Source organism: Carcharodon carcharias, chromosome 2 (assembly GCF_017639515.1).
Source record: "Carcharodon carcharias isolate sCarCar2 chromosome 2, sCarCar2.pri, whole genome shotgun sequence".
NCBI classification, from domain to species: Eukaryota; Metazoa; Chordata; class Chondrichthyes; order Lamniformes; family Lamnidae; genus Carcharodon; species Carcharodon carcharias.
Genome location: NC_054468.1, coordinates 87,910,787 through 88,054,965, shown reverse-complemented (window position 1 = coordinate 88,054,965; position 144,179 = coordinate 87,910,787). Strand labels below are relative to the sequence as shown.

At 44.3% G+C, this 144,179-nt stretch overlaps 1 protein-coding gene across 1 annotated transcript; it reads left to right on the top strand.

Annotated features, from left to right (window-relative positions):
- Positions 1–54,257: 54,257 nt before the first annotated feature.
- On the top strand, positions 54,258–134,234 carry LOC121272622 (alpha-1,4-N-acetylglucosaminyltransferase-like). Its single transcript, XM_041179304.1, has 3 exons — positions 54,258–54,400; positions 100,853–101,313; positions 131,772–134,234. Exons 2-3 carry the CDS (start codon positions 100,885–100,887, stop codon positions 132,384–132,386), a joined length of 1,044 nt encoding a protein of 347 aa, XP_041035238.1. The 5' UTR covers positions 54,258–54,400; positions 100,853–100,884; the 3' UTR covers positions 132,387–134,234.
- The last annotated feature ends 9,945 nt before the right edge of the window (positions 134,235–144,179 follow it).

Genomic DNA, 144,179 nt, shown 5'->3' with positions numbered 1-144,179 from the left:
AGGGTGTAGCATTCAGCAGGCTGTCTCCACCTCCTCTGTGGATGTCCAGGGAACACCGAGATGTAGCAGAAGGGTTAAAAAGGTTAGGAAGATGTAGTTGCACAGCCTGGGCATGGGTGTTAATCTTTTGTAAATAATTTTCACTATCATAAATAACCTTGTACATAATTTTCATGAATGCCCTCACAAATATGGTGTCTGCAATCTTATGGATGCATTTGTAGGTAGAGGATTGTGTTATCCCACAGAGGGCATCAGTGGAGCCCTGAAAAGAGCCTCTGGCGTAATAATTGAGCACTGCGGTCACTTTTACAGCTACTGGCAGTGGATGTCCTCCATGTCATCATGGCGCCAAATCCTGCAGCAGGTGGCAGGTATTACCACCCAGTTCACTAGACATGCACAGCCTTCAGCGACACTGGTTCTCGGTCATATGCAGGAATGAAAGGCAGCGTTTATAGACCCTAGGTCTAGCTAGGTGGCGACCATGGCTCACTGTCGCTCTTCGGCAGCGTGTGTGGGAGCCCCAGCTGCCTCTTCTTCCAGAGGGTGCTGTTCCTCCCTCTGCACAGCCAGGCGCCTCTGTCGCTCTCTTCTCCGTCATCTTTGCTCTCTGTACGCCACAAGGCATGCGGCTAGTTCACCAGGCTTCATGCTCCTGATGTACTCCTCCAGCAGGACGAAAGAGAGAGATGTGTGGGTTAGCTTGGGTATTCTAAGAACCACACTTGGTTAAGTCTGAGGCCCCTTAACGCACCCTGGAGAGTGCTGGCCACTGCTTGGATGGCCAGAGTTTAGTGTGCTGCATGGCTGCCCAAAACCTCACCTACCTCCGCCTCACTCCACCTGACCAATTGGTGGCAGCTTTGCCCACTGGGCTGCATGCTGTGCTCTCAGCTCAGGCACATTCTCCTAACCCGCACTGCAAGGCTGCACTGTTAGCTTGAACCATGAGGGAGACTGGTCCAAACTGGGATGATGACATTGCAAGGGGCTGTGAGCGCCTCCAGCAGTGACTGCTCCATGGCCAGCTTTAGCAAGGAGATTGCAGAGCAGTTGGACAACTGGGCACATTATACAGTCTACTAAAACACTCATTAGTTTGCAGTCTGTGCCTGAGGTGTGAAAAGCTCTGGAGCATTTGGTGGCATTCATGCATCTATGTTGCTTCAGTGGGTAGATAAGCTACTGACTCAACTCCATGAATGTCAATGTGGCTGTGTCTCAGCTACAGAGGGATGGTCACTTTATCCAGGGTTTCCCTCATGCATGGCCACTTCCCTCCCCACCATCTCGCACGTGCTTGTGCATTACTTTCAACTGCAAAGCGGCCCTTGCCCAGCCCCAACACGCCTCAACTACAGGGAAGCGCTTGTGCCCCCCCACCCCACCAAAGTTGCTTCATCCGGAAGGCATCCCTTGCGCATCCCCCTTGCCACAACCTGCACCCCCTGCACTGCACCCCACGTCGCCTCAGTCTCAGGGCAGCCCTTGCACCCCTCCCCAGAGTTGCCTCGACCTTGAAATCCAACAGGCGGTCCTCATGAGCACTGCGCAATGTTACTGTGCACTCACCTCCGTGTTGACCTCAACGTGCAGCCCACCAAGTGCATGCCTTATATATGCTGTTGTGAAACATGTCAGCGTGATGTGGGTGGATGATCCAACGGGGAGAGGCAGGGGTATGAGCCTGGTGGGCTGGCCTTACACTGATATGCTGATGTATTATAATGAGGTTCCTGGAAACGCAGCCCCCCCCATTGACGGGCTGAACAGACAATTGCAAGCTGCTTTCACAATGTCTTGAAATTGATTTTTGGCCTTCTCGCCATATTGTCTGCTCATGTTACCAAACACACCGACGTCAGCCAACACGGAAAATTCTGCCCAAGGTGTTACATCTGATTTCCATGAATACTGCTCATCATAACAAAGAGCCATACACAAGGAGACAGGATTGGGACAGTATTTACAATCATCAGCATTCTGTACAAGTGATTAACACCCCTGCCCATGCTGTGCAACTGCATCTCCTTAACCTTTCTTATGCTGCCACAATGATTTGGTGCTTCCCCAAAATCCACAGCGGAGGTGGAGGTGGCCTGCTGACTGCTACACCCTGTTATCAGTGATGATCTTGGTGGGCGTCCTCAGGAGGGCTAAGACCTGGAGAGCTCCATCTTACTTTTGGGGTCAGGAAATGTGGCAGTTGCACCCTTCTCAGCCTGAGAGCAGGAGCTGATGGGGTTGCAGAAAGAGGGGATTCATTTCGGCTAGTCACTACCGAAGTCACATGGGTGGATAGCCCTGTGATGTCAGGCTGCTGGCCCTCCTCCCTATGGGTGCCCAAGGACTCCTGGCTGATTCCTTGAGGAGAAAAAAGGCAGCTGGACTGAGACCAAGATGGCCCACCCCCCTCTCGTGTTGACACTGATGGGTGCCAGCAAGTGCCTCAGGGATGGGGTGTGTCATGATAATAACTGATTGTGGTTGTGGGCTCCAGTATTAGATACCATATGTTACTCTGGATGATATATGGGGTCACCTGACCTGGGAGTTGAAGGTCAGATAGCACATGCTGGAGCCTGTCTTGATAAAGTTCAGACACTGCAGATATGTGTTCACGTTAGGAAAATGTGTTTTCAATAAAGTACAATGTTGACAGCCTGTGGACATCATTAAAAAAAGAAACAAGAAGCAAGAAATGGCATCAGAAATAAACTTCACGCAACAATGGAGGTTCTGAAACCACCGACAGCTTAATTTGGAGGGCAATCTCACCGAAAACTGGAGGAGGTTCCGGCAGCAATTTGAGCTGTACACCCACAGCGATGGGCAGTGATAAAGAGACCCTCAGGTACTGTCTTCCATCTTTCTTCATGTAGAAAAAGACCTAGAAATCTATAACACATTCATGCTTGAAAGTGATGAGAAACAAAATGACTTGAAAGAAATAATGGAAAAATTCGAAGCCTGCTGCAGCCCTAAGAAGAACATCACGTATGAAAGATACCATTTTTTTACGGGCACGCAAGACAGTAACAACATTAGTCAGTACGTAACTGAGCTGAGAAAATGAGCTAAATTGTGTGAATTTGGAGAGCTTGAAGAATTACTCACCCGAGATAGAATAATTTGCTGGATCGTAAATGACTCTCTGAGAAAACGGCTTTTGAGAGAAGTTGATCTCAGGCTGGAGAAAACAATAAATATCTGCAGAGTGGCAGAAACAATGAAATGTCAAATTAAACAGATGACAAGCTGCACATGGTCAAGCAGTTAGATGCAGTTAAACAGAAACAGCCCCGGGAATAAACAAATAGACAGACTGAAGGTAAAAAGAAGAAAATTGCTAATAAAACATTTAAATGCAGCCAGTGTGGAACAGAGCATTTACCATGTAATTGTCCAGCCTACAGAAAGCAGTGCAAGAACTGTGATAAACCAAATCACCTCGCTAAGGTGTGTAAATCGAAGAAAGTGCACATGATTGCAGAGGCAGACACTGAAACTGAACTTTTCGTTGGTGCAGTAACAACAAATTCCAAAGAAGACGAATGGGAGGTTGATTTAAAAATTGTCAACATGATGGTTAGTTTCAAGCTTGACACAGGTACACAAGCAAATCTCATTCCAAAAGCCTGTATCGTAAGATAGGCAAAGAAAAACAGCTAACTAAAACAAAAATGAAGCTGTCTACTTATACAGGTGAAAGAATAGCTGTGGAAGGCAAATGCACACTTAAAGTGAACTAGAAAAAACAGCCTCAAGCATTTCCATTCAAAGTGGTGAAAACTGGTGCAAAACCCATTCTTGGAATCAAAACTTGTGAAAACCTAAAGCTAATCAAGAGGATAATGACTGTCATCGCTGTGACATCCTGAGTGAGCATAAAGATGCATTCCAGGGGATTGGTTGCCTTAAAGGAGTGCACACCATTTTTATGACCAATGCAGTTGGTACAGCGGGATTATTTCGCTCAACCCATAGATTTAACCAAAAGACCAGGCAAAGCATTTTCACCTTACAAATTCAAAATGAGGTTCTTTTCACTGTGGAGCCAGTTGGAGGCTTACAGCTGCCTTTTGATCTCACATTGCCTCTGCCCTGCACACCTGAAAACTACCAGCCCCATTGAATGCTAATTCTCATTGTATCAGCGTCCTCTTCGAACTTCACCTTTTAACAATGAAACCCTTTTACAATACCAATTTTATTAGTAATATAGGAACATGGCTTGATATTTGCTGGAAAGGCATCAAGTTTTCACCCCACTTCTTGAATGCTTTATTCAAAAAATGCAAATGAGCGCTACCTCTCTTCCATATCAAAACTGGTACATATCAAAGCACCCAGGCTAGCTGGTTTTAATCCAGTTAAGACATACCCACAGACCAAACCTCGGTTTTAAAAGAAAAAATATTTTCCAAAATATTATATACATTAATGATTTCATGACACCATCAAGATTGGCGAAACTGTGACACCCAAAATACACCCATCCAGGAAAATACCAGTAATGCTGAGAGATTAACTGAAAGCAGAGTTGGACAGAATGGAGAAACTTCACATCATCAAAAAAACTGAAGCAGCAAAGTGGGTTAATCCGATTGTAATTGTAGAAAAATCAGATGGAAATCTATGAGTCTGTCTGGATCCCAGAGACCTAAACCAGGCAGTACAAAGAGAACATTACTAGCTTCCTACAGTAGAGCAGATCACATGTAAGCTAGCTGATCCTAAACACTATTTAGTCTTGGATGTGAATTCAGGCTTCTGGCAGGTCAAACTGGATGAACTCAGCTCCTATCTCTGTACCTTCAACACACCACAAGGGTGATACAGGTTCTTATGCTTACCTTTTGGTATGAATTCATCTCCGGAGGTGTTCCACAGAACAGTGAAGCAGCAGTTTGAAGGGTTAGAGTGTATGGGTACCTATATCAATGATGTGCTGGTCTGGGAAGCCTCATGAGAAGAACATGACCACAGACTGAGGCAGGTGCTGGCTAGAGCTAGGGAAAAGAACCTCAAGTTGAAGAAGGAAAAGTGCAAAATAGGTCTTCATGAAATCAAGTACTTGGGACATGTGCTAACAAGTGAAGTAGTGAAGCCGGACCAGAGTAAAATCGAAGTAGTCATGAACATGCCACTCCCAGAATGTAAGAAAGACTTGGAGAGGTTTTTAGGAATGGTGACCTATCTTGGGAACTTCATTTTGAACAGGTCAAACCTGACAGCACCTCTCAGAGAACTTCTACAAAATGATGTGGAATGGCACAGGGCACAAAGTCACCAGGAAGCTTTGACCAGTCTGAAGAGAACACTGACCTAGGCACCAGTGTTAAAGTATTACAATGTCAGTCAGCCAGTCGAGGTCTCATTGGATACTTCAAAAACTGGTCTGGGAGTTGATCTCTTGCAAATGAGGCACCAGTGACATACGCTTCAAAGGCAATGACTGAAACAGAGCAGCAGTACGTCCAAATAGAGAAAGAAATGCTCACAATTATGTTTGGCCCAGAACACTTTCATCAGTCTCCCTATGGCAAAGACACAGAGGTAGAGTCTGATCATGAGCCTTTGGAAGCTATACTTAAAAAGACCTTGAACTGTGCACCTCCAAGAATCCAAAGATTACTAACGCGTCTGCAAAAGTACTAGGTCAGAGTTAAATACAAACCGGGCAAGGAAACACTCTGTCACATGCATATCTACCCATCATGGAGGTTGAGGATAAAGAAATGGAAGCACAGGTCCACATGCTGACAAAGAACTTACCTGTGGCTGTAACCAAACTGGATGAGATCAGGGAAGTGACCAAGAATGACACCACCCTGAGAAAACTGCAGCAGATTGTGCAAACTGTCTGGCCCACACACCGGAGCCGAGACCCTTCTGCTGTACAAGAGCACTAGAACTTCAGTGAGCAACTTCATGTAGCAGTAGGAATATATTTCAAGGGAGAAAAGATCATAATTCCTGCAACACTGAGGAAAGAAATGCTGCAGCGCATACATGAAAGTCACGTCGACATGGAACGATTGCTGGAGAAGACATCGGGATGTAATGTTTAGGCGTGGAATTGGAGCGCAAATCGGTGAAATGGTGAATGCGTGTGCAGTGTGCCAGAAGCACAGTGAATCACTGCAAAAAGAACCACTTCAACCACACAGGGTTCCAGAGAGGCCCTGGCAGAAAATTGGAGTGGACTTGTTCACATTTGACAACAGTGAGTACCTGCTCACAGTAGATTATTACTCAAGGTTTTTTGAATCTGTGCTGCTGAGAAATGTTGGTAAGACCATTACTATAATAAATTATTTAAAATCAATTTTTGCTCACCAAGGCATACCTAAAGTGCTCATCTCAGACAAAGGTCCACAATTCTGAGGCACTGAGTTTCGCAAATTTGCACAGGACTGAGAGTTTTGCAACAGCACATCAAGTCCCAAATACCCATAATCTAACGGAATGGTGGAACATACCGTGCAGCCCTTAAAACACCTGTTGAAAAGGGCAAAGGCGGATGGAAGAGACCCCTACTTGGCTCTGCTGGATTTCAGGAATACTCCATTGGAGAGCATAGGATTATCTCCAGCACAGCTCCTGATGGGGAGAAGACAAGACTAAGAACTAAGATTCAAACTGCGCTCCAACTGTTATTTCATCAGACAGTGAGCTACAGTGTGCAGGACCTGCTCAAATTGAGACAGCAGAGGCAGAAACAGTACTTTGATCAAGGCACCCAACCTCTGCCTGGCCTGGACATGGGAGAGACAGTGAGGATTCAGTATGAAGGGATCTGGAATTGTGCTGTTGTCACAGGGATCGTAGGAGAACCAAGGTCTTACATAGTACAGACTGCAGGCAGGCAGCAGTACAGGAGTAGCCAGAAATACTTATGGAAAACAAATGAAAAGCAACTCTGCTTTGAACCACAAAGTGTAGCTGGAGATCAAAAGCCACAATGCACCAGTGAAGCAACAGATAACCAGACAAAGCCTGAGAATCCTGAAAACTATCCAAAGGGTGATAATGACACAGTGCTGGAGAAGGCCTCTTGTCCTTCAAAATCACCTCAGTCACGATTCAGAACATCCAGTTTGTTGTAGGGTGACCGGGTTGTACCATTTGTAGTACAGTTGATCTGCAGACAACTTTCTAAGTGGAAACATTAAGTTTATTTACAATAAACAGCAGCAACTACACGTGTCCTTTCAACTCCAACTCTATCTCTATACTGACTAGAGGTAGCCCACATTACTCTACTATTGGTTACTGCAGATCATGTATCTTCCCTAACACGTATTATTCTTAAAGTTACATTACACACTAAATAAAACTATTATTACCACATTTCTCTCCATCAGCTTTATATATTATATTTGCAAGTACATATTTTTCAAGACAACATAATATTTACGCAGGGTAACGAATTTACAAGTTCAGTCTTTCAGGTGGTTTCCTGGTACATGTGGAACGTCGCAGCTCCACAACCTCCCACTCTCTGTCAGGGACCTCCTTTTCCGGAGTTGCCTGAACATCAGGTGCTTCAGTGGGCACTTGTAGTTCTGTATCTTAAATTCTTACAGGAATATCAGATATGTCAATCCTGGGTTGAGTATCCTCAATAGGAAACGGAGACCTGGTCATTGTCACTCGTGGAACCAAATCTTGGTGATTTGTCTTTTTGTCCCCTAAATGCTCCACATGTTTATGGATGATCTGGCCTTCCACCTCTACATGGTAATATAGAGGTCCAGTCACCACATTATTACACCCGATAACCAATTTGGTCCTTCCCTGAAGTTTTTTACACATACCGGCTCTCCCACAGTAAATTTCCTCTCATAACTATGCCAGCCATGTCTAGTTTTCTGGCTTCCCTGACTCCTTTCCACCTTCCCCTTTAAATTCAGCATTATTAAGCTCAATCTCATCCTGAGATGACATTTCAACAATAACTCCACAGGTGTGACACCTGTTGTTGTGTGAGGAGTAGTCCTGTAATGAAAAAGAAAACGAGCTGGCTTCATTGCCAACGAATCACCAGTTGGCTTTTTCATGCCAGCCTTGAATGTTTGAACTGCCCTTTCAGCCAGTCTGTTTGAGGAAGGGTGGTGTGGTGCAGCTTTCACATGACTGATGCCGTTGAGGCTGATTAACTGTTGAAACTCAGCACTCGTAAATACAGTGCTGTTATCGGAAATGACTACTTCTGGTAGTCCGTGAATGGCAAAACTCTGACATAGTTTCTCAATTGTCGATGTTGGTGACTTCACCTCATACATGCCCAACCATTTTGAATGGGCATCAACAATGAGCAGAATAATTGTTCCCAGGAAAGGTCCAATGTAACTGCACCCAGGGTCTACCTGGCCATGCCCATGGGTGTAACAGAGCTGTCACTGGCAAGGTTTGCAGTTGCTGACAGTGCACACAGTGCTTTACTAAACTCTCTATTTCGCCATCCATTCCTGGCCACCATAGACAGCTACATGCTATGGTCTTCATTCGGGTAATCCCTGAATTGGAGCTGTGTAGTTCAACTAAAAGAGGCTTCCTCCCCTTTGGAGGAACTATCACTCATGCTCCCCACATTAAGTTGCCATTCTGACTGGTTATTTCATGCCTTCTGTTGAAGTACAGTTTCATTTCAGCAGATATGGGCTCCTGTGACCAACCATGTAGCACTTCTTCTCCTACTTGAGACAGGACTGGGTCCTGACTTGTCCAGTCTCTGATCTATCGAGCACAGACTGGTGAGGGATCTAAGAAATTTAACAGCAAAACAAGTTCCTGTAGAACTAGGAGGTGCTCATCATTTTCTTGGAAAGGCAAATGACTAAGGGCATTGGCGCTTGCGATTGGATTGCCAGGCCTATGTACGAAAGTGTAAATTGTATGCTGCCAGAATAAGGCCCATCATTGTATTCTTACTGAGGCTATGAGTGGTATAGCCTTGTCTTCACTAAACAATCCTCACAATGGTTTGTGGTCTGAAACAATAGTAAAATGGCAGCCGTGTCCATACTGGTGACATTTCTTTACACCAGAGATGATGGACAGGCCTTCTTTTCCCATCTGTGAGTATCCCTTTTCCACTATGGTGAGCATCCTTAATGTGAACCTATAGGCCGTTCTGTGCCATTGTCAATCTGATGAGGGACCACTGCCCTCACTCCATAGGGAGATGCATCACATCTCAGCACCAATTCGTTTGTCTGGTCATAATGCACTAGTAGATTGGGCGAGTGCGACAATTGTATCACCTTCATGAGAGCTTTTTTCTGGGGCATCTCCCAAGACCAACATTGGTTCTTTTTGACTGGAGAATGCAGGGGGGATCAGCTCTGTAGACAAATTGGGTAAGAACTGCTCATAATGGTTGATCATCCCTCGGAATGGTTTGAGCTCTGAGGTGCTCTTTGGTGCAGGTGCCTCCCTTATGGATTTCACTTTCTCCTTAGCCGGGTGGAGGCCCTGTGAATCTATCCAGTGGCCCAAGTAGATTACCTCCCTCGCTTGGAACGTGCACTTTTCTTTTTTTCAACACTCTCCAGCTTGCAAGAAATGTTTTAAGACTTCTTCTAAGTTTGCCAAATGCTCTTTTTCAGTGAATCCTGTCACCAATACTTCATCAAAATGGATGTCAAAAACAGAAAATGCTGGAAAAGCTCAGCAGGTCTGACAGCATTTGTGGAGAGAGAAGCAGATTTGATGTTTCAACTCCGTAAGGCCCTTCTCATACGGACTCAATACATCAAATCTGTTTCTCTCTCCACAGATGCTGTCAGACCTGCTGAGTTTTTTTCCAGCATTTTCTGTTTTTGTTTCAGATTTCCAGCATCCACAGTATTTTGCTTTTAAATAGACTACAACCTGGAGCAGCCCCTGCTGAAAGCTTTGTATTATTCTCTGAAAAATGGCACAAGCTGAGGAGGCGCTGAAAAGCAATCAGGTATATTGGTACAATCCTTTGTGGGTATTAATTGTGACCAATTCCCAGAAGGCTTTATCCAATTCTAGTTATTGATAAACATGACCCATTGTCAAACTTTGTGTACATTGTTCTGATGAAGGGTAACATGGACTTGAAACGTCAACTGTATCCCTCTCCGCAGATGCTGTCAGACCTGCTGAGTTTTTCCAGGTACTTTTGTTTTTGTGTACATTGCCTCGCCTGTGAGCTTGGCGTAGAGGTCTTCGATTTTTGGACTGGGGTGCCTATCCAGCTTGGCTACTTTATTAACTGTCAGTTTGTATTCACACAAATTTGGACACTTTGGTTGGGTTTAAGGATGGGAATTATTGGTGCTGCCCATTCTGAGAACTGAACAGGTTGTATAATTCCCTGTTTCTCTAGTTTGTTTAGCACAGCGTCAACTTTCTCTCGAAGGGCATATAGCACTATTCTCGACTTCCAGATCCACATGAGTCTTGGCTTGCAGGCCCTGGATTTTCCCCAGTTCATCTTTGAAAACGGTGATGTACTTTCTAAGCAACTCTGGTAACCCACTTGCTCTCAATTGGAAAATTTCAGTCCATTCTAACTTAATATCCTTTAACCAATTTCACCCCAGGAGGTTTGGCCCTTCACCTGCTACCACCATCACGGGTAGCTTTGCCAATTGGCTTCCATAATGGACAGTTACTCTGCTTATGCCTTTTACTTGAATGTCTTCACCCGTTTATGTTTTTAGCTGGGCAGTTGTTTGTTCTAAACTTAAATGATGTTCACCATTATTCAAATACCTGAAGGCATGTTCCCCAATTACTGTAGCGGAAGCTCCCATGTCTTCGTCCATTTTAATAGGTTTGCCATTTACTCTCAGTGTAACAAATATTGGTTAGTTCTTTCCAGTTTTCAGATTAAACAATGAGTAAATGTTTGAATTTGTTGTTTCAGGGTCTTCGACATTGTAGATTTCATTGGGCTTCTATTTTGTTCACAAGTCTGCTTGAATCTTTCCTTGAACTGCCTCATGATATGTCAATTTCTGTGACAATAATAGCATTCGATTTTTTTAAACTGACAATCGCTAGAAGACTGACTGTTTACATCTCTGTTAAAATTATTCTTTGATTTTTCTGCTAAGTTATTTTTAATCCTTCGGCTGGCGGGGGCTGTTTCCTGCTTCTCAGCAGAGTCTTGCCTTTTCGCGCCACTTTTGCTTGAAGTTTCCTGCCTGATGTGGAGGACGGTGCCATTTTGCGACCTGTATTGCTTCTGAATTTCTGACTGTACTTTCCATGGCCAACGTTATCTCTGGCGCCTTCTTGAAATCCAGATTCATTCGGACAATACTCTTTTCTTAATAGAGTCTTCTTTCACACCACACACTGAACGATGTTTGAGCATGCCATTCAGAGTCGTACTGCACTCACAATGTTTCATTAGCTACTTCAAATTTGCCACCTAGCATGCAATTGTCTCATCCGGGGCTCTTTATCGCGAATTAAACCTGAACCTCTGCATCGTAACTGAGGGCTTGTGTTGAAAGTGACCCTTCATGAGGTTCACCAATTCATCAAAATTCTTCAAATATGAGGCACTGGATGCTGTCAAACGTCGAATCAAAACTTAGGTTTTGCTCCCCCAAGTATTCATGAGGATCACTAGCCTCTTCTCTTCCCTTGTAATCTCGTTCACTTGATAAAAGAACTTGAGGCACTCTATGTATTGAGACCAATCGTCTTTGGCTTGTTCAAAAGGATCAATTCTCCTAAATTGTGGCATTTTGTGAGAGGATAACTTCTTCAATACTAATGGAGCTTGCTCCTTACAATCACTGGACAAAGTACAGTTTAACTTGATTTCTTCTGTTCAATCGCATTTTATCCTCATTGTCAGTTTGTTGTAGTGTGGCCGAGTTGTACTATTTGTAGTAGAGTTGATCCACAGACAACGTTCTAAGGGGAAAACATTAAGTTTATTTACAATATACTCAGCAACAACTACATGTGTGCTTTCAACTCTAATTCTATCTTTATACTGACAAGAGGTAGCCCGCACTATTCTCCTATTGTTTATTACAGATCATGTGATCTTTCCTGACAAGTATTATTCTTAAAGGTACATTACACACTAAATAAAACCTTAATTACTACACAGTAGAAGAAATATGAAAAAACACGGAGATGAGTAAAAGACAAAAAAGGCTGAGCAAAACAGAATGTGAAAAAATAGATGAGACTTTGTGTACTTGACTTGTATAAAAGTTTTTTTTAAAGAAAGGAAATGTCATGATAATAGCTGATTATGGTTGTGGACTCCAGTATTAGATACAATGTGGTACTGTGTTTCATATATGGACTCACCTGACCTGGGGGTTGAAGGTCAGATAGCACATGCTGGAGCCTGTCTTGATAGAGTTCAGACACGGCAGATATGTGTTTATGTTAGGAAAATGTAAAGTTAGCTCAGCTACATTGTTGAAGGCCTATGCGCATTATTAAAAAAAGAAACAAGGCAGAGTGCAGCTCATGCAGCGCTGCAGGACTGATGTCCTGGACCAAGGTCTCTATGGTGGCCATCTTTGTACCAGTGTTGACTTCGATGCGATGACATGATGATGCTATCACCACAGACTGAAGGCGGATAGACTCCTCCCTCATGCCTTGTAACCTGAGGAGTGCAGCAGATATCCCTTGCCAATGTTCCTGAGCTTGTCTTTGCAGCTCCAGCAGCTGAGATGGGACCGAATCCAAAGGCTCATCATCTGACTTAGACTTAGCAGATTCCTGGCCTCCAGCTATCCTTGGAGCACCAGCAGCCTGGGATATCCTCCAAGTGCTGGCACCCTGGGGTGTCCGTGCCTTCACCTGTCGTGGATCAGACTGTGCTCACCAGATTGTGACCCTGAGGCTACTCTAGAACTAGGTCTCATAAAGGTGTGTGTCTCTGCGCTGGCAGAGGGCGTGAGTGAGCGCTGTGACAGGTCTTCAATGAGATTGTCATTAGGTTCCTCTTCCATGGTGTCTTTGGGTCTTGAGTCAATAGTTTGGCTCGTGGACACCCTGGGTTGCTCCCCAGATGTGCCTGTGAAAGAAAGGACAGATAATTAGTGCATGGCAGGGGACTGCAAAATAGGAGACATCACTTAAAGTATGATTGTCTGATGGATGTCACACTGCAGGGTCTTTATTTGGTTGAGCACTGCTGACCTCAGCTTCAGCACAGGAACGGTCCTCATTCTCGCTTGCCAGGTGTCTGGCTCTATTCTCAAAGTCGGTCAGGAACTCAGTTCGGCCATTCCACCCCCAGTCTGGGCCCTTTACCTTTTGTTATGATCCAACTTGTTCTGCATGAAGACAGATGGAGAGAGTGGAAGCAGGTGACTTGCAGGCCAAATGAGAAGGATGCCTGGGAAGTGTGGATGGTGAGTGGTGCCATTGGCAGGATGAGGCCATGATCTGCAAAGGAGATGAAGGTGTATGTGAGACAGTGAGTGGTAATGTCCCTTGAGCTGGCAGTGGGTGAGATCCTGTGGATGTATGATGGGTTTGTGAGTGTTTGAGTTGAGAGTGATGAGAAGGGTAACTTACACTGGCAGAACAGAAGAGATCATTTATCCTCTTCCTGTACTGGATGCCTGTCTTCTTTCATAGGGTGTTGGCACTGACCACCACTGCCACCAGCTCCCATGCTGGGTTTGTCACCTTGGATGAGGTTATTCTGCCAGAGCGGGGGTAGAGGAATCACGGCGGGTGTCATGAAGATATTAATGTACATAATATTATTGGAAATTATTTTAAATTGGACTTGTAGTAGGGTCTATGTCTGTGGGTGTGAGTGTGTGTGTCTTAATTGGATTAAAGCCAACTAGCCTGGGTGCTTTTACATACCGTAATTTTGCAATGTTAAACAGTAAGGTAGAGGATACATTTGCATTTTGTTGAATAAACCATGAAAGACTGGGGGTGAAATCTTGCACCTAGCTAGGAGGCACCAAGCAATGTGTTTTTTTTTACTAATATGTTGGTACTACTAAAGGGATTTTATTGTTAGAAGAGGTGGAATTCAAAGGGCCCGATGATACAATGAGAACTTACATTCAAAGGGAAGGCTAGGTATATACAGAAAAGAGTTGTGTGTGTGTTTAAATCAGAGGCATGTAAGATCTAAGCTGCCTGTAAGCCCTATAACAGTGCAAAGTTGCCAAATTGAAAGGAACCTCATCTTGAATTCGTAACATGAAATGTGCTTTGCCTGGTGTTTCTGCGTTATTGTTGCCTTGCGGAAGATTTACCTGGGGGTGATAACTTAGGGGCTTTGTTTAATAGTTATTATGGTAGTAATTTGTAGACACATGTATGTGTTTAATTTCTTGTTAAATTAATAAATGTTTGATTAATTTATATAAAAAAACCTTTTGAGGCTTAATGGTTTCATTTCTGCATTTAGAGCTGCATCTCAAACATACCAATTGAAAATATAGGTTATGACAATTGTTTAAAGTTTCCCTCTGGGGCTTTAAATAACTCAGCCTTTACCAACTGCTGTGTCAGAACAGTGGGTCTCCACTGCATCCAGTAGGCATTTGAGAGAGGTGTCACTGAATTTGGGGGCAGCATGTTTCTTCTCTTTGGAAGCCATGAATTTTTAACCAGATTTTGCTCCCTCGGAGCATACTAGCTCCGTACAGGGGCACGCTTTAATGATGGTGCCTGGATTACAGAAGGCTTGAGCTCATGTGGGGTGAGTGAATCAGAGGCTGCCCCGTCAACAATTTGAGGCGAAACCCTTGCCTCTCAATTTTTTGCACCAGGTTGCGCACGATATGGGGTGTTAAAGCTGCCATTGTTGTCAGCTGGTCAAACATTAATTTCCCCACCTGCTTTTGGAATTTGCTAATTTCAGGGAAAATCCTGGCCATTGATTTAAAGGAAGTAGTTGTGGAAATTGCAAATATGTTAGCCATCATCTTTCAAAGCTCTATCAAATCAGAAATTGTAATTTCAGGTTGGAAAATTGCAAATGTAAGTCTATGGCCAGAATTTTCCTGTCGGTGAGTTGGGGGTGGGGCCCGCTCGCCGATGCAAATGACGCAGGATGATGGAAGCACCGACGTCATCCCAGTCCATTAAATCTTTAAGAAGGAGAGCAAAATCAGCTGTCCGCCCACCAACTTGTCAATGGCCAATTGAGGCATTTGACAGGATAATTAAGATAATTAAAGACCCTGCCTGTCCAACCTTAAGGCTGGTGGGCAGGCCAGGAGCCCCAGCGGGCTTCTGAAAAAACATGAAACCTCATCCACCGGCAGGATGAGGTTTCATGTCCATTTTTAAAAACCTTAATGAAGGTTCTGTGCTTCTTATTAACATGTCCCATCTCGTGTGACGTTGTCACATGAAGGGGACATGTTAATAATTTTTAAATTTTTCTATTTTTAAAGCTTTTTAGACTGTCAGTTAGCTCCCTGAGGCAGCACTTCGTCTCAGGGAACAGTGCACTCTTTCGCACACATGCGTGAAAGAGCGCACTTTGACAGTTGGGCAATCCCTTCTACCCCCCCAACCCCCGCACAGGAAGCACATAGCGATTCCCATCGGGCAGCCCGCTGGGCGGGCCTTAATTGACCTGCCCACTCAAAATGGTGGCGGGCCCTGTTTTGGCGGCAGGGATTGGCTGCGCACCCACCGCTGAGCCTGTGGGGTCCGCCCGCTCATCAAGGGTAAAATTCTGCCCTATGACTTTAAAAAGTTTAGAGAGAGAAGCCAGGAAATTATAGACCTGTTTGTCTAACTAACGTGGCTTGTCATTGGAATCTATAACTAAGGAGAGAGCGAATGAGCTGTTTGAGAAATTTGAGCTGATTAGAGAGAAACAACATGAATTGGTAAAATGGGTAGATCGTGTGTAATGAATCAAATTGAATTTTTTGATGAAGCAGCTAAATAGTTGACAAGGGAATGTCGATGAACGCTACATTTACAACAATAACAACAAGTTATGTTAAAACAACTCTACTGAGATGAATAAAAAATAACATTTACATATGCTTCATAGACTATGAAAAAGCATTTGATCTTGTTTATCACCAAAAGTGAGTAGACATGTTGTTGAATTGTGACCTTGACAGTAAAGATGTGAGATTTTTCCAGAGCCTGTAGGATCAGGCTAGAAGATGGACAATCAGATATGTTTCAAGTGAAGAGAGGTGTATGATGAAGCTGTGCACTGCCACCAATATTATTTAATATGTACACACAACAAACATTTAGAGAATTAGATGTACTTCCAGGGGTAATAATTGAAAGGAAGAACATATCAAACTTGTGGTACGTTGAAGACACAGCACTGTTTATAGAATCAGATGATGCCCTACAAAATATCATAAATCAGGTAAAATTCAAAAGCAGAATATAGATTGATTATGAACACCAAAAAGCCAAAAACAATGATAAAAAGAATACATTAGAAAAAACTAAAGTAAAGATTGAAGTCGATGGTGTCACTCTGGAGCAAGTAGATAAGTTTGTCTATTTAGGACAAATGATAACAGAAGATGGTAGATGTGATATGTGATTTCCTAAGTTAGAAGATAGATGTAGTAATTGCGGCTTTAAGGAATGTAGTGACTGTAGCCTAAAGACTTATTGTGTTATATACTATGATGTGAAAGTGTGACTGAATCAGGTCTAAGTGCAGGGAACCTTAGAGTGGGAGTTATTCATCTAGTTGTGGAGCTTGATGGAAGCATGTAACTGCTGCGGCAGCCTAGAAATAAAGTTTGATGTTTCTAATGAGAAACCTGGCTGGAAAATCAAGTCCAAAAGAATAGAAATAGCCAGAGTAATTTTGTTTGGGTGAAGGATGTGTTGATAAAGAAAATGTAAGTTTGCAACAAGGACAAAAACTCATAAGATGCTACATTCTATCCAGCTTGCTGTATGTCTCATAAATCTGGACAATAAGTAAAGATCTGTGGAAGAAAATAGAGGGCTTTGAAATGTGGTGAGATGTATGTTAAAAATTCCATATACAGACAATAAGACCAATGAAGAGGTACTTGAAATTGTAAAGGTGAAAAGAACTCAAAAAGTGACATCCAGAAAAGAAAATGTCGATATTTTGACCATTTGATCAGAGCTGAAAAGCTACAGAGATCTCTTTGAGAGGGCAAAGTGGAGGGCAACAGAAAGAGATCTAGGTGTAGTTGGATGGCCTGTGTCACAGAGAGGTTGCAGGCGAGCTACAGTGGATGTGTGAGGATTGTACAAGACTAAGGACAGTGGCATATCATGATAGCAGAGCTCCTGGCAAGAATAGCTACAAGCAGCAGCAGTAATGTAGTGAAATGTCTCAAGGTGGTTCAGAGGAGAATTACAAAATATAGTATGACACTGAGCCATATAAGGAGATATAAGGTGAGATGACCAAAAGCTGGGTCAGAGAGGTAGGTTTTAAGGAGCGTCTGAAGGAGGAAAGTGAGGCAGAGGGACAAAGCAGAGTAGTAAGGTTATTCCCAGAGGTTGGGGCTGAGGAAACTGAAGGCATGTCCACCAATGGTGGAGCAATTAAAATTAGGCAGGTACAAAAGACCATAATTAGAGGAGAACAGACATCTCAAAGGGTTTTAGGGCTGAAGGACATCACAGATTAGGGGAGGGGTGGGGGTTTGAAAGCAGGTATGAGAATTTGAAAGTGAAAACATTGCTTGCCTTAGAGCCAACGTACATCAATGAACACAGAGATGGATCATGGAACGCGACTTGCTGTGAGGTAAGGCACGAGCAGATGTTTGGATGATCTCAAGTTTACAGAGGGTGGAATGTTGGAGAATATCGGGAGAGTGTTGGAAAAGTTGACCCCAGAGGAGATGAAGGCATAAATGCAGTTTCAGCAGCAGCAGATGAGCTGAGACAGGAGAGATGTTGAGCGATGTTACAGAGGTGGAAATAAGCAGCCTTAGTGATGGCATGAGTATGAGGTTGGAGATCTTCTTAGGGAGCTCTCTTCGGATCAATTGTGACACCAAGGTTATCAACAGACTGGTTTAATCTCACACTGTTGCCAGGGAGATGAATGGAATCAGTAGTTAGGAAATGGAGTTTGGAGTGAGAACTGAAAACAATGGCTACAGTTTTCCCTATGTTTAATTGGAGGAAATTTCTAGTCACCCAGTAAAGGATGTCGGATAAGCAGTCTGATAATTTAGCAACAATGGAGGAGTCAATAGAGGCCATGGTGAGATCGAGCAGAGTGTTGGCAGTGTACATGTGAACGTTGACTCTGTGCCATTGGGTGAGTTTGCCGAAGGACAGGATGTAGACTAGAAATAGGATAGGATCAAGGGTCGATCTTTGGAGGACACCAGAGGTAATGGTGCAGGAGCAGGAAGAGAATCTTAACTGTTTCAATAAGATCACCTCCCAATCTTCTGCAGATTTGTGAAGAACCGAGGGATTGTTTACCTTTTCCAGGGTCACGTAAGATGTCATTTGTGACTTTGCAAGTCATGTTTTGGTACAATGGCAAAGTCATAAACCTGATTGAAGGAATTCAAACATGGGGGAGAATTTTATACCTTGCAGGCGGGTGCACACCCAACCTGAATGGACATGAAAAAGCAGGAGATGATGTCATAGAATCACAGCATCAATCACGGAATCACACAGTGCAGAGGAGGCCCTTCGGCGCATTGAGTCTGCACTGACACGTGAGAAACACCTGACCTACCTACCTCATCCCATTTACCAGCACTTGGCCCATAGCCTTGAATGTTATGATGTGCCAAGTGCTCATCCAGGTAATTTTTAAAGGATGTGAGGCAACCTGCCTCCACCATCCTCCCAGGCAGTGCATTCCAGACCGTCACCACCCTCTGGGTAAAAAAGCTTTTCCTCACATCCACCCTAAACCTCCTGCCCCTCACCTTAAACTTAGGGCACCTTGTGACTGACCCTTCAATTAAGGGGAACAGCTTCTCCCTATCCATCTTGTCCATACCTCTCATAATCTTGTACACATCAATCAGGTCTCAGTCTTCTCTGCTCCAACGAAAACAACCCAAGTCTATCCAACCTCTTTTCATAATTTAAATGTTTCATTCCAGGCAACACCCTGGTGAATCTTTTCTGCACCCCTCCAGTGCAATTGCATCCTTCCTATAATTTGGCGATCAGAACTGCATACAGTACTCTAGCTGTGGCCTCACCAAGGTTCTGTACAACTCCAACATGACCTCCCTACTTTTGTAATCTATGCCTCGATTGATAAAGGCAAGTGTCCCATATGCCTTTTTCACCATCTCACTAACAAGCCCCTCTGCCTTCAGAGATCTATGGACACACATGCCAAGGTCCCTTTGTTCCTCAGAACTTCCTAGTGTCATGCCGTTCATTGAATATTTCCTTGTCAAATTACTCCTTCCAAAGTGCATCACCTCACACTTTTCAGGGATAAATTCCATCTGCCACTTATCTGCCCATTTGACCATCCCGTCTATATCTTCCTGTAGCCCAAGACACTCAACCTCACTGCTAACCACCTGGCCAATCTTTGTGTCATCCGCAAACTTACTAATCCTACCCCCCACATAGTTATCTATGTTGTTTATATAAATGACAAATAATAGGGAACCCAGCACAGATCCCTGTGGTACACCATTGGACACTGGCTTCCAGTCACTAAAGCATCCTTCTGTCATCACCCTCTGTCTCCTACAATTAAGCCAATTTTGAATCCACCATATCAAATTACCCTGTATCCCTTGTGCATTTGCCTTCTATATAAATCTCCCATTTGGGACCATGTCAAAGGCTTTGCTGAAATCCATATGAACTACATCAACTGCGCTACCCTCATCTACACACCTGGTCACCTCCTCAAAAAATTCAACCAACTTTGTTAGGCATGGCCTCCCTCTGACAAAGCCATGTTGACTATCCCTGATCAAACCTTGCCTCTCCAAGTGGAGATAGATTCTCTCCTTCAGAATCTTCTCCAATAGTTTCCCTACCACTGACATGAGACTCACTGGCCTGTAGTTCCCTGGCTTATCTCTACAACCTTTCTTAAATAGCAGAACCATATTAACTGTTCCCCAGTCCTCTGGCACCTTCCCCCTTGGCCAGAGAGGAATTAAAAATTTGGGTCACAGCCCCTGCGATCTCCTCCCTTGCCTCCCTCAGCAGTCTGGGATACAAATCATCTGGACCTGGAGATTTGTCCACTTTTAAGCCTGGAAACACCTCCAATACCTTGTCACTCCCTATATCAATTTGCTCAAGAACCTCGCAGTCTCTCTCCCCGAGTTCCATACCTTCTTCCTCATTCTCTTGAGTGAAGACGGATGTGAAGTATTTGTTCAACGCTTTACTGAAGTCCCCTGGCTCCACTCATAGATTGCCCCCTTTGTCCCTAATGGGCCCTACTCTTTCCCTGGTTATCCTCTTCCCGTTGATCTACTTGGGATTTTCCCTACTTTCAGGCGAGCATCCCGATGTCATCCCACACAACCTTCAGGTTGGCGGGAGCGCGCAGGTGTCAGAGCCGCGCCCACCAACAATTAAAAGGCTGTTTAAGGCCAGTTAAAAATGCAATTGTTCATGATTTTACATTGCCTGTGTGGTTTTGTGCTTATTGCACAGGCAAAACAAGCAAGTGGGCAATCCACTTTTAACAATGCCCCATCCAAGGGCAGCATATAAAGGGTTAGAGACATTGCCAATGTGAGTAGTGAGGAGTTTAGAAGATAGTTTGCTGCTGGTTGCTTAGTTGGACTTGACAGCTTCATCTCTGTTCTGAGCTTCAGTCTTAGCAGCTCCAGGCTTCATTTCAGGACTCATTGGTGTCTCCAACGCCCCTAGAGGATTTTGACCATGTGGGCCCTTCCAGGTAACAGACAGCCTTCTGTGACCCTGGTAATGTGGATTTGTGCTCACTGCTGGGGAGGAAGAGAGGGGCAGAAGAGAGATGAGGCCAGGTGTTCCTATGCAGCTCCCAAGGGAGGGACCTCTGGGAGGAGAGGCGCAGGCACAAGGAGTGCAGGGCTAACAGGTTGCCCAAGGCATATAGGTCCACAGAAGATGCCACTATTCTGCTGCCAGGGTTTACAGGCGGCGATGCAGCTACCTCAATATATCCGAGGTGCAATGTTGAAGGAGTCTCCGCCTCTCCAGAGAGACAGTGACCTCCATTTGTCAGAGGATTGGCCCTGAAATCAGCTCCCACTGTGTGGGTGGATACCCCATGCCAGTGGCTCTGAAAGTCATGGTGGCCCTCAACTTCAGTGCCTCCGGCTCTTTCCAAGGGTGTCCAGTGGGAGATCTTTGTGTAGTCTGTCATTCAGCTGTCCACAGTTGTGTCAAGCTGGTGACTGATGCTCTGTTCAGGCGGTAATGACATTTATTCATTTCTGAATGGATGAGGCCAGCCAGGCTGATCGAGCCAGAGGGTTTGCAGCGATTGCTGGGTTCCCCCCACATCCAGGGTGCCATCGGCTGCACACATGTGGGCATCAAGGTGCCAGCAGATCAGCTGGGTGCCTTTGTCAACAGGAAGGGCTTCCACTCCATGAACGTCCAGGCAGTTTATGACCACAAGATGCAGGTTCTGCAAGTCTTGCACGGTACCCTTGCAGCTCCCATGATGCTTACATCCTCAGATACTCACAAGTGCTAAGGCTGTTCACTGCACCAGCTCGACTGGATGGATGGCTGCTGGGTGATAAGGGCTGTCCGTTGACTAGTTAGCTTATGACGCCTCTCCGCCACACAAGGGTGATGGAGAGGACCATAGGTCTTCTGAAGATGCACTTCCGATGCTTGGACCATCCAGGGGGTGCCCCATACCCAGAGCTGGTGTCACTGATAGTGGTTTGCATGCTGCATTCTCCACGATCTGGCACTGGCAAGTGGGGACCCACAGGAGGAAAATGATCTTGAGGCAGCTTCACAGGCCACAGAGGATGAATCCAGTGGTGAGTCAGAAGAGGATCCCAGTGAGGAGAACGCTGAGGACGTGGAGGCAGACATCTGCATCCTTCAGGGAGCAGGGACACCAGGGGTGCCTTGATCCAGCGCTCCTTCAGCTCAGCTGCCAAAGATCTGCTTCCACCTCATGCCAGGGGTGCCGCCTCCATCCTGAATGTTTGAAATGACATTTCCATTGAACACAAAGCCAACTCAGTGACTGTGCAATGAAATTTAGAGCCACTCGCATCCAGCATCAGATATTGGCGTGCCCTGCTCCTAAAAAACCCAGTGAATCATAATCAAGCCAATAAGCCAAAAGCAAAATTTATATCACGTTGACACTCACATAACTGAACATAACCATATATGGTGTTAATGGTCACACCGATAAACATATTATCAAAACATGGCACAACAGAAGATCACCTGTGAACTGTCCCTCTTGTGCCTTTAACTTATGTTTGCAAGTGCTGTGTCTTGTTGCACCCCCACCACACCCACCACCCCTCTGCCCCGCACCCCCCTCCGCCCCACCCCCCCACCCCCAACCTCCCCTCGTCGCTGGCAGCAGCATTGGAGACAGCCCACTGCCTGTGCTGTCTTGTTGGCCTTAATGACCTTGCTGGTCGTCCTCTGGCCAGTGCTGGCCATGGCCGACATCTCCCCAGTCATCGCAGCCTCATCACATGCAACAGTCACTGGCAGAGGGGCAGAGGACCTGCTGCCGTCATCCAGAGTGCTCTGAGAGGAGCCCACAGACGACAGGCAGCTGCTGCACCAACATTAGGTCGCTCTGGATCTCCCTGCTCACCATTGATGGATGGGCACCTAGCTGGGATACTGGGTGCCTCATCCATCTCCCACACAGCCACTAGTCACCTGCATTCATTGCCTGTATGAGGGCTTGCAGGTCAAAGCGCAACTGCAGGAACCCCTGATTCTGTCCCTGAAATTGCCTCTCTATGAGAGTCACCACTTTCTCCATGGAGGAGGCAGTGCATTTGGTGATGAGTGTGATGCTTCGCATGTACTCTTCCACAACAGAGACCACGGCATGCAGACCCTCAGGGATCTCCGCCAGATTTTCCTGCACATCCTGCTGCACATTCAGCATCTTCTGACTAATGGACAACTCCAGAGGCTCATCATCTGCCTTCTGTTCAGCATGGTCCTGGTCTCCAGCAGTCCCTCTCTGCCAACACCCTGGGCACTCTCTGCCTCCGTCTGCCCCTGAAGTGAGTATGAAGTGCCCTCACCGCTGTGCACTGATGTTCTCACTGACGATCTAATGCCCACCGAGGTGCTGGTGTCTGCACTGGTGCCTGGTTCAGAGAGGGGGTGTGATGCAGGTGCATTTTAAGCCCCGTGGTCCTCTGGTGTCAAGGGTGGCTCTTCAGCATGCTGCACTCGAGTGTGTGCTGTCAAATCTAAGTGAGAATGACGACATGTCATTACTTTGAATCATCGCACTGTCACTGTGCATGCCAGGCACCCTGGTGAGACAATGGAGATCTGCATCATGGTGCCATCATCTTTCAATGATCAATGGGGACTCTGGGTTTGAGGCTCCCATCAATGAAGAAACTACACTAGAATCGTTGCACAATCCAAAACTCTCACCTCTGTGCACTGCACTCTTACCTTCACCAGAGACCCTGCCTCTCCATGGCTGGCTGACTGAGGTGGGTGGTGGCTCTCCAGCTACAAAGCATCTGTTTCAAACCTCGTCATGATTAGAAGGCTTGGGAGACCTCCGGCTTTCCTTGACCTCTCAATGTTGTTATGGCTCCTCTTTTCCTGAAAGGACAGAGGAGCTTTTACTAGTCCACTCTCTACCTGCAGCGCCATTGCAGCCTGGCCAACCCCAGCTGAGGGACACCTTGCAGGGCACATCCGAGTCGTGGCACTCGAGCCGCAGGCACTCAGTCAAGCGGCCAGGGCTCACCTCCTTGGCCAGCTCCGGTATCAGTGACAGTTGGCGCTCAGACTCCAACACCCTTGAGCTCCAGGGAGGGACAGCCAGATGTTAACACTTCTCCACACTGATCCATGACAACTCATTACTCATTCTTGCTGAGTGCAGCAGGTCGTTGAACCTTTTGCGGCACAGCACCCATGTGCTATGCACAACGGTGTCACTGCTGACCTGGGCTGCCACTTCCTTCCAGGCTTTTTTGGTCAGGTGAAGGGGGGCCTCCTCCTTAAATCCCTGGGTACGAGAGTGTCCCGCCTGACACCACTTGTCTGAGAAACGAGGTGCTTAGTGCCCACCGAACTTGCCCTCTTGCCAGATGTTTCCAGCCGCTGGTCTCCTGGACCGACTCCAAAGATTCTCCACTGGCAGCCTTCAGGGAGCTGCCTTCGCTGGTTTTATAGCACCCTCCGGGTCACCATTGGACCTGGCGCTCGACAGGCTCCTGCCCCTGCCCGGCCCTTCCCACACATTAAGAAGAGGCGTTTCACGCTGGGTGGGTGTTAATTGGCCATCCAGCAGGAAACCGTGTTTGCAAATCAACCGCGTCTGGGAGCGGATTCCACATCTGTTTCCTCTCCTGCCGACTTGGCTGACACGCCAAGCATGGAACTCAGGCTATGAAGTTCCAGGAAAGATGGGAACAGAGTTGGGAGATGGCGATAACATATCCAGGACTTTGGGGCTGAAAATGAAGTTGGAGATGGGAGGGCATGTTTCAAGGAAGGTGAGGTCAAGGGTTGTTTTCAGGACAGGGTGAAGACAGCAGGTTTTTAACAAAAGAATAAATTATTTATTAAATAAGAAAAGATGAACTATATGACAACACTCCTTGTACAATACTCACCCACAGCTACATCCTTATATATATATTTGTAAGGATAATACAAGTCACAAAAGCTAACATATACTCTGGTGTTCAAGTAAGTACAGTCCATGTACCAATTGGCATCCTGTGGTCAGACACACCACTCTCTGAAACCAAGTGACAGATGTCACCTCAAACATTTGCTACGGATCTCTCCTCACCTCCTCCCAGATGATTATCACACTCTGAGCCAACCAGTTTCACTGCTCTTTGTCTTTCCCACGGGGTTTCCAATATCCACTCTCCAAGACCTTGCCTTGGAATCTTCTCCTAAACTGATGCTATCTCTCAGATGGCTTCTGCAAGAGTTCACTTCCAGGGTTTCGAACTCTCCTTCCAATGTCCCTCTTCCCTGGGTCGCTACATGCATTAAAGCTGTCTTGCATGCACTCTGTCTCACCGACTCAGCTTTCAACAGTACCACTGCTTCACATGCCCCTAGCAAAAGGTTACAGGCCTTCAGTTGTCTCTTTGGACCTTCTTGCATCTGTCAAGCTGTTCTCGTTTCAAATCTGCTTTTTGCAGCTTTTGTCTCTTTAAATCTGAAGCTTGGAGCCTTTCTCTCTGCCTTTCATTCCTAACTTCACAGAACAGTACCTTTTCCAGGTTCCTGTCCTTCCTTTGGTCTAGAAGGTCTGCTTGGGACTTTCCCCTGTTTCCCTCTCACTTCTTTGGTCTTGGGACCTTTTTTTTTCTTTTGGGACATCTACAGCTCCCTCTCCTGGTGTCCCGTTTCTCTGGGGCTTTGACTTCAAGCTCATCTTAAAACTGTTGTTCCTTTAGTTTTTCCGTGTGTGTCTGTGGGAGGGACCTGCCTCCCTGGACCCATGTTGTTAGGCAACACCCAACTCTTCTACTCTTGTTTGTTTAACCTAGCTGCAACAGTCATAAAAAACCTCGTTAGAAATGCAGGCACCTTTTTTAAGTGAAACTAAAATCAATTTGATCTTTCTGAACAGACAGACACAGAAGTACAAATCAAGTTTAAACTTGAAAGCTAAAACTCATTCCGAATTCCTACAAATACAAATATAACATTCTTAAACTATCTCTATTTCCTAACACTCCTCAGCTGCTTGCCATGTAGCAGGTTATAAGAGATAAGCCCTCTTGGTGTTGACATGCAGCATACACAGACCATCATGACTTTTGACCATCTGCTCTGTTGAGTACACTATGGTTCTTCCAGAGTGGTCTAGGCAGTGGAAGCATTGTTCAATGTGCCAGTATTGTGCTCTGTCACATTTTGTGTGACAGTATGGTTTTCATATTATACATGCTGTACATGTGTGCATGGATTCCATATCAGAATCACCAACCATGCCATCAGTGGACAATCCTTGTTGCCCAGTAGTCATCCTTTGGTTTGCTCTGATGGCTGAAATGCAGCAGGCACAGCAGACTGCCACAGAATGAAGGCATCATGACTGCAGCCAGGATATTGGGCATTAACCTGCATAATTCAAAAACAACAGCAACAGCTCATATTTATACAGCAGACCTAATGGAATAAAACATCCAAAGGTGCTTCACAGAAGCACAGTGAGAGAGTATGTGACACTGAGCCACATAAGGAGATAATAGATCAGATGTCCCAAAGCCTGGTCAAAGAGGTAGGTTTAAAGGGGTATTTTAAAGGAGGAAAGTGAGGTAAAGAGGTAGAGGGATGTAGGGGGAGAATTCCAGAGCTTGGGGCCTAGGCCATTGTAGGCGTGACCTCCAGTGGTTAAAATTGAGGATTCACAAGAGGCCTGAATTAGAGGAGTGCAGATATCCTGGAGGTTTGTGGGGTTGGAGAAGATTATAGAGATAGGGAGGGGTGAAGACATGGAGGAATCTGAAAGCAAGGATAAGAATTTTAAAATCAAGATGTTGCTTGACCAGGAGCCAGTGTAGGTCAGCGAGCGTAGGGGTGAAAGGTGAATGGAACTTGGTGCGAGTTAAGGCACAGGCAGCAGAGTTTTGGATGACCTCATTTACAGAGGGTAGAATGTGGGTGACCAGCCAGGAGTGTGTTGGAGTAGACAAGTCTAAAGTTAACAAAGACATGAATGAGGGTTTCAGCAACAGATAAGCTGAGATAGGGACAAAGCCGACCAAGGTTATAATGGTGGAAATAGGCAATCTTAGTGATTGCACAGATGTGTGAGGCTCATCTCAGTGTTGAATGTGATACCAAGTTTGGGAACAGATTGGCTTAATCTCAGACTGTTGCCAGGGAAAGAAATGGAGTTAGTAGCTAGGAAATGAAGTTTGGAGTGGGGACTGAAACCAATGAACACAAAAACACAGTAATTCAGAGCAGGAGCAATTATTCGGCTGCTCGATCGTGCTCTGCCATTCAATTAGATCGTGGCAAATCTGACTGTGGCTGCCTTGCAGTTGTAATGATATAAATGCACCAATCAATCAAAAAGATTGAGTAGACGCATTGTGGTTTCATTTATTAAGACTTGGCACATGAGAGCAGACATACATGGATAGAAAGCTTGAAGGCATCAGAGCTGTGCTGTGTTCTGCTCACAATCAAAAGTTAAACTAAAAATGAATCACATGACACACTCCCATTTTAGTGATGTCATGCTATTTTCCCTTAACAATGGCCTCAACTCTACTTTCCTGTCTGCCCTCCCAAAACCCGTGACTGCCTCATTGATCAAAAATCAAAATCAGCCTTGAATATATTCAATGACCCAGCCCCCAGTGCTCTCTAGGGCAAGTTCTCGAGGCAAACCTGGGGATAAGGGTTACCCACTGAAAAGATGGCACATGAAACGCGTGCATCGTACTCAAAGTGCCTCAGAGGAAAGATATAATGTAGGGCACAGCTCAACAAGTTCAATCATAGAGCGGACCATTGGCATCCTAAAAATGTGCTTCCGATGCTTGTAATGCTCAGGGGGGGCTCTGCAGTACTCTCCAGAGAGGGTGTCTTGCATAATAGTGATGTGTTATGCCCTGCACAACCTGGCGCTTCAAAAGGGAGTTGACTAGCCTGAGGGACATGTAGAGGATGCTGAGCAATCTTAAGATGATGAAGACCTGGAAGGGCATAAAGCTGAGTAGGGAGATGATGGTGAGCTCCCACGAGAGGATGTCAATGAAGCAGCTCAATGTGGAAATGCCCATGAGACACTGATAGCCACATGGTTCCAGGGAGAGTAAGGTGTAGGCAAGGGGACCGGAAAGCATTTCTCTTGTACCTGAGTGGCATACCGGTGACCTGAAAGACCTTTACAACCACTCACATCGAGAGCAAGGTCAGCATTTGGCCTTGGGCCTCCAAACCTCAGGTTTCACAGGCCCGAATCTTTGGAGAGGTCAGCAGCCAAAGCTGCAGCTAGCCACTTTGGGTAGTGAATGGCAGCACACCAGCACAAACCCTGCATCAACTGGACTTGATACAATCGTGGCCTTCTGAATGAGACACTTAATATGGCCAGAGATGATCACATCTGCAGGAAGGGCTGCCATCTGCAGAAACTTGAGCTCCGGTTTTCGGCGGCTGGTTTCACTGTGGCTCATCCGTGAGGCTGAGAGCTATATGGATGGCATATTCAGAGAGGTGGTCGCAACACAGCTTAGGAGCCTGGAGGTAAAAAGATAATTGGTGACCTCCAGGGAGCCCAAGAGAACCACATAGGTAGCGCAGGAGACCCCTGGGGTCCTGCTCGCTAATCAGTTCTCAATTTTGGATACAGGTGAGCGAGGTGGTTGCTTAGAGGGGTGCAGTCAGAGTAAAGTTTGTGGCACCACAAGCAGTTCAGCTGCACAGGAGGGAGGGAGAAGAAAGGAAGAACAATAGTGATAGGGGATTTTTTGGTAAGGGGAGCACACAGGCCTTTCTGTGGCTGTAGATGTGACTTCTCTGGTGCCAGGGTCAAGGATGTCACCGAGCAGCTGCAGGACATTCTTTTGAGGGAGGGTGATCAGCCAGGGGTCATGGTCCACATTGATATCAATGACTTAGGTGGGAAGGGGGATGTGGCCCTACAGACAGAATTTAGGGAGCTAGGTAGAAAATTAGCAAGCTAGACCTCAAAAGTAGTAATCTCCAGAGTTCTCGCAGTACCACGTGCAAGTGAATACAGCAATAGGAGGATAAGGCAGATGAATGCGTGGCTGGAAAGCGCAGGAGGGAGGGCTTTAGATTCCTGGGACACTGGATTGGCTCTGGGAGAGATGGCACCTGTACAAGCTCAACCTGAACAGAGCTGGGACTGAGTCCCTTGTGGGGCATTTTGCTAGTGCTGTTGGGGGTCTTTAAGCTAACTCAGCAGGGGGTTGGCAACATGGAGAGAATATTAGAGAGGAATATCAGGATGCACATAATACTGGGAGAGGCAGACAGCACTAGAATAGAGAATAGTAAGTTAATAGGCAGAGTCAGAGTGAGGGAGAAATTCATCAAGTCTAAATCAGGGTGACTGTGCATGTGTGTGAAGGCATGGACCATAGTAAATAAGATTGGGGAGTTACAGGTGCAGATTGCCATGTGGAAATATAATGTGGAGATAACAGAGACCTGGCTCAAGGAAGGGCAGGACTGGGTGTTAAATATTCCTGGGTACAAGTTGTTCAGAAAAGATAGGAAAGGACGAAAAGGAGGGGTGGAGGTATTGGTTAAGGAGAGCATTGCCGTGCTGGAGAAAGAAGATACCCCAGAGGCTTTAAGGACAGAACAATTTGGCTAGAGCTAAGGGACAAAAAGGATGCAATTACATTGTTCGGTGTAGTCAATAGGCCCAAACTAGTGGGAAGGATGTAAAAGAAGAAACCTGCAGGGAAATTACAGAGATATGCAAACATTATAGATTAGTTATAATGGAGGACTTTAATTACCCGATTATAGACTGGGATAGTGATAGTGTAAAGGGCAGAGAGGGACAAGAGTTCCTGGAGTGTGTTCAGGAGAATTTTCTACAGCGGAATGTGTCCAGCCCAACAAGAGTGTAGGCACTGCTAGACCTGGTTCTTGTAAATGAGGTGGGCCAAGTAGATAAAGTGTCAGTGGGGGAACATTTAGGAGACGGTGATCATTGTGTCATAAAGCTTAAGATGATGGTAGAAAAGGACAATGTGCAATCGAGAGTAAGAATAATTAACTGGGAGAGAGACAATGTCAATGGGGCAAGAATGGAGTTGGGCAGGAAAGAATGAAACCAAAGGTTGGTGGGAAAAACTATAGCTAAGCAATGGGCTACCTTCAAAGAGAAATGGTTTGGGCACAGTCAATATATATTCCCTTAAAAGGGAAAGGTAGGGTAAACAAATCCAGAGCTCCCTCGGTGAAAAATGAGATTGAAATTAAGATAAAGCAGGAGTCAGGTAGAAAATACAACTGAGAACTAAGCTGAATACAGAAGAGTCAGAGAAAATATGAAGAAGCAAATAAGAGAAGCAAAGAGGGATTATGAGAAAAGACTGGCAGCAAGCACAAAGGGGAATCTCAAAGTCTTCTCTTGGCACATAAATAGTACAAGAATGGCAAAAGGAGGAGTAGGGCCGATTAGGGACAAAAAGGGGATTTACAAATGGTGACAGGGAACATGGCCTGAGACATTCTCTGTGCAACCAATTGGAATGTCTCCAATTGAGACATTCTCACTGCAACCAGCACCACCTCAACAGAATGTGAGATTATTGATGATTTGAGGGAATCTTAAATCTCTTTCTAAAAATGTAATATTGTAAAGATTTAACTGTAACTGCAAGTGCTGTTTAAATTCTAAGCCTCATCACAGGGCCTAAATGAGGGTAGTATAGTTGATGTAGTTTATATCGATTTCAGCAAAGCCTTTGACAAGGTCCCACATGGGAGGCTTATAAAGAAGGCAAATGCACATGGATACAGGGTAATTTGATAAGGTGGATTAAAAATTGGCTTAGTTGTAGGAGACAGAGGGTGATGACGGAAGGATGCTTTAGTGACTGGAAGCCAGTGGCCAGTGGCGTACCACAGGTATCTGTGCTGAGTCCCCTATTATTTGTCATTTTTATAGATGACATAGATGACTATGTGGAGGATAGCATCAGCAAGTTTGCGGATAACACAAAGATTGGTCAGGTGGTTGAGTGTCTTGGGCTACAGGAAGATATAAATGGGATGATCAAATGGGCAGATAAGTGACAGATGGAATTTAACCCTGAAAAGTGTGAAGTGATACACTTTGGAAGGAGTAATTTGACAAGGAAACATTCAAAAGAACGACATGACACTAGGAAGTTCTGAGGAACAAAGGGACCTTGGCATGTGTGTACATAGATCTCTGAAGCCAGAGGGGCATGTTAGTGGGGTGGTGAAAAAGGCATATGGGATACTTGCCTTTATTAATCGAGGCATAGATTACAAAAGTAGGGAGGACATGTTGGAGTGGTATAGAACCTTGGTGAGGCCACAGCTGGAGTATTGTGTGCAGTTCTGGTCGCCACATTATAGGAAGGATGTGATTGCACTAGAGTGGGTGCAGAGGAGATTCACCAGGATGTTGCCTGGGATGAAACATTTAAGTTATGAAGAGAGGTTGGATAGACTTGGGTTGTTTTCACTGGAGCAGAGAAGACTGAGGGGTGACCTGATCGAGGTGGACAGGGTGGATAGGGATCAGCTCTTCCCCTTAGTTGAAGGGTCAGTCACAAGGGGACATAAGTTCAAGGTGAGGGGCAGGAGGTTTAGGGGTGATGTGAGGAAAAACATTTTTACCCAGAGGGTGGTGACGGTCTGGAATGCACTGCCTGGGAGGGTGGTGGAGGCGGGGTTGCCTCACATCCTTTAAAAAGTACCTGGATGAGCACTTGACACATCATAATATTCAAGGCTATGGGTCAAGTGCTGGTAACTGGTATTAGATAGGTAGGTCAGGTTTTTCTCACGTGTTGGTGCAGACTCGATGGGCCATAGGGCCTCTTCTGCAGTGATGATTCTGTGATTCTTAGCAGGGAGATAGAAGCTATCCATTTGCAACAGCTGAAATAGTTAATTATGGGAACTAGCATGAACTGGTTTGTTCTGTCCCTGAGGTAAGTTCCTTTGTTTCAGAACATATAACTTCAGGCATTTGCAGATCAACCAGCGCTCAGTGTGACTTTAATGAGAGTTTGAGAGTTTGGTGAGCTGAGGATGTTCGGTGAGGAGGGGGAGGGAGGTATCATTTTGTTTTTTTCGAATTTTTTTCACTGTGCAGGAATTGATTCTTACTCTATTACATAGCATTCAAAAATAAGATGAACTGATATGCGCAAAGGTTTACTAGGCTAATACCAGAAATGGGTGGGTTGTCTTATGAGGAATGGTTGGACAGAATAGGCTTGTATCCACTGGAGTTTAGAAGTGTTGTGGTCACTTTGACAAAAGGACCACAGGAGTCTCGGGTACAGGTCACGATTGTTTATTCACGCAATTGCAAGGAGAACACCATCTCAATACAGCTTGAGACAGTACTCTGCTAAATTACAAGTGTTCAACATATTTATACATTATTCGTCACATACAAGAACAGTTTCCAGATTCTGATCTCGTCAACATAAAGGTTTACATTGAACAGACATCTCTGGTAACAGGTACATGCATCGTATGTCCCTATTTTTCACCCAGGCAGAGACCTTCCCTCCTAGGACCATCTGTTCTTCCCCTATCCATTGAAGAGCACACTTAATCTTAGTTATTATTGTCAATGCTCTGACTGTAGTCTGGCTCCCAAGGTCTTTCTGTTGTTTGCAGGCCCTAAGGCTGTACAAGGTTCACCTGGTAAACTTTAGCTTGGTAGCCCTGGTTGCCTGGAGATTTTAAGTAATTCATTCCTTTTCAATAAATTCTCCCTTACCATAAATTCTTATTTACTTTCTTCCCCCTAACAAGAAGGGTAAGATGTGAGTTGATTGATGCCTTTAAGATCCTGAGGCATTTTGACAGAGTGGAAGAATCTAGAACTAGGGGTCATGGTTTAAAAATAAGGGGATGCTGATTTAAGAAAGAGATGAGGAGAAATTATCTTTGGAACTCCTCCTTAAAAGGCAATGGTAGCAGTGCCTTTGAATGTTTTTAAGGCAAAGCAAGACAGATTCTTGATTAACAAGGGGGTGAAAGGTTATCTTAAGGGAAATTCATGCTTAACCAACTTGCTGGAGTTTTTTCAAGAGGTAACAGAGAGGGTTGATGAGAGCAATGCTGTTGATTTGGTGTACAGGGACTTTCAAAAGACATTTTTTACATAGTCAGATAACAGACTTGTGAATAAAGTTATAGCTTATGGGATAAAAGGGACAGTAGTAACATGGATATGAAATTGACTGAGTGACAGGAAACAGAATGTAATGGTTAATGAATGATTTTCAGGCTAGAGGAGAGTTTGCAGTGGGTTCCCCAGGGGTCAATTTTGGGATCCTTGCCTTTGCTGATATATATTAATGACAGGCCCTTGGTGTATAGGGCACAATTTCAAAATTTGCAGATGATACAAAGCTTGGAAGGATTGTAAACTGGGAGGAGGACAGTGTAGAACTTGAAAGGCACATTGACCAATTGGTGGAATGGTCAGACAGGTGGCAGATGAAGTTCAATGCGGAGATAGGTGAAGTGTTTCATTTTGGTAGAAGGGCCATGGGAAGGCAATATTAAACAAAGGGTACAACTCTAAAAGGGTGCAGGGGCAGAGGGATCTGGGTAGGTATGTGCATAAGGCATTAGAGGTGGCAGGATATGTTGGAAGGGAAGTTAATAAAGCATACAATATCCTAGAATTTATTAATAGGGGCATAGAGTACAAGAGCAAGTAGGCTATATTATATTGTATTTGTATAAGATACTAGATTGGCCTCAACTGAAGTGTTGCATCCAATTCTGGGTGCCATACTTTAGGAAGGATGTGAAGGCATTGGAGAAAGTGTAGAAAAAAAATCATGGGAATGTTTCCAGAGATGAGGAACTTCAGTTATGAAGAAAGATTAGAGGAGTTAGGACTCTTCCTTGTAGAAGAGAAGGTTGAGAGTAGATCTGACAGAGGTATTCAAAATAATGGGGGGTCTAGACAGAGTAGACAGGGAGAAACTGTTCCCACTCATGAAAGAATCAAGAATGAGAAGGCACAGATTTAAAGGAATTGGCAGAAGAAACAAAAACGATATGAGAGAAAATGTTTTCACACAACAAGTGGTTAAGATCTGAAATGCACTCCCTGAGATTGTGGTGAAGGCAGGTTCAATTGAGGCAATCTAAATGGAATTAAACTGTATTCAAAAAGGGAGAATGTGGAGGGTTTATTCAGAGAGCCAGTGCAGACATGATGGACCGAATGACCCCCTTCTGCACTGCAACAATTCTGTGAATTTTAACCACATTGGCAAGCGGTTTCCCCATTGTGATAAAGATATGTGGGAAAAGCCAACATTGTCAAACTTGTTGGTCTGGATTCCACTTGTTCTTGAGCCACATCAGTGAGGTAAAAATACTAGCAGCCTGTCCCCAAAAGTACCAACAAATTGAAAGGATGCAGCCTTCTGACTGTTTGATCATTATCATTTTGGATTGGAGGAATGTAGACAGTGGTCTAGGGGTTTCCTAGGGGTTGGTATTAGGACTGCAGGACTATCAGCACTCTTTTCTCTGGTAGTATATACTGTGGTGATTGTTTGAAATTCGGCATTCTCGCATTTGTCTTGAGTGCAAGATGAAAAGCATTGACAACTTGATTCTGTTTTCACCGCTGCTTTTCTTGATCTATATGAATGAGCTAGACTTGGATGGTCAAGGCATGACATCAAACTTCGAAATTAACACAATACCTGGCAGCATTGTGATCTGTCAAGAGCATAGTGATAGACCACAATGGGCATTGTCTGGTGCAATAAACAGACATGTGGAACAAGAATTTAATGCAGAGAAGCGTGGAGTTCTACATTTTGATAGGAAGAATGAGGAGAGACAGTATAAAATAAAGGGTACAATTCTATAGAGGACACAGGAGCAGAGAGAGCTGGGGGTGTATGTAAAAAAATTGTTGAATATGGTATGGCAGCTAGAACGTACGAACCTAGGAGCAGGAGTAGGCTACTCGGCCCTTTGAGCTTGCTCTGCCTATTTGATAAGATCATGGCTGATTTGGTTGAGGTCTCAACTCCACTTTACTGTCTGTCTCCCATAACCCTTTACTCCCTTGTTTATCAAACATCTAATTCAGTCTTGAATAAATTTAATGGCCCAGCCTCCACTGCTTTCTGGGGAAGAGAATTCCACAGACTAATGACCAGCTGAGAGAATACATTTTTCCTCATCTCCATCTTAAAAATGAGACCTTTTATTCGTAAACTGTGTTCCCTAGTTCTAGTCTCTCCCACAAGAGGAAACATCCCCCCACTATGCACCCTATCTCACCCCCTCACTATCTTATATGTTTCAAGAGATTCTTCTAAACTGTCATGGGCATAGGCCCAAAGTGTTCAACGTTTCTTCTAAAGTTAAGCCCTTCATCCCAGGAATGAGTTGAGTGAATGTTCTCTGAACTGCTTCTATTGCAATTACATCCTTTTTTCAAATCTGGGTATCAAAACTGTACAAACTGCACTAAACGTGGTCTTACCAAGACCCTGTACAGCTGCAATAAAACTTCCCTACTTTTATATTCTATTCCCAATGTATTCAATGCCAACGTTCTATTTGCCTTCCTAAGCACTTGCTGTACTAAATTTTTGTGATTCATGTACAAGGACACCCAGTTCCTTCTGTAACACCGATTCCTGCAACCCATCTGTTTTTAAATAGTATATTGCTCAAAGAACTCTGCTAAATTAGTTAAACACAATGTCCCTGTCACAAAACCTTGCTGACTCTCACTGATCACATGGGGAAGAATTTAGCCCTTGTTGGACAGGCACGGCGGGGGCGGGCAGGGTGATCGGGAAGCTGTCTGCCACCCACGTTCGAGGACATAAGGTGATTTCACGCTGCTGGGCCAATTAAGGTCCGCCCAGCATGAAACACGAGCGGCAGCGCTCAGCGGGCAGGGGGAGGAAGGCATGCGCGAACTTTGCACCTGCATATTAGTGTGTGCTTGAGAATCTCCCTGAGATACAGAGCTGCCTCAAGGAGAAGAATAGTTTTTAAGAAGAATAAGGTAATGAAAAATGTTGCAAAACTCTGTTATAAGACTTTGCCACATGTGGGACATGATATTCATTAAATTTTAAAATTTTAATTTTGTTTTTATTTCCTTACCCCACCCTGGATGAGGTTTCCTAAAAAATACAAAGGCCGCTTGGTCTTTTGCCTGCCCACCAACTGTAAGGTTGGACAGGCAGTGAAAAATGTCAGTTAACTGAGAGTTTCATGGCCTTAACAGGCCTTTTAGTTGTCAGCAGGTGCGCTGCTGATTCCCACACTCGCCTGACATCAACGTATGTCATTTTGCATTCAAGCGGGTTGAGCACACGCCCACCATAGTAAAAAATTTGCCCCTGATGATATTTCTAACTATTCTGCTATAATTCCCTGAATAATAGATTCTAGCATTTTACCTGTGACAGATTTTAGACTAACTGGCCTATAGTTTATTTTTCCTAGTTGAGAAATCTGCTGTCTACCACAAGCCTACCTTCACTGGTCATGTCAGGAAGATATAATAACATTATTGGAATTAATTGGAAAATTGTTTTTTGTGTGTGTTTGTGTGTGTGTGTGTGTGTGTGTGTCTGTGACTTAATTGGATTAAAGGTCTGAAGGCTTTGATGCACTTGAAGATTAACTAGTTTTGAAATATTAAGTAGGTAAATGTGGCGGCAGTTTAGAATGTAAGGTGTAAAAGGACATTTGCATTTTTAAATAAACCAGACTAGCTTGAATTCAAAAGAAGGAGTGAAATGTGTCACCTAGCCAGGTGAAGCTCAGAATAAGTGTATTTATTTCTCCCAGATTACTGGTAAAATTAACACTATGAGATATTTATATTATTAGAAAAGTAAAGTCCAAAGACCTAGTGAAACAACAGGAATTTGCATTCAAAGAGGAAAATATGGATAAAGATCAGAAGGCTGTGTGCAAGGAAGGCATTTTAAGATCTAACAAGTGTGAAAAGCCTTCAGCATCTATGCCTCAGGTTGTTGTTTACAACAAACTGAAGTTAAGAAAACTCACTTTGAATTGGATTATTCAGGGTATCATGTTTCTTTGCCTGGGGCTTTTAAAATCTATGTGTCTTACTGTTGCCTTAATGGAGCTGTAACTGGGAGTCAAATTAATTAGGGGATTTAGAAGTTATTATAGTAGTAATTTGTAGGCATATGTATGTGCTTAAAAACATTTTTCTTGTTAATAAATGTTGAATCTAGTTTTGTAAAAACTTATATGACTCAGTGGTCTTATCGCTACTGAATTCAAAGTCCGTATCGCGAAACCTACAAATTGCAAAAGTAGTTGTGGTAGTTCTTTCAAGTTTCCCGCTGGGATTTGAACAACTCAGCATTTACCATCGGCTGCGCCGTAACAGGTCAATATATATGTTGGCACTCCTAGCGTTCCACGCACTATAAGATTGGCTTTATCTACAACCTTGTAAATAAGGCCCAAGGTATTTGCTCACCTTGTAAGCTAGATGCCAAAATAGGATGCATCAAAGCCATCCTGTGAGGTAATGGCTACCCTGATCAGGTCATCCTGCACTGTATATCACACGAACTCATGAATTGGTCCTGAAAAGTGTCCTGTCTACCTCAGGTTACTCTGAAGGGTAAGGTATCTCAAAAATTTGAGCAGAAGGTGAAGCTAGCTATGTCACACTGCTGCTATGCAGTTGCAACACGAGTTTTGTTCACCACTAACAGGATGTTGCCAAAAAGTCAAGCCAAAAAGATGCTCTGCGTATCACACAAGTGAATAATGTGGTATATGAATTTCAGTGTCAGTGAGATACTAGATATGTAGGTTGTACATCCCAAAGATTGGCAGATCGTACCAAACAGCATGTCCCTTCAGCTGTTCACAACTGGCAAAGTACTAGCCATATGCAATAAGCCCATACTTGCAAAATTCAAAACACAATGTCCAACATTAGATGTGATTCCATGATTGCACTACATTTACTAAACAATACTGAGTGTGCTAAGAATTACACTGACACCCAATTCAACATTATCAGTCGGGCCCGCACTGTGGCATACTTATGTGTGCCAGAAGCTACATATATTAATACACAGGCCTCTATTCTTTGCAGACAGAAAGAACATGTACGCACATTGCATCTGTTTTAACTAAACAAAACAGGCAACAGCCATTCTCTGGTTCATTCCCCAGCACAATGCATTGACCAATTAGAATCAGCCTGCCTGGTTTGAATTTAAACAATGCTTGGCAGTAAACTGTCAGTCATCAGTTAACTGGTGCATTCTCCATAGTAACACCTCTTCCAATCAGAGTTTATTTACCAGCCAGTCATCATTGTCTTCTCACATTGTTGTTCGCTTTACATTTGGTATCCTTGTGAATAATCTTGATGAGTGCAAAATGAACAGTTTCAATAATGTTGTTTTTCAGAAATAGACAATGTCATAAGGGTTAACTCCATTGGTTCAAGCTAATTAGGCACATTGTCTTAAACTTAGAACAATGTCTTCCTTTATGCTATGTCTCTTACCTAGATGTCTTTGCAGGTGTCCCATTCATTAAGACAGACTCTACAGTCAAGGCAGAATGTGTTACTGATCGGTAGGGAGTCCAAGACATATGCCATTTCTCTCCCAGCTGTTACAGCTCTGTAATTCACTCATAAATCTGTTAATGGAAAAATACAGAAATAACATCAACCAACTTCTAATGAACTACTGATTATTTTCCTTCAATTAGCAGAGTTATTGAGCCACTTCTCTCTAATGAAATCATCTGTTGCTAGTTGGTGACTGCTTCATAAAACTGTTTCGGGTGAGTTTGTTGCAAAAGGCGAACAACATCACATCTCTTTTCTTCTGTTCAAGTTAGTATAAATTGGCCAAGTTAAGCAAGCATAATTTTGTGCTGTTCATATTTCATTGTTGCATAGGACAGAAATGTTTGTTAGAGGAATCAATCCTTTTCATCAGTTCAGTCAGGTGGTTCAGGCAATGGAGGAATATGATATCCAAATCCAGTAACATACATGAGCAGTTGTTCCTTTATAACATCCCTGGCTGTGAGGTTGAGTTGTTGGTGATCGTGCATAGTGTCTAGAATATGTGTGTTTATCTGAACTGTTGAGGTAGGAATAAAACAGAAAGTGCCTGAATGAATGGAACAGGTCAAATTCCTAACTTGATAATCTGTATAACTAATGGTCATGCAATATTCTCCCTTCCCTTTGTAAGTGGAATACACGGGAAATTCTTTTCCTCTAGTGACTGTCATAGTACAACTAGATCCTTGCTGATCCCATGATCCCAGGTAAACCACACGTTGGTTTCATGCATTCAGTTATATCAAGGGTGACCTCTTGTGGGTACAAAATTTCAAGTCAAGGACTACCCATGTTATTCCATTTATCAGAGCTATGTACCCTGGGTGCTGATCGTAACAAAGTGTGTGACCTTTGTTTTCTATTCCAATGTTCCCAATCCTAAACAGAGGACTGACAGTTACATTTTCTCTCCATAAGGGAAAACACAATATCATTCCAATCATGTTCATCCTGTTATATCTCAGAGGATGCACATGTTTATGGGGTATACCTGTGTTTGACTCCGAGTGGTCCAGATGTTATTAAATTGATAAGGTGACATGGCTTCATGATGCATGTATTCCAGGAGGATAATTTTTCTTCTATAATTCTCTGCAAGTTCTCTCTAATTTGTTCTAAAATCCAAGCAACACGAGCTATTCAGGCATTGTCCTCTGCTGCCTCACTTGCAGCATCCCTGCTTTCCCCTAGAGACTCCACTCCTCTGATAAGTGTGTTTTTCAAGCTTTCCTACCATGCCTTACGAGTGTATCATTCAGATCTCTCCACACTCGGTTATGAGGCTGAAGATTTGAATTGTTTCCTGATGTTTTCTGAGCCCATTGGTGGCAGGTGTGATAGGGGGCGTGTGTGGAAAATATGGTGCGACCTGCTTCACGTCTGCTCAGCCTGCTAATGGTGGGCCACATTTCCTGTCATCAGTCGGCAGAGAGCTAATTGTGATATGGCAGCATATAATTAAAAGGCCATCCTGCCAGGCTCTTGGAACCCCACTGTGTTGTCCATCCACATCGGCGGGAAAGCACGCCGACATGTTTCACAACAATGTGCAGGCAACATGCACTAGGCGGCCTTCACTTTGGGGGAACTGAGATGAGTGAGCAGCAGCGATCGCCACATCTCACCCGTTGTTTACAGGCCTCAGGGGGAGGGGGGTGGGGAAACTGATACCTGGCCCCAGAGGCAGCTGCTGAGTAGGGCAGGGGAGCTCCGGGGCCAAGTGCTCCAGGACACCTGTATAAACTGACCAGGCCTCTGCGACTGAGGCAGATCAGGCGCAGCCACTGTGATATGATTGGGGTTGATCTCCCAGCCTGCCTGCCCATACAATCAATTTGGAGGCCCCAAAGGACCACCAAGTGCTCTATACCTTACCATACCCCCATTAACCCTGGTGCAGATTTTGGGTCTGCCACCACTTCATTGGACCTTGGAGCAGTTGGACTGCACACGTTGTACCATCTCCTCACTATCGCTGGCTGTAGCAGTCACTGCTGGAGGTGCTCACAGCCCTTTGCAATCTCAGCATCCTGGTTAGGATCAGTGTCCCCCATGTCACAGGTTGACAGGGCAGCCATGCAGCGCACCCATCTCTGGTCATCTGAGGGGTGACCAGCACTCTCCAGGAAGCATTAAGGGGCGGTCACACAGGGTCAGAAAAGGCCCTAAGTACAGCCATGATAACCACGTCTCTCTCTTTCATGCTGCAGGAGGACCACCATCATGGATCCTGGTGATCTAGCTGTATGCCTTACTGGCCTACTGAGACCGTGGAAGACGGAGGAGAGAGTGACTGAGGTATCTGGCTGTGCAAAAGCAGGAGCAGCAGCCTCATGAAGAAGGGGCAACAGGGGCTCCCACATACACTGCCCAGGGGTGACAGTGAGCCGTGGCTGGTTGGCGCCTAGAGACACCCAGGGTCTATAGACACTGCCTGCCATTCCTGCAGGTGACTGAGAATCAGTGTCACCGACGACTGCGCATATCTAGGGACCTGGTGGCTCACATCTGCCACTTACTGCAGGACTTGGCGCCAAGGGGACATGGAGGGCATCCACTGCCAGTGGCTGTGAAAGTGACAGCGGTGCTCAGTTTCTATGCCAGTGGCTCCTTTCAGGGCCCCACAGAAACCTCTGTGGGATTTCACAATCCGCCACCCACAAATGTATCCATGAGGTCACGGATGCCATCTTCTCCATGACGCACAACTTTGTGCATGTCGCCCGGGACCAGGACAACCAGGATACAAGGGCCATTGGATTCGCCCTGTTCTCGGGATTCCCACAGGTGCAGGGGGTGATTGACTGCACTCATGTGGTGCTCAGGTCTCCATTGCTACACTCGGTGGAGTTCATCAATTGCAAGGGGTTCCATTAACTGAACACATCCTGCAGGTAAGCGGACGGTTTCCAGGGACTGTGCACGAGGTCTATACCCTGAGTCATTCACTGATCCCTGCAGCCTTCCAAGGTCCACAAAAGCTGCAGGGATGGCTCCTTGGGGACAAGGGCTACCCGCAGAGGCCGTGGTTGATGACACCCGTGTGGCGGCCTCAGACTGCAGCACAGCGACGCAATAATGAGGCTCATGCAGCAGCTCACAACTTGGTGGAACAGACCATCGGGATGCTGAAGATGCAGTTCTGGTGCCTGCACCGGTCAGGTGGAGCCCTGCAATACAGACCACAGAGGGCGTCACGCATCGTCGGCGCCTGCTATGCTCATTACAAACTGGCACTGCAACCGGGAGAGGAGCTGGCTGAGGAGGAGATGGAGGAGCTGGAGGTCTCCACCGATGGAGATGAAGGTGAGGGGGTCCTCGATGGTGATGATGACGGGGTGAGGCTCTCGCGCTGGCTAGACAAGGCAGGCACACTCAGGAGGCCTTCATAGCTGCCAGATTTGTGGAGGATGATGACGACATGCAGTGCGGTGTACCCGTAGATCCTCACATTGCAGTTGTGAATGTTTGACTCCAGTCTGGCTTATGGCTGCGCCAATACTCTTTGTGAGAATGATCCTGTCATGGGGATGCAAAGGAGGCTCTATTGTCACTTGACTGCAGGAGGATGATGACAACATGCAGTGAGGACATTCCATAGATCTTCACATGCACTCTGAGAATGTTTGACTCCCGTCTGGCTGAAGCTCTCTTGCGCAACCTGATCAGAGCCATCATGAGCCATGAAACTTTAGACAGATCTGATGCTGTTTCCACCTTCAGCACCTCAGCCCTTCAGGAGCTGATGCACAGCATCACTGGTCACAGATGCTGGTGTGATGGGAGTCAGTCCCACCTTAAAGGTGCTGAGAATAAGAGAAATTTGTGGCGCCTGCCCATTACATTCTGGCAGCAATGACCAGCACCGCCAAGGCTGGACCATCACTTTGGTCTGAAGGCTGCACAGAGAACAGGGAAGAGGCCCTGGACACCTGCCTTTTATCTTGTGCAGAAAGGTTTCACATTTGAGCGACAAGAACACTGCTCATCAGTACAAGGAGTCACAGGCAGGGAGACATTCTTGGGAGTTTATTAACAAAGGTGAACAGTAGGTACAAGTAATCAATACTCCTGCCCAGGCTGTGCAATTACTTTAAACTAACTTTCCTAACCCTGCTGCTAAGTCTTGGTGCTCCCTGAACATCCACAGCAGAGGTGGAGGCAGCCTGCTGACTGTGATACCCTGTTTGTGATGACTTTGGCGGGTGACCTCTGGGGGGGCTGAGACTTAGTGGGCCCCTGCCCACTTTCAGGGTGTGGCGGTAGCACCCTCCTTGGCCTGTGAAGCTGGAGCTGCGGAGGTCACAGGAGGAAGGGGTTTGGATGGGCCAGTCGATCCCAGAGTCAGCTGGGTGGATGGCCCCAGAGTGTGAAACTGCTGATCTTCCTCTCTGTGGGTGCTCGAGGGTCCCTGTCTGACTCCATGAGCGGAAGGGGTAAATGCAGTGAGATTGATTTGCCAAGCACCCCTCTCACGTACACACTGTTGGAGGCCAACTATGGCATCAGTGATGGAGTTAAGCCTGTGCAGCAGTGCAGGAGTGACATCCTGGACCAAGGTCTCCATGGCGGCCACCATCCTGCCAGTATTGACCTCGGTGCGTTGCAATGCCGTTGCTATCACCTCAGCCTGAGAATGGATGGACTCCTCCATTGTGCCTTGCAATCCAAGGCGTGCAGCAGACATCCCTTCCTGATGTTTCCGAGCTTGTGTTATGACCGATGCCTTTGGTAAAGCGGAGTTATTAAAAATCCCCAGAAGGAAACTTTAAACAACTGTCATAACCTATAATTTTAAGTGTTATGTTTGAGAGGCGACTCTAAACTCAGGAATCAGACTATCAGTTCTCGAGGCTTTACATTTAAGTAATTGAAACATTTTATTAATTTACACAGGTTACAATATACACATGGCTACAAATTACTACGTTCAAAACATTTAACAAATTCCTAAACTAATTGCCATTAAGGCAACAGCAAACCATAGACTTAACCAAACACCAGGCAAAGCATTTTGACCTTACGAATTCAAAATGAGGTTCTTTGATTTTGGTTCCTTGTAGAGCCAATTGGAGGCTTGCAGCTGCCTTTTGATCTTACATTGCCTCTGCTCTGCGCACCCGAAAACTACTGAAGTTATACCTACCAACACGGATTGAATTCAAATTCTCATTGCCTCACCAGCTTCTTTGAACTTTTAACAATGAAACCCCTTTCATAGTACCAATTTTATTCGTAATAGAAGCAAATGACTTGGTATCTTCTAGATAATCTTCAAGTTTTCACCCCACTTCTTGAATGCTCTATGAACGCTTTCTCTCTTCCATATCAAAAGTAATACCCATAAAAGCACCCAGACTAGCTGGCTTCAATCCAATTAAGACACACCCGCGGGCTAAATCTCAAAGAAAAATATTTTCCAAAATACTATACACATTAACAGCATCATGACATTTGCCTTTGCAGCTCTAGCAACTGTGACATGATCAAGTCCTAAAGCTTGTCATCTGACTCAGACTCAGCAACGTTCTGGCCTCCAGCAGTCCTCCCACTGCCGGGGGCCTTGGAAGTTCCTGCCTCCGCCTGCTGTGTTTCAGAAAGTGCGATTTGCTTACCAGCTTGTGATCCCAAGGCTACTCTAAAGCTAGTTCCCACCGAGGCAGGAGTGCTGGAGGAGCATGTGGGTGAGCACTGTGACGGGACTTCAGGGAGGGTGCATTCAGATTCCTCTTCAGAGGTTTCTTCGGGGTTTGATTGGAGGCCCTGGGTCGTGGATTCTGTTAGCTGTTTGGCAGATGTGCCTTATTAGTGCGTAGCCATGGCCTGTGAAAGAGGACACATCACTCACGGCATGGTTGTCTGATGGATGTAGCACTGTTGGATTCTCACTTGGTAGAGCAGCACCGACCTCACTGTCAGCACAGGACCGGTCCTGGTCATCACCGGCCAGCTGGGTGGCTCTGTTTTCGAATCTGTCAGAACTTTGATCTTCGGCAGCCCTCTACCTGTCTATGACTTTTCCCTCCTGTTGTGTGCCAGTTTGTCCTGCATGAATAGAGATGGGGAGAGTGTATCAGGACTCCTCTGGGCATGATGATAAATATGGACAGGATGAGGATAATGATGGTGTGTGTGAGAGAGTGAATGGTGATGTCCCTTGCACTGGCAGTAAGTGAGGGCCTTGTGGATGTGTGATGGGTTTGTGAGTGTGTGAATTGGGAGTGATGAAAAGAGTGACTTACCTGGCGGAATGGAAGAGACCATTCACCCTTTTGCGTCACTGGGTGGCTATCCTCCTCTGCAGGGGTTTGCGCTGACCACTGCTACCACCACCTCTCAAGCTGGGTTGGTGACTTTGCTGCCCATCCTGCAGCCAGAGAGGGTGTGGAGCAAATACCCATGAGCCTCTATGGCATCCACCTGTCACTCGAGGGACCCGTCAGTGAAGCGGGAGCTGCAGTCTTTTTTCCTTTGCTGGCCATGTTTCCCGGGCAGCCGTGGTGAGCTGGTGGCGATGAGCGTTTTGCTGGTGGCTGCTTTTGAAGGTGGCAGCTGATGTGATGCAACAGCGGGGTGACGGCGAGCGGGCGAATGAGAGCCCACCTGCCATGGAAATGGTGTGTTTCACGGGAGTAAACAAATAATGAGGTGGGTTTGTGATGATACGGTGTGAAAAGCCACCATTTTCATTGGCACATAGGATTCCATTTTACTTGCCCGCTACTGCACTTAGTGCAATACCGGGAAAATTCTGCCCACAAGACCCAGGCAAAGTAAACAATACCCTGAACAGTTGAATGGGAAGTGAGTTCTTTTAACTTCAGTTCCTGGAGGCAGCAGCTCGGCACATATAGGCTTAAGGTGTTTCATGCTTGTTAGATCTTGAAAATGAGATTTTCACAATGAGCTTGAGCCTTGCACACAGCTTTCACTCCTTTATATATATTGTCCCCTCTGAATGCAAATTCCCATTATTTCACTATGTCTTTGCACTTTACCTTTCTAATAATAAAATATCTCAAAGCACTAAGTTTTACGAGTAATCTTTAGGAAAAATAAACACACTATTTCTAAACTTCACCTGGCTAAGTGAAAAATTTCTCTCCTTCTTTGAAAACAATCTACTCTGGTTTAATAAAAAGTACAAGTTGCCCCATGACACTTTACATTCTAAAACTTCCCCATATTTACCTAATTAACATTTAAAACCTAACCTTCTTACATCAAAGCACCCAGACTGGCTGCCTCTCATGCATCTAAGCCTCACACACACATGAACACACACACAGACACATATAGACACAAAGACACAGACTCTATTTTACAATAAATTCCAATAACATTTTGGATATTATTAGATCTTCCTGACATCCCATTCCTTATTGAAAAATGAACCATCATAATTTAAAGAGATGGCACCATTTTTTAATTTACCCATTTAATACTATCTCCTAAACTTATCTATATATGTACACCATTACATTACCGGATGCATGCATTAATGTAACAAGATATATATACAAATCCTTTGCATCAGCAGAAATCATTCCAGTTCAGAGTCCAGGATTTGAAATGCCGAATTTTCTTTTAAAGCTTCAAACTCTTGATAAAGCATCTGCAATCCGATTTTCTCTTCCAGCAGCGTATAGGTTATATAGGCATATAGGTTAATTGGTTGCAGTAATAAGCTGCATCTGAATAACCTTGCATTTCTGTCTCAAAATTTGACCAGAAACTTTATAGGATGATGGCCTGTATAAACAATTGTTTCTGATGAATTGTTTGCAACATAAACCTCAAAGCGCTGCAATGCTAACACCAAACCTAAAGTCTCCTTTTCGATCATTGAATATCTTCTCTGTTGTGCATTCAACTTCCATGAAAAAATACCCTATTGGTTCTTCAATACGAGTGTCATTGTCTTGTAACAGTGCAGCCCTAATACCTACATCACTTGTGTCAATGGCCAACTTAAATTTCTTGGCGTAATTGGGTGTTGTCAAAACTGGTATTGTAGTTAAGATGCTTTTCAAATTGTCAAATGCCTCCTGTCTTTCCTGTGCCCATTGAAACTTCTTGTTCGTTTTTATTAGTTCAGTTAGTGGAGCAATTACAGCGCTAAAATTTGGTATAAATTTCTGATAAAACCCATTCATGCCCAGAAATCTCAAAACTTCTCATTTTGTTGTCGGCATGGGGAAATCCAAAACAACCTTGGCATTCACATCTCTTGGAGCCACCTTACCATGTCCAATGGTATGGCCTAGATAAGTAACTTCTGCTTTTTCAAATTCACTTTCAGCCAAGTTCACCACAATATTAGTTCCTTGTAATCAAGTAAATAATTCTTTCAGATGTTGTAAATGCTCCTTCCATGTCTGCCTGAAAACTACCAACTCATCAATATAAACAGCACAATTGCTCAGATTTACAATTATTATGTTTGTCAGCCTTTGAAATGTCACAGGTGCATTTTTCATACCAAACAGCATGACTTTAAGCTGGTATGGTCCATTTGGCATCACAAAAGGCAAAATCTCCTTTGCTCTCTCTGATAATGGTACTTGTCAATATCCTTTTAGCAAGGCAATCTTTGTGAAAAATTTTGATTGTCCCACTTTCTTCAATGCAATCTTCCAACTGTGATATAGGATATGAATCTGCTTTTGTCACCGCATTCACCTTTTGATAGTCCTCACACAGTCTTTGTGTTCCATTTGGTTTCGGTACCAGTACAATAGGCAAACTCAAGTTACTGCAACTTGACTCAATTATCTCATTTTGAAGCATGATGTCAATTGTTTTCTGAACTTGTGATGACTTTGCCAGATTTATTCTATAAGGAGGTTGTGTTATTGAAGATGAAACTTTTACAGACACATCATGTTTAGCTATATCTATCTTCCCCAAATTATTTCAACAAATAGCTTTGCAAGACCACAATAGTTTTTCCAAATCAAATTGACACTTGCCTGGAAGGTAACTCAATATTATATTTAAATTTTCAAGTCTTATCTCATTATCCGATTTGATTAGGGGGAATTCAATTTCAGAATCCTGCATTTCTACTTACTTTTCCTTATCTACTACCACTAACACTTCCTTTTTGTCCTCTTCCCTGTCAAAGTGCTTTTTAAGGATATTTACATGACACAGTGTCTGCTGCTTTCTTCTATCTGGGGCATTTATTAAATAATTTACTTCACTCAGTTTCTTTTCAATCCTGTAAGGCCCACTAGACTTTGCCTTTAATGAGTCACTCAGTACTGGTAACATTACTTGCACTTTCTCTCCAGCAATAAAACTAGGAGCTGTAGCTTTTCTGTCTGCTTTCAATTTAATTACCTGTTGTGATATCTTTAAATGTTCCTGAGCCAACTCACATGCTCTGTCCAATCTCTCTCTGATGCATAATCCAGAAGAGTAGTTTCTGAATTTTGACCCACCAATTTCTCATTAATCAATATCTGTGGTCCCCTTAACTTATGGCCGTAGAGTAGTTCAAAAGGAGTCGATGCATTAGGAGCATTCCTAATAGCAAATAACAAGAATGGAACTCCCCTATTGCAATCCTCTGGATAACCCTGAATAACACACTCATCATAGTTTTTAGAGTTTGATGTCATCTTTCCAAAGCCCCTTGTGATTCAGGATGATAAGCTGTTGACTTAAACTATTCTATCCTCAAACTGTCATTACTTCCTTAAACAGCTGTGACATAAAATTTGAAACCTGATTGTATTTCCTTAGGTAAACGAAATCTTGTAAAACACTTACTTAACTCTTGCACAATTTTCTTTGTTGTAATATTCCTCAAAGGCATCACTTCAGGAACCCTTTAGACACATCCATTATTGTCAGTAAGTGATTTCCACTTTTTTTATTCAGGAGGGGTCCTACTCAATGAAACATGACCCTAGTAAAAGGTTCTACAAATGCTGGAATTGAAATTAAAGGTGCTGAGTTAATCACTGCTTGTGGTTTCCTTATTGCCTGACATGTGTGATATGTTCTACAGAATTTGACTACATCCCTATGCAATCAAGTCAAAAAATGTTTTTGTATCTTCACACGTTTCTTTCTAATCCCTAAATGTCACCCCTTTTAAATTTCATGAGCAATCCTCAGAATCTCATTTTTAAACACAGATGGGATAACAATCTGATGTACCTCCATCCAGCTTTCATTTGCTGAAACTTGATACGGCCTCCATTTTCACATTAAAATTATACCCTTAAGGTAATAACATTCTGGAATACATTTTGCCTCTGTTTCTGATCAAGCAGTCTGATATAAATGTTTGATTTGTGAATCTTATATCTGTAACTCCCTTGAGTTAAACACCTCAGCTGAATTATCTTCCAGCCTTTCTTCCTGAACAATGTTAACAGACACAGTGTCAGCCAATTAGATTTCCACACTGTCTCCCTGCCTTTAAATTTGCAGTATTTCTTGTTTCAATCTATAAGCCTTTAATCTCATTATCACACAATCTGGAAACAATCCAGGGTGCTATCTCTACAACACTTCAGTAGAAAACATTTCTACAGGCTGCTCAACTACCATAGGCCTCACCCACATTTGTGATCCAGCTATATCATTACCCTTGATAAACTGAAATCCTGCAATGGGCAATTTTTTCACCACTCCAACAGTTGCTTTGCTTGTTTTCTACTTACTCTTTAAATTCACTTTCCACAAGGGAATAGGTTTAGCATCTTATTATTCAAGAAGGGTAGTAGGGATAAACCAGGTAATTACAGGCCAGTGAGTCTAACATCAGTGGTAGGGAATCTATTGGAAGAAATTCTGGATTAATCTCCACTTGAAGAGGCAAGGATTAATCAGGGATAGTCAACATGTCTTTGTCAGGGGGAAATCATGTTGAACAAATTTGATTGAATTTTTCAAGGACATGACTAGTTGTGCAGATGAGGGTAGTGCAGTTGATGTAGCCTACATGGATGTCAGTAAGGCTTTTGTCAAGGTCTCACATGGGAGAATGGTAAATAAGGTAAATTGGCTTAGTGGCAGGGGGCAGAAGGTGATGGTCGAAGGATGTTTTTGTGATTGGAAGTCAGTGACGAGTGGCATGCCACAGAGATTGGTGCTGGAACCTTTGCTGTTTGTAGTGTACATTAATGATTTAGACATGAATATAGGATGTTTGATCAGTAAGTTCGCAGGTGATAGGAATATTGGTACTGTTATAAATTTTAAGGAGGAAGGCCTCAGATTGAAGGACAATATAGATGAGCGGGTGAGATTGATAGAGCAGTGGCAAATGGAATTTAATCCTGAGAGATGTGAGGTGATGCATTTTGGGAGGACTATCATGGCGAGGGAATACACAATGAATGATAGGGCCTCTAGGAAGTACAAAGGATCAGAGAGACCTTGATGTACATGTCCATCGATCCCTGAAGGCAGCAACACAGGTAGATAAGGTGGTTAAGAAGGTATATTGGATACTTGCCTTTATTAAGTGAGGTATAGAGTATAAGAGCAGGGTGGTTATGTTGGAGCTGTATAAAACACTAGTTAGGGCACAGCTGGAGTATTGTGTGCAGTTCTGGTCACCACACTATAAGAAGGATGTGATTGCACTGGAGATAGTGCAGAGGAGATTCACCAGGATGTTGCCTGGGCTGGAGCATTTCAGCTATGAAGAGAGACTGGATAGGCTAGGGTTATTTTCCTTAGAGCTGAGAAGGTTGAGGGGGGACCTGATAGAGGTATACAAGATTATGAGGGACTAAAATAGGATAGATAGGAATAAACTTTTCCCTTTAGTGGAGGTGTCAATACCAGGGAGTATAGGTTTAATGTAAGGGCATGAGGTTGAGAGGAGATTTGAGGAAAATGTGTCTCTTAAAATTTTGACATCTTTACCTACTGCACCCTGTGAACATGGAAAGATTTTCCCTTCACACACAATATCTCTAAACATCTCGGCAACCTGCTCCTCAGAATTCTCCTGGGTAATTTGTGAACACATTCCCACTTCTTTATCTATCACTGATTCTTCCATTTTTACCCGTATGCAAAAGCATTGGTTTTTCCTGTGTGTGAACATCAGACCGCACAGTACTTTTACTTCCAGTACTTTTCTGCACCTCTACATTTCCAGCACAAAGATTTTGTATTTTCAACTTTGTTACAATGAAAGCATCTCTATTTTCAAATGTCACTTCTACCCTCAGCACATTTTTTATCCTGGGAAAAAACTTCCTGGGAATTTCCACCTACTTTTCTTCTCTGAGTACCCACCTTCCTTTCACCTTCCCACAACCTATCCTTTTCTGATTTTAAAGGGTGACAGAGAAAAGGTTTAGTTCTATGAACTAACTCATAGTCATCAGCCACCTCTGTTGCTTGTCTTACCATTTCAATTCTCTGTTCCTCCACATGAGTTCACACTACCAAAAGGATTGAATTCTTAAATTCTTCCGAAAGAATTACATCTCTAATAGCTGCATATGTCGTCTCTATCTTTAATGCCTGTACGCACCAGTCAAATTACTTTGTTTTACTCTCTCAAACTCAATATAAGTTTTCCCAGGCTGTTTTCTCATATTCCTAATTTTTTGCCTGTATGCCTCAGGAACCAGCTCATTTGCACTCAAAATAGCCTTTTTTTAACCACATCATAATTCACTGACATTTCTTCTGACAGTGAAGCATAAACCTTATGTTCTGTAGCCAACAACCTAGGTTGTAACAACAATGTCCAGTTTTCCTTTGGCCATTTCATCTGTTTAGCTATCTTCTCAAATGAAATAAAGAAAGCTTTTACATCTCTTTCCTCAAATGTTAGAACAAATTGTACAAATTTAAACATCTCCCCATTGGGTTCTGATCTGGAAATTAGTCCTTCCTTGCCTCCTGGCATCTCTTTTTTAACTGCCTGTGTGTTAAGCAGGAACTCTTTCTCTCTCTCATTTTCTCCTTCCTCCTTTTTTAACTTCACCATTTCTAATTCCCTTTCTTGGTTCCTTTCTCTTTCCTGCCTGTCTGCCTGTTCCCTTTGAAATGCTCTCCCTTTTTCTTTTTATTCTGCCTCTAGCTCAAGTTTTTCCATTTCCTTTGCTTGTTCAAATTCAAGTCTCTTCATTTCTAACTGAAGTCTCACTACCTCCAGCTGTGACTCACTAGTGTCAGGTATCATTTCCAACTTTAAATGTTGTGCTACACCTTCAAGTATGTCTGCTTTCTTCACCCCTGCAGGTAACCCCAGCTGTAATTTATCCACCAATTCCATTAACTTATCTTTAGTTACCTTTTGTAAACCAGTCAAAGTTATAACTTCAACATCCAGACAAGTGTGAGCAACTGCCAAAACTATATTGCTGTCTCACCACTACAAAAAAATCTCACACCAACTCCTGAAGTCAAAATGTTGCTCGTACCTGTAACTTTAAGATTCACCAACTCCAAACCAATCAAAGAATTTCAAATATATTCCGGAAAGAGCCCCTAATTTTTGTTATGACACAGCAGATGGTAAATGCTGAGTTGTTCAAATCCCAGAGGGAAACATGAAACAGCTGTTACAGTTAATTTTCAATTTGTATGTTTCGAGATGTGGGCTTTGAATTCAGTAATAATAAGACCACTGAGTCTTAAGAGTTTTTTTATGAAACTAAATTAAATATTTATTAATAAAAGACAAGATTGTAAGCACATACATATGCCTACAAATTACTGCTACTGTAATTTTTAAATCCTCTAGTTAATGTAACTCCCAGTTACCCCTTTGTTAAGGCAACAGAAAAACACACAGATTTTAAAAGACCCAGGCAAAGTAAATGATACCCTGAACAGTCAAATAGAAGATGAGTTCTCTTAACTTTAGCCCCTGGAGGCAGCATGTTTGGTACATACAGGCTGAAGACTTTTCGCATTTGTTAGAACTTAAAATGCCTACCCTTACACATAGCCTTCACTCCTTTATATATATTTTCCCTTTGAATGCAAATTCCCATTGTTTCACGAGGTCTTTGGACTTTATCTTTCTGATAATAAAAGTCTCTCATAACACTAAGTTTTACTGATAATCTTTGAGAAAAATAAAAACACTGTTTCTTAACTTCACCTGGCTAGGTGACACATTTCTCTCCATCTTTGAAAACAATCTAGCCTGGTTTATTAAAAAATGCAAATTTCCCTCTTTACACTTTGCATTCTAAAAATTCCCCATGTTTACCTAATTAACATTTAAAATCTAACTTCTCTTTTGACACCAAAGCACTGAGGCTAGCTGCTTCTAATGAAATTAAATTGCACACATACATACACATTAATAGACACATAGACACAGACTCAATTTTACAATAAATTTCAATAACATTATCGACATTATTATATCTTCCTGACAAAGGTGCCATAAAATACAAAGGTGGATAACCTCAGTGTGAAGATGGGAATTTTCTCCACAGGGACTGGGCTAACCTGGCGAAATGAGGTCAACTATGGTTTTGGTGGACTCTAGGACATTAACTATAAGGTATGATTCAGTGGGTATGACTACATCAGGCTGTAGTTTGAGTTGTCTGTTGGATTGCTCTCCCAGTTTTGGCACAAGTCCCCAGAGGTAAAACATTTAGCTTGACAGGCAGGTGCACATCTGACCCGACCGAGTGTAAAATGATGCGCGATATTTCGGTTGGCAGGTGCGCCAGTGTCAGCAACACACCCGACAACAACTAAATGGCCTATTAAGGCCATTAAAAAGTTAATTAAAAGAAATTTTTCTCTGTCAATCCAAGCTTACGGTTGGCGGACAGATGAAAAGGCCAAGCCTTTTAATAATAATCATAGCATCATATGCTGAAGTCAGTAAAATTACATCCTGAATTTATCTGATTTCATGAAGAGGAACAGGGATGGTTCAAATTTTCAAAGGAAATGATTAACAGGGACGGTTCAATGTGCCTCTGTTTCAAACTAAACGAGTTACTCATTGAAACTGTTCGGAGTTCAAACATGGAGCAGCTGTGTCAGAAAAGGCCAAGCCTTTTCATCCATGGGCGGGATGAGGTTTCCAAAAGCTAAAAAAAATCAAATAAAAACTTTATTTTTTTTATTAATAACATATCCCTGCTCATGTGACAAGTCACATGAGGGAACATTCTTCATTGTATTTTTATTTTTTAAATTATTTTTTCATATGTAGCACTCACTCATGCGTATGCGCAAAGATCGTGCTCACCCAGCTCGCCCTCCTCCCCCCACCCACGCAGGCAGCGCTTAGCGCTGCTGCTCATGTTTCATTGCCTTCCGGGGCTCGAACGCGGATGGCGGTCAGCTTCCCCACTGCCCCCGCCAGCCCCCGCCAAGCCCACACGCCAATGGCAAAATTCTGCCCCTGATGTTGGTGAAGAGGGCAAGGTGTGCCTTTGCCTTTTACGGCGCCTCGGTTAATGTCAGGTGGTCCATCTGGTTTATTCTTTTTCAACTTTTTTGTAGCGGGTTGATACAGCTGAGTGGCCCACAGGGTAAAGTCAACCACATTGTTGTGACTTTGTCTCATTTATTCCAGACTGGATAAGGATGTCAGATTTCATCCCCTAAAGAGCAAATAAATACAATGAGTTTTAATGACAAAACAGTAGTCTCATGGCCACGTTTGCTGAGACCAGTTTTTTTTTCCAGATTTATTAATTAATTGAATTTAAATTCCATAAGATGCTGTGGTGAGATTTAAACCCACGGCTGCAAATTATTCATCCCAGTATTATCACTCGCCCAGTAATTACGCCTACAGCATTGAAACCTCCGGCTGTCACATCATTTGAAGAGTGTTCCTCTGGGTGTAGTCACACCTGTTCTTGCTTCTGTGCCAAAAGACCAAGTGGCAACTGAGTAAAAATAGAACACCTATATGAGCCATCTTTACACACAGCACAGACTCTCTGGATCACGGGCGTATTTCAACAGGTAGGTGACAATACCTTTTAAAATCGCACCTTTGGTATATTGTCAGGATATTCTTGTCATATTGGACATAGTCTTTACTAAGTCACATCGTATTGATCCCTTTCACAAAATTACGCGGAGAGCAGAATTTAGAATAATGCAAAATAGTACAGGTGAAAAGTGATATGTGTGATCAAACTTGTTCTTTCAGTCTGTCTCAGATATAAATTGTGAAGCTATTGGACAGGTCAACGCATGTCATAAAATAATAATCATAGCATCATATGCTGAAGTCAGTAAAATTACATCCTGAATTTATCTGATTTCATGAAGAGGAACAGGGATGGTTCAAATTTTCAAAGGAAATGATTAACAGGGACGGTTCAATGTGCATCTGTTTCAAACTAAACGAGTTACTCATTGAAACTGTTCGGAGTTCAAACATGGAGCAGCTGTGTCAGACAGAGCAGGACGGAATGAGCATCATGAGAATCACTGGCTGAGATACTGCAGGCTGCCAGGGAGTGGTGTATAAAATAGATTAAACACAAAGCCAAAGAGAAGGAAAGAAGGAACGAAATTGTATTTCAACCACTCCATTCATAATCAATAGCAACTTTCCTGATCAGTAGTGTCTGTCACAAACAGGTTTGTCAAACCCATGGAATAAAAGGGACATTGGCAGCATGGATAAGAAGTTGCCTAAGTGACAGGAAATAGAGGGTTAATTTAAAAGTTTGCTTTTTGGTCTAGAAGAATGTGTCTAGTGCTGTTTCCAGGAGTTAATGTTTGGATAAAACCTTTCCTTGATCTATATTAATGATCCAGACTGGGTTCAGTAGGGCACAATTTCAAAATTTGCAAATGATACAACAGTTGACAGTGTTGTGAACTGTGAAGAGGATGGTGATAATCTTCAAAAAGTCAAAATAGGGTGCTGAAATGGGTGAACATGTGACAGGTGGAGTGTAAAGCAGAGAAGTGTTCAGTGATTTATTTTGAAAGCAAGAGTGAGAAGAGGGAAAACCTTAGGAATGTGTGAACATATTGGAAAGAATGCAGAAAACATTTACACAAATGGCTCCAGGTATGCGAGACTTCAGTTATGTGGAAGAATGTTCCAATAATACTAGTAGCAGTTAGAATGGGCGAATGAAATCATTTCTGAACTGATTTTCCAGTAGAAAGTGCCAATAATACTGCTCATCGGGCCAGTAATACTGGTAGACCAGGTGTTACAACTAGCACTGGTCCAAATTGGTTATTTTTCCAATTTATGTGGTTGTCTTTATTGCTGGTGTGCTTATATTTATTGCTTATCATTTATTTATCACATTTATTGCTGGTACAGACTCAAGTGAGCATCAACACTGATGTCAATAACTGGAAGAATGCAGTCCCTTTCCAGTGTGTATTTTTGTGGATGCAAACACTTAAGATGAATAAGGGTGATTCTGCAGATTTGGAGTTCAGACAAAACACTCAGATTAAAAGTATGTGCAAAAGTTATGCAAATGCTGTTGTGAAAAATGTCCAACCATGCAAAATTAAAATTTATAATTGATCTCGGACAAAAAAAAACAGGATAATGTCAGTAAAAGCTGCACCAACTTTATTGCTGGAAAAATAAACAAATGCACATCGTCACTACACTGATTGATTTTGGGCCGATTTTGCTTTTCGGTTCAGATCCATGATCTACAATGCGATACAACTTTTCAGCCTGCTCAGCTCCCTCGAGACCTCCACTTTGTTTAACCCCTTCTTCTTCAAATGATGGGTGAAACATGCTGCAGGTGGGGAGGGAAGAGGAAAAACATAAGCATTGACACATTGAAACCGTTAAAGTCACAACTGAAGTCACAACTGAGATAGAAACAACATCTATTGTAGAGAGAGATACGAACACACGAATTAGGAGCAGGATTAGGCCACTTGTCCCTTTGAGCCTGCACTGCCATTCAATGAGGTCATGGCTGATCTGATTATAACCTCAACTCCACATTCATGCCTACCCCCGATAACCTTTCATCCTCTTGCTTGTCAAGAATATACCTTAAAACTATTAAAAGACTCTGCCTCCACCGAGTTTTGAGGAAGAGGATTCCAAAGACTTACAACCTCCTGAGAGTAAAAAAATCTTCATCTCCGTCTTTCTTATTGCACAGCTAACGGTAAATGCTGAGTTGCTCAAATCCAGAGGGAAACTTGAGACAACTGCCAGAGCTAGTTTTGCAATTTGTATATTTTGAGATGCGGGCTTTGAATTCAGTAGTAATACAACCATTGAGTTTTATAAGTTTTTACAAAGTTAGATTGAACATTTATTAGAAAGAGGAATCATTTTAAGCACATACATATGTCTACAAATTATTGCTATAATAACTTCTAAATCCCCTAATTAATCTAGCTCCCAGCTACACCTCCGTCAAGGCAACAGTAACACTTTAAAAGACCCAGGCAAAGAAACTTGATACCCTGAACAATCCAATTCACAGTGATAAAAACAAAAAATAAAAAATAAAAAATACCTGGAAAAACTCAGCAGGTCTGGCAGCATTGGCGGAGAAGAGTACAGTTGACGTTTCGGGTCCTCATGACCCTTCATCAGAACAAAGTAAAAATAGGAGAGGGGTGAAATATAAGCTAGTTTAAGGTGGGGGGGGGTGGGGGGGGTGGTTGTTGGGACAAGCAAGCAGTGAAAGGAGGAGATAACCGAAAGCTGTCACAGACAAAAGTACAAAGAGGTGTTGAAGGAGGTCATATTATCAAAAAGAATGTGCTAATTAAGAATGGACAGCAGGACAAGGAAGGTAGCTCTAGTAGGGGGTAGGGTGAAATAAGACTAAAAGGGCATAAAAGGTATAGTTAAATGATCGGTGGAATACATTAAAAATACTGGAAATAGGTGGGAAAAGAAAAATCTATATAAATTATTGGAAAAAACAAGGAGGAGGGGGAAGAAACGGAAAGGGGGTAGGGATGGAGGAGGCAGTATTAGATCTAAAATTGTTGAACTCAATATTCAGTCCGGAAGGCTGTAAAGTACCTAGTTCGAAGATGAGGTGCTGTTCCTCCAGTTTGCATTGAGCTTCACTGGGACAATACAGCAAGCCAAGGACAGACATGTGGGCAAGAGAGCAGGGTGGAGTGTTAGAATAGCAAGCGACAGGGAGGTCTGGGTAATGCTTGTGGACAGACCGAAGGTGTTCTGCAAAGCGGTCACCCAGTCTGCGTTTGGTCTCTCCAATGTAGAGGAAACTGCATTGGGAGCAACTAATGCAGTAGACTAAGTTGAAGGAAATACAAGTGAAATGCTGCTTCACTTCAAAGGAGTGTTTTTCAATTCAAAGTGAGATTTTTTTAACTTTAGTTTGTTGCAGGCAGTAGCTTGTTGTACAGAAGCTGAAGGCTTTTCACACTTGTTAGATCTTAAAATGCCTATCGTTACACACTGCCTTCGTTCCTTTGTACATAATTTCCCCTTTGAATGCAAATTCCCTATTGTTTCACTAGGTCTTTGGATGTTTCCTTTCTAACAATAAAAATCTCTCCTGGTACTAATTTTACCAGTAATCTTTGGGTAAAATAGATAGTGGGCAGAATTTTTCACTCGGCGGGAGCCCGACCTTTTCGAGCAGGAAATGACACGTGTTGATGTCGGCTGAGCGTGCCGACGTCACCACGCACTGATGATATTTTGTGAGGCGGGTGCATGAGAGAGACAGAGGAGTGCCCGCCTTAATTAAAAGGCCAGTTAAGGCCCTTGACACACCAATTATCGCGAGTTTACGTAGCCTGTGTGAATTTTCAGCTGTCGCACGGGCACAACGGGCAGGTCACAATTTGCAAAGGCTCATCCACGGGTGGGATAAGAAGGGTCAGCAGCATTGTCAATATGAGTTGTGAGGAGTTATGGAGATCATGTGAACAGGATTTAGTGAACAGGACAACTTCATCTCAATTCAGTGCTGCATTCTGAGCATTTCTAGGCTTCATTTCAGGACTCATTGGTGTCTTCCAGGCCCCTGGAAGGTTCAGAAGGTGTGGATCCTTCCGGGAATCAGGCAACTTTCCATAACCCTGGTAATGGGGATTGCAGTCTTCCCTGCTGGTACCACCTGTGAGGAGGGAGGGGCAAAAGCAGGAGGGGGCCAGGTGTCTCATTGCAGCTTCCTGGGGAGCGACCTGTGAGAGGAGAGGCGCAAACAAGGGGGGCAGGACCAGCTGGTAGTCCAAGGTAGAAAGGGCCACAGAAGACACCACTTTCCTGCTGCCAGGGTTTACAGGCGACGAAGCAGCTAACTCAATATGTCCGAGGTGCAATGCCGAAGGAGGCTCTGCCTCTCAAAGGGGACCATGACCTCAATTTGTCACAGGATTGGGCCTGAGATCAGCTCCAACTGTGTGGACGGACACCCCATGCCAGTGGCTTGGAAGGTCACAGTGGCCCTCAACCTCTATGCCTCCAGCTCTTTCCAGGGGTCAGTGGGGGATCTGTGTGGAGCCTCCCAATCAGCTGCCCACAGTTGCATCAAGCTGGTAACAGATGCACTGTTCAGGTTTGCATTACTATGTGGACGAGACCAGCCAGGCCAAGCAAGCCAGAGGCTTTGCAGCGATTGCTGGATTCCCCCGCATCTAGGGTGCCATCAGCTGCACACATGTGGCCACCAAGGTGCCAGTGGGTGAGCCAGGTGCCTTTGTCAACAGGTAGTATGATGAACTTGCAGGTAGTATGTGACCACAGGATGCAGATTCAGCAAGTCTGTGCAAGGTACTCTGGCAGCTCACGTGACGCTTACATCCTGAGACACTCCCAGATGTCGAGGCTCTTCAGTGCTTCAACCCGACTGGATGGATGGCTGCGGGCTGTCCCCTGAAAAGATGGCTCATGACGCCTCCCTGCCACCTAAGAACAGAGGCTGAGCAGTGGTACAACATGAGCCATGCCAAGGGCGGTGGTAGAGAGAACCATAGGTCTTCTCAAGATGTGCTTCCGATACCTGGACCATTCAGGGGGAGCACTGCAATAACCCCCAGAGTGGGTGTCACTAATAGTGGTTGCATGCTGTGCTCTACACAATCTGGCACTGGCAAGCGGGGACCCAGTGGCGGAAGAGGATGTTGACGCTGCTGCGCAGGCCTCAGGTGATGAGCCCAGTAGCAAGTCCAAGGACATGCACAGTGAGGAGAACACTGAGAGCATGTACACTGACCTGAGTAACCTCTAGGGATGCAGGAACACCCAGGAAGCTTTGATCCAACGCTCCTTCTGCTAGCCCAACAAATAAGAACCACCACCACATGCCAGGGCTACTGGCTCCAGACTCAATCCCAGAAAGGAACATTTCCTTGGCCACTAACATACACTCTGTGTCTGTGCAATAAGGTCTCAGGAGATACGCATCCATCATCGCAGAATAGCCTACCCTGCACCTACAGAACAAATAAAGCATACAGAGGCCAATGACATAAAGTAAAATCTCATTTAATTGTGCATTTGAAACATATCTGAAATGAACATTAACCGATGTTCTTTATCACACCATTAAAAATGTTAAAGTGAAATGGGGGGACAAAATATCACCTGTGATAAGGCCGTCTTATTCTTAAGATGCTTTACGTTTACATTTGCGAGTGCAATGTCCTGGTGCCCCCCCTCGCTGGTACTGGCGATGGAGACATCCTGCTGACTCTGCTGCCTTGTTGGCCTTGATGATCTTGGCGGGCATCCTCTGGCCAGTGGAGCCTGTGCTGGGCCCGCCTGGGAGAGAGTGGTCAGTGCCGGGGCTGGCATCTCCCCAGTCACCGCAGCCTCATCAGATGCCACAGTCACTGGCAGAGAGGCGGAGGAGCTGCTGGCATCTGAGAGGAGCCTGCAGAGATGACAGGCAGCTTCTGCGCCAACCTGAGGTCGCTTTGGACCTCCCTGCTCACCAATGATGGACAGGCACCCAGCTAGGATCCCTAGGGACCCCTAATTGTGTCCCTGGAGTAGCTTCTCCATGACAGTCACCATGATCTCCATAGAGGAGGCATTGCGCTTGGCCATGAGGGTCAATGCAGAGGTCATACTCCATAGGAACTCCTCCCAAATGGAGACAATGGCACGCATTCCCTCATGTATCTCCACCAGATTCTCCTGCAAATCCCGCTGGACCTCCAGCATCTGCCGCCTAATGAACGACTCCAGAGGCCCATCATTAGCCAGTGACTGAGCATTGTCCTGATCTCCAGCCCACTGCAGCCCCCTGGGCACTCTCTGCCTCCGTCTGTACCTCAAGCGAGTGTGAAGTGCCCTCACGAATATGCACCAAGACACTAGATGGAGACTTATGCCACCGAGGTGCTGGTATCTGTGCTGCTGCCTGCTTGACAGAGAGGGTGTGACGCAGCATGGTGTTCCTCCAGGGTCAGGGGTGGGCCTTCAGTCTCCTCATAATGAACACTGCTGGTGAACCTAAAATGGAGAAGAAGAACATATCATTAGTTTAAGTCATGACACTGTCACTGTGTGTGCCAGGCACTCGGGTGAGACAACAGATATCTGCATCATGGCGCCCTCATCATTCGATTATCAATGGGGGCTCCTGTTTCGAGGCTTATATCAATATAGAGACTACACCAGAATTGTTGCAATGGCCAACATTTTCACCTCAGTGCACTGCACTCTTACCATCGTCTGGTACTCCAACCTCACTGCAGCTAGTTGATCGAGGTGCACAGCGTCTCTCCTGCTCCAGTGCCTCCTGCTCATAGCATGTCAGGATTAGGAGCTGTGGGGGTCCCCCACCAGTCCGCAACCTCTCAATATTGTTATGGGATGTCTTCTCCTGAAAGGATAGAGGAGCATTGATTAGTCCACCCTGTAAATGCATCGCCATTACAGACTGGCCAACCCCAACTGAGGAACACCTGGCAGTGCTCAGCCGATTCGTGGCCCTTGAGCTGCAAGGCACTCGGTCCACGCAGCCAGGGCTCACCCTCTTAGCCAGCTCCGGCGTCATTGCAGTTGCCATTCACACTCTGTCACCTCTCAGATCCACGGTGGCGTTACCAGCCCCTAGCTGTTTTGCACACTGACACATGCAACACGGTGCTTACCCTTCCCAATTGCAGCAGATCGTTGAAGCGCTTCTGGTGCTACACTCATGTGCACATCGCTACATCGTGGCTGCTGGATGCCACCTCCACCCAGGCCTTTTCGGTGAGGTGCAGGGGCCTCCTCCTCCTCTCTTTGGGGACAAGGGTTTCCCTCCTGGCTGCCACCTCATCAGAGAAACACGGGGCCAAAGGCCACGGGAACCTTCCCTGTCATGTCCAACCGCACTGGAATCCATCTTCACTTCAGTGTCCATCCCTGGCAGCCTTCCAGGGGTTGCTTGGGCCACTTTTGAATCAGCCGCCATGTCGCCATTGGACCCAGCGGACCTCATGCCCCCACCCCTGCCTGCCCCTTCTCAGAGCTTCCCCAGCCGCCTTTCATGCTGGGTGGGCCCTAATTGGCCCACCAATGTGAAACTGTGGTGCCGTGCCAATTGCAGGCGGTGGTCGGCTTTCTGACTGTCCGCACCCACTCCCGCCGAGCCCGCATGCCAAGGGGAAAATTCTGCCCACTGTTTCTGAACTTCACCTGGCTTGGTGACATATGTCACCCCTCCTTTTATAACAGTCTGGGCTGATTTATCTAAAGATGTGAATGTTCCCTTTAACCCTTACATTTCTAAACTTTCCCCATGTTTATGTACTTAACATTTCAAACCTAGTTTATCTTCTAATACAACAAAGCCTTCAGATCAGCTGCCTTTAATCCAATTAAATCCCTCACACACACACACAGACATATATAGACACGATATTACTATTTTACAATAGTTTCCAATAACATTATTATATCTTCCTGACATCTTAAATGGGTGACCCCTTATTTTTAAACAGTGCCTCCTGGTTCTAGATTCTCCCATAAGAGGAAATGTCCTTTCTACATCCACCTTGTCAAGCCCCCTCAAGATCTTATATGTTTCAATCAAGTCGCCTCTTACTCTTCTAAACTCTAAGGGATACAAGCCTAGCCTGTCCAGCCTTTCCTCATTAGTCTAGTAAACCTTCTCTGAACTGCTTCCAACACATTTACATCCTTCCTTAAATAAGAAGACCACAGTACTGTAGATGTGCTCCCACCAACGCCCTGTAAAACTGAAGCATTCAATATTCAGTATTCAGTTCCCCTTGCAATATGTGATAACATTCTATTAGCTTTGCTAATTATTTGCTGTACCTGCATACTCAACTTTTGTGATTCATGCACCCAGATCTCTCTGCATCTCTTGGCTCTGCAATCTCACCATTTAGATATTATGCTTCCTTTTTATTCTTCCTACCAAAATGGACAATTTCAAATTTTCCCACATGATATTCCATTTGCCAGATCTTTGCCCACTCACCTAACCCATCTACAATCACTTAACCCATCTACCCCTTTTGTAGCCTCCTTCTATCCTCTTCAAAGCTTACTTTCCTACCTATCTTTGTGTCGTCAATTTATTTAGCAACCATACATTCAGTCCCTTCATCCAAATCATTTATATAAATTGTAGAGTTGAGGCCACAGCACTGATCGCTGTAGCACACCATTTGTTACATTTTGCCAACCAGAAAATGACCCATTTATGCCTAATCTACCATTCCTGTTAGTTAGCCATACCAATATTTACCCCCAACACCATGAGCTTTTATTTTCTTTGGTACCTGAACAAACACCTTCTGCAAATCTAAGCACAGTACATCCACCAGTTCCCCTTTATCTACAGCGCATGTTACTTCTTCAAAGAACTCTAATAAATTGACATAACATGATTTCCCTTTCATAAAACCATGTTGACTCTGCCTGATAACCTTGAATTGATATAAGTGCCCTGTTATAGTGTCTTTAATAACAATAATTTTCCCCGTGACAGGTGTTAAGCTGCAGTTTCCTGGTTTCTGTTTCCTTCCCATTTTGAATAAAGGAGTTACATTCACTATTTTCCAATCTGATGGAACCTTCTCTGAATCTAGTGAATTTTAGAAAATTAAAACCAACGCATCAACTACCTGACTGGTCACTTCTTTTAAGATGCTAGAATGAAATCCATCAGGATCCAGGGGCTTGTCAATCCACAAACTCAACAATTTACTAAGTAACACTTCCCTGGTCATTGTTATTTTCTTGAGCTCCTCCCTCTCTTCCAGTTCCTGGGATGTTACTTGTATTCTCTATAGTGAAGACCAACGCAAACTACCTGTTCAATGAATCTGCCATCTCCTTATTTTCCATTATTAATTCCCAAGGTTCACTTTCTATAGGACCAATGCTTACTTTGTTAACTCTTCTCTCTTTTAAACATCTGTAGAATCACTTACTATCTGTCTTTATGTTTCTAGCTAGCTTTCCCTTGTGCCCTAATTTCTCCATCTTTATAAATCTTTTAGTCATTCTTTACTGTTTTTTATAGTCTGTCCAATCTTCTGACCTGCTACCCAAAGTTGCGCAATGATATGCTTTTTCTTACTATCTTTAACTCTTTTAGTTAACCAGAGATGGTGGGTCCTTTCCTTGGAATTTTTCTTTCTTGTTGGAATGTATCTATTTTGTATATTCTGAAATATTGTCTTAAATGTCTGCCACTGCATCTCTGTTGACCTATCCTTTACCTTAAATTGCCTGTTCACTATTGCTAGTTCTGCTTTCACACCCTCATAATTGCCTTTATTTAAGTTTAAAATATTAGTCTGAGACATAGGCCAGGATTTTTCCTGTGTTGGGCAGGCTTGGCGGAAGTGGGCAGGGGCAGTCGCAGAGCCAACCGCCGCTCGCGATCGGCTCCGCACCAACATTTTAAGCTAGCAGGCCAATTAAGGCCCGCACAGTGTAATACGAGAGCACAGCACTACCTGTGAGGGTGGGGGAAGGAGGGAGAGTCAGGTCCAGCGCTCTATCGCGCATGCGCGTGCAAGTGTGCTTCAACCTCCCTGAGGTACGAAGCTGGCTCAGGGAGACTGAGGCGCTTTTTGAAGAAATTATTAAAAACATTAAAAATTGAATGAAACTTGTCCCCTCATGTGACCGTGTCATTTGAGATGGGGCATGTTTTTATTTTTCAAAACATTTTTAAATTCAATTTGTCAAAGCTTTAGGAAACCCCATCCCGCTCGTGGATGAGGTTTCCTAAAAAATGCAAAGGCCACTTGGCCTTATCGCCTGCCTGCCACCATTAGGTTGGACGGGCAGCATACATTTCAAGTTAATGAGGTCTTAATAGGCCTTTTAATTATCAGCGAGAGCGCAGCCAACTCTGGCGCATGCCCGCTGAACAAAATATCGCGTGACTGCGCGATGAGGACAGGGTGCACACCCAACGTCATCACACCTCATTTCACATTCCGGTGTGTCGGGCCAGCCCCCGCGTGCTGAATGTAAAATCCTGGCCATAGTCTTCTCTCACTCAAACGGAATGTAAAATTGAATCATAATATGGTCACTGCTACCTCAGGGCACATTCACCATGAGGTAATTAATTAGACCTATCTCATTGCTCAATACCAGATATAGCACAGTGTAGTCCCTAGCTGGCTCCAGAATGTGCTGTTCTAAGAAAATATCCCGAAAATTCCACAAATTCTTCATCTAAGCTACCTTTGCCCATCTGATTTCTCAAGTCTATATGTAGATTAAAATCCTCCATGATAATCACTGTACCTTTCTGACAAGCTCCCATTAGTCCTTCTTTGATACCCCATCCTACCATATGGTTACTGTTAGGGAGCCTGTACACCGCTCCTACAAGTGCCTTCTTGCTGTTATTGTTCCTCATCTCTAACCAAACTGCTTCTACATCCTGGTTTCCTGAACTTAAGTCATCCCTCTCTAATGTGCTAATATCATCTTTAATTAACACAGCCACCCCTCTACCTTTTCGTAGCCCCCTGTCCTTCCTAAATGTCACATATCCTTCAATATTCAGGCTCCAATCTATGTCATCCTGCAGCCATGTCATTGTAATGGCTATTAGCTCATACATATTTATCTCTATTAACACTGTCAGTTCATCTGCTTTGTTTTGAGTGCTATGTGCATTCAGATACAGAGCCAAGGTTTTGTCCTTTTATTATGTTTATAACCCCTAGCCTTATGTGCTGATTTACTCTTAGATTTGTACTTTCTGTCCCTTCCTGTCACAGTCTGTTTATCATTTCCCATATTAATACCTTCCTCTCTTGTCTTGTGTGTACTCTTTGATTTACCACATCTTCCCAAATTTGATCCCTTGCCCACACTAATTAGTTTAAAGCCCTCCCTACTTCCCGAGTTATGCACCTTGCAAGAACACAGGTCCCAGCATGCTTCAGGTGTGGACCATCCCAATGTTACAGCCCCTAATGTCCCCAGTGATGCCAGTGTCCCACAAACTGGAACCCACTTCTCCCACACCAGTCTTTGAGCCACAAACTCATCTTTCTAATCTTATTTGGCCTCTGCCAATTTACACATGGGTCAGGTAACAATCCAGAGATTATTACTTTGAGGTTCTGCTTCTTAATTTGGTGCTGAGCTCCTGATACTGACTATGCAGAACCTCTTTCCTCATCTTGTCTATGTCATTGGTACCTACATGGACCATGACCATTGGATCCTTCCCCACCCACTGTAAGTTCATCCCCAGTCCTAAGCAGATATCCCAAACCCTGGCACTGGGCAGATAACACAGCCTTCTGGACTCTTGATCTTTGTTGCAGAGAACAGTGTCAATCCCCCTCACTATACTGTCTCGTACTACCACTATATTCCTTTTAGCTACCCCGCCTCCCCCAACCCCCTCACAGGTTGGATGGATTCCTGTACCATGATGCCATGGCCAGCCTGCTCATCCACCTTGCAGTCCTCACCTTCGTCCACACAGGTCGCAAGAATCTTGTACCTATTTGACAATTGTCAAGTCTGAGGCTCCTTCACTATTGTCTGCTTGGTCCCTTTACCTGCCTCACTCATGGTCGCATCCTCCTGTCCCTTAATGCTGAACAAAACAGATGACCCTATTCTAAGATGTATGGCCAGCTTCTGAAACAAAGTGTCCAGGTATTTCCCACCCTCCCTTATGTTTGGCAGTGTCTGATGTTAAGTTTTCAGGTCAATAATCCTAATCCGAATTCCTCTAGCTGCTTACACTTTCTGCAGACTTGTTTGTCCTGGGTCACTTTGGTGTCCAAAAGCTGCCAAATTCCACAGGTGCAGTCTAACACCTGTCCTTACATTATTACTTATATTTTTTAATTCACTGAATTTATTACTTTCTTAATTAACTTAGAATAATTCCCATGTATACTACAATGTAAATTGCTTATTAAATGCAGCAACACCTACAACAAAAAGTTATGTTTCTTAATTACACGGTTATGTGCTTTCAGGATTAATTTTAATTATTTTATTGTTTTATTTATTTTACTGTAAAGCTTTAATTCTTTTTATTGATAGATGTACCTTAATACCAGTGTCCTAAGCTAGCTATTAACTCAGTCCCTTACACTAAGCATTTAATGGTTAATCAACTTGTTAGCTGGAGCTGGGGCCCAGAGAGGGAGAAACAGTGCCAGTTGCTACATTGAGGGTGGGCAGGAATGGAGGCTGATGGGGTGTAGCATCCAGTTTCGGCATGGCGGAGTAGGGAACCTGCTGCATCTGTTTGGCAAGTCTGCGCTCAACCCCAGGGGAATTCAGCTGGTGGGCGGATAGGCAAACCCAGTGTTAAAGATTAATGGAATTAAAATGAATAACAAAAGTCAGGGATTGAGATCATGAATAATCAGCGAGGGATGAGAGAGAGGCATTCATTGATGTTCGGTGAAGTGAAATTGACAGCGAGTGTCATATGGTTCCAGTTCAAGTGGGTTGAGAAGTACTGGTGGCTACTCAGAAACTGGGAGTCCCTACTGGACTTCTGATGAGCCCAGTAGAATTGCTAGTTCATTGGTCACTTCCAGTAAGATCCACCTGAGACGTGATACACACCAGTTTGTGCCTGTTCACGATTGAACTGGTCGGACCTGCTTTCTCCCTTTTCTGTGTTGGCAAAGCTGTCCACTGTAAGGAAAGAAATTGGAGAGGATATTTGATAGAGGTGTTCAAAATCATGAGGGGTGGGAGCAAGGAAGGTAGTGGAAACTGTTCCCATTGGTGGAAGTTTTGAGAACCAGAGGACACCGATTTAAATGTCTTTGGGAAAAAGAAGCAGTGGGACTAGCTGCGTAGCACTTACAGAAGGCTGGCACACACACCACTGGCTGAATGGCCACCCTCTGTGCTGTAATCATTCCATGGTTCTATGAATCAAGGAATATAACTCACACAAGTTAACATAGCAAGAAAACAATATTAGAAAAATATAATAACACAAATGACTGCAAAGTTCTGCAGTCAGGATCTCCATGCCCGATTGGGACAGGCTTGTTCGGTTGCAAGATCGCAAAATATCATGAGAAGGCCCTGGCGTGTTTCCTACTGATGTAAAACCAAGAAGCAATTGTCTTCTCCCTCCGTCAATGGCAGGCTGCGTTTCCAACCGCCAAACATCATGCAAAGGGAGGAGTGGTACCCTCAAGACCAGGGGGGTGGCAGGGCCCCATTCGCATGTAGAGGATGGTCCCCAGCGAGCCTTTATTTGTAGGCGCCTCACTAGACCCAGGGTCTAGAGATGGCGCAAGTGCTACATGCAGATGAGTGAGAACCAGTGTGGCTGATGCCTGCGCTTGTCAAGGGAACTGGCCACTCACATATGCCACATTCTGCAGGATTTCATACCACAGGGACTTGGAAGGCATCCACTGCCTGTGGCTCCCCCAAATACTGAAGTCTTTGGCCCGAGGTTCCTTTCCTACAATCTGTGCTACCTTGCATCACCTCCATCCCCAACACAGCCCCGCCCCCCCCCCGCCCCCACCCCCCCCCCCAACCCCCTGCCAGCCCCACACGATTCAGTGGCAGTGAAAGTAACCGTCGTGCTCAATTTCTATGGCAGTGGCTCCATCCAGGGCTGCATTAGAGACCTGTGCAGGGTCTCACAAGCCTCCAGCCGCAACACACTTCGTCAAATTCGACCGAGATCAGGGAGCCAGGAAGCAAGAGCGTTGGGAATTGTTGAGGTTTCTGGTCTGCCACAGGTGCACGGTGCTATCGACTGCACTCACGTGGCTCTTAAATCTCCATGGCAACAAGCAGTCAAACATGTGAACTGCAAAGTCTTCCATTCGCTCAGTGTTCAGCTGGTCTGTGAACGTAACATACAGATCATGCAGGTATGAGCAAGATACCTCGGAAGCATCTACGACTCGTACATCCTCAGTAGGTGCCAGATCCCTGACAGCTTCGAGGGTTCACACAGGCTGCAGGGTTAGCTCCCCAGGGACAAGGGCTATGCACAGAGGACATGGCTGATAGTACACGTGTGGCGGCCTCAGAGTCCTGGAGAGAGAAGGTACAATGAGGCTCATGCTGCGCCCCAGAGTTTGATGGGGAACACCATTGGATTCTGGTGCCTTGACAGATCGAGAGGAGCTCCCCATTCCAGTACACTCCCTAGAGGGTGTCACGCATCATTGTGGTTTGCTGCGCGTTATACAAACTGGCGATGCAAAGGGGTGATGAGCAGATGGAAAAGCTGCACATCTCCTCTGATGAGGAGGAAGCAGATGGATGAAGATGATGAGGCCCTGGAAGGTGAGGATGCAGGTGAAGAGGTCATTGCACTGGCCAGAAGAGGCAGACGTGCTCATGAAGCCCTCATTGCCACCACATTCCATGAGGAGGATGATGAGATGCAGTGAAGACACTCCTGAGATCATCTTATTGCAGCTGGGAAGGTCTGACACCTGTCTGGCTGAGGGCAGCGCACATACGCTCTGTGAAGAGGCTCACATCATGGAGATGCTGCTGAGATACAGCAGGCACATAGACTTTAACTGCACTTGATCCTTTGGCAGGCTTCATCCTGTTCCCTTCAGCACCACACATTCACCTGTCAGGAATGCTGATGAGATGGGGGCAGCCCCACCTCTAAGGTGCTGAGGGCACATGGAGAACATCATGGAACCCTGTGATGCTTGGGTACGAGATTCTTTCAGCAAACATAATCCACACTCAAGGTGCAGACATCACTGATCTGGAAAGTGACTTTGAAACGGGACAATCACTGTGGTCAGAATGTTACACACTGCACAGAGGAGAGGCCTTGGACTGCGACACTTGTCTTCAGTTTGTGCAGGAACCAAGGGGTGAAATCATCCGAGATTTGCACCAAGTGCAGTAGCGGGTGGGAAAAGCAACATTTTACCTGCCGGCTACAATGGCGGCTTCTCACACCGTATCATCCCAAACCTGCCACATTAATTACGCATTCCCAGGAAACACGCCGTTTCCATGGCAGGCGGGCTCTCATTCACCTGCCACGCCATCACCTCACTGCTTCATCATGCCGGCGCCATACTTAAAGTGTAGCCATGCGCAAACCTTTCAGTGCTTCTAGCCCGGGACTTCTACACAGAAGACATGGCCCCAAAACGCAATAAGACTGCAGCCACCAGATTCAATGACCCGTCCCTCGAGCACCTTTTGGAAACAGTGGAGGCCCGCCATGACTTTCTCTACCCCTACTCTGGCTCAGGATGGGCAGCAACATCACCAATCCGGCTTGGGAGGCGGTGGCAGTGGTGGTCAGCACCAACACTCTGCAAAAGAGGACAGCCACCCAATGCCGCAAGAGGATGAACAATCTCCTTTGCTCCACCAGGGTAAGTCACTCGTCTCATCACTCTCAACTCACACACTCACAAACCCATCACACATCCACAGGGATCTCACTCACTGCCAGTTGAAGGGACATCACCATTCACTCTCTCACAAAAACCTTCATTGTCCTCAGCTCGTCCGTGGGACCACTCACCAAACAGGCCAGGCATACTTATCATCTGGCCTAGCAGGCGTCCTAATACACTATCTCCATCTCTGTTCATGCAGGATAAGCAAGCACAGGACAAGAGGAAGAGGTCGCAGACTGGTGGAGAAATGCCTGAAATCCAGGTCCACACAGACTTTGAGAACAGAACCATCCAGCTGGCCGGCGAGGATCTGGACCGGTCCTGTGCTGTCGGTGAGGTCAGCGCTGCTCTACCAAGTGAGAATGCAGCAGTGCAACATCCATGAGACAACGAACTGTGATTGATGTGTCCTGTTTCACAGGCCACTGCCACGCACTAATTATCTCTCTTGTTTTCGCAAACACATCTGGGAAGCAGCCAACGGAGTCCAGGACCCGGGGCCTCCAATTAAGCCCCCAAGGCACCTCTGAAGAGGAATCTGAAGTGACCCTCCTTGAAATCCCACCACAGCGCTCACCCACACCCTCCACTAGTGCAGAGACACACACCTCGGTGGGACCTAGCTTTAGAGTAGCCTCGGGATCACAATCTGGTGAGCATGTCACACTTTCTGATCCACAGCAGGTGGAGGCAGGGACTTCCCAGGTCCCTGGAACTCACTGGACTGCTGGAGGCCAGAAATTTGCTGAGTCCCAGTCAGATGACGAGCCTCTGGACTCAGTCATGTCACAGTTGCTGGATCTGCAAAGGCAAGTTCGGGAACATCAGGAAGGGATGTCCGTTGCACTCCTCAGATTGTAAGGCACGATGGAGGAGTCTGCCGTCTTCAAGTTGAGGTGATGCGCTGACTGGACAATGCACCAAGGTCAACACTAGTGGAATGGTAGCCGCCATGGAGACCTTGGTCCAGGACATCATTCCTGCATTGCTGCGTGGGCTGAACTCCATCACTGATGCTATAGTTGGCATCCAACAGTATGTACACTAGAGGGGTGTGGTGCAGCTCAATCTCACTCAAGTTACCCCTTCTCTTCAAGGAGTCAGCCATGGACCCTTGGGCACCCATAGGGAGGAGGATCAGCAGGTGAACACAACAGGCCCATCCACCCAGGTGACACTGGGAGTGTCAACCCATCTGAATCCCCTCTTCCTGTGACCCCAGCAGCTCTAGTTCCATAGCTCGAGGAGGATGCCACTGCCAAAAAGCAGGAGCCCAAAAACAAGCTGGGGCCATCCAGATCTCAGCCCTCCAGAGAAAGCCCACCAAAGGCATCACAGGCAGGGTGTAGCATTCAGCAGGCTGTCTCCACCTCCTCTGTGGATGTCCAGGGAACACCGAGATGTAGCAGAAGGGTTAAAAAGGTTAGGAAGATGTAGTTGCACAGCCTGGGCATGGGTGTTAATCTTTTGTAAATAATTTTCACTATCATAAATAACCTTGTACATAATTTTCATGAATGCCCTCACAAATATGGTGTCTGCAATCTTATGGATGCATTTGTAGGTAGAGGATTGTGTTATCCCACAGAGGGCATCAGTGGAGCCCTGAAAAGAGCCTCTGGCGTAATAATTGAGCACTGCGGTCACTTTTACAGCTACTGGCAGTGGATGTCCTCCATGTCATCATGGCGCCAAATCCTGCAGCAGGTGGCAGGTATTACCACCCAGTTCACTAGACATGCACAGTCTTCAGCGACACTGGTTCTCGGTCATATGCAGGAATGAAAGGCAGCGTTTATAGACCCTAGGTCTAGCTAGGTGGCGACCATGGCTCACTGTCGCTCTTCGGCAGCGTGTGTGGGAGCCCCAGCTGCCTCTTCTTCCAGAGGGTGCTGTTCCTCCCTCTGCACAGCCAGGCGCCTCTGTCGCTCTCTTCTCCGTCATCTTTGCTCTCTGTACGCCACAAGGCATGCGGCTAGTTCACCAGGCTTCATGCTCCTGATGTACTCCTCCAGCAGGACGAAAGAGAGAGATGTGTGGGTTAGCTTGGGTATTCTAAGAACCACACTTGGTTAAGTCTGAGGCCCCTTAATGCACCCTGGAGAGTGCTGGCCACTGCTTGGATGGCCAGAGTTTAGTGTGCTGCATGGCTGCCCAAAACCTCACCTACCTCCGCCTCACTCCACCTGACCAATTGGTGGCAGCTTTGCCCATTGGGCTGCATGCTGTGCTCTCAGCTCAGGCACATTCTCCTAACCCGCACTGCAAGGCTGCACTGTTAGCTTGAACCATGAGGGAGACTGGTCCAAACTGGGATGATGACATTGCAAGGGGCTGTGAGCGCCTCCAGCAGTGACTGCTCCATGGCCAGCTTTAGCAAGGAGATTGCAGAGCAGTTGGACAACTGGGCACATTATACAGTCTACTAAAACACTCATTAGTTTGCAGTCTGTGCCTGAGGTGTGAAAAGCTCTGGAGCATTTGGTGGCATTCATGCATCTATGTTGCTTCAGTGGGTAGATAAGCTACTGACTCAACTCCATGAATGTCAATGTGGCTGTGTCTCAGCTACAGAGGGATGGTCACTTTATCCAGGGTTTCCCTCATGCATGGCCACTTCCCTCCCCACCATCTCGCACGTGCTTGTGCATTACTTTCAACTGCAAAGCGGCCCTTGCCCAGCCCCAACACGCCTCAACTACAGGGAAGCGCTTGTGCCCCCCCACCCCACCAAAGTTGCTTCATCCGGAAGGCATCCCTTGCGCATCCCCCTTGCCACAACCTGCACCCCCTGCACTGCACCCCACGTCGCCTCAGTCTCAGGGCAGCCCTTGCACCCCTCCCCAGAGTTGCCTCGACCTTGAAATCCAACAGGCGGTCCTCATGAGCACTGCGCAATGTTACTGTGCACTCACCTCCGTGTTGACCTCAACGTGCAGCCCACCAAGTGCATGCCTTATATATGCTGTTGTGAAACATGTCAGCGTGATGTGGGTGGATGATCCAACGGGGAGAGGCAGGGGTATGAGCCTGGTGGGCTGGCCTTACACTGATATGCTGATGTATTATAATGAGGTTCCTGGAAACGCAGCCCCCCCCATTGACGGGCTGAACAGACGATTGCAAGCTGCTTTCACAATGTCTTGAAATTGATTTTTGGCCTTCTCTCCATATTGTCTGCTCATGTTACCAAACACACCGACGTCAGCCAACACGGAAAATTCTGCCCAAGGTTTTACATCTGATTTCCATGAATACTGCTCATCATAACAAAGAGCCATACACAAGGAGACAGGATTGGGACAGTATTTACAATCATCAGCATTCTGTACAAGTGATTAACACCCCTGCCCATGCTGTGCAACTGCATCTCCTTAACCTTTCTTATGCTGCCACAATGATTTGGTGCTTCCCCAAAATCCACAGCGGAGGTGGAGGTGGCCTGCTGACTGCTACACCCTGTTATCAGTGATGATCTTGGTGGGCGTCCTCAGGAGGACTAAGACCTGGAGAGCTCCATCTTACTTTTGGGGTCAGGAAATGTGGCAGTTGCACCCTTCTCAGCCTGAGAGCAGGAGCTGATGGGGTTGCAGAAAGAGGGGATTCATTTCGGCTAGTCACTACCGAAGTCACATGGGTGGATAGCCCTGTGATGTCAGGCTGCTGGCCCTCCTCCCTATGGGTGCCCAAGGACTCCTGGCTGATTCCTTGAGGAGAAAAAAGGCAGCTGGACTGAGACCAAGATGGCCCACCCCCCTCTCGTGTTGACACTGATGGGTGCCAGCAAGTGCCTCAGGGATGGGGTGTGTCATGATAATAACTGATTGTGGTTGTGGGCTCCAGTATTAGATACCATATGTTACTCTGGATGATATATGGGGTCACCTGACCTGGGGGAGTTGAAGGTCAGATAGCACATGCTGGAGCCTGTCTTGATAAAGTTCAGACACTGCAGATATGTGTTCACGTTAGGAAAATGTGTTTTCAATAAAGTACAATGTTGACAGCCTGTGGACATCATTAAAAAAAGAAACAAGAAGCAAGAAATGGCATCAGAAATAAACTTCACGCAACAACGGAGGTTCTGAAACCACCGACAGCTTAATTTGGAGGGCAATCTCACCGAAAACTGGAGGAGGTTCCGGCAGCAATTTGAGCTGTACACCCACAGCGATGGGCAGTGATAAAGAGACCCTCAGGTACTGTCTTCCATCTTTCTTCATGTAGAAAAAGACCTAGAAATCTATAACACATTCATGCTTGAAAGTGATGAGAAACAAAATGACTTGAAAGAAATAATGGAAAAATTCGAAGCCTGCTGCAGCCCTAAGAAGAACATCACGTATGAAAGATACCATTTTTTTACGGGCACGCAAGACAGTAACAACATTAGTCAGTACGTAACTGAGCTGAGAAAATGAGCTAAATTGTGTGAATTTGGAGAGCTTGAAGAATTACTCACCCGAGATAGAATAATTTGCTGGATCGTAAATGACTCTCTGAGAAAACGGCTTTTGAGAGAAGTTGATCTCAGGCTGGAGAAAACAATAAATATCTGCAGAGTGGCAGAAACAATGAAATGTCAAATTAAACAGATGACAAGCTGCACATGGTCAAGCAGTTAGATGCAGTTAAACAGAAACAGCCCCGGGAATAAACAAATAGACAGACTGAAGGTAAAAAGAAGAAAATTGCTAATAAAACATTTAAATGCAGCCAGTGTGGAACAGAGCATTTACCATGTAATTGTCCAGCCTACAGAAAGCAGTGCAAGAACTGTGATAAACCAAATCACCTCGCTAAGGTGTGTAAATCGAAGAAAGTGCACATGATTGCAGAGGCAGACACTGAAACTGAACTTTTCGTTGGTGCAGTAACAACAAATTCCAAAGAAGACGAATGGGAGGTTGATTTAAAAATTGTCAACATGATGGTTAGTTTCAAGCTTGACACAGGTACACAAGCAAATCTCATTCCAAAAGCCTGTATCGTAAGATAGGCAAAGAAAAACAGCTAACTAAAACAAAAATGAAGCTGTCTACTTATACAGGTGAAAGAATAGCTGTGGAAGGCAAATGCACACTTAAAGTGAACTAGAAAAAACAGCCTCAAGCATTTCCATTCAAAGTGGTGAAAACTGGTGCAAAACCCATTCTTGGAATCAAAACTTGTGAAAACCTAAAGCTAATCAAGAGGATAATGACTGTCATCGCTGTGACATCCTGAGTGAGCATAAAGATGCATTCCAGGGGATTGGTTGCCTAAAAGGAGAGCACACCATTTTTATGACCAATGCAGTTGGTACAGCGGGATTATTTCGCTCAACCCATAGATTTAACCAAAAGACCAGGCAAAGCATTTTCACCTTACAAATTCAAAATGAGGTTCTTTTCACTGTGGAGCCAGTTGGAGGCTTACAGCTGCCTTTTGATCTCACATTGCCTCTGCCCTGCACACCTGAAAACTACCAGCCCCATTGAATGCTAATTCTCATTGTATCAACGTCCTCTTCGAACTTCACCTTTTAACAATGAAACCCTTTTACAATACCAATTTTATTAGTAATATAGGAACATGGCTTGATATTTGCTGGAAAGGCATCAAGTTTTCACCCCACTTCTTGAATGCTTTATTCAAAAAATGCAAATAAGCGCTACCTCTCTTCCATATCAAAACTAGTACATATCAAAGCACCCAGGCTAGCTGGTTTTAATCCAGTTAAGACATACCCACAGACCAAACCTCGGTTTTAAAAGAAAAAATATTTTCCAAAATATTATATACATTAATGATTTCATGACACCATCAAGATTGGCGAAACTGTGACACCCAAAATACACCCATCCAGGAAAATACCAGTAATGCTGAGAGATTAACTGAAAGCAGAGTTGGACAGAATGGAGAAACTTCACATCATCAAAAAAACTGAAGCAGCAAAGTGGGTTAATCCGATTGTAACTGTAGAAAAATCAGATGGAAATCTATGAGTCTGTCTGGATCCCAGAGACCTAAACCAGGCAGTACAAAGAGAACATTACTAGCTTCCTACAGTAGAGCAGATCACATGTAAGCTAGCTGATCCTAAACACTATTTAGTCTTGGATGTGAATTCAGGCTTCTGGCAGGTCAAACTGGATGAACTCAGCTCCTATCTCTGTACCTTCAACACACCATAAGGGTGATACAGGTTCTTATGCTTACCTTTTGGTCTGAATTCATCTCCGGAGGTGTTCCACAGAACAGTGAAGCAGCAGTTTGAAGGGTTAGAGTGTATGGGTACCTATATCAATGATGTGCTGGTCTGGGAAGCCTCATGAGAAGAACATGACCACAGACTGAGGCAGGTGCTGGCTAGAGCTAGGGAAAAGAACCTCAAGTTGAAGAAGGAAAAGTGCAACATAGGTCTTCATGAAATCAAGTACTTGGGACATGTGCTAACAAGTGAAGTAGTGAAGCCGGACCAGAGTAAAATCGAAGTAGTCATGAACATGCCACTCCCAGAATGTAAGAAAGACTTGGAGAGGTTTTTAGGAATGGTGACCTATCTTGGGAACTTCATTTTGAACAGGTCAAACCTGACAGCACCTCTCAGAGAACTTCTACAAAATAATGTGGAATGGCACAGGGCACAAAGTCACCAGGAAGCTTTGACCAGTCTGAAGAGAACACTGACCTAGGCACCAGTGTTAAAGTATTACAATGTCAGTCAGCCAGTCGAGGTCTCATTGGATACTTCAAAAACTGGTCTGGGAGTTGATCTCTTGCAAATGAGGCACCAGTGACATACGCTTCAAAGGCAATGACTGAAACAGAGCAGCAGTACGTCCAAATAGAGAAAGAAATGCTCACAATTATGTTTGGCCCAGAACACTTTCATCAGTCTCCCTATGGCAAAGACACAGAGGTAGAGTCTGATCATGAGCCTTTGGAAGCTATACTTAAAAAGCCCTTGAACTGTGCACCTCCAAGAATCCAAAGATTACTAACGCGTCTGCAAAAGTACTAGGTCAGAGTTAAATACAAACCGGGCAAGGAAACACTCTGTCACATGCATATCTACCCATCATGGAGGTTGAGGATAAAGAAATGGAAGCACAGGTCCACATGCTGACAAAGAACTTACCTGTGGCTGTAACCAAACTGGATGAGATCAGGGAAGTGACCAAGAATGACACCACCCTGAGAAAACTGCAGCAGATTGTGCAAACTGTCTGGCCCACACACCGGAGCCGAGACCCTTCTGCTGTACAAGAGCACTAGAACTTCAGTGAGCAACTTCATGTAGCAGTAGGAATATATTTCAAGGGAGAAAAGATCATAATTCCTGCAACACTGAGGAAAGAAATGCTGCAGCGCATACATGAAAGTCACGTCGACATGGAAAGATTGCTGGAGAAGACATCGGGATGTAATGTTTTGGCGTGGAATTGGAGCGCAAATCGGTGAAATGGTGAATGCGTGTGCAGTGTGCCAGAAGCACAGTGAATCACTGCAAAAAGAACCACTTCAACCACACAGGGTTCCAGAGAGGCCCTGGCAGAAAATTGGAGTGGACTTGTTCACATTTGACAACAGTGAGTACCTGCTCACAGTAGATTATTACTCAAAGTTTTTTGAATCTGTGCTGCTGAGAAATGTTGGTAAGACCATTACTATAATAAATTATTTAAAATCAATTTTTGCTCACCAAGGCATACCTAAAGTGCTCATCTCAGACAAAGGTCCACAATTCTGAGGCACTGAGTTTCGCAAATTTGCACAGGACTGAGAGTTTTGCCACAGCACATCAAGTCCCAAATACCCATAATCTAATGGAATGGTGGAACATACCGTGCAGCCCTTAAAACACCTGTTGAAAAGGGCAAAGGCGGATGGAAGAGACCCCTACTTGGCTCTGCTGGATTTCAGGAATACTCCATTGGAGAGCATAGGATTATCTCCAGCACAGCTCCTGATGGGGAGAAGACAAGACTAAGAACTAAGATTCAAACTGCGCTCCAACTGTTATTTCATCAGACAGTGAGCTACAGTGTGCAGGACCTGCTCAAATTGAGACAGCAGAGGCAGAAACAGTACTTTGATCAAGGCACCCAACCTCTGCCTGGCCTGGACATGGGAGAGACAGTGAGGATTCAGTATGAAGGGATCTGGAATTGTGCTGTTGTCACAGGTATCGTAGGAGAACCAAGGTCTTACATAGTACAGACTGCAGGCAGGCAGCAGTACAGGAGTAGCCAGAAATACTTATGGAAAACAAATGAAAAGCAACTCTGCTTTGAACCACAAAGTGTAGCTGGAGATCAAAAGCCACAATGCACCAGTGAAGCAACAGATAACCAGACAAAGCCTGAGAATCCTGAAAACTATCCAAAGGGTGATAATGACACAGTGCTGGAGAAGGCCTCTTGTCCTTCAAAATCACCTCAGTCACGATTCAGAACATCCAGTTTGTTGTAGGGTGACCGGGTTGTACCATTTGTAGTACAGTTGATCTGCAGACAACTTTCTAAGTGGAAACATTAAGTTTATTTACAATAAACAGCAGCAACTACACGTGTCCTTTCAACTCCAACTCTATCTCTATACTGACTAGAGGTAGCCCACATTACTCTACTATTGGTTACTGCAGATCATGTATCTTCCCTAACACGTATTATTCTTAAAGTTACATTACACACTAAATAAAACTATTATTACCACATTTCTCTCCATCAGCTTTATATATTATATTTGCAAGTACATATTTTTCAAGACAACATAATATTTACGCAGGGTAACGAATTTACAAGTTCAGTCTTTCAGGTGGTTTCCTGGTACATGTGGAACGTCGCAGCTCCACAACCTCCCACTCTCTGTCAGGGACCTCCTTTTCCGGAGTTGCCTGAACATCAGGTGCTTCAGTGGGCACTTGTAGTTCTGTATCTTAAATTCTTACAGGAATATCAGACATGTCAATCCTGGGTTGAGTATCCTCAATAGGAAACGGAGACCTGGTCATTGTCACTCGTGGAACCAAATCTTGGTGATTTGTCTTTTTGTCCCCTAAATGCTCCACATGTTTATGGATGATCTGGCCTTCCACCTCTACATGGTAATATAGAGGTCCAGTCACCACATTATTACACCCGGTAACCAATTTGGTCCTTCCCTGAAGTTTTTTACACATACCGGCTCTCCCACAGTAAATTTCCTCTCATAACTATGCCAGCCATGTCTAGTTTTCTGGCTTCCCTGACTCCTTTCCACCTTCCCCTTTAAATTCAGCATTATTAAGCTCAATCTCATCCTGAGATGACATTTCAACAATAACTCCACAGGTGTGACACCTGTTGTTGTGTGAGGAGTAGTCCTGTAATGAAAAAGAAAACGAGCTGGCTTCATTGCCAACGAATCACCAGTTAGCTTTTTCATGCCAGCCTTGAATGTTTGAACTGCCCTTTCAGCCAGTCTGTTTGAGGAAGGGTGGTGTGGTGCAGCTTTCACATGACTGATGCCGTTGAGGCTGATTAACTGTTGAAACTCAGCACTCGTAAATACAGTGCTGTTATCGGAAATGATTACTTCTGGTAGTCCGTGAATGGCAAAACTCTGACATAGTTTCTCAATTGTCGATGTTGGTGACTTCACCTCATACATGCCCAACCATTTTGAATGGGCATCAACAATGAGCAGAATAATTGTTCCCAGGAAAGGTCCAATGTAACTGCACCCAGGGTCTACCTGGCCATGCCCATGGGTGTAACAGAGCTGTCACTGGCAAGGTTTGCAGTTGCTGACAGTGCACACAGTGCTTTACTAAACTCTCTATTTCGCCATCCATTCCTGGCCACCATAGACAGCTACATGCTATGGTCTTCATTCGGGTAATCCCTGAATTGGAGCTGTGTAGTTCAACTAAAAGAGGCTTCCTCCCCTTTGGAGGAACTATCACTCATGCTCCCCACATTAAGTTGCCATTCTGACTGGTTATTTCATGCCTTCTGTTGAAGTACAGTTTCATTTCAGCAGATATGGGCTCCTGTGACCAACCATGTAGCACTTCTTCTCCTACTTGAGACAGGACTGGGTCCTGACTTGTCCAGTCTCTGATCTATCGAGCACAGACTGGTGAGGGATCTAAGAAATTTAACAGCAAAACAAGTTCCTGTAGAACTAGGAGGTGCTCATCATTTTCTTGGAAAGGCAAATGACTAAGGGCATTGGCGCTTGCGATTGGATTGCCAGGCCTATGTACGAAAGTGTAAATTGTATGCTGCCAGAATAAGGCCCATCATTGTATTCTTACTGAGGCTATGAGTGGTATAGCCTTGTCCTCACTAAACAATCCTCACAATGGTTTGTGGTCTGAAACAATAGTAAAATGGCAGCCGTGTCCATACTGGTGACATTTCTTTACACCAGAGATGATGGACAGGCCTTCTTTTCCCATCTGTGAGTATCCCTTTTCCACTATGGTGAGCATCCTTAATGTGAACCTATAGGCCGTTCTGTGCCATTGTCAATCTGATGAGGGACCACTGCTCTCACTCCATAGGGAGATGCATCACATGTCAGCACCAATTCGTTTGTCTGGTCATAATGCACTAGTAGATTGGGCGAGTGCGACAATTGTATCACCTTCATGAGAGCTTTTTTCTGGGGCATCTCCCAAGACCAACATTGGTTCTTTTTGACTGGAGAATGCAGGGGGGATCAGCTCTGTAGACAAATTGGGTAAGAACTGCTCATAATGGTTGATCATCCCTCGGAATGGTTTGAGCTCTGAGGTGCTCTTTGGTGCAGGTGCCTCCCTTATGGATTTCACTTTCTCCTTAGCCGGGTGGAGGCCCTGTGAATCTATCCAGTGGCCCAAATAGATTACCTCCCTCGCTTGGAACGTGCACTTTTCTTTTTTTCAACACTCTCCAGCTTGCAAGAAATGTTTTAAGACTTCTTCTAAGTTTGTCAAATGCTCTTTTTCAGTGAATCCTGTCACCAATACTTCATCAAAATGGATGTCAAAAACAGAAAATGCTGGAAAAGCTCAGCAGGTCTGACAGCATTTGTGGAGAGAGAAGCAGATTTGATGTTTCAACTCCGTAAGGCCCTTCTCATACGGACTCAATACATCAAATCTGTTTCTCTCTCCACAGATGCTGTCAGACCTGCTGAGTTTTTTTCCAGCATTTTCTGTTTTTGTTTCAGATTTCCAGCATCCACAGTATTTTGCTTTTAAATAGACTACAACCTGGAGCAGCCCCTGCTGAAAGCTTTGTATTATTCTCTGAAAAATGGCACAAGCTGAGGAGGCGCTGAAAAGCAATCAGGTATATTGGTACAATCCTTTGTGGGTATTAATTGTGACCAATTCCCAGAAGGCTTTATCCAATTCTAGTTATTGATAAACATGACCCATTGTCAAACTTTGTGTACATTGTTCTGATGAAGGGTAACATGGACTTGAAACGTCAACTGTATCCCTCTCCGCAGATGCTGTCAGACCTGCTGAGTTTTTCCAGGTACTTTTGTTTTTGTGTACATTGCCTCGCCTGTGAGCTTGGCGTAGAGGTCTTCGATTTTTGGACTGGGGTGCCTATCCAGCTTGGCTACTTTATTAACTGTCAGTTTGTATTCACACAAATTTGGACACTTTGGTTGGGTTTAAGGATGGGAATTATTGGTGCTGCCCATTCTGAGAACTGAACAGGTTGTATAATTCCCTGTTTCTCTAGTTTGTTTAGCATAGTGTCAACTTTCTCTCGAAGGGCATATAGCACTATTCTCGACTTCCAGATCCACATGAGTCTTGGCTTGCAGGCCTTGGATTTTCCCCAGTTCATCTTTGAAAACGGTGATGTACTTTCTAAGCAACTCTGGTAACCCACTTGCTCTCAACTGGAAAATTTCAGTCCATTCTAACTTAATATCCTTTAACCAATTTCACCCCAGGAGGTTTGGCCCTTCACCTGCTACCACCATCACGGGTAGCTTTGCCAATTGGCTTCCATAATGGACAGTTACTCTGCTTATGCCTTTTACTTGAATGTCTTCACCCGTTTATGTTTTTAGCTGGGCAGTTGTTTGTTCTAAACTTAAATGATGTTCACCATTATTCAAATACCTGAAGGCATGTTCCCCAATTACTGTAGCGGAAGCTCCCATGTCTTCGTCCATTTTAATAGGTTTGCCATTTACTCTCAGTGTAACAAATATTGGCTAGTTCTTTCCAGTTTTCAGATTAAACAATGAGTAAATGTTTGAATTTGTTGTTTCAGGGTCTTCGACATTGTAGATTTCATTGGGCTTCTATTTTGTTCACAAGCCTGCTTGAATCTTTCCTTGAACTGCCTCATGATATGTCAATTTCTGTGACAATAATAGCATTCGATTTTTTTAAACTGACAATCGCTAGAAGACTGACTGTTTACATCTCTGTTAAAATTATTCTTTGATTTTTCTGCTAAGTTTTTTTTAATCCTTCGGCTGGCGGGGGCTGTTTCCTGCTTCTCAGCAGAGTCTTGCCTTTTCGCGCCACTTTTGCTTGAAGTTTCCTGCCTGATGTGGAGGACGGTGCCATTTTGCGACCTGTATTGTTTCTGAATTTCTGACTGTACTTTCCATGGCCAACGTTATCTCTGGCGCCTTCTTGAAATCCAGATTCATTCGGACAATACTCTTTTCTTAATAGAGTCTTCTTTCACACCACACACTGAACGATGTTTGAGCATGCCATTCAGAGTCGTACTGCACTCACAATGTTTCATTAGCTACTTCAAATTTGCCACCTAGCATGCAATTGTCTCATCCGGGGCTCTTTATCGCGAATTAAACCTGAACCTCTGCATCGTAACTGAGGGCTTGTGTTGAAAGTGACCCTTCATGAGGTTCACCAATTCATCAAAATTCTTCAAATATGAGGCACTGGATGCTGTCAAACGTCGAATCAAAACTTAGGTTTTGCTCCCCCAAGTATTCATGAGGATCACTAGCCTCTTCTCTTCCCTTGTAATCTCGTTCACTTGATAAAAGAACTTGAGGCACTCTATGTATTGAGACCAATCATTTTTGGCTTGTTCAAAAGGATCAATTCTCCTAAATTGTGGCATTTTGTGAGAGGATAACTTCTTCAATACTAATGGAGCTTGCTCCTTACAATCACTGGACAAAGTACAGTTTAACTTGATTTCTTCTGTTCAATCGCATTTTATCCTCATTGTCAGTTTGTTGTAGTGTGGCCGAGTTGTACTATTTGTAGTAGAGTTGATCCACAGACAACGTTCTAAGGGGAAAACATTAAGTTTATTTACAATATACTCAGCAACAACTACATGTGTGCTTTCAACTCTAATTCTATCTTTATACTGACAAGAGGTAGCCCGCACTATTCTCCTATTGTTTATTACAGATCATGTGATCTTTCCTGACAAGTATTATTCTTAAAGGTACATTACACACTAAATAAAACCTTAATTACTACACAGTAGAAGAAATATGAAAAAACACAGAGATGAGTAAAAGACAAAAAAGGCTGAGCAAAACAGAATGTGAAAAAATAGATGAGACTTTGTGTACTTGACTTGTATAAAAGTTTTTTTTAAAGAAAGGAAATGTCATGATAATAGCTGATTATGGTTGTGGACTCCAGTATTAGATACAATGTGGTACTGTGTTTCATATATGGACTCACCTGACCTGGGGGTTGAAGGTCAGATAGCACATGCTGGAGCCTGTCTTGATAGAGTTCAGACACGGCAGATATGTGTTTATGTTAGGAAAATGTAAAGTTAGCTCAGCTACATTGTTGAAGGCCTATGCGCATTATTAAAAAAAGAAACAAGGCAGAGTGCAGCTCATGCAGCGCTGCAGGACTGATGTCCTGGACCAAGGTCTCTATGGCGGCCATCTTTGTACCAGTGTTGACTTCGATGCGATGACATGATGATGCTATCACCACAGACTGAAGGCGGATAGACTCCTCCCTCATGCCTTGTAACCTGAGGAGTGCAGCAGATATCCCTTGCCAATGTTCCTGAGCTTGTCTTTGCAGCTCCAGCAGCTGAGATGGGACCGAATCCAAAGGCTCATCATCTGACTTAGACTTAGCAGATTCCTGGCCTCCAGCTATCCTTGGAGCACCAGCAGCCTGGGATATCCTCCAAGTGCTGGTACCCTGGGGTGTCCGTGCCTTCACCTGTCGTGGATCAGACTGTGCTCACCAGATTGTGACCCTGAGGCTACTCTAGAACTAGGTCTCATAAAGGTGTGTGTCTCTGCGCTGGCAGAGGGCGTGAGTGAGCGCTGTGACAGGTCTTCAATGAGATTGTCATTAGGTTCCTCTTCCATGGTGTCTTTGGGTCTTGAGTCAATAGTTTGGCTCGTGGACACCCTGGGTTGCTCCCCAGATGTGCCTGTGAAAGAAAGGACAGATAATTAGTGCATGGCAGGGGACTGCAAAATAGGAGACATCAATTAAAGTATGATTGTCTGATGGATGTCACACTGCAGGGTCTTTATTTGGTTGAGCACTGCTGACCTCAGCTTCAGCACAGGAACGGTCCTCATTCTCGCTTGCCAGGTGTCTGGCTCTATTCTCAAAGTCGGTCAGGAACTCAGTTCGGCCATTCCACCCCCAGTCTGGGCCCTTTACCTTTTGTTATGATCCAACTTGTTCTGCTTGAAGACAGATGGAGAGAGTGGAAGCAGGTGACTTGCAGGCCAAATGAGAAGGATGCCTGGGAAGTGTGGATGGTGAGTGGTGCCATTGGCAGGATGAGGCCATGATCTGCAAAGGAGATGAAGGTGTATGTGAGACAGTGAGTGGTAATGTCCCTTGAGCTGGCAGTGAGTGAGATCCTGTGGATGTATGATGGGTTTGTGAGTGTTTGAGTTGAGAGTGATGAGAAGGGTAACTTACACTGGCAGAACAGAAGAGATCATTTATCCTCTTCCTGTACTGGATGCCTGTCTTCTTTCATAGGGTGTTGGCACTGACCACCACTGCCACCAGCTCCCATGCTGGGTTTGTCACCTTGGATGAGGTTATTCTCCCAGAGCGGGGGTAGAGGAATCACGGCGGGTGTCATGAAGATATTAATGTACATAATATTATTGGAAATTATTTTAAAGTGGACTTGTAGTAGGGTCTATGTCTGTGGGTGTGAGTGTGTGTGTCTTAATTGGATTAAAGCCAACTAGCCTGGGTGCTTTTACATACCGTAATTTTGCAATGTTAAACAGTAAGGTAGAGGATACATTTGCATTTTGTTGAATAAACCATGAAAGACTGGGGGTGAAATCTTGCACCTAGCTAGGAGGCACCAAGCAATGTGTTTTTTTTTACTAATATGTTGGTACTACGAAAGGGATTTTATTGTTAGAAGAGGTGGAATTCAAAGGGCCCGATGATACAATGAGAACTTACATTCAAAGGGAAGGCTAGGTATATACAGAAAAGAGTTGTGTGTGTGTAAATCAGAGGCATGTAAGATCTAAGCTGCCTGTAAGCCCTATAACAGTGCAAAGTTGCCAAATTGAAAGGAACCTCATCTTGAATTCGTAACATGAAATGTGCTTTGCCTGGTGTTTCTGCGTTATTGTTGCCTTGCGGAAGATTTACCTGGGGGTGATAACTTAGGGGCTTTGTTTAATAGTTATTATGGTAGTAATTTGTAGACACATGTATGTGTTTAATTTCTTGTTAAATTAATAAATGTTTGATTAATTTATATAAAAAAACCTTTTGAGGCTTAATGGTTTCATTTCTGCATTTAGAGCTGCATCTCAAACATACCAATTGAAAATATAGGTTATGACAATTGTTTAAAGTTTCCCTCTGGGGCTTTAAATAACTCAGCCTTTACCAACTGCTGTGTCAGAACAGTGGGTCTCCACTGCATCCAGTAGGCATTTGAGAGAGGTGTCACTGAATTTGGGGGCAGCATGTTTCTTCTCTTTGGAAGCCATGAATTTTTAACCAGATTTTGCTCCCTCGGAGCATACTAGCTCCGTACAGGGGCACCCTTTAATTATGGTGCCTGGATTACAGAAGGCTTGAGCTCATGTGGGGTGAGTGAATCAGAGGCTGCCCCGTCAACAATTTGAGGCGAAACCCTTGCCTCTCAATTTTTTGCACCAGGTTGCGCACGATATGGGGTGTTAAAGCTGCCATTGTTGTCAGCTGGTCAAACATTAATTTCCCCACCTGCTTTTGGAATTTGCTAATTTCAGGGAAAATCCTGGCCATTGATTTAAAGGAAGTAGTTGTGGAAATTGCAAATATGTTAGCCATCATCTTTCAAAGCTCTATCAAATCAGAAATTGTAATTTCAGGTTGGAAAATTGCAAATGTAAGTCTATGGCCAGAATTTTCCTGTCGGTGAGTTGGGGGTGGGGCCCGCTCGCCGATGCAAATGACGCAGGATGATGGAAGCACCGACGTCATCCCAGTCCATTAAATCTGTAAGAAGGAGAGCAAAATCAGCTGTCCGCCCACCAACTTGTCAATGGCCAATTGAGGCATTTGACAGGATAATTAAGATAATTAAAGACCCTGCCTGTCCAACCTTAAGGCTGGTGGGCAGGCCAGGAGCCCCAGCGGGCTTCTGAAAAAACATGAAACCTCATCCACCGGCAGGATGAGGTTTCATGTCCATTTTTAAAAACCTTAATAAAGGTTCTGTGCTTCTTATTAACATGTCCCATCTCGTGTGACGTTGTCACATGAAGGGGACATGTTAATAATTTTTAAATTTTTCTATTTTTAAAGCTTTTTAGACTGTCAGTTAGCTCCCTGAGGCAGCACTTCGTCTCAGGGAACAGTGCACTCTTTCGCACACATGCGTGAAAGAGCGCACTTTGACAGTTGGGCAATCCCTTCTACCCCCCCAACCCCCGCACAGGAAGCACATAGCGATTCCCATCGGGCAGCCCGCTGGGCGGGCCTTAATTGACCTGCCCACTCAAAATGGTGGCGGGCCCTGTTTTGGCGGCGGGAATTGGCTGCGCACCCACCGCTGAGCCTGTGGGGTCCGCCCGCTCATCAAGGGTAAAATTCTGCCCTATGACTTTAAAAAGTTTAGAGAGAGAAGCCAGGAAATTATAGACCTGTTTGTCTAACTAACGTGGCTTGTCATTGGAATCTATAACTAAGGAGAGAGCGAATGAGCTGTTTGAGAAATTTGAGCTGATTAGAGAGAAACAACATGAATTGGTAAAATGGGTAGATCGTGTATAATGAATCAAATTGAATTTTTTGATGAAGCAGCTAAATAGTTGACAAGGGAATGTCGATGAACGCTACATTTACAACAATAACAACAAGTTATGTTAAAGCAACTCTACTGAGATGAATAAAAAATAACATTTACATATGCTTCATAGACTATGAAAAAGCATTTGATCTTGTTTATCACCAAAAGTGAGTAGACATGTTGTTGAATTGTGACCTTGGCAGTAAAGATGTGAGATTTTTCCAGAGCCTGTAGGATCAGGCTAGAAGATGGACAATCAGATATGTTTCAAGTGAAGAGAGGTGTATGATGAAGCTGTGCACTGCCACCAATATTATTTAATATGTACACACAACAAACATTTAGAGAATTAGATGTACTTCCAGGGTTAATAATTGAAAGGAAGAACATATCAAACTTGTGGTACGTTGAAGACACAGCACTGTTTATAGAATCAGATGATGCCCTACAAAATATCATAGATCAGGTAAAATTCAAAAGCAGAATATAGATTGATTATGAACACCAAAAAGCCAAAAACAATGATAAAAAGAATACATTAGAAAAAACTAAAGTAAAGATTGAAGTCGATGGTGTCACTCTGGAGCAAGTAGATAAGTTTGTCTATTTAGGACAAATGATAACAGAAGATGGTAGATGTGATATGTGATTTCCTAAGTTAGAAGATAGATGTAGTAATTGCGGCTTTAAGGAATGTAGTGACTGTAGCCTAAAGACTTACTGTGTTATATACTATGATGTGAAAGTGTGACTGAATCAGGTCTAAGTGCAGGGAACCTTAGAGTGGGAGTTATTCATCTAGTTGTGGAGCTTGATGGAAGCATGTAACTGCTGCGGCAGCCTAGAAATAAAGTTTGATGTTTCTAATGAGAAACCTGGCTGGAAAATCAAGTCCAAAAGAATAGAAATAGCCAGAGTAATTTTGTTTGGGTGAAGGATGTGTTGATAAAGAAAATGTAAGTTTGCAACAAGGACAAAAACTCATAAGATGCTACATTCTATCCAGCTTGCTGTATGTCTCATAAATCTGGACAATAAGTAAAGATCTGTGGAAGAAAATAGAGGGCTTTGAAATGTGGTGAGATGTATGTTAAAAATTCCATATACAGACAATAAGACCAATGAAGAGGTACTTGAAATTGTAAAGGTGAAAAGAACTCAAAAAGTGACATCCAGAAAAGAAAATGTCGATATTTTGACCATTTGATCAGAGCTGAAAAGCTACAGAGATCTCTTTGAGAGGGCAAAGTGGAGGGCAACAGAAAGAGATCTAGGTGTAGTTGGATGGCCTGTATCACAGAGAGGTTGCAGGCGAGCTACAGTGGATGTGTGAGGATTGTACAAGACTAAGGACAGTGGCATATCATGATAGCAGAGCTCCTGGCAAGAATAGCTACAAGCAGCAGCAGTAATGTAGTGAAATGTCTCAAGGTGGTTCAGAGGAGAATTACAAAATATAGTATGACACTGAGCCATATAAGGAGATATAAGGTGAGATGACCAAAAGCTGGGTCAGAGAGGTAGGTTTTAAGGAGCGTCTGAAGGAGGAAAGTGAGGCAGAGGGACAAAGCAGAGTAGTAAGGTTATTCCCAGAGGTTGGGGCTGAGGAAACTGAAGGCATGTCCACCAATGGTGGAGCAATTAAAATTAGGCAGGTACAAAAGACCATAATTAGAGGAGAACAGACATCTCAAAGGGTTTTAGGGCTGAAGGACATCACAGATTAGGGGAGGGGTGGGTGTTTGAAAGCAGGTATGAGAATTTGAAAGTGAAAACATTGCTTGCCTTAGAGCCAACGTACATCAATGAACACAGAGATGGATCATGGAACGCGACTTGCTGTGAGGTAAGGCACGAGCAGATGTTTGGATGATCTCAGGTTTACAGAGGGTGGAATGTTGGAGAATATCGGGAGAGTGTTGGAAAAGTTGACCCCAGAGGAGATGAAGGCATAAATGCAGTTTCAGCAGCAGCAGATGAGCTGAGACAGGAGAGATGTTGAGCGATGTTACAGAGGTGGAAATAAGCAGCCTTAGTGATGGCATGAGTATGAGGTTGGAGATCTTCTTAGGGAGCTCTCTTCGGATCAATTGTGACACCAAGGTTATCAACAGACTGGTTTAATCTCACACTGTTGCCAGGGAGATGAATGGAATCAGTAGTTAGGAAATGGAGTTTGGAGTGAGAACTGAAAACAATGGCTACAGTTTTCCCTATGTTTAATTGGAGGAAATTTCTAGTCACCCAGCAAAGGATGTCGGATAAGCAGTCTGATAATTTAGCAACAATGGAGGAGTCAATAGAGGCCATGGTGAGATCGAGCAGAGTGTTGGCAGTGTACATGTGAACGTTGACTCTGTGCCATTGGGTGAGTTTGCCGAAGGACAGGATGTAGACTAGAAATAGGATAGGATCAAGGGTCGATCTTTGGAGGACACCAGAGGTAATGGTGCAGGAGCAGGAAGAGAATCTTAACTGTTTCAATAAGATCACCTCCCAATCTTCTGCAGATTTGTGAAGAACCGAGGGATTGTTTACCTTTTCCAGGGTCATGTAAGATGTCATTTGTGACTTTGCAAGTCATGTTTTGGTACAATGGCAAAGTCATAAACCTGATTGAAGGAATTCAAACATGGGGGAGAATTTTATACCTTGCAGGCGGGTGCACACCCAACCTGAATGGACATGAAAAAGCAGGAGATGATGTCATAGAATCACAGCATCAATCACGGAATCACACAGTGCAGAGGAGGCCCTTCGGTGCATTGAGTCTGCACTGACACGTGAGAAACACCTGACCTACCTACCTCATCCCATTTACCAGCACTTGGCCCATAGCCTTGAATGTTATGATGTGCCAAGTGCTCATCCAGGTAATTTTTAAAGGATGTGAGGCAACCTGCCTCCACCATCCTCCCAGGCAGTGCATTCCAGACCGTCACCACCCTCTGGGTAAAAAAGCTTTTCCTCACATCCACCCTAAACCTCCTGCCCCTCACCTTAAACTTAGGGCACCTTGTGACTGACCCTTCAATTAAGGGGAACAGCTTCTCCCTATCCATCTTGTCCATACCTCTCATAATCTTGTACACATCAATCAGGTCTCAGTCTTCTCTGCTCCAACGAAAACAACCCAAGTCTATCCAACCTCTTTTCATAATTTAAATGTTTCATTCCAGGCAACACCCTGGTGAATCTTTTCTGCACCCCCTCCAGTGCAATTGCATCCTTCCTATAATTTGGCGATCAGAACTGCATACAGTACTCTAGCTGTGGCCTCACCAAGGTTCTGTACAACTCCAACATGACCTCCCTACTTTTGTAATCTATGCCTCGATTGATAAAGGCAAGTGTCCCATATGCCTTTTTCACCATCTCACTAACAAGCCCCTCTGCCTTCAGAGATCTATGGACACACATGCCAAGGTCCCTTTGTTCCTCAGAACTTCCTAGTGTCATGCCGTTCATTGAATATTTCCTTGTCAAATTACTCCTTCCAAAGTGCATCACCTCACACTTTTCAGGGATAAATTCCATCTGCCACTTATCTGCCCATTTGACCATCCCGTCTATATCTTCCTGTAGCCCAAGACACTCAACCTCACTGCTAACCACCTGGCCAATCTTTGTGTCATCCGCAAACTTACTAATCCTACCCCCCACATAGTCATCTATGTTGTTTATATAAATGACAAATAATAGGGAGCCCAGCACAGATCCCTGTGGTACACCATTGGACACTGGCTTCCAGTCACTAAAGCATCCTTCTGTCATCACCCTCTGTCCCCTACAATTAAGCCAATTTTGAATCCACCATATCAAATTACCCTGTATCCCATGAGCATTTGCCTTCTTTATAAATCTCCCATTTGGGACCATGTCAAAGGCTTTGCTGAAATCCATATGAACTACATCAACTGCGCTACCCTCATCTACACACCTGGTCACCTCCTCAAAAAATTCAACCAACTTTGTTAGGCATGGCCTCCCTCTGACAAAGCCATGTTGACTATCCCTGATCAAACCTTGCCTCTCCAAGTGGAGATAGATTCTCTCCTTCAGAATCTTCTCCAATAGTTTCCCTACCACTGACATGAGACTCACTGGCCTGTAGTTCCCTGGCTTATCTCTACAACCTTTCTTAAATAGCAGAACCATATTAACTGTTCCCCAGTCCTCTGGCACCTTCCCCCTTGGCCAGAGAGGAATTAAAAATTTGGGTCACAGCCCCTGCGATCTCCTCCCTTGCCTCCCTCAGCAGTCTGGGATACAAATCATCTGGACCTGGAGATTTGTCCACTTTTAAGCCTGGAAACACCTCCAATACCTTGTCACTCCCTATATCAATTTGCTCAAGAACCTCGCAGTCTCTCTCCCCGAGTTCCATACCTTCTTCCTCATTCTCTTGAGTGAAGACGGATGTGAAGTATTTGTTCAACGCTTTACTGATGTCCCCTGGCTCCACTCATAGATTGCCCCCTTTGTCCCTAATGGGCCCTACTCTTTCCCTGGTTATCCTCTTCCCGTTGATCTACTTGGGATTTTCCCTACTTTCAGGCGAGCATCCCGATGTCATCCCACACAACCTTCAGGTTGGCGGGAGCGCGCAGGTGTCAGAGCCGCGCCCACCAACAATTAAAAGGCTGTTTAAGGCCAGTTAAAAATGCAATTGTTCATGATTTTACATTGCCTGTGTGGTTTTGTGCTTATTGCACAGGCAAAACAAGCAAGTGGGCAATCCACTTTTAACAATGCCCCATCCAAGGGCAGCATATAAAGGGTTAGAGACATTGCCAATGTGAGTAGTGAGGAGTTTAGAAGATAGTTTGCTGCTGGTTGCTTAGTTGGACTTGACAGCTTCATCTCTGTTCTGAGCTTCAGTCTTAGCAGCTCCAGGCTTCATTTCAGGACTCATTGGTGTCTCCAACGCCCCTGGAGGATTTTGACCATGTGGGCCCTTCCAGGTAACAGACAGCCTTCTGTGACCCTGGTAATGTGGATTTGTGCTCACTGCTGGGGAGGAAGAGAGGGGCAGAAGAGAGATGAGGCCAGGTGTTCCTATGCAGCTCCCAAGGGAGGGACCTCTGGGAGGAGAGGCGCAGGCACAAGGAGTGCAGGGCTAACAGGTAGCCCGAGGCATATAGGTCCACAGAAGATGCCACTATTCTGCTGCCAGGGTTTACAGGCGGCGATGCAGCTACCTCAATATATCCGAGGTGCAATGTTGAAGGAGTCTCCGCCTCTCCAGAGAGACAGTGACCTCCATTTGTCAGAGGATTGGCCCTGAGATCAGCTCCCACTGTGTGGGTGGATACCCCATGCCAGTGGCTCTGAAAGTCATGGTGGCCCTCAACTTCAGTGCCTCCGGCTCTTTCCAAGGGTGTCCAGTGGGAGATCTTTGTGTAGTCTGTCATTCAGCTGTCCACAGTTGTGTCAAGCTGGTGACTGATGCTCTGTTCAGGCGGTAATGACATTTATTCATTTCTGAATGGATGAGGCCAGCCAGGCTGATCGAGCCAGAAGGTTTGCAGCGATTGCTGGGTTCCCCCCACATCCAGGGTGCCATCGGCTACACACATGTGGGCATCAAGGTGCCAGCAGATCAGCTGGGTGCCTTTGTCAACAGGAAGGGCTTCCACTCCATGAGCGTCCAGGCAGTTTATGACCACAAGATGCAGATTCTGCAAGTCTTGCATGGTACCCTTGCAGCTCCCATGATGCTTACATCCTCAGATACTCACAAGTGCTAAGGCTGTTCACTGCACCAGCTCGACTGGATGGATGGCTGCTGGGTGACAAGGGCTGTCCGTTGACTAGGTAGCTTATGACGCCTCTCCGCCACACAAGGGTGATGGAGAGGACCATAGGTCTTCTGAAGATGCACTTCCGATGCTTGGACCATCCAGGGGGTGCCCCATACCCAGAGCTGGTGTCACTGATAGTGGTTTGCATGCTGCATTCTCCACGATCTGGCACTGGCAAGTGGGGACCCACAGGAGGAAAATGATCTTGAGGCAGCTTCACAGGCCACAGAGGATGAATCCAGTGGTGAGTCAGAAGAGGATCCCAGTGAGGAGAACGCTGAGGACGTGGAGGCAGACATCTGCATCCTTCAGGGAGCAGGGACACCAGGGGTGCCTTGATCCAGCGCTCCTTCAGCTCAGCTGCCAAAGATCTGCTTCCACCTCATGCCAGGGGTGCCGCCTCCATCCTGAATGTTTGAAATGACATTTCCATTGAACACAAAGCCAACTCAGTGACTGTGCAATGAAATTTAGAGCCACTCGCATCCAGCATCAGATATTGGCGTGCCCTGCTCCTAAAAAACCCAGTGAATCATAATCAAGCCAATAAGCCAAAAGCAAAATTTATATCACGTTGACACTCAAATAACTGAACATAACCATATATGGTGTTAATGGTCACACCGATAAACATATTATCAAAACATGGCAGAACAGAAGATCACCTGTGAACTGTCCCTCTTGTGCCTTTAACTTATGTTTGCAAGTGCTGTGTCTTGTTGCACCCCCACCACACCCACCACCCCTCTGCCCCACACCCCCCTCCGCCCCACCCCCCCACCCCCAACCTCCCCTCGTCGCTGGCAGCAGCATTGGAGACAGCCCACTGCCTGTGCTGTCTTGTTGGCCTTAATGACCTTGCTGGTCGTCCTCTGGCCAGTGCTGGCCATGGCCGACATCTCCCCAGTCATCGCAGCCTCATCAGATGCAACAGTCACTGGCAGAGGGGCAGAGGACCTGCTGCCATCATCCAGAGTGCTCTGAGAGGAGCCCACAGACGACAGGCAGCTGCTGCACCAACATTAGGTCGCTCTGGATCTCCCTGCTCACCATTGATGGATGGGCACCTAGCTGGGATACTGGGTGCCTCATCCATCTCCCACACAGCCACTAGTCGCCTGCATTCATTGCCTGTATGAGGGCTTGCAGGTCAAAGTGCAACTGCAGGAACCCCTGATTCTGTCCCTGAAATTGCCTCTCTATGAGAGTCACCACTTTCTCCATGGAGGAGGCAGTGCATTTGGTGATGAGTGTGATGCTTCGCATGTACTCTTCCACAACAGAGACCATGGCATGCAGACCCTCATGGATCTCCGCCAGATTTTCCTGCACATCCTGCTGCACATTCAGCATCTTCTGACTAATGGACAACTCCAGAGGCTCATCATCTGCCTTCTGTTCAGCATGGTCCTGGTCTCCAGCAGTCCCTCTCTGCCAACACCCTGGGCACTCTCTGCCTCCGTCTGCCCCTGAAGTGAGTATGAAGTGCCCTCACCGCTGTGCACTGATGTTCTCACTGACGATCTAATGCCCACCGAGGTGCTGGTGTCTGCACTGGTGCCTGGTTCAGAGAGGGGGTGTGATGCAGGTGCATTTTAAGCCCCGTGGTCCTCTGGTGTCAAGGGTGGCTCTTCAGCATGCTGCACTCGAGTGTGTGCTGTCAAATCTAAGGGAGAATGACGACATGTCATTAGTTTGAATCATCGCACTGTCACTGTGCATGCCAGGCACCCTGGTGAGACAATGGAGATCTGCATCATGGTGCCATCATCTTTCAATGATCAATGGGGACTCTGGGTTTGAGGCTCCCATCAATGAAGAAACTACACTAGAATCGTTGCACAATCCAAAACTCTCACCTCTGTGCACTGCACTCTTACCTTCACCAGAGACCCTGCCTCTCCATGGCTGGCTGACTGAGGTGGGTGGTGGCTCTCCAGCTACAAAGCATCTGTTTCAAACCTCGTCATGATTAGAAGGCTTGGGAGACCTCCGGCTTTCCTTGACCTCTCAATGTTGTTATGGCTCCTCTTTTCCTGAAAGGACAGAGGAGCTTTTACTGGTCCACTCTCTACCTGCAGCGCCATTGCAGCCTGGCCAACCCCAGCTGAGGGACACCTTGCAGGGCACATCCGAGTCGTGGCACTCGAGCCGCAGGCACTCAGTCAAGCGGCCAGGGCTCACCTCCTTGGCCAGCTCCGGTATCAGTGACAGTTGGCGCTCAGACTCCAACACCCTTGAGCTCCAGGGAGGGACAGCCAGATGTTAACACTTCTCCACACTGATCCATGACAACTCATTACTCATCCTTGCTGAGTGCAGCAGGTCGTTGAACCTTTTGCGGCACAGCACCCATGTGCTATGCACAACAGTGTCACTGCTGACCTGGGCTGCCACTTCCTTCCAGGCTTTTTTGGTCAGGTGAAGGGGGGCCTCCTCCTTAAATCCCTGGGTACGAGAGTGTCCCGCCTGACACCACTTGTCTGAGAAACGAGGTGCTTAGTGCCCACCGAACTTGCCCTCTTGCCAGATGTTTCCAGCCGCTGGTCTCCTGGACCGACTCCAAAGATTCTCCACTGGCAGCCTTCAGGGAGCTGCCTTCGCTGGTTTTATAGCACCCTCCGGGTCACCATTGGACCTGGCGCTCGACAGGCTCCTGCCCCTGCCCGGCCCTTCCCGCACATTAAGAAGAGGCGTTTCACGCTGGGTGGGTGTTAATTGGCCATCCAGCAGGAAACCGTGTTTGCAAATCAACCGCGTCTGGGAGCGGATTCCACATCTGTTTCCTCTCCTGCCGACTTGGCTGACACGCCAAGCATGGAACTCAGGCTATGAAGTTCCAGGAAAGATGGGAACAGAGTTGGGAGATGGCGATAACATATCCAGGACTTTGGGGCTGAAAGTGAAGTTGGAGATGGGAGGGCATGTTTCAAGGAAGGTGAGGTCAAGGGTTGTTTTCAGGACAGGGTGAAGACAGAAGGTTTAAAGGAAAGAGGGACAAGACCTAGAGAGAGAACTATTTACAATATCGGCAAACATGGGGCAAGGAGGGTGATCAACCATTTAGTTAGAACTTCCAGGAAATGTTTGATAATGTTCCACATAAGAATCTGCTGGCTAAAAGTAAAGCTCACGGACTTGAAAGCAAATTATTCGTCTACTGAGGAGATTAGTTCAGCAGCAGAAGACAAATTGTAACTAAAACAGTTATGTATTCAACGTAGAAGGAAGTGATTAGCTTTGTTGCCCTTCAAGTACCTGTACAATAGATGTTAGATGAACAGGCCTATAATTTCTTGGTTTCTCTGCCCCATGCATCCATGTGATGGAGGAATATTTTTTGGCTGCATTTGTGCAGGTTTTTTTATGTTTTTGGTTATCTGGTTCACTTTGCCTAGCGAACGCTAGGTACGCCCTTGATATTAACATTAGTTGGTACTTGAAACATTGTAGGCAGAGAGACCGATTAACTGAACAAACACTGGTGGTTTATTGGAACTAAGAACAGAGCACTAACACAATGTGTGCTTCTTCAATCACCTCCAGCTCTAGGCTTATTTCTGTCACGATTATGGCCATCATGTCTAGCCTTCTGGACCTCTTGGCTTCTCTCCACCCTTCCCTCTAAATTCGGCCTGATAAGAGTTAGACGGGTGTGGAGATGTCTCTTCATTACTGATTCAGTGGGGGCAATACCGGTGGTCGTGTGTGGCATCGTCCAGTTTGCCATCAGGAACCGTGACAATCTAGTGCTGATGGAAACCCCATCTAGCTTTTTCATCCCAGACTTAAAAGCTTGGACGCCCACTCAACCAAACCATTAGAGGCGGTGTGGTAAGGTGAGGTTTTGATACGAGTTGTTCCGTTGAGGGTCGTAAACCTGTTGAACAACCTTTTGGTAAATGCAGTCCTGTTGTCTGACATGAGCACCTCTGGTAACCTGTGCACTGCGAAATTCTGTTGCAAATGGTCTATGGTGGCAGCAAACTTAAATGACTGGACTTTGTAGACATCCATTCACTTGGAGTGGGCATCTATTAGTAAAAGGAACATCGTGCCCAAGAGGGGCCCCACATAGTCGACATGGAGGGGCACGCATGACCGCCCTGGCCATTCCCGGAGTGCAATGAAGCTAACAGGGGGTGGGGGGGGGGGGGAGCTTTTGTACCTGTTGGCATTGAAGACAGCTTTTGGCTAGGGTTTCGATGTCTGCATCCATTCCTGGCCACTGCAAGTAGCTGCGCGTGAGCATCTTCATCCTACTAATGCCAGGGTGAGTGCTTTGTAATTCGACCAGTAATGGCCTTCACCCTCTCAGGGACATGGTAACCCTTGCTCCACAGAGCAATATACCATTCTGGCAGGTGAGTTCATATCTGCGATTGAAATAGGGCTTCATGTCGCTAGACTTTAACTCGCCTGACCATCCATTCAAAACCTACCTCCAGACATGAGATAAAAATGGATCTTGGTTTTCCACTCAAAGATTTGTTTGGCCTGACTTGGGAGGAATCCAAAAACATTAGTGCTCAGACAAGTTCCTGGGGAATTGGAACCTTTATGTCGTTATCTGGCAGGGGGAGGCAGCTCAGTGCATCAGCCTGTGCGATCTGGCTTCCCAATTGGTGAATAAAAGTGTATTCGTAAGCAGCCAATATCAGTACCTCTGGACGCGAGCAAAAGCGATATGGTATATCACTTTATCCTCTCCAAATAATCCCAGCAAAGCCTTGAGATCGGATATAAAGTGAAAATGTCGACCATGGAGGTATTGATGGAATTTCCGAACACCAAACACAACAGACATGCCCTCCTTCTTAATCTGAGAATATCATCGCTCTGCAGCACTGAGCGTGTGAGATGTATAACCAATGGGTCGTTCAGAGCCATCCGCATCTGATGTGAAAATACAGTTCCTACTCCATAAAGGGATGTGTCGCAAGTTAAAATCAATTCTTTCTTTGGGTCAGAGTGGACCAGTAGAGCCGATGATCTTAACAATCGCTTTACCTTCAGAAACGCATCCTGGTGCGGATCATGCCTAAGAAGGTCTTTAGTTCTGTACTGTTTCTCAGTGCAGGTGCCTCGCGAAAAGCCTTGACCGTTTCTTCCACGGGATGCAGGCTCTGTGATGTGACCTTATGGCCCAAGTATACTACCTCTTTGCCTTGGAAAAAACATTTCTCTTACTTCGAGTACAGTCCCACATGTGAGATACATTTCAGCACCTCCTCCAAATTAGCTCAATGTTCTTCTTCAGTTCATCCAGTGACTAAGACCTCATCCAGATAAACAATGACATGGGGCAGTCCCTGAAGCAGATTTTCTATGGTACACTGGAAAATAGCACACGCCGATGAGACCCTAAAGGTAGTCGAGTATATTGAATCAATCCTCGATGTGTATTGATGGTCACGAATTCCCGAGAGCCTTCTTCCAACTCTACCTGCTGGCAGGCGTGGCTCATGTCGAGTTTTGAATATGTGATGCCTCCTGCCAATTTCGAGTATAATTTGTCAATCTTCGGTATTGGGTGTCTATCAAGTTTGGCCACTCTGTTTACAGTTAACTTATAGTCACCGCGAACACTTTGGCCTGGCTTCAGTATGGGTACTGCCCACTTGGAAAATTGCACTGGTTGTAAGATACAAAACTTTTCCAGCCTGTTAATCTCGGTCTTGACCTTGTCCCATAGATCATAAGGGACTCGTCTGGCTCTGATAAATCTGGGGATTGCATTTGGGTCTACGTGGATTTTGGCTTGCAGCCCACAAATCCTTCCTAGCTGGTCACTGAAAATGGAAACGTACTCTTGTAACAATTCCTGTAAGTTTCTCATTCTGATTTGAAAAATCTCAGCCCATTGCAATTTAATCTTTTTGAGCCAGTTGCAACCAATTAAAATGGGGCCCACCCCAATTACTACTATGAAGGGTAAATTTGCAGGCTGATCCCCACACTGCAGCAGGACTTGACATAGCCCTTCCATTCTTATTTCTTCACCCATATATGTTTTTAATTTAGTGCCCAATTCTTCCAAACCTAAAGGATGGACTTCTTTATTCAAGTGTCTGAATGTATGTTCTCCTGTGACAGACATTGATGCCTCAGTTTTGACCTCCATCTTGATGGGTTGATCATTGACTCTACTGACTACCTGGATTGGCTCAGTTCTACCCACTTTCAGGTTGTATAATGAATAGATGACAGATTCTGCTTCCTCTGGTTCTTCAACTAGTCAGATTTCACGATTTCTACCTTTGTTTTTAAAATGCTGCCTCAGACTATCTCGACAGTGCCGCATTATGTGACCATTACAGTGGAAGAAAAAGCATTCGATATTTCTGTACTGTCAATCGCCTGCAGGCTGCCTGGATGCATTTCTCTCATTAATGTTGTGGGTTTTCACTGTTGCAATGTTGTTCGTCAATGGTCTGTAAATAGAGGGCATTCCCTGCCTTTCTGCGGAGTCCAACATTTCCACGCCATTTGTTACTGGCCCTTCCTGCCCTACAATATGGACAGCGCCATTTTGTGTATCTTTTATGGCCTCTGAGTCTCTAACGGCACTTTCCATGGCTGATCCTAATTCTAATCCCTTAATGAAATCTAGATCCGTTTCAGATAGCAACAGCTTTTGGATAGCATCTTCCCTGATTCTGCATGTCAATCGGTCTCTTAACATGTCACTAATTGAAGTTCTGAACTCACAATTTTCCGTTAATTCCTTTAAAGCAGCTGCATAGCCAATGATTGTCTCTCCTGGGATCCTATTCCTCAAATTGAATTTAAAACACTGCATAGTGACTAAGGACTTTGTCTTCAGGTGTTTTTTTACAATGATTACTAAATCGTCGAAAGTCTTCATATCAGGGGTGTTAGGTGACATGAGGCTGCAGACCAGCTCATATGTTTTGCTCCCACATGTGGACAAAAGAATTCTTCTTGTCCTCCCCTGTGATGTCATTAGTGGTAAAGAACGCTAGGTGTTCGATATAGTGAGACCAGTCATTGGGAATGGAGTCAAATGGTTCAAGATACCTAACTGCAGCATATCCAATGACTAAGGAGATTGCACCTTCAAGCAGTTTTCAAGGTAGTGGCGAAGTAACATAGCTGGCTTACCGCAACTTTTTTGATTGCCGTCAATTGATCCAGTTTATCCTCATCACCAGTTTTATGCTTTTGGTTATTAGGCTTGCTTTGTCTGGCAAATGCTAGCTGCACCCTTGATATTAACACATTAGTTGGCGCTTGGAACAATGTAGGCAGAGAGACCGATTAGCTGAACAAACACTGGTGGTTTATTGTAACTAAGAACAAAGCACTAACACCTTGCGTGCTTCTTCAATCACCTCCAGCTCTAGACTTACAGTTATCCAAGAAGCCCACGCTGTGTAGCAATTGGTCAATACAGTCACATGGTCAACTAACGACATTCTTTTAAAGTACATAGCATTCCACTTTACCACAAGGCGTTAATGGCATGATAGTTACATATATTTTATGAAATCCTAATTAATTTCAATGCAAGAATCAATAATATATTGCTTCATTATTAACTAAAAATTCTTCATCTTTATGCTTCACAGGAGCTTTTGACGAAACAGCTCAGCTCCACACCATGGGATCCCGGTACAAATGGTTCCTGCTCATGCTCGCTATTACAGTTTGTGCTGTGCTGTACAGATTCTCCAAGATGAACACTTATCAGTCTGTTAGAAACGATATCTTGGAAATAATACAGTTGAGAACGGAATCTGAGAGAAATGTTCCAAAACGAATCATGGAACCTGGGATTATGTTTGTGGAGACATCTGACAAAGTTGAGCCAACACCATTGGCGGCATGTTCAGTGGAATCTGCTGCTCGTTTACACCCAGACAAACGTGTCTACTTTTTCATGAAAGGATTCAATGGCAAATTATCACAATATCCACAGCCTAATTATACTGGCATTCCATTGCTGTCTGCAATAAGTAATGTTGTCCTTCTACCCTTGAATCTCACTGAACTGTTTGAAAACACTCCTTTGCATGAATGGCATCAAAAGGTAACCAATTATCAGGAACATTTCTAATGACCAAATTTGTTGTAATTGTCTTTTTGCAAAATAACATCTCTGACACAATATACATGTTTTGTCATTAATCCTGTGAGACTCAGCTTAAACAAAGTACTGAGTGGAGTGATAAACCCAGCCACAAAGGGCAGTGTCATTTTCTGTTCACTTTATTGAGTCAAATTTAAGTTTAACATGATTTAGTAACTAAATTTAATAGAAATTTCAGTATCCAGACAGACTTGAACACAGTTTGGTGTGTACAGCTCACAGAATCCAGTAATGATCAGCTTCTTAATCTGTGGCTGTTCCTTTGCACACATCTGTGCTCTTCCTTTCTTCCTTTAAGGTGGTGTCTTCATCGCCACCATTGGCTAACAACCCAGGTGGGCTCAAAGCTCTCCTTATATCCACCCCTTGTTGATTTTTGTTTCTTGGTTTTCCTGCATTGTTGTTCAAACCTGCCAACACCACCCAGTCTCCAGATGTTTATTATCTTGTAATTGGTGACACAGCATCAGCCAGTGGTGTTGGAGGGTTCTTAAGACCTCAATCTTTTCTTTCTTCATGTGGTCTCTTTAAGTCTGCTTCTTGTTTCAGTACATTTCCCTTATTAGATTATCCTATCTATCCCACTATTCCACTATCAACATTCTGGAGGTTAACATTGACCAGAAACTGAGTCAGAGGCAAGGAATCCTGCAGCGAGTAACTTACCTTCTGACTTCCCAAAGCCTGTCCACCATTTCCAAGGCACAAGTCAAGGGGTGTGATGGAATACTCTCCACTTTGGCTGTCTCCTCAGATCTTCTGTCTTCTCACAAGCCCATCTCATGCCAAGTCTGCTCCCTGCAGATTTGTCTCTTTAATTAAGAGCATTTTCCTCTGCTCCTCACTCTAAACTTCACTTAACAGGATCTGTTTCGGATTCCTGTCCTTGTTTCTTAACTTGATTGTATTCCTGGGCCCTCTTTCTGTTCCACTGCCTGGTATGGGATTCCTTCTTTGTCTTGGGATCTGCTCCCAGTCCCATCCTGTGTCCAGCTTCTTCTGGCACTTTCTTCCAAATGGCACTCCCCTGTGGAGATGTAAAGTGTCATCTGAACTTATTTTCCCACTTTTTTGCTTGTGGGTCTCCTTTCCCTTCTACGTAGTTGCAGAACTGGCTTCCAGCCTGGAAAAATAAAAATGAACTGTGCATGTGTGCAGGGCCGTTGACTGGTTTGAAGACATCAAAAGATCATAGATAAGAGTATTCTGTGCATGTGCGGCCTTTTTAGAGCTGGTGCATGCACAGAGGTCATTGGTCAAAGTCTCGTTTTCAATCATTGAATAGCCTCTCTGTTGTGCATTCAACTTCCATGAAAAATATTCTTATCGGTTTTTCAATTCCAGTAACATCTTCTTTAAACAGTACAGCCCCGATGCCAGTATCGCTTAAGTCAATGGTCAACTTACATTGCTTGGCATAATTGAGTAGTGCCAAAATCGATGTAACAGTTAATACGGTTGTCAAACTATCAAAGTACTTCTGACACTCCAGTGTCCATTGAAACTTTGTGTTCTTATTTAATAGTTCAGCCAGTGGAGCAACCATTTAGCTAAAATTTGGTACAAATTTACGGTAAAACCCACTCATGCCCAAAAATCTCAAAACTTCTCATTTCATTGTAGGCCCTGGGAAATCCATGAGGTCCTTGACTTTTGCATCTCTCTTGGAGCCACCTTACCATGTCCAATGGTATGGCCTAGATATGTAACTTGTGCTTTTGCAAATTCATTTTTCGCCAAGTTCATCACCAAATTAGCTTCTTGTAATTGAGTAAATATTTCTTTCAGATGTTGTAAATGCTCCTCCCACATCTGACTAAAAACGATTAGATCATCAATATAAACGGCACAATTGCTTAGACCTGAAATGACTTTGTTAGTCAGTCTTTGAAATGGCTTAGGTGCATTCTTCATTCCAAATGGCATGACTTTAAACTGATATAGTCCACTTTGCGTTACAAAAGCTGACATCTCATTTGCTCTCTCCGACAATGGCACTACCAATATCCTTTCAGCAAGTTAGTCTTTGTGATAAATTTTGATTGTTCCACATTCTCAATGCAACCATGGTGTAGGATATGAATCCGCTTTTGCCACCTCATTCACCTTTCGATAGTCCACATACAGGGCAGAATTTTCTGCCTGCCAGGCGGATGGGCCCGACACAATTTCCGGCTGGCGGGGAGCTGATCCCTGCCGGAGAAGCGGGCCCCACCGCCATTTTACATGGGTGGGCCAATTAAGACCCGCCCAGCATGACATCTGCTGGGAAGCACTATGTGCTTCCTGTGCGGGCGGGGGGGAGGGGGAGTCCCCAAAAGCGAGAGTGTGCTCTTTCGCACATGCACGTGAAAGAGCGCACATCTCCCTGAGGCTAAGTGCTGCTTCAGGGAGATTCCTGACACTTTTACAAACATTAAAAATAGAAAAAAATATATCCTTAACATGTCCCCCTCATGTGACAATATCAGATGAGACGGGACATGTTCATAATTTTCACTATAACTTTATTAAACTTTTTAAATACCCTTAAGGTTGGACGGGCAGGTCCTTTAATTGTTGAAATGATCCTGTCAATGGCCTCAATTGGCCATTGACAGGTCGGCGGGCGCACAGCTGACTTTGCTGTGCTCCTGCCTTCCTGAAAATTTAAATGGGGCGGGATGATGTCGAGGGTTCCGCCCAATGTCATCCTGCATCATTTTACGTGTCGGTGAGCAGGCCCTGCCCCCTGCTCGCTGACGGCAAAATTCTGCCCACAGTCTTTGTCTTCTACCCAGTTTCGGGAGTTTCAATAACTCCTTCTTGTCTTTGAACTGCCTGCTTATCCTGTTTGTCTGTTCTTCCCTATGAGCCTTTGATCTTGTTACAACACAGTCAGGAAACAACCCAGGATGTTCCTTCTGTAGTGTCTTTGTTGAAAATACTCCTACAAGCAGTTCAACTATCGTTGGCATCGCCCACATTTGCGAACCAGCTATATCATTACACAGAATAAATTGAAGCCCTGCATTGGGCAATTTTTCCACCACTCCAGCTATAATTTCACCATACTTCCACTTGCTCTTTAAATTTACCTTCCACCACAGAACAGATTTTGCATCTCCATGAACCCCACCTGCTACTGAAATACTCCGTTTGAAAAACAAATATCACAATCCCACAACATTAAGGATTGACTAACCCCATGTCTCTTAAAATTTTAATATCTTTATCTACTCCACCCTGTACACATGGAAAGGCTTTCCCTACACACACAAAATCTTTAAGCATTTCTGCAACCTGCTCCTCAGAAGCCAGGGAAACATTGGCCAGGATTTTCCGTGCCTGCTGGCATTGGGCATGTTTAGTGGCGTGAGTAGACAATATGCTTTCATGACTGTCCGCTCAGCCAACTGATGGCAGGCCACATCCCCATAATTGGACATCGGGAACCTCATTATAATACACCAATATATCACTATTAGGCCAGCCCACCAGATTCTTCCCCCCACCCCATTAGATCATCCACCCGTGTCTCGGGAAAGCACACCAGTGCAGAACTCGTCTTGACAAGATTGACGTGCAGAAGTTGAGACTTATCTGCCAGGGGTTTGCTCACATCTCAGACATCTGAGGATGCTGGAACCCGACACCAACAGCACACAGGAGGAACATCCATAGCATGCTGGGTGGATTCTCATGAGGTTGGATAGTCACTGTTGTTGCTCACAGTGGGGTGATAGTCAATGGGGTGGGAGGGGAAGGGCTAGAATTGGCTGGGAGAAGAAGAGATGTCAGGATGGGACAGGGGAAAGAAGGTGTCTGGATGTGGGTAGCTTGGGTGGGGGGAGTGAAGGTATCAGGATGGGGGCAGTTTGGGAGGGGGAAAGAAGGTGTCAGGATGGGGGGAGGTTGGGAGTACAGGGGAGAGTAGGAAGTAACAGGGAAGAAGGCTGCAATTGGGGAGGTAAGTGTAAAGGAGGTGTAAGGTGTAAGGGAAGGAGTGCAGAGAGAGGAGACTGTCCCGGGGGAGGAAGGAGTGCAGAGAGAGGAGGGTGTCTGGGGGGAGGAAGGGCTGCAGAGAGAGGAGGGTGTAAGGGCTGAGGAAGAAGTAAGAGTGGAGGAAGGAGTCAGGAAGGGGGTAGGAGTAATGCTGGAGGAAGAAGTGAGGCTGGTGGAAGAGGTAAGGCTGGAGGAAGGAGTAGAGAAGGGGCAGGGACTCAGGGTGGCTGAAGAGGTAAGGGTAGAGGGAGGAGTCAGGAGGGGGGAGGGACTGTTTTTCCTACTGAAGTGGATAACTTCACATTTACATTAGACTGCATCTGCCATGTATTGGCCACTGATTCAACTTGTCTAAATTGCCTTGAAGCCTCTTTACATCCTCCTCGCCACTCACATTCCCACCAGGTTTTGTGTTGTCGGTAAACATGGAAATATTACATTTGGTTCCCTCATCCAAATCATTGCTATATATTGTGAATAGCTGGTCCCAAGCACTGATCCCTGCGGCACCCCACCAGTCAATGCCTGCCACTCCAAAAAACACCCATTATTCCTACTCTGTTTCCTGTCTGTTAACTAATTCTCAATCCATGCCAATATATATATTACCCCCCAATCTCATGTGCTTTAATTTTGCACACTAACTTTTATTTGGGACCTTATCAAAAGCTTTCTGAAAATCCAAATACATCACCTCTACTGGTTGTCCCTGACCTATTCTGATAGTTATATCATCCGATATGATCCCAGCTGATGTTCCTCCTGGACTAGTCGGATCCTAGGGTGAAACCTGGCTTGATAGGTCCTAACTTTTATTTTTTGTCTCAAAATGTTGAGGGCGGCTACTGGACAGAATCACAGGAGTCAGCTGATGAATTTTTAACAAAAGATTAAAACATTAAATAAGAAAAGATGAACTATATTACAATACTCCTTCACCCACAACTACGCCTTTGCAGGTATATACAGATTCGTAAGGATAACACAAGTTACAAAATCTATCTTTTACACTAATGTTCACAGTAAGTACATAGTCCATGTAAACCAATAGGTGACCTACGGTCAGACACACCATGCTCTGAAACCAAATGCCAGATACCACCCCAAACGGATGCTATGGATCTCTCCTCAACTCCCTGCCCCTCCATGATACTTGTCACACTGTGAGCTAACTGGTCTCACTGAGCTCTGCCTTTCACATGGGGATTCCAATCCCTGCTTTTGAATAACTCATTGGGAATCTTCTCCCAAATGACACTTTCTCTCAGAAGTCTTCCACAAGGGTCGACCTCCAGGTCTTCGAGCTCTCCTGGATCGTCACGTGCATTCAAGCTTCATTCCACTTATTCGCTGTCTCGCTGACTCAGCCGTGCCAACAGACATGACTGCTTCACATGCCCGTATTAATGAGCTACAAACTTTCAGCTGTCTCCTCAGATCTTCTGGTTTCCCACAAGCCTATGTTGCTTTAAATATGAATCCTGCAGTTTTCCCTTTAAGCTTGGAGCCATTCTCTGCTGCTCACACTTAACTTCACTTAACAGAACCTTTTCCAGATTCCTGTTTATTCCTTCTCAGGACCCCTCTTCTTTGGGGAAACATGCTTCCTGCAGCTCCCTCCTGTGTCCAGCCTCTTCTGGCACCTGATTCCAACTGTAATTTGGGACTTGCTATCCGTCACTCTCCTATGCTACTTCTGCTGGCAAATCATTTCAACTTTAGAGCATACTGGCCAACTGAACTCAAACTGCTCTTGGTTTCTTTGTCTGTGGGTGTGTGGGGCCTCTTTCTCCGGACCTTCTTTGCTGGGCAACAGCGCAGTATTTTTCTACCTTGTTTGTTTTAACTCCCCTTCAAAAGTCATAAAATCTCATTAAAATGCAGGCATCTTTTAAAGTGAAACTAAAACTCATGTTTCGTCCTTTCAACCCACAAAATGCCAAAATACAAATTAAACTTAAACTTAAAGATATACCTTATTCCTGACACATCCAAATACACATATAACTTACTTAAAGCTATCTCTATTTCCCAACACCTCAAAAAGCTCCAGAAAGTTTGTCAGTCATGATTTCCCTTTCATAAATCTATGTTGACATTTTCTAAACCCATTGATATTTTTTAAGTGCCTTTTTATCCCATCCTTTATAATAGACTCTAGCATTTTCCTTCCTGCTGATGTTAGGCTAATCACTCTGTAATCCCTTGTTTTCTCCCTCTCACTTTTTTTAAATAGTGGGGTTATACTTGCCACCGCCAAACTGCCAGGACTGTTCCAGAATCTACAGAATTTTGGAAGATGATTACCAATGCATCCACTATCTCCAAGGTCACCTCCTTTGGTACTCTGGGGATTTATCTGCTTTCAGTCCCGTTAATTTCTCCAGCACTATTTTTTTACTAATACTAATTTCCTTCAATTCCTCCTTCTCACTAGACCTTTGGTTCTGTAGTATTTCTGGGAAAATATTTGTGTCTTCTACCGTGTAGACAGAACTAAAGTAATTGTTTAATTGCTCGGACTTTCCTTGTTCTCCGTTATAAATTCTCCCATTGCCGATTGCAGGACCTATATTTGTCTTCACTAATCTTTTTTTTCTTACATGGTTATAGAGGCATTTACAGTCCACTTTTCTGTCCCTTGCAAGTTTACTAACATGCTCTATTGTTCCCCTCTTGATCAATCTCATGGTGCCTCTTTGCTAAACTGCTCTCAATCCTCTGGTTTGCTACTTTTTCTCGGAACTTTATATGACTCCCCTTTGGATCTAATACTGTCTTTAATTTCCTTGTTAGCCATAGTTGGGCCATTTTTCCTGTTGTGGTTTTGTGCCAGAAAGGAATGTATAACTATTGCAATGTCTGCATTCATTCTTTAAATATTAGCCATTACCTATCCACTGTCATGCTTTTCAATGAAGTTTCCCAATCTATTGTCGCCAACTCACCACTCATACCTTTGTAGTTTCTTTTGTTTAGTTTTAGGTGCTAGTTTGGGATTGGACTACTTCACTTTCGATCCCAATGAATAATTCCATCATGTTATGGTCACTCTCCCCTAAAGGGCCCCCCACAACTAGGTTATTAATTAACCAATTCTCATTGTACAGTACCAAATCTGGTACAACCTGTTTCTTAGTTGGATCCTCGACATACTAGTCTAAAAAACCATCTCATACACACTCCAGGATTTTATATGCCACAATATTATTGCTAATTTTGTTTGCCCAGTCTATATATAGATTAAAGTCACCAATGATTCTGTAGCACCCTTGTTACGTGCGTCTCTATTTTTCTGTTCAATGCTATCCCCACCTTACCACTACTGTTTGGAGGCCTATGGACAACTCCCACTAAAGTTTTCCACCCCTTGTTGCTTCTTAGCTCCACCCAGACTGACTCCACATCTTGATTTCCTGAGCCAATATCCTTCCTCACTATTGCACTGATGTCATCCTTTACCAACAATGCCATCCCAACGCCCTTTCCTTATTTCCTGTCCTTTCTAAATATCGACTTACCTTCGATATTCAGTTACCAGCCTTGGTCACTCTGCAGCAATGTCTCTGTAATCGCAATCATATCGTACTGGTTTACATCTAGTTGCGTCATATATTCATCTACCTATTGTGAATGCTCCGTGCATTCAGATAAAGTGCCTTTAGGCCTGTCTTTTTAACATTTTTACACTTTTTTTTGTATTATGACCCTATTTTCTGCTAGTCCTTGTTTCCTCTGCTTTCCACTTTTGCTGTTTACTTTTCTACCTTATATTTCTATCTTTGTTTCCTTCTCTTATGTCTCCCTGCTCAGATTTCCATTCCCTTGCCATTCTAGTTTAAACCCTCACCTGCAGTACTAGTGAATAGTCCTGCAAAGATATTGGCCCCAGTCCCGCTGGGTGCAAACTGTCCAGCTTGTGCAGGTCCCATCTTACCCAGAATAAGTCCCAGTGCCTCAGCAAACTAAACCTTTCCTTCCTACACCATCTCTCCAGCCATACATTCATCTGGTTTATTCTCTAATTCCTGATCTCGCTAGCATGTAGCACTGGGGGTAATCCTGAGATTACTACATTTCAGGCCATTCTTTTTAATTTATTTCTTAGTTCTCTATATTCTTCTTTCAGGACCTCAGCCCTCATTTTACCCATATTGCTGATACCGATATGGACCACGAACTCTGGTTTTTCACTCTTCCTCTTCAGAATGCCCTGCAGCTGCTCACTAACATCCTTGACCTTGGCACCAGGGAGGCAACATACCATCCTTGTGGCACGTCTGTGGCCACAGAAATGTCCATCTGTTCCACTTATGATAGAATCCCCTATCACTATTGTTGTCCCACACTTTCTTTCTCATCCTCCAGTCCCCCCACCATGCAGTTGGACTATTAGTGGTGCCATGGACTAGGCTCTTGCTGCAAGCCCCTGAGAAAACATCCCCCCAGCAGTATCAAAAATTGAAAATCAGTTAGAGAGGGAGATGGGCACAGGGGACTCCTCTACTACCTGCCTAGTGTTTTTACTCTGTCTGTTGGTCAGCCATTCCCTTTCTACCTGTGCACTCTTTACCTGCAGTGTGACCATCTCTCTGTATGTGCTATCCATGAAGATCTCATCCTTACAGGTGCTTCACGGTGACTCCAACCGCAGCTCCAGCTCTGAAAAGCAGATTTCAAGTAGCTGCAGCTGGAGACATTTCCTGCACACGTGGACGCCCTAGACACAGGAATTGTCCCTGACTTCCCACATCACACAGGAGGGGCATTCCACGACCATGTCTTACCCTTAAATTATTACCTTTATATTTAATTTGCCTAGTTTAAAGAAAGTTAAATATATACTAGGGACCTTACTTTACTTCTTATACTTCTGACACTATGTAAGTTAAAGTAAAGACCAATTTTTACTTTAAAGACAGGAAGTAGAAATACTCACCAGGACCTACTTACCAAGGCCATTCCTCCTTTTGTGCTGGCTCCTGGTCCCGCTCAATGAACGTATATTTCCCCTATGATGTCACTCTTGGATGTTTTCAAAAATCACCCCTCCCGTGCAGCTTTTCAACTCCTGGAGGCTGAAGAAGATAGGGAAAGGAGAGAAAAGAGCACCTCCCTCCCCTCCTCAACAAACTCACTTCTCACCCAACTCACAGTGATTCTACTCTGCAAGAGTGCACTCTGCCTTGTAAATAGAGGAATAGAGCAAAAAGAGTGGAAGTTATCTTGAAAATATAGATATCAGTGGTTTGGCCTCAAATGGAATATTGTGTCCAATTCTAGGCAATAGACTTGAAGAAGAGTGTGATTAGAGGGGGTGCAGAAAAAAATTTACAACTATTGTTTCAGGGATTAGAAACTTCAGTTACATGGATAGATTGGCAAAACTGTGATGGCTACCCTTTGAGAAGAGGAAGTTGAAGAGAGATTTGAAACAAATGCTTCAATGAGAGGTCTGGACAAATCAAATAATGAAGAACAAAGAAAAGTACAGCACAGGAACAGGCCCTTTGGCCCTCCAAGCCTGCGCCGATCTTATTGCCCGTCAACTAAAACATTTTGCACTTCTTGGGTCCGTATCCCTCTAGTCCCATCCTATTCATGTATTTGTCAAGCTGCCTCTTAAACACCACTATCGTACCTGCTTCCACCACCTCCTCTGGCAGCGTATTCCATACACTCACTACTCTCTACGTAAAAAACTTGCCCCGCACATCTCCTCTATAGATTTCTCCTCTCACCTTAAATCTATGTCCCACAGTAATTGACTCTTCCACCCTGGGAAAAAAGCTTCTATCTACTCTGTCCATGCCACTCATTATTTTGTAAACTTCTATCAAGTTGCCCCTCATTCTCCGTCACTCTACTGAGAACAATCTGAGTTTCTCTAACCTCTCCTCATAGCTAATATCCTCCAGACCATGCAGCATCCTGGTAAACCTCCTCTGCACCCTCTCCAATGCCCCCATATCCTTCTGGTAATGTGGTGACCAGAATTGCACGCAATATTCCAAGTGTGGCCTAACCAAAGTTCTATACAGCTGCAGCATGACTTCCCAGCTTTTATACTCAATACCCCTGCCAATGAAGGCAAGAATGCCATATGCCTTCCTGACTACCTTATCTACCTGCATTGCCACTTTCAGTGACCTGTGGACATGTACACCCAGATCCCTCTGCCGGTCAATGCACTTAAGGATTCTGCCATTTACTGTATAATTCCTGCCTGTATTAGACCTTCCAAAATGCATTACCTCACATTTGTCTGGAGAAACTGCTCCCATTTGTAGAAAAATCGAAAACCAGAGGGCACTCAATTAAGGTGAGTGATGAAAGAACCAATGACAGCAGGAGAAGCAGCAAGTTGTTAGGATCTGGAATGCACTGGGAGGCAGATCCAATCGTGACTTTCAATAGGGAATAGGTTAATTAGCTAAAGCGAAAACATTTGCAGGACTATGGAGAAAAGGCTGGGGAATGGGATGAGTTGAGTTGTTCTTGCAGAGTCTGCACAATGAGCCGAATGGTCTTCAGTGCTTTGACCATTCTATGCTTCTATATTCCGTTATTCCATTGTAGAAATTCAGGAATTGCAATAATTATATCATTATATCAATAATTGTATGACCTCATTACAGCCTTCAAATATGGACAAAAGAGCTGAACTCCAGAGGTGAGATGAGAATGACTGCCCTTGTGGTTGTTGGAGGTCAATGATCTCAGTTCTAGTACATCACTGCAGGAGTTCCTCAGAGAAGTGTCCTAAGCCCAACCATCCCCAGCTGCTTGATCAATGACTTTCCTTCCATCATAAGGTCAGAAGTGGGGATGTTCACTGATGATTGCACAATGTTCAGCACCATTCGCGACTCCTCAGATACTGAAGCAGCCAATGTCCAAGTGCAGCAAGACCTGGACAATAACCAGGCTTAGGCTAACAAGTGGCAAGTAATGTTCACACCACAAATGCCAGGCAATGATCACCTCCGACAAGAGAGAATCTAACCATCTCCACTTGAAATTTAATGGTATTATCATTGATGAGTCCCCCACTATCAACATCCTGGGGATTACCATTGGCTGGAAACTGGACTAGCCATATAAATACTGTGGCTACAAGGCCAGGTCAGAGGCTAAAACCCTGCAGCGAGTAACTCACCTCCTGAATCCCCAAAGCCTGTCCACCATTTACAGGGCACAAGTCAGGAGTGTGATGGAATAATATTCACTTGCCTGGATGAGTGCAGCTCCAACAACACTCAAGAAGCTTGACACCATCCAGGACAAATCCGCCCTCTTGATTGGCACCCCATCCACAAACATTCACTCCCTCCACCACCGATGAACAGTGATAGCAGTGTGTACCATTTACAAGATGCACTGCAGGAATTCACCAAGACTCCTTAGGCAGCACCTTCCAAACCCATGACCACTACCATTTAGAAGGACAAGGACAGCAGACACATGGGAACACCACCACCCGGAAGTTCCCCTCCAAGTCACTCACCATCCTGATTTGTAAATATATCACCATTCCTTCACTGTCAGCTCCATCAATTGGTGAGTTTACTTTCTTGTCTCCAAGCTGGGTGAATGCAACTTTTTATTAATTTATAAATTATTAGCTAATTGATTAATTAAATAAATAAGGTTGGACAGAAATGGCAAGGCTGGTGATGTGCTGTGACTGCAGCATTTGGGAATCCGTGGAATGCAATGCGATCAAAGAACAGCCATATCTGCAGTAAGCGTCTGCAGCTTAGTCAACTTTGGCTCTGCGTTGCTGAGCTGGAGGCAAAACTGCAGACATTGTGGGGCATCAAGGAGTTGGGGGAGTTACCTGGGCATATTGTTCCAGGAGGCAGTCACACCCCTTAGGTTAGGCAGAACCTTAGAGTTGGTCAATTGTCATGGATAGGAGGATGTGACTGCAATACACACAGTTAACGCGAAACAGCATGTAATGATGGTGGAGCTTCAGCCTCCGCCTTTATCCAACAGGATAAGGACTGCAAGGTGGATGAGTGGACTGACCTTGGCACCATGTTGAAGGATGCCATTCAAGTGGGGGGAGTGAAGTGGAATGTGGTAGTGATAGGAAACAGTACAGTCAGGGGTTTAGATACTGTTCTTTGCAGACGAGAGTGAGAGTCCAGGTGACTGTGTTGCCTGTCCGGCGCCAAGGTAAAGAACATCTGCTCTGGGCTGGAGGAGAACTTGCAGTGGGAGGTGGAGGATCCAGTGGTCACGGTCCACGTTGTTACCACTGACATAGGTAGGACTAAGGCAGAGATTCTGCTTAGAAAGTATGAGCAGGAGGGGCTAAATTAAAAAGCAGAACCTCAAAGGTCCTGGATTATTACCTGAGCCACAAACAAATTGGCGCAGGTTAAGACAGATTAGAAAGTTAAATGCATGGTTTAAAGATTGGTGTGGGAGAAATGGGTTTCGATGCCAGGGGCACTGACATCAGTTATTGCGGAAAGTGGGAATTGTACTGTTGGGACGCTCTTCACCTCAACCGTGCTGGGACCAGTATTCTGGTGAGTCATATAACTAGGGGAGTAGGGAGGGCTTTAAACTAAGTAGTGGAGGTGATGGAAGATGTGATTAACTAATGAGAGAGCAGAAGGTAAGAGAGCAGGATAGCAATAAGGGAAATGGTTATCAAATTGTATCAGGAAGGAGCAGAGTGGACTTAAGCATGTGCCAGCAGTTAAGGCTAGAGATTGTGAAAATAAGAAGTCTGAATTAAAGGCACTCTACCTGAATGTATACAGCATTGTCAACAAGGTGGATGAATTGATAGCACAAATAGAAGCAAACAGGTATGGTGTACTTGTCATTGTGGAAATGTGGCTGCCAGGTGACAAAAGCTGGGAAATGAAAGTTCAAGGGTATTTGGCATTTAGGAAGGATGGGCAAAAAGGAAAAAGAGGTGGGTTTGCACTGTTACTAAAGGATGGGATCAGTACGTTATTGAGGTAGGATCTTAGGTCAGAAAATCACAACGTGGAATCAATTTAGGTGGAGAACGAAGAAACAGCAAGGGGCAGAGCACTTTGGTAGGAGTTGTTTACAGGCCACCAAATAGTAATGGTAATGTAGGGTATGATATAAATCAATAAATTAAAGGTGCATGTAACAAGGGTAATGCAGCAATAATGTGGAACTTCAATCTGCATATAGACTGCGTAAATGTAACTAATGTTGAGGAGGAGGAATTTCTGGAATGTATACATGATAGTTTTCTAGAACATTATGTTGAGGAAGCAACTGGACAACGGGACATTTTAGATCTAGCATTGTGCAATGAGAAAGGCTAATTAATAATTTCATCGTAAAGGAGCCTTTAAGGAAGAGTAACCTGTAGCAACTCTAGGAGGTATCTTAGTCAAACAAAACATTACTTATTTACATGAGAGCTTCCATGGCTGCTTGTATCCAGCCAGCCCCTCATTCAGCCATTTTTTCCTAGTAATCCCCTCCCTAGAATTTTTCCCCCAAGCTCGCCACTCATTGGTCGAACAAATCACGTGACCCCCTACTTAGTTGAACTGATCTGAAAGTGACAGTCATCACATAACCTAGAATTTTACATAAAGTTTGAAATAGGATGTGGTTTCATCTGGAACAAGGGTCTTTAATCTTAACAAAGGGAACTATGAAGATATCAGGGGCAAGTTGGTTGAGTTAGATTGAGGAGCTACATTTAAAGATATGATAGTTGACAGGCAATGACTCTCATTTAAAGAAATAATACATGGTTTGCAACAAATTTACATTTCTTTAAGGTACAAAAAGCCAGTAGGAAAAGTGATCCAACCATGGCTAACAAGAAAAGCTAAGGATCCTTAGATCAAAGGAAGAGGCTTATAAAGTTACCAAAAAAAGTAGTAAGCCTGAGGATTGGGGGCATTTTAAAATTCAACAAAAGGGAACCAATAAATTGATAAAGCAAGAGAAAATAGAATATGAAATTAAACCAATTAGTAACATAAAAACAGACTGTAAAAGCTTCTATGCAAAAAGGAAAAGATTACTAAAGACAATGTGGGCCCTTTACAGGCAGAGAATGGAGAATATATAGTGGGTATTAAAGAAATGGGAGGGAAACTAAACAAATACCTTGTGTCTGTCTTCACAGAGGAAGATATATGAAACCTCCCTGAGATATTGGGGACCTAAGGGACGAGTGAGATTGAGGATCTCAAAGAAATTAATATGAGTAAAAATGTAGTTCTGGAGAAATTAATGGGACTGAAAGTTAATTAAATCCCTGGACCTGAGGATTGACATCCCAAAGTGTTGAAAGAGATGGTTGTAGAGATAATCGATGCATTGGTGGTCATCTTCCAAAATTCTATAGATTCTGCAATGGTTCCTGCAGATTGGAGGGTAGTGAATGTGACTCCGCTATTTAAGAAAGAAGGGAGTGAGGAAACAGGGACCGACAGAGGTGTTAACCTGACGTCAGTAACAGGGAAAATGCTAGAATCTATTCTGAAGGATGTGATAACTGGGAACTTAGAAAATATTGCTGAGATTGGACAGTGTCAACATGGATTTATGAAAGGGACATTATGTTTGACAAACCTGTTGGAGTTTGTTGAGGACGTTGCTAAAAGAATAGCTAAGGTAGAACCAGTGGGTGCAGTGTATTTGCAGAAGGCTTTCAATAAAGTTCCACACAGGAGGTTGGTAAACAAAATTAGTGCTCATGAGATTGGGGAAACACACCAGCATGGATTGTGGCTTGGTTAAAGGACAGAAAACAGAGAGTAGGGAAAAATGGATCACTCTCAGGCTGTCAGGCTGTGTCTAGTGGGGTGCCACAAGTATTAGTGCTTAGGGCCCAGCTATTCACAATCTATATCAATGATTTGGATGCTGGGACCAAATATAATATTTCCAAATTTTATTGCTGGCACAAAGCCTGTTGGGAATGTGAGTTGTGAGGAGGATGCAAAGGGGCTTCAAGGAGATTTAGACAGATTACTTGATTGGGCAAGGGCATGGCAGATGGAATATAAGGTGGAAAAATATGAAGTCATCCACTTTGGTTGGAAAATCAGAAAAGTAGATTATTTCATCAATGGGGAGAGATTGGGGAAATGCTAATGTTCAAAAAGACCTGGGTGTTCTTGTTCATAAGTCATTGAAAGCTAACATGCAGATGCAACTGGCAATTAGGAAGGCAAATGGTATGTTAGCCTTTATTGTTAGGGCATTTGAGTATAGGAATAAGGGAGTCTTGCTGCAGTTTTACAGAGCATATGTGAGAACTGGATTATTGTGTGCACTTTGGGTCTCCTTACCTAAGAAAGGCTTACCTAAAGGCTATAGAATGTGTGCAACAAATGTTCATCAGACTAATCCCTGCGTTGGAAGCATTGTCCAAAGACGAAATATTGAGGAGACTGGGCCTCTACTCTCTAGGGTTTGAGTGGTGATTTCATTAGAATATACAAAATTCTTACAGGGCTCAACATGATAGATGCAGGATGTTTTCACTGGTTGAGGGGGCCTAGAACCAGGAGACACATTCTCAGTCAAACAAGAATGCCATTTAGGATTAAGATGAGGATCAATTACTTCACTCAGAGGGCAGTAAATCTTTGGAGTTCTCTACTCCAGAGGGCTGTGGAGGCTCGGTCATTGACTATGTTCAAAGCAGAAGTCGATAGATTTCTAGATACCAATGACATTAAGCAAAATGGGGACAGTGTGGAAAGATCGTGTCGAGGTAGAAGATCAGCTATGATCTATTTAAATGGCAGCCAGGCTCAGGGGGTCGAATGGCCTTCTTCTGATCCTATGTTCCTGTGCCTAATTTAAAATTTGTTAAATGGCTCTTGGCTGAAATGTTCGTGTTCCAAGATGAGAAACCAAGATCTTTGACATCACCCGAGAGGTATGGCTGTGTGTCGTCTGGGCTTGCAGCCTTGACATCATGGATAATCTTTGGCCCTTCTGTGCATTTCAGTGTTTTTGCCCAGTTTTTCAATGTATACCATGCTGTTGCACTGAGAGTTTTGGGCTGACAAACGCAGGAAATTGATTTTGCCTGTGGGGATGATTTGCTCCAAAACATTGACATGGTTGCTGGGCTGCCCAGTTTGAGTATTACTTTCCTTGACCTGGAGTGTCCCTGGACAGGATTTTATGGCTCTGTTGAGTTGTCTCCCCCTGGTTTTGTGGCAAGTTATTTAAATCTCCTTAGAGTTTGGTCGGACCGTAATATCCCACCAGGCAGGAGGGACAGTAAAATATTGGCCCCTGTGTCTTTGTTGCTTAATTAGCTGAACTGTGGGTTGGTCTCTGTGCCATGGTTTATTTTCTCCCTTTAAAATGGTTCTGTGCTGCTCATGGAGTTCTGACTGCCTAACCATCTAGATTGCCTTTTCTAGGGTTAGATCTTCCTTTCCTTGGATGAGTTGAGCGAGTGTGTTATTTGCTACTCCTACTATTATTCTGTCTCTGAGTTCAGATTTTAAGTCTCTGTATCTGCAACCTTCTGCCATCCTGTATAAATCATTGATGAGTGAATTGACAGGTTCTCCTGGCTGCTGGACTTGCTTGTTAAGTTTAGCTCTTTCAAGACTTTCATTGCTTCTTGTATTAAATTATGCATCAAATGATTTTAGTACTTCAAATTTTGCAGATGATGCAATGATTCCCTGTGTTGCAATAACATCATTCATAATCATGCCTATTGAGTAAAGCAGCGTGTTCACCTGCTCTCCTTCTGACTTTTTTGTTAAAGCTGAAGAGATGCTGTACTTTAAGAGTCTTTTTCTCCAAAGTGCCCAATTTTGGGATTGATCTGGGCTTGGGATTTGTCTGAATTGAAGTGGAAGTGTGGAATTCTGACCCAACTGAAAAATTTTAACAGTGTATGTTTTGCTTTAAGAGCTGTCTGAATTTCAAGATGGGATCACCATTCCCTCAGAGACAAAGGGATTTCCTTTGCTTGCCAGTTTTGGTAGGCAACGCAGCAAAGGCAATGGTGAACAGGTTGAAAAAAGTAACAATTGTTGCCTGGATCAGCTGCCTGCAGAATTCTCTTGTGCAGCATTTACCGTTTTGACTTGTGAGTCCATAAAATTCTAGCTTCTGCTTGCCTTTTACCAAGTTGCATTAATGCTGAAATATTGAACTAATTTTCTCTTTTCTTTCCTTTCTGACAAGCTTGGACTCTGACTTTATGATTGCGTTTTGGTGATGGGTTTCTCTCAAACTGCACTTCTGAATCTGAATTACTTTAAAGATTTCTCAGGACTTGCTGCAGCTTGGAATTTTAAAAGACTTAACTTACCCTTGCAAGTTCTGCCAGCTCTGCACTCTGAAGTTGGACTTTCAAAGGAGATTCAATGCAGTCTCCTCAGCTGCTGCAATGAGGAAGGTTAAATATCTGCCTTCAGCTTCCAAGCCTTTCTTTGAACATATTTCCTGGAGGATTTTCCTCTGTACCTCCTTCTGGAGCTTCTTTTGAGGTCAGAATGCTTTATTGAATTTTTCTGAGTCTCTCAGTATTTTGGTTTGTCTCTGCATTTTAGTAACGGCTTGGGTTTTGATCCTTCTGTTAGCAGCATCTTGTGGTATATAGGTTTCAATTAGGCAAGTTTGATGAAGTCTTTGTTGTCTTTATCAGGTTAATGGTAAGTCTTTGTTCACTATTCAAACTATTTATAAATATATTGTAAAAGGTACAAGGGAGGAGCTGTCTCCATGTTTAGGTCTGCATGTGGCTTTGTTCAACACCACACTGACTGTGGGCGCGGGTCATGTGCTCTCTTACATTATAGTTTGGGTGGTACTTTACTCAGTCCCACATTAACCTTACATGTGCTAGACCCTTAAACTCTACTGAGATGGCTGAAAAGACTGATGCACACTCTGCAGACTCTCCACAAATGGGGCCGATGGTACTTGAAAGGTTGGTAGCTGAGTTGTTTGGAGGTTTCCGGGCTTTTGCCCAAGTCTCTACTTCCCCTCTGTGTGCTACCAACAAAGCCTTTTGACGTGTTTTGCATATTCCCAAATAAATTGGCCTATGTCTGTCTTCTCTGAGTGGAGGCTTCAAAGATGAGGAAAATAGTCCACATTTTCCAGGATCACACTGTTGACCTGAATAGGGAGGGGGAGAGAGTTTGTTGTGCTGTGGAAGAGAAACTTAATTTTCCAGCTGTTAAATGAAAGGCCGATTTTCTCATCTGCTTTAGAGAAGGAGATGACAATGACCTGAAGCTCAGTTTCTGTGTGAGTGCACACACAAATGTCATAATGAAGCTCAATGATTGAGGTTGGAGTGCTTTTGGTGTTGGATTGAAGGTGGTGTAAGTTGAACAGTTTCCTGTCAGTTCTGTAAATGATCTCCATGCCTGTGGGTAATTTGCTCGAGGTGAGGTGCAGTATTGCAGTGAGAAAAATGGAGAAGAGGGTTGGAGCAATGATACAACTTTGTTTCAACCCAGTCATCAGAGATAGGGTCTGTGACAGTTCCATTGGTGAGGAATCCCCCAAGGCTCCTTAGACAGCACCTTCCAAACCCATGACCCCTACCATATAGAAGGATAAGGTCAGCAGATAGATGGGAATACCACCACCTGGAAGCTCTCCTCCAATCCACTCACCGTCCTGCCTTGGAAATATATTGTCATTCCTTCACTGTCGCTGGTCGAAATCCTGGAACTCTCTTCCTTAACGGCACTGTGGATGTATCTACACCACATGGACTACAGCTGCTCACGAAGGCATCTCACCACCACCTTCTCAAGGGCAACTAGGGATGGCAATAAATGTTGGCCCAGCCAATGAAGCCCACATCCTATGAGTGAATAAGAAAAAAGAGGATCACGATTTACATGTCATGTACAGGAGGTGGAATATGGGGACACATTTCTGATGGCAGACAAAATTGAGGAAGATACTCCATAAGCCTTTGCAGCAGAAAGAGTCAAAGGCTTTTGTGCGATTGAAACAGGCCACGTACAGCAGTTGGTGCCATTCCTGGGATTGTTCATGAATTTACAGTACAGTGAAGATCAGGCCTGTGTGGGTGAAAAGCACACTGCGACTCTGGAAAGAGTTCTTCCATCACTGAGGTGAAGCAGTTGAGGAAGATCCTTGCAATGATCTTCCTTGGGGCAGACAGCAGGGAGACTGCTCTGTGCTTTACTGCAATCGAAATTGCCTCCCTTCTTGAATATAGTCAGGATCCGAGTGTCCCTGAGATGCTCCAGCATGGACTCCTCCTCCCAGATGAGGGATATGAGGCTGTGCTGTTGTGCCATGTTATCTCACCGTGTTTCAGTATTTTGATTGGGCTTCCTTCTGCTCCAGAGGCCTTGTTGTTTCTCAGCTGTTGAATAGGTTAGCACTGACACCGATCCAGACTGTGTATTGAGGAATGGACTTGAGAACATTCAAGCTGAAGACAGAGTATTGGTTGAGGAGTTTTTTAAAATGTTCTCTCCAGCAAGCACTGACTGCCCTCCTGCCCAAGCTTGGCTCTCAGCGGAGTAGGCCTCTGAGTGCTTGCGCCATAGATTGTCTTGACAATGCTGAAGATAGCACACATGACATTGATGTCTGCAAGGTGTTGGATAACCTGTGATCCTAATACCCACCAATCGTTCTTTATGTCAAAGTCTTTATGGTGTACCACTACCTTCAGCCGTCTGTAGGACTCCTTCTTTTCTCTTGAGATGTGGAGAGGTTTTCTGCCTGTGGAAGCTTTGTCCTTACATTCGACTAGGTCCTGTATCTCTTGGTCATTTTTGTCAAAACAGTCACGATGTTTCCTGCCAGAAAGTCAAAGGCCTCTTCACAAGCGCTTGTTATAGTGGACTTTAGGGGTGACCAGGCACTATGGGCATGCTGTAGTTCCGGGTGGATGGAAGTTGTGAGGTTGGCAGTGAGATGCTGACTGAGAAGGGCCACCTTGGTGGGATCTTTGACGCCTTCGATATTAATGTTCTTGTGGCATTGTTTCTGTTACCTCTGCTGTTTTGGGGCCAGGCTGATGGAGATGGTAGATTGGATAAGGCAGTGATCAGCCCAGCAGTTGTCAGTATCTGTCATGGTGTGGGTGATGTGGACATCTCTGTGGTCTCATGCTCGAGTGATGACATAGTCGATGAGGTGCCTGTGTTTGGACTGTGGGTGTTGCCATGAAGTCTTGTGCTTGTCCTGCTGGTGGAACGGTGTTGGTTATGACAAGGTCATGTTGTGGACATGTTGTCAGGTGGAGAGTTCTGTTGGAATTTGTTTTCCCTACTCCTTTTCACCTATCACACCATTCCAGTGATGTGCATCCTTCCCTAATCTGGTATTAAAATCTCAGTTTGTTACCTGCTGGGACTTGGGCTAAGGATTGTTCAAGGTTGCTGTGGGATCCCTCCTTGGTCTCATCTCTATGACCTCAAGTGTGGGAGCGTATATGCTGATGACAGAGGCATGTTGACTCCTAGTTAGATTGAGCCAGGCAGTTATAAGGCATTTGCTTTTCCCATGAGGGAATCACTGAGGCACCAGACAAGCTCATTTTGATGGTGAAGCAGTGGAGGTGTAGGTCCACCTCTGGTAGGCCCTTCCTGAATGAAGTGTACTCATCGCTTTGATTCTTCAGTTAGTCTTCCTCTGTATGTCGTATCTCACCTAGGATGGCATTGTCGATGTCAATGCCCTAGAGTTCCTGAGCTATGCTGATGGTGTGGGCTCAGGTCTGTCACTGTCACAGGTCTGGGGCTGTCCATGAGGATCTTGAAGTTCCTGATCTCAAACTTAATTTTGATGAGTGGGAGATGCCTGCGTGTGAGGTTTTTGGAAAGTGGGGTGTTAGTTGCATGCTGACTATGACATGGTCTTGTCAGAGTGGGTTCTTGGTCCAATGGCAAGGGGATTCCATGACCATAAGACCTATAAGACATAGGAGCAGAAATTAGGCCAATCAGCCCATAGAGTCTGCTCCGCCATTCAATCATGGCTGATAAGTTTCTTAGCCCCATTCTCCCGCCTTTTCCCCATCACCTTTGATCCCCTTACCAATCAAGAACCTATCTATCTCGGTCTTAAATACACTCAATGACCTGGCCTCCACAGCCTTCTGTGGCAATGAATTCCATAGATTCACCACTCTCTGGCTAAAGAAGTTTCTCCTCATCTCTGTTCTAAAAGGTCTTCCCTTTACGCTGAGGCTGTGCCCTCGGGTCCTAATCTCTCCTACTAATGGAAACATCTTCCCCACATCTACTCTATCCAGGCCTTTCAGTATTCTGTAAGTTTCAATCAGATCCCCCCTCATCCTTCTCAACTCCATCGAGTATAGACCCAGAGTCCTCAAACGTTCCTCATATGTTAAGCCTTTCATTCCTGGGATCATTCTCGTGAACCTCCTCTGGACCCTCTCCAGGGCCAGAACATCCTTCCTGAGATATGGGGCCCAAAATTGCTCACAATATTCTAAATGTGGTCTGACCAGAGCCTTATAAAGCCTCAGCAGCACTTCCTTGCTTTTATATCCTAGTCCTCTCGAAATAAATGCCACATTGCATTTGCCTTCCTAACCACCGACTCAACCTGCAAGCTAACCTTAAGAGAATCCTGGACTAGGACTCCCAAGTCCATTTGCACTCCAGATTTCTGAATTCTCTCCCCATTTAGAAAATAGTCCATGCATCTATTCTTCCTACCAAAGTGCATGACCTCATACTTCCCCACGTTGTATTCCATCTACCACTTCTTTGCCCATTCTCCTAACCTGTCCAAATCCTTCTGCAGCCTCCCCGCCTCCTCAATACTACCTGTTCCTCCACCTATCTTTGTATCATCTGCAAACTTAGCCAGGATGCCCTCAGTTCCTTCATCTAGATTATTAATGTATAAAGTGAAAAGATGTGGTCCTAACACTGAACCCTGCGGAACTCCACTAGTCACCGGCCGCCATCCTGAGAAGGACCCCCTTAACCTCTCTGCCTCCTGCCAGACAACCAATCTTCTATCCATGCTAATACCTTGCCTCTAACACCATGGGCTCTTATCTTACTGAGCAGCCTCCTGTGCAGCACCTTGTCAAAGGCTTTCTGGAAGTTCAAGTAGATAACATCCAGTGGCTCTCCCTTGTCTAAACTACTCGTTACCTCCTCAAAGAATTCTAACAGATTTGTCAGGCATGAACTCCCCTTGATGAAACCATGCTGACTTTGCCCTATTTTACCATGCACTTCCAAATATTCTGAAATCTCACCCTTAATAATTTACTCTAAAATCTTACCAACGACCGAGGTCAGGCTAATCGGCCTATAATTTCCCGTCTTTTGCCTCACTCCCTTCTTAAACAGGGGGGTTACATTAGTGATTTTCCAGTCCTCTGCGACCCTCCCTGACTTCAGTGATTCCTGAAAGATCACCACTAACGCCTCCACTATCTCTTCAGCTATTTCCTTAAGAACTCTGGGGTGTAATCCATCTGGTCCAGGTGATTTATCCACCTTCTGACTTTTCAGTTTTCCTAGCTCCTTCTCCTTGGTAATGGCCACCATACTCACCTCTGCCCCCCAACTCTCTTGAACTTTGGGGATGTCACTCATGTCTTCCACTGTGAATACTGACACAAAGTACCTATTCAGTTCCTCCGCCATATCTTTGTTCCCCACTACTACTTCTCCAGCATCATTTTCCAGAGGCCTAATGTCCACTTTTGCCCTTCTCTTACCCTTTATATATCTAAAAAAAACTCTTGCAATCTTCTTTTATATTACTGGCTAGTTTACCCTCATATTTAATCTTTTCCCTCCTTATTTCCTTTTTAGTTATCCTATGTTGGTCTTTGTAGGCTTCCCAATCCCCTGGTTTCCCACTGCTCTTCGCCGCATTGTATGCTTGCTCTTGAGCTTTTATGCTGTCCCTGACTTCCATTGTCAGCCATGGTTGCTTTGTCCTCCCTTTAGTATGCTTCTTCTTCCTAGGGATGAATTTTTGCTGTGTCTCCAAAATTACTCCCAGAAACTCCTGCCATTGTTGTTCCACTGTATTTCCTGCTAAGCTCATCTCCCTGTCAATTCTGGCCAGCTCCTCCCTCATGCCTCTGTAGTTGCCTTTATTCAACTATAATACCGTTACAACTGATTCCAGCTTTGTCCTCTCAAATTGCAGGGTAAATTCTATCATATTATGGTCACGTCCTCCTAAAGGTTCCTTCACCTTAAGCTCCCTTATCAAATCTGCCTCATTGCACATCACTAAATCTAGAATTGCCTGTTCCCTAGTGGGCTCCACCATAAACTGCTCCAAAAAGCCATCTCGTAGACATTCCACAAATTCCTTTTCTTGGGATCCACTACCAACCTGATTTTCCCAGTCTACCTGTGTATTGAAACCCCCAATGATCACTATAACCTTGCCTTTCTTACAAGCCTTTTCTATCTCCTGGTGTATCTTGTGCCCCACATCCTAACTACTGTTCGAAGGCCTGTACATAACTCCCATTATGTTTTTTTTACCTTTGCGGTTCCTCAGCTCCACCCACACAGATTCTACATCATCTGACCCTACAGCATTTCTTGCTATTGATTTAATTTCATTTCTTACTAACAAAGCAACCCCACCCCCTCTGCCAACCTGCCTATCTTTTCGATAGGATGTATATCCTTGGATATTTAGCCCCCAGTCCTGATCCCCTTGCAGCCATGTCTCCATAATGCCCACCACATCATACCTACCAATTTCAATCTGCACCACAAGCTGAATTACCATATTTCCTATACTGTGTGCATTCAGATACAACACCTTCAGTCCTGTATTTCCTGTCCCCTTTCTCATTGTCATCCCTTTATCTGATGTGCTTGAAGTTAGATTCCTAGCCCTTTCCAAACACCCTGTCCTATTTTGTGTTCTGGAGACTTTAAAATCCTCTCCTGGGTTCTCCATTTGTTTCAGTTTTATCATAATTTTCCAAAAAGTTGAATCCACCACTCCCCCGCCACCACCCACACGCAAACCTGCTGCTTTGTTTCCCATTAGTCATGCTTCTTGGAGTTTTACCCTTCCCTCCTCCCCAACTTTCTAGTTTAAAGTCCTGTTGACCACCCTATTTACCCTTTTCACTAGAACTTTGGTCCCAGATCGGTTCAGGTGGAGACTGTCCCAACAGTACAGATCCCTCCTGTTCTAATACTGATGCCAGTGCCCCACGAAATGGAACCCCTCTTTCCCGCACCACTCCTTTAGCCACGTGTTTACTTCCCTTATTCTCGCGTCCCTATGCCAATTTGCACATGGCTCAGGTAGTAATCCGGAGATTATAATCCTTGAGGACCTATTCTTTAATTTAGTTCCTAGTTCCTGATAATCCCCAAACAGGTCCTCTTTCCTAGTCTTACCTATGTTATTTGTCCCGACGTGGACCACAATAACTGCTTCCTTCCCCTCCCTCTCCAATATCCTTTCAAGCCAGTCAGAAATGTTCCTCACCCTGGCACCGGACAGGCAACATACCTTATGGGACTCTTGATCCTGCTTACAAAGGAAGCTATCAATTCCCCTAATTATAGAATCCCCTACAACTACCACTTGTCTTTTTGCTCCCCCCTCTTGAATGGCCTCCTGTGCCACGGTGCCATGGTCAGCTGGCTCATCCTCCCTACAGCCCTCTTCCTCATCCACACAGGGAGCAAGTACCTCGTACCTGTTGGACAAGGTCAAGAGCTGAGCATCCTCTGTTCCTGAACACAGTATCCTCTACCTGCCTCACTTGCAGTCATACCCTGCTGACCCTGACCACTGACCGGACTTGAGGTACTTAATCTACCGGGTGTGACCGCCTCCTGAAACAAAGCATCCAGGTAACTCTCCCACTCCCAGATGTGCCGCAACGTCCGGAGCTCGGACTCCAGCTCATCAATTCTGAGCCGGAGTTCCTCCAGCAACCAACACTTGCTGCAGATGTGGTCACTGCAGCTCGCAATGGGATCTGCCAGCTCCCACATCATACAGCGACAGCACATCACCTGCCTAGCCATCTCTACTTAGATAATTAATTTACTAATTAGCTTTGCAGTGTTTTTTTTTTCAAAGTTGGTGCAGATTTCCTGCCAACCAATCAGGTCACAACTTTCCTGTGACGTCACTTTTTCAGTTTTGGCTTCAGTTACTCTGTGCCCGAGGTCACCGCTCCGGTGCTCCTCCCCCTGAGTCTGCTCCCTAGAGACAAGGCCGCGAATCCCCGAGGTAAGCTAGATTTATACTCACCGCTCCGGTGCTCCTACCCCCGGGTCTGCTCCCTGGAGACAAGGCTGTGTATCCCCGAGGTAAGCTAGATATATACTCACCGCTCCGGTGCTCCTCCCTGGAGACAAGGCTGCGAATTTCCGAGGTAAACTAGATTTATACTCACCGTAACAGTGCTCCTCCCTCCATGTCTGCTCCCAGGATTACTCACCAATCAGCTGCTTTTTCTTTAAAATCCACTTTCAGAAGAGTGTTCCTTGCAGGTCTGGTGCATTCCTGAAGGCACTGCCTCTTGCTCTCTCTCTTTTTTTTAGGTTTGAGGAGGAGGGAGGGATGGAAACACTTCAGCAATGTAATGTTTGGGGCTATTCTTTTCTTTGACAGTGGGTCCTCCTCAATTCCCTCCTGGCTGTGATGATTTCTCCCAGAATGCTTCAATCACTTCTCACCAGCATCCTCTGTTGAAGACGATTGGAGGCTAGGCTCTGTAACTCTTTCGAGTAAACACGTTTCCATCTGTCCCTATTCAGATGAAGTTACATTGTTTCATAGTTTGCCATTGTGAGATTTGAACTCTTGATCTTGGGGTTGCAAGCCCAGTACCATAACCACTTGGCTATTTAGGCCAAGCGAGGCTAGGCTCTGTAGTGAGACATTATCATTCTGTGCATGATCTTTCACAGGTGTGTATGTAACCTGTGGCCAGGAACACAATGTCACAGTATTCAGGAGCTTTAGATCAAATAAGGGCCAATGCTGCAATTTGCCGGCATTGCTGGGTGCTCAGGTAGCCGTAGGGGATGGTGTGGTGTCTTCTGGTCATTGACAGTAAGTAATTAAATCTCTTTAACAGAGTATGAGAGGAAGTCGCTGTAAGTAGCAGACAAGCACAATCGAGTTTTGCCGAATCCACTTGCTTTGTCTGAACCAGCAAATTCTTCCCTGTGCACTACACCTGCAGGAGAAGCGAGGAAGAGAGGTTGGAATAGTTTCCCAAGGATCAAAATTGACAGGTTAATATTAGTTACAGGTGTGGTGCATGTATGTCATGATATGACACATTGTTAATCAATGAAAGGAACAATAACAGAGAGAGCAGAATGGTTTAGCAACCGAGAAAAATAGAAACAGAACAATTACATCGCAGGAGGCTGCCATTCGGTCCATCGTGTTTGTGCAAGCTGAAAAAGAGTTATCCAGCCTAATCTCACTTCCAGTTCTTGGTGTGTATCCCACAAGGTTATGGCACTTCAGCTGCCCATCCAAGTGTTTTCTTCAATGTGATGTAAGTTTCCACTTCCACCATCCTTTCAGGCAGGATATTCCAGACCATCACCACCCCCTGGGTAAAAAAAAACCTCCTCAACTCCCCTCTACCTCTTCTACCAATTACTTTAACTTGATGGCCCTGGTTGTTGTCGTCTCTGCTAAGAGAACTAGCTCCTTCTAATCCATTCTATCTCAGCCCCTCATAGTTTTATACACCTTCATTAAATCTGCCCTCGGCCTCTTCTGTTAAAAAGAAAACAACCCCAGCTGATTCCAATCTTTCCTTACAGCAAAATCCCCCATTCCTGGTAACATCTTTATAAATCTCCCCTGTACCTTCTGTAGTGTGATCACATCTTCCTGTAATACGGAGATCAGAACGGTACACAGCTTTCTAGCTGTGATCTAACTAGTATTTCATACAATTCTCACAGAACCTCCCTGCTCTTATATTCTGCGTCATGATGAATAAAGGGAAGAATCCTGTATGTCTTCTAAACCACATTGTCTGTGTATACCTGTGTTTTCCCTGACATTGCTTACCCTCGCCAAAATGTACAACCTCACACTTCTCCAGATTGAATTCCATTTTCCACTTTTCTGCCCACCAAACCAGCCCATCGATATCTTCCTACAGTCGACAGCTTTCTTCCTCACAACTGCACAATCAATGTTTGCATCAACAGCAAACTTCTCAACTGTGTCCTCCATATTTAAGTCTAAGTCACTGATATTTTGATCATGAAAAGCAATGGACCCTGTACTGAACCCTGTGGAACTCCACTGGAAATAGCTGTCCAGTTACAATACACACCTATCAACTGTTCCTGTTTGCTTCTTGTCATTGAGCCAATTTTGTATCCAACTTGTCACTTGTCCGTGGATCCATTATTTGTTGGCTTGGTTTCTTCACATCTTCGGAAACATTTCATCCAGGTCTTGTGATTTATTCGCTCTCAAAGATGGTAAATCCCTTAATGATTCCTCCCTCAATATGTTTATGCCATCCAATATCTCATTCCTCCTCCTTGACTGCAATGTCTGCATTGTCCCCCTCAATTTTGTGAAAGTTGGTGGAAAGCATCCATGAGAAACCATGCCCACATCTTCCTTCTCCACACATAAGTTGCTGTTAACATTCCCACTTGACCCTGTGGCCTGAGATTCATGCTTGCCGTGAGCGCCAATTTGGCAGGTTCAGAAGCAGAATGCACTTCTGCCTGTGATTGGCCTCTGAATGCAATTTCACCCTGGCTGGCCAATTAACAGCCAGCCAGCCCAGCATGAAACATGCACTGAGAAAGCCTCAGCGCTGCCGAGAAAGGCGGGAAGAGGGTGGGCACCAACAAAAGTGAGAGTGGGCGCTTCTAGCGAGCTCCCTGAAGGCAGACAGCTGCTGCAGAGCTGCCTTGGGGAGCTGCAGACCTGGACAGATTAAATGAAAAGAAAAAAAGTATCAAACTGTGTCTATGCAACACATTCAAGCAGCTGACAGCAGAACTCAAAAAGCAACAGTCCCCAGATAACTCTTATTTTATTATATTTCACCCCAGACATTTCATCCTGCCCTTGGATGAGGTTTTGTTAAAAACGGGCAGCCTGCCTGCCGGTTTTGCCTGTGCAACGAGCTTGAAATCATACGGGCAACATAAAATCATGGATAATAGGGTGTTTATTGGCGTAAATTGGCTCTTTAAATGTCGGCGGGTGCGGCTCTGACTCCAGCGTGTGCCCACCAACCTCAATATTGCGTGCATGATGATGTCGGGATGCACACCCAACATCATTTCTCGCAATTTCACGTGCATTTGGGTCGGGCATGTGCCTGACGATCAATGTAAGCTCCTGGCCTATGTCTTCATTTGTTATCCTTTTGCTCTCTTTTCTGTTCAAACAAAACATTTTTGGCTTTTTCTTGATTCAACTTGCCATTATGTTTTCTTGCCCTCTTGTTGCTTTCCTAATATCCTTTTTTAATTTTCACTGTTGCATTTTTATATTCTTTCCAGCTTTCTTTTGTATTGTGCTTGTGCTCTGATATAAGGTTTCAATGTTGCCTTATCCTACTCTGTGCGCCATTTGACATCCAGGGGCAGCTAGATTTGGGAGTCCCAACCTTTCCCTTTCTGGGAAGATATTTGTTATGAACCCTTTCTAACTCCTCGTTCAGTGGGCTGAATTTTGCCCTTGACAGGCGGGCGGGCCCGACCAACTCAGCGGCGGGTGGGCAGCCAATCGCTGGGGCCGAAACGGGCCCCACTGCCATTTTAGGTGTGCAGGCCAAATAAGGCCCACCCAGCTATGCGCTTCCTGTGGAGGCAGTGGAGTGGGGGGGGGCGGAATTCCCCAACTGCGAGAGTGCGCTCTTTCACGCATGTGCACGATAGAGCACACATCTCCCTGAGGCTAAGTGGTGCCTCAGGGAGATCGCTGAAAGGTTGTGAAAGATTAAAAATAGAACAATAAAATATCATTAACATGTCCCCCTCATGTGGAAATGTCACACAAAAGATGGGACATGTTAATAAAGTACACAAAAACTTTATTAAACTTTTTAAACTCCGAAATCAAACCTCATCCCACCAGTGGATGAGGTTAATTAAAAAATCACTTACCCGCCTGCCTGTTAGGCCTGTGCGCCGAGCCGAAGATCGCACGGGATCCTCAAAACCATCGTCAATTACTGACTTAATGGCCTTATCAAGGCCTTTAATTAGTGGCGGGCATACAATGTACTGCATAGCGTGCCCGCCCACCTAAACATCGCGATGCCGTGCGCTGACTTCAGAACGCTCACGCGACATCAGCGCGCAACATTTTAAGCGCTGTTGTGTGGGCTCTGCCACCTGCACGTCAGCCAGAAAGTTCAGCCCAGTATCTCCCACTCCGCTGACACTAACTTACCTTCAAGTTGCTGTTTCACTCTACTTTTGCCATCTCAGTTCTCAGCTGAGTAAAATTGGCCCGTTGATAATTTAAACTTTTTCTCTTCGCCTCTCATTGTTCTTTTTCTTACTTGGCAAAATCAAACTGAATTATGACCACTGCCACCAAATATTCTTCCACTGATAAATCTTCCAACTACCCAGCCTCATTTCTGAAAAGCAATTCTAGAAGAGCTTTTGTTTGGGTCGACTAGGTACAGACTAAAATGTTCTTCTGAATACATTTTTAGAATTCTGCACCTTCTATACCTTTTACACTGAATTAATCAAAGTCAATAATGGGTCGTTGAAATCCTCCAGCCTTATTGTTTCAGCAGCTTGCCTACATATTTGCTCTTCTATATTTTTCGCAGTGTTTGAAGCTCGAAATTATATTGCCAGTTGTGTAATTATCCCTTTTCTGTTCCTCCGTTCAATCCCCATGGTCTCCATTAATGACCCATCTAGCATATCATCAGTCATCACAGCTGTACAGTTCATTTTACCAATATTGCAACACTCCCTGCTTTTCTATATCCCTCTGTCTTGTTGGAAACCCTATAACCAGGAATGTTGAGTTACAATTCCTGCCCTTTCAGCCATGTTTCAGTAATAACTATGATATCATACTTCCAAGTGTTGCACATGACCATCTACGTTCCCATTTCCAGCATCGTCTCAGAGGCCAAATTCTTTCTTTCTGGACTTGTTCTGAAACACTTTCTGTACTATATATTGTGCCATGTAGCGGAAGGGGATTGATTGATGCCCAGAATTCTCCATGGACAATCCACTGGGGAGCAATCCAATACATAAAGTCTCTGGATCTTTATTAAAGATAAACTGAGAGCAACAGTTAGAGTTCCTGCAAACTAACTTAGAATTGTCTTTAACTTGAGAAGAAACCACATATTCTGGCGAAGAAATAAGTTTAAGAATGCTGAAAATGAACATAATGGATTATATTTTACTTTGTCTATTGTACCACAGGTGAATCCAGATTTGGAAATGTATTGGCTCCATGTCCTTGCTGATGGCTGCAGGTTAGCTCTGCTATGGAAATACAGTGGCGTCTACCTGGATACCGACATTATATCAATGAAGTCTTTGCCATTTATTAATTTTACCGCTTTGGAAGATGGAAATTTTTTCAATAATGGAGCAATGGGATTTAATGTCAAACATCATCCATTTATGTTGGAGTGCATGAAAGATTTTGTAGCCAATTATACTGGGCACATCTGGGGTTATCAAGGTCCTAAACTGATAACCCGTGTTCTGAAGCGATGGTGCAAGTTTGATAAGGCAGCCGACGCCTCTGGAAAAGAATGCAATGAAATCTCTTTGTTGATCCCAAGCCGGTTCTATCCAATCCACTATTCAAGCTGGGGACGTTACTATGATCCCTGGAAAAAGGAGAATGCAGTGAGTGTCTTCTCAGGTTCATATGGAACACATGTCTGGAACTATATGAACTCTGAAAGGAAAAGAAAAATAATCGCTGGCAGTGGATCATTAATTGAATATCTTTTTCAATTGTATTGTCCAACTACATACAGAAATTTCATTCAATCCCCAAAGAGTTCAAAGTCATTTCGTGCCTGAGATTTTGGGGGCTAGCAAGGATGCTGAGTGTACAGGCCATCCATAAAGTGGATACTATTTGGGCAGCACCTGGAAATTCCACCATTATAACTTCATTAGGCACAAGAAACCTGTCACCACCTGAGTGCACAATTGAGTTCTGTTGTAAATGCTCCAAACAGCATGAAAATAGCACGTTACTCCATTAAGAGCATTTCAAAATCTCAGTAACATGATGTTGGAGTTCTACTTTGATTCTGTTAGTTTGAACTATATCTTCTGGAGTTGGGTTTTAAGATATTATACTGGGGTTCTTATAGCAATAATGTTGTTTTGTCCATTATCAATCTTACATGGGAATGTTGGGTGGTATTCTAATACTGAGGGCCAAAAATGGAAATATTTTTAATTTTAAACACAGATTCTCTTCAATTCTTTGATTGCAAAGCTCAGGAAAAGAAAGTTTGTAAAAAATGAAATGAAATTATTAAGAATACAAAATGGGAAATAAACACATGTTTACTTGAGTATAAGTGCATTGAGAATAATATCAATCAATAAGTCATTGAGAATTATATCTATTTTTCTGCTCTTACAGTCAGGATATACACTTGCTGGCATTTTATTTTATCACCTAATAATAATAACTGCTGCTTAGTGGAGTGGATTTTGACAATAAGAGCAGTTGGTTAGTGTACCTGCTGGCCATTATTCTACCATCAACTTAGTGAAGGGAAGGAAAATACCTGCACTTTACACACATTCTTGATTAAAGTGAAGGTGTGGTGATAGGCAAAACTACGGGATTATCAGAGAGAGGGATTTGGGGCATTCAGTAATTCCGCTGTGAGCTTCAATATCTTTGTGTGTTATTTTATTGTGTTTTGTCGAAATATAAACAGGTCTTTTTGTGTTGCTTGTGCTTCTTGTGCTTCAATGAATTACCAACTGCACATTAAGGACTATCCCATGAATGAAATTCAGTAACGAAGGCTACACAATTCAAACCAGTGTTCATTTGAGTAAGAGTAAAAGAATCCAAAGGAAATTTTTTTTTTTAATGGAAGAATTGTGAAAAATGAATGCCAGCATTTTGGTAAATAATAGCATAACAAAGGGATCGTACCAGAGCGCTCTTATGCTGGATACTGGCATCTAAAATCTATTACATGTATATTCACCTGTTTACCAATGATGGACTGCTGTTAAAAGCCAGAGATATCATCTTAATCACAATATTACCAGCAAATCACACAGAGGCTGGACCTATAATGTGCCATTGCTAACCATAACTGTAAAACAAATCAAACCGATATAATTCTGATGTTCTAAAAGATGTACAATACAAAAATTTTAGCATGTGCCATTTAGAAGCTTTTCAGTATAGTTGTGAAACCAGAAAAAAATCTTTAATGCAATGTTTAAATAATGTGGTGAATAATATTTTGATTTATCCTGGGGAAAGGAGAATCCCTGATGAAGAAGCTATTGAAAGAAGAAATGACCAAAATTTCAGCAATGTAGGGAAATATTCAGAATATATGTGAATCTGATGTAAATAAAATCAGTGATGGATCGCACACTGGGAAATGGGTATTACTTTATAATTTTGAAGAAAATTTGCAATAGGCTTAGCCATTGATTGATAACATTTTCATAGCATTTGATGGAACAAGAAATTTATGAAGATTACATTAGGAACTATTGGGGGTGATTTTATCTGATATTGCTAACTATAACTGCTAATAAATGCATGACATAAGAATGTACATCCTGATATATATTTCCTGCAAAATTGTTATCTTAAGAAGGGAATTTACAGACAATTTTTTCAACTTGTCTATTCAATAAAATTTCTAATTCACCTGCCATTTGTTGAATCTTTATTGATGTACTTGAATATATTTTACCCATTCATTCTCATCATTCTTTTGATGAAGCACAGATAATTTTCAAACTTAAATGTTCTTGTTAACTCTCTTTCCCTATATTAATAACTACTTACACGATGAATGCTCCAGAATCATCAGCTTATGTCAGCTCTCAACTTGATAAGGGACATCACAAAATAGCTTGAAAGCATATTGGCCAGGCAGAGGGAGGATCCAGACGTGTCCAGTTCAGTGCCCATATTGTGCACCATCAACATCAGGAAGAATCCACAAGAAGATGCTGTTTGTGGGCTACCAGGCACCAGGAGCAATATTCAAGAACAGGATCTCAAGAGATTACATTTAAGGAAGTCTGTGGCTTTGCAGGTAACCAATCAAGAGGGCACCTGTGTTTAAATTGCTGAGGAGATCCCATTACCAGCAAGTGTAGACTCAGGACCCACTTTTCACCCTGAATATTATTTTTTCATTCTTTTATGGGATGTTGGTGTCACTTGCAAGACCAGCATTGATTTCTCACCCCTATTTCCCTTTAACTGAGTGTCTTGCTAAGCCACTTCAGAGGGCAGTTAACAATCATCATATCTCTGTGGGTCTGGAGTCACATGTAGGCCAGACCAGGTAAGGAAGGCAAATTTACTTCCCTAAAGGACATTCATTAACCAGATGGGTTTTCACAACAATCAATGTATCATGGTCAACATTACTTGGAGTAACTTTCAATTCCAGAATTATTGATTGTATTTACATTCCACCAATTGCCATTTTTAAAATTCATTCATGGGATGTGGGCATCACTGGCTAGGCCAGCATATATTGCCCATTCCTAATTGCCCTTGAAGAGGTGGTGGTGAGCTGCCTTCTTGAACCGCTGCCGTCCATGCGGTGTAGGTACACCCACAGTGCTGTTAGCAAGGAAGTTCCAGGGTTTTGACCCAGTGACAGTTAAAGAACAGCGATATATTTCCAAGTCAGGACGTTGAGTGTCTTGGAGGGGAACTTCCAGGTGATGGGTTCCCATCTATCTGCTGCCATTGTCTATCTGGATGGTAGCGGTCATAGGTTTGGAAGGTGCTGTCTAAGGAGGCTTGGTAAGTTCCTGCAGTGCTTCTTATAGGTGGTTTACACTGCTGTCATTGTTCGTCGGTGGTGGAGGGGTGAATGTTTGTGGATGGGGTGCCAATCAAGCAGGCTGCTTTGGCCTGGATGGTGTCAAGCTTTTTGAGTGTTGTTGGAGCTGCACTCATCCAGGCGAGTGGAGAGTATTTCATCACACTCCTGACTTGGTGGGATCGAACCCATGTACCCAGAGCATTAGTTTAGGCTTCTGGATTCCTAGTCCAGTCAGATTACTGCTCTGCCGCCATCACTCCAAAATGCTGGGGTCCAGATGCCCATGGTGACATTCAGGCCCAGAGATACAATAATCACATAATCCCTGAATCACAGAATAATTATGGTGTAGAAGGAGGCCATTCAGCCCATTATGTCTGTACTGGCTCTCTGAGCACTTTAACTTAGTACCAATCTCCTGCCTTTTCCCCGTAACCCTGCGCATTGTTTCTATTTAGATAATCATCCGATGTTCTCTTGATTGCTTCAGTTGATCCTATCTCCACCACACTTCCAGGCAGTGCTAATGTAACCCCACTATTTAAAAAGGGAGGCAGAGACAAAACAGGGAATTATAGACCAGTCAGCCTGACGTTGGTAGTGGGGAAAATTCTAGAGTCCATTATAAAAGATTTAATAGCTGAGCACGTGGAAAACAGTGGCAGAATTTGACAGAGTCACCATGGATTTATGAAAGGGAAATCATGCTTGACAAATCTACTGGAATTTTTCGAGGATGTAACTAGTAGAGTTGATGAGGGGGAGCCAGTGGATGTGGTTTATTTAGGCTTTCAGAAGGCTTTCAACAAAGTCCCACATAAGAGTTTGGTGTGTAAAATTAAAGTGCATGGGATTGGGGGTAGTGTATTGAGTTGGATGGAAAACTGGTTAGCAGACAGGAAACAAAGAGTAGGAATAAACGGGTCTTTTTCCGAATGGCAGGCAGTGACTAGTGGGGTACCGCAGGGATCGGTGCTGGGACACCAGTTATTCACTATATATATTAATGATTTAGATGAGGGAATTAAATGTAATATCTACAAATTTGCAGATGATACAAAGCTGGGTGGGAGGGTGAGCTGTGAAGAGGATGCAGAGATGCTTCAGTGTGATTTGGATAAGCTGAGCGAGTGGGCAAATGCATGGCAGATGCAGTATAATGTGGATAAATGTGAGGTTATCCACTTTGGTAGCTAAAACAGGAAGGCAGAGTATTATCTGAATGGCTATAAATTGAGAGAGGGGAATGTGCAACAGGACCTGGGTGTCCCTGTACACCAGTTGCTGAAGGTAAGCATGCAGGTGCAGCAGGCGGTAAAGAAGGCAAATGGTATGTTGGCCTTCATAGCCAGAGGATTCGAGTACAGGAACAGGGATGTCTTGCTGCAATTGTACGGGGCCTTGGTGAGACCACACCTGGAATATTGTGTGCTGTTTTGGTCTCCTTATCTGAGGAAGGATGTACTCGCTATAGAGGGAGTGCAGCGAAGGTTTACCCGAATGATTCCTTGGATGGTGGGACTGACATATGAGGTGGGATTGAGTCAATTAGGATTATATTCGCTGGAGTTCAGAATAATGAGGGGGATCTCACAGAAAGCAATAAAATTCTAGCAGGACTAGACAGGGTGATGCAGGAAGGATGTTCCCGATGGTGGGGGAGTCCAGAACCAGGAGTTACAGTCTGAAGATATGGGGTAGATCATTTAGGACTGAGGTGAGGAGAAATTTCTTCACCCAGTGAGTGGTGAGCCTGTGGAATTCGTTCCCACAGAAAGTAGTTGAGACCAAAACATTGTATGTTTTCAAGAAGGAGTTAGATATCGCTCTTGTGGCGAAAGGGATCAAAGGATATAGGGAGAAAGCGGGAGCAGGCTATTGAGTTAGATGATCAACCATGATCATAATGAATGGCGGAGCAGGCTCGAAGGGCCGAATGGCCTATTCCTGCTACAATTTCTATGGGCAGAATTTTGCCCTTGGTGGGCATGTGGGCCCCACCAGCTCGGCAGCGGGCAGACAGCCGACCACCGCCATCGAAACGGGGCCCGCCGCCATTTTGAGTGGGCGGGCCAATTAAGGCCCACCCAGCGGCCTGCCCAACAGGAAGTGCTATGCGCTTCCTGTGAGGGGGGCAGGAAATCCCCAGCTGTCAAAGTGCGCTCTTCCACTCATGTGTGCGAAAGAGCGTACTGCTCCCTGAGTCTAAGTGCTGTCTCAAGGAGATTAGTGACAGTGCACAAAAATTAAAAAATAGAAAAATAAAAATATTATTAACATGTCCCCCTCATGTGACAATGTCACACGAGATGGGACATGTTAATTAAAACAACATAAACTTTATTAAACCTTTTAAAAACGGACATGAAACCCCATCCCGCCGATGGATGAGGTTTCATGTTTTTTCAGAAGCCCGCTGGGGCTCCTGGCCTGCCCACCAGCCTTAAGGTTGGACGGGCAGGTCTTTGATGACCTTAATTAGCCTGTCAATGGCCTCAATTGGCCATTGGCAGCTCGGTGGGCGGGCAGCTGATTTCGCTGTCCGCCCACCTTCCTAAAAATTTAAAGGGACCGGGATGATGTCAGGGGTTCCTCCTGACATCACCCCGCGTCATTTTCCCTTTGGCAAGTGGACCCCACCCCCAAATCTCCGATGGGAAAATTCTGGCCTATGTTTCTATGTAAACCTTAACTACTTGCTGCATGAAAAAGTTATTTCCTTACCTCGCATTTGCTTCTTTTGCAAAACACCTTAAAACTGCCCTCTGGTTCTAAATCCATTTACAAGCGGGAACAGTTTCTCCCTATCTACTCTGTCCAGCCCCCTCATTATTTTGAAAACTTCTATCAAGTCTCCTCTCAGCCTTCTCCTCTCCAAGGAAAACAGTCCCAACTTCTCCAATCTTTCTTCATAACTGAAGTGCCTCATTCGTTGAACCATTCTCATAAACCTCTTCTGCACTCTCTCCAATGCGTTCACATCCTTCCTATAATGTGGCTCCCTGAACTGTACACCAGCTGAGGTCTAACCAGTGCCTTATATAAGCTCATCATAACCTCCCTGCTCTTATACTCTATGCCCCTATTAATGAAGCCTAGAATACAGTATGCTTTAGAAACAGCTCTCTCTACCTGTCCTGCCACTTTTAACGACTTAGGCACATATACACCCAGGTCTCTCTGCTCCTAAATAGTGCCCTTTATTTTACATTGTTTCTCCATGTTCTTTGTATCAAAGTGTATCACCTCATACCTCTCCACATTGAACTTTATCTGCCACCTATCTGCCCACTCCACCAATGTGTTCATGTCCTTTTGAAGGTCTGCACTGTCCTCACAATTTACAATTCTCCCAAGTTTTGTGTCATCCGCAAACTTTAAAATTATCCTTTACATACCAAGATCTAGATCATTTATATATATCAGGAAGAGCAAGTGTTCTAAGAGCAACTCCTGGGGAACTCCACTACAAACCTTCTTCCAGCCTGAAAAATACCCATTAGCCATTATTCTCTGTTTCCTATCTCTCAGCCAATTTTGTATCCACGTTGCTACTGTCCCTTCTATTCCATGACCTATAACTTTCCTCACAAGTCTGTTGTGTGGCACTGTATCGAATGCCTTTTGGGAGTCCATATACATCACATCAAAGGCCTTGCCCTCATCAACCATCTCTGTTACCTCTTCAAAAAACTCCAGCAAATTAGTTAGACATGATTTTCCTTTAACAAATCCAGGCTGACTCTTCCAAATCAATCCAAATTTTTCCATTTGATTATTAATTCTATCCTGAATAATTGTTTCTAGAAGTTTCCCCACCACCGAAGTTAAACTGACTGGTCTGTAGTTGCAGGGCAGATCTTTACAACCTTTTTTGAACAAGGGCATAATGCTTGCAATTCTCCAGTCCTTCAGCACTCCTCATGAATCCAGGGAACATTTGAAAGATTATTGCCAGTGCCTCTGCAATTCTCACTCTCATTTCCTTCAATATTCTTGGATGCATCTCATCCGGTCCTGGTGCCTTATCAACTTTAAGTACCAACAGCTTATCCAATATCTCCTCCTTATCAATTTTAAACCCTTCTAGTGATAGAGTTTCCTCCTCTGTCACTATGGTTTGGGCAGTATCTACCTTGTAGGTAAAGATAATGCAAAGTATTAATTTAACACCTCAGCCATGCCTCTTGCCTCTATGTGTAAATCTCATTTTTGGTCCCTAATCAGCCCCACTCCTCCTCTTACCGCCCTTTTACTGTTGATGTGCTTATAGAATACTTTGGGATTTCCTTCTATGTTAGCTGCCAGTCTTTTTTTATTATCCCTCTTTGCTTTTTGAGTTTGCTTTTTCACATCCCTTCCGAATCTTCGATATTCTCAATTGTATTTGCTGCTTAACACCTGTAATAAATTGACTTTTTATTCTTTAACTTAATTTTTATTTCTTTTGTCATTGAGGAGCTCTGGATTTGTTTGCCCTACCCTTTCCTTTCGAAAGAACATACCTTGACTGTGTCCAAATCATCTCCTCTTTGAAGGTAGCCCATTGTTCAGCTACTGTTTTTCCCACCAACTTTTGGGCCAGAATTTTGATGTCGGCATGTGGCGCGCCGATGTGTAAAATGACACATGGTGACATCGGGCATGCTTCCCGGCATCATCGCGTATCATTTAGATCTTCCATTCAGCGGGCATGCGCTAGAGGCGGCTGCGTGCCTAACAAACTGTCAAAGGCCCTTTAAGGCCATTAGGAAACTAACTTAGATAATTAACAGGGCTACCCATCCAACCTTAGGGTTGGCGGGCAGGCGAAGAGCCTAAGCGGTCTTCATGCTTTTTAGGAAATCTCATCCATAGGCGGGATGAGGTTTCCTGGAGATTTTATTAAATAAATAAATATTTTTTGCACAATTCATAAACATGTCCCAGCTCATGTGATACTGTCATATGAGAGGACATGTCTAAATAATTTTAATCTTTCTTTGTTTAAAACTTTCAATATGAACTTAATCTCCCTGAGGCATCTCCATGCTTCAGGGAGATTACTGTACTCTAAGCGCAGGCCTCAATTCTCCCTCCTCTGGACTCACCCACAAAAGGAAACATCCTTTCCAGTTCTATCTTGTCAAGGCTGTTCAGGATCTTGTATACTTCGATTAAATCGCCTCTCACTCTTCTGAACTCCAGTGGAAACAAGCCCAGTCTGTCCAACCTTTCATAATGCAACCCACTCATTCCAGGTATCAATCCAGTAAACCTCCTTTGAACTGCTTCCAATGCATTTACATCCTTCCTTAAATAAGGAGACCAAAACTGCACACAGTATTCAAGGTGCAGTCTCACCAATGCCCTATGTCACTGAAGTATAACATCCTTACTTTTATGTTCAATTCCTCTCCTAATAAAGGATTGCATTCTATTAGCCTTCTTAATTACTTGCTGCACCCGCATATTAACTTTTTGTGACTCATGTACTAGAACACCTAGATCCCTCTGCACCTCAGAATCATGCAGCCATTCTCCGTTTAAGTACTACTCTACCTTTTTGTTCTTCCTGCCAAAGTAAACAACTTCACATTTTCTCACATTAAACTCCATTTGCCAGATGTTTACCCAGTCATTCAATCTATCCATTTCCATCTCCAACCTCCTCATGTCCTCTTCACAATATACTTTCCTACCTATCTTTGTGTCATCTGCAAATTTAGTTACCATGTCTTCATTGCCCTCATCTAAGTCATTGATGTAAATTGTAAAAAGTTGAAGCCCCAGTACAGACCCTTGTGGGATGCCACTCGTCACATCCTACCAATCAGAAAAAGATCAATTTTTGCATACTCCCTGTTTTCTTCCAGCCAGCCAATCTTCTATCTAAGCTAATATGTTACCTGCTACACCATGAACTTTTATTTTCTGTAATAATCTTTGATATGGCACTTTGTCATATGCCTTCTGGAAATCCAAGTACAGTACGCCTACCAGCTCACTTTTATCCACTGCACATATTATCCCTTCAAAAAACTCCAATAAATTGGTTAACCATGACTTTCCTTTCACAAAACCATGCTGACTCTTCCCAATTGCCTTGAGTTCTTCTAAGCGTCCAGCTATAACCACCTTAATGATCGATTCTTATAACTTCCCCATGACAGACATCAAGCTAACTGGCCTAAAGTTTCCTGTTTTCTGCCTCCCTCCTTTCTTGAATAGAGGGGTTATATTTGCTACTTTCCAATCTGATGGAAGCTTCCCAGAGTCTAGCGAATTTTGGAAATTTAACACCAGCGCATCAACTACCTCATTAGCCACCTCTTTTAAGACCCTAGGATGTAGCCCATCGGGACCCAGAGATTTGCCAGCCTGCAGCTCCATCATCTTGCTCAGTACCATTTCCCTAGTGATTTCAATTTCACCAAGTTCCTTTCTCCTGTTCACCTCCTGATTTGCAACTATTACTGAAATGTTTTTTTGTATCCTCTATAGTGAACACAGAAGTAAAATGTTCATTCATTTCTCCTGCCATTTCCTTATTTTCTACTATTAACTCCCCACTGTCACTATCTAGAGGGCTAACACTCAATTTACTTACTCTTTTCCTTTTAAAGTACCTGTAGAAACACTTGCTATCCATTTTTACATTTCTAGTTAGAACTACTTTCCCAGTTAACTGCCCCTTCCCTAACTGCCAGGCAAGTGTCCATCTGCTACCTGTATGCTCTCCCAGCTAATTGTCGTTCTGCTACCGGCACTCTCCCCTAGGTAACTGCGTTTCTACTGCCTGCACTCTCGCAGGTACTTGTCCCTCTGCTACATGCAATCTCTCCCAGGTAATTGTGTGGTGGCCTGAACAACTACAGGGAGCCCATTTGGTGCTGGAAGGGTTAATGAAATGTTGATTTACGCCTCGGCTTAAGAGAAAAATACTGCAACCTTGAGATGAACACAGTCTTGCCTGACCACAGTTGCAGGATGAGCCTTGAGACATTCGATTTTGTTTTTCTCAGGCCGCATGCAATCAGGGTTGTGATAAGCATCTGAGTAACCAAACGTCCGTTGTGAAGAAAAGGGAAATTTACTGGAACACGGATTGGTCGGTTAACTTATGCAAATATACGGATAGGTTTGCTGCAAAACTTACTGATTGGCTGTAAAAATGCTTTTAACAAGTCTGCTTGTATTCTGCTATGAGACTTTATAATAGCTCTCATTGTGCTGTGTCCCTTGTGCACAAGTAATAAATGGGGTTTCTACGTACGAAATGATGCCTCAATGTGATTAATCTCCGACAGTTTCTTGGAGGTTCCACCGAGATGACTAACCACTAGGTTGGGACACGGAGTGCCAGCGTTAGGACCTCGCGGTTCAAGGACTCCTCAGTCTGCGGCAGCCCGATTTGGGTTTCTGGGGTTCGTTGACTTGCGAACTATCTTCGCCTGCCTGTGGCTGACTCTTAGGATAAGTCATCAACTTGAGTATTTAAGAGATTAATTTGTAGTGGTCTGGGACTGCTCTGGCCAGGATATACTCGGGGTCAGTAGCCCCTGGAGTTTGAATGGTGGAACTCGGGGTTGGTAGCCCCTGGAGTTTGAACTGAGTGTGTGTGTGTGACTGCGGCTCAGGATCTGGGACCCCTCAAGTATGTGAGTGAGCTGATTGATGAAAGTAGATTGTGGGTCGGGGACCCACCAAGGACTAGACTTTCTTAGTTATTGAATAGAGGATGGGCATTTCGGCATTAAAGAAACTCCAGGTTCCCCTTCTGAGGAGTGTATAATGTCCCATGCGAGATGACAAGATTTTCCTGAAAATGTGGAAGGATGATTGGAACCCGAAAGGTCCGCGACTGAATTTTCTGTAACTTAAAAAATGAATTGATCTAAGTTACAAGAGCTGTTTGTGCTGAAGAGAGAGAGAGAGAGTACCCCTAAGGGGTTAATAAGTAATTGTCAAGCAGCAGCAGAGAAAATGTGAGCTTTCGTCAGTTTGACCATCCCTATAGGTGGAGCCTTCAAGATCCCTTTATTGCCCCCCACTGCTACTTGAAGCTTCGTTTAGAGTTAAGTTCAATATTATAGGAGTATGTGTGTTTGCTTGTGTGCAAGGAAGCATTTGTATGTGAGCTTTAATGTGTTTTCATCCCTAAATTGTCTTTTGTGTGTGTGGTTGAGCACTTTAGAGTCGAAAACCCCATATTAGATTAAAGGAAAAGTTTATTCAAATATTCCAAAGTTTTGAGTATAAGGTTTGAGTTGAGATTTCTAGCAAAATTGGAATTTGAAGGTAGTGTAAATATTAAACAGGGCTTGCCTTTGTTTGAGATGAACCAACCCTTGTACCACCCCCTTGCAGAATAACCCTCATCATCAGCTTCCAAGCTGATTGGGATTAATACATACGAGTTAGTATTCTAAAATTCTGAGGGAAAAAAATTACTTGAAATTCAGAAGGATTCTAGGAAAAGCAAAAGACATAAACACGGTCTCGATGGTTCCAATGGATAAAAAGGGGTTTCTTTTGAAGAGATGAATTAAATCTTAAAGGAAATCTGCATCCCAACAGCACTGTAATTTGAATTTGGGACAATCTTGAGATGTAAAATGCAATGTAATTTAACAGGTTACTTTTGAATCTCTAGGATGCTATCTAAGATAAAGAATGTGTAGATAAACATAGGGAAATTATAACTTGGATACAAATCAACACACATAAGAAAGAGGTAGTTTTAATTTTGATAGTGTAAATTACAATTCTTACAAAGTTTAAAATTTGAAATTTGGTTCCTGATAATTTCTCAAAAGGGAATTTTCAT

Coding starts and splice junctions, on each gene's coding strand:
- LOC121272622 (XM_041179304.1), top strand. CDS start 100,885: ATGGGATCCCGGTACAAATGGTTCCTGCTCATGCTCGCTATTACAGTT. Junction 101,314..131,771: donor TGCATGAATGGCATCAAAAG/GTAACCAATTAT, acceptor ATTGTACCACAG/GTGAATCCAGATTTGGAAAT.